The 136041-nt window shown below is 35.7% G+C and overlaps 3 protein-coding genes, 1 long non-coding RNA gene and 2 pseudogenes across 4 annotated transcripts; 3 read left to right on the forward strand and 3 right to left on the reverse strand.

Moving 5' to 3' along the window:
• Positions 1-12121: 12121 nt before the first annotated feature.
• LOC145630762 (uncharacterized) lies at positions 12122-13685 on the reverse strand. Its single transcript, XR_014112236.1, has 2 exons — positions 13514-13685; positions 12122-12562 (listed from the first exon to the last, which is right to left on the reverse strand). It is a non-coding gene; the product is annotated as an uncharacterized LOC145630762 (long non-coding RNA).
• A 19062-nt stretch (positions 13686-32747) lies between these two features.
• On the forward strand, positions 32748-60659 carry LOC145632118 (putative acyl-CoA dehydrogenase IBR3). Its single transcript, XM_081684406.1, has 17 exons — positions 32748-32997; positions 34428-34562; positions 34685-34825; positions 34948-35083; positions 40643-40824; positions 41060-41137; positions 42348-42467; positions 43593-43691; positions 43780-43897; positions 48015-48280; positions 50221-50406; positions 51467-51609; positions 56090-56174; positions 56276-56485; positions 56626-56778; positions 56865-56969; positions 59952-60659. The coding sequence occupies exons 1-17, from the start codon at positions 32854-32856 to the stop codon at positions 60141-60143; spliced, it is 2493 nt and encodes an 830-aa protein (XP_081540532.1). The 5' UTR covers positions 32748-32853; the 3' UTR covers positions 60144-60659.
• Positions 60660-67697: 7038 nt separating this feature from the next.
• LOC145632920 (putative mitochondrial protein AtMg00820 pseudogene) lies at positions 67698-68015 on the forward strand (annotated as a pseudogene).
• Positions 68016-70542: 2527 nt separating this feature from the next.
• LOC145632921 (pectinesterase pseudogene) lies at positions 70543-72723 on the forward strand (annotated as a pseudogene).
• A 20930-nt stretch (positions 72724-93653) lies between these two features.
• Positions 93654-95308, reverse strand: LOC145632922 (putative pectinesterase/pectinesterase inhibitor 28). Its single transcript, XM_081685244.1, has 3 exons — positions 94964-95308; positions 93975-94332; positions 93654-93661 (listed from the first exon to the last, which is right to left on the reverse strand). The coding sequence occupies exons 1-3, from the start codon at positions 95306-95308 to the stop codon at positions 93654-93656; spliced, it is 711 nt and encodes a 236-aa protein (XP_081541370.1).
• Positions 95309-129273: 33965 nt separating this feature from the next.
• Positions 129274-131257, reverse strand: LOC145630763 (pectinesterase-like). Its single transcript, XM_081682933.1, has 2 exons — positions 130103-131257; positions 129274-129977 (listed from the first exon to the last, which is right to left on the reverse strand). The coding sequence occupies exons 1-2, from the start codon at positions 131151-131153 to the stop codon at positions 129274-129276; spliced, it is 1755 nt and encodes a 584-aa protein (XP_081539059.1). The 5' UTR covers positions 131154-131257.
• Positions 131258-136041: the final 4784 nt, after the last annotated feature.

Below are 136041 nucleotides of genomic sequence, written 5' to 3' on the forward strand. Positions count from 1 at the left end.
GTCTAGGGTATTTTTAATATCAAATATGATTGCTATGATGCCTTTTATTCTCTTCCTAATATTTATGATTGTTAGTATCATGTTAGGGCTAAAGGTTTGATTTTTAATGCTTAGTGACATGCTAGGGTTTGTTATTAATCTTGTTAGTATCATGCCTAGGATCTTGCTATTTTTATTATGCTTTAATATTAACATGAATATGATTATGATAATAATTGTTATAATTTTATGATTATTATTAATTATGATGATTATTATTGTTAATAATGTTGATTATTATTTATGTTGCTTGATATGTACATATTATTATTACATTATTTTATATTGTTATTGCTTGATCACCTTTTATTGCATGTTAAAGGGAATTGGTACTTGCAACCATGCTTAATAAGATAATTAATAATCTTGTTAGGGTTAATTTGATTATAATTCAAGTGATCGCCAATAATAGTTTATTTGTGCATTAAATTCAACCAACATAGATTAAACAGGTTTAGGGTTAATCCTATTGATTGTATGTTGATCAGAAAGCGCACATGAATACGAGCAGAATAAAGTAGAGGCCTATTATTAGGGCAGGTTCAATCTCTTTTAGGTTGGATTTGTACCATCATCCCCGAACCCTTATTTGGTTCATGACCTTATGGAGTTGACGATCTCTTGGATCGTTAAGGGGTGTAACCTTCACCTCGTGAACGGTTTACAAGTTCCTTAAAAACTTGTTGGCGACTCTTTTGCTCTATCTTCTTCCCTTTTGGACGCCACCGTACTTTAGTGTATGATCACAGTGGGGTTCAAGCTAGTGGGATTTTAAAGGCTTGAAACTATTCCCCACAACATGCTTCTTTAACAATGAATTGTAAATCAATTTGTATAAAATTGATACTTTAACCATAATTTAATCCAAACACAGTATTCTAGGGTTTACTTAATTATTTTCCAAAAATGCCCAAACATTTCTTCAAAATTGCACAACAAACCATTAATGGACCAGTACAAAAAGTTAAAGGAATCATACCTGGTCATTGTTAGAAGATTCTCCTACTTCTGTCAATGGAGAGGATGAATCCAAGCTCTAGCCTTTCCCAGTTTCTGATGTGTGCTTCTAGTAAAAATCCACGCCTTAGTCAATTGGAGAAGGTACAGTGAAAAATATAAAAAGAAGATTGAACCCTAACAATTGACAGTGGAGAGAGAAAGAAATTATGGTTCAGATTCAACAATGAAGTAAATGCATGTGATTGGGAGCTTTGATTATGGTAGGGAAAAGAGAGAGAGAGAGAGGGTCAAAAGGAGGGATTCAATTAGAATCGAAGAGAAAGAAAGGATAAAGGGAGGGAAGTTTAGTAAGTGGGACCCACAAACGGAAAATATGACAGAATGTTAACGTAGGTACTGAAATCTACAGTTATGAGTTTTTGGAGGTACCAATTTAAAAAAAAATAAAATTAAATGGGTACGAAATTTCAATTATTCCCATATTTGAGGTACCAAAATCCAAAATTTCCTTTATTTAATGCATAATTTATATTATAAAAGTACATGTAAAAAACTTACCATGTAGTCAAATCCAAAGAAGAATATGACCAACTCATTTTTAGACCTGTCTTTTTGCATTGATCATTGTTATTGAGCTGGTTTGCCCACGCAGTGATTAGTTAAACTTTCCATTCATTGAGCAAAGTGTTACAATCTTCCCTTACTATTTCAATTGAATCTATAAACCAACCTACTACTTCGCTGTAATGCTAAAATAAATTTAAAGTTAAATTTATGCCAAACAATTTTATATATAATGCAACAGAAGTCTTTATTTTTTTGCAAGTATAAAACATACCTCTTGTTTGGAAAGTTTTCATCATCATTGATTGTTAAGTACTCAATCAATTGGTGACATTTCAAGCTCATGTTTTTCATTACTTCCTTGTGTGTTTTCAAGAAATCATAAACACATATTATATCTTCCACCCCTTTCTCCTTCTCAAGTTTCCTAACTACCCTAAACCTTGAAACTTTTTTCACAAGATGTTTTCTTTTAGTGTTTATCTCTGCTAAAACAAGTGTAGCACATATTTCTGCACGATACACCTTTCTCCTATTTGCTAAATCAAGGTCAGAATCAAAAGTGTCTACAGAAAAACACAACATATGGATCATTGCAAAAACACCACAATTAAGAGTATATATTAGTGTCTTCCACTTGAAGTTAATTTTATCAAACCCATGTTCTAGTATTTGATCAGCTTTTTCATGATTAATTCTCTTCAGAAAGTTTAACATTTCCTCCACCTATAACATTTGTTAAGCAATATATAAGTTAAACAAATTTATAGTATAGTTTACTTTAAAAAAGCTATGATTTACTTTAATGAGAATAACTTTTACTTTATATTTTATCTTATTTTTTACAGGCATTATAATGTATACTTTTAATACAAACTTATTTACTTTAATAGTAATGTCATTTACTTTATATTAATAATAAATTTACTTTTGATAAATCAAAAAATCTTACCACAATAGATCCTAGAATTCTGTAGAAAGGCTTAAGCTTCTCATCATAAAAACCCTAAAACCCTAAACCCTAAACCCTAAACCACTTGCAAAATAATAGTGGTTACTCAGATAGATTGGAACAAAGATCTATCATTAAAATTACACTTATTAGTCTACAAATTAAAAATCATAATGCCCTACAATGTAGTTTTATTGACATGAATAATAAAACATACCAACTGAGCTGTCATAACTTTTTCCTTTGCATCACAGAGGCACATCCAACCATACCATGCCTGATTCAATTCTGCCGTGTATGTTGAAGGAGACTTCATGTCTTTTTTATCTGTTTCATCTGTTAGCTGGGAAGCATCTTGTGACATGAGAGACAGCTCTTAAGGTCTATGTGTATTAATGGGGACATTAAACATACATGTTACTTAACTAGATCATAGACATTTAATTATGTATTTAGCTAAACATTTAATTTAACGCTTACATTGTGGTTAATGCCAAAGAGGAATAATGATGGATCTTCTTTCAATCGAGAATTATTCACAAGAAATGACCAACATTGAACTACATTGGATTTTATCATTTGAGGGGGGAGGGGCTGTTGGAGCTAGGGATACTGTTTCATCCCTTGTCATCATGAGAGGAGCTTCATATTTCACAAGCTCTTCACTGTGCACATTTAAATGTTTATAGTAAATTAAATATTATTTAAAGTAAATTAAATATTAAATAAAGTAGATAGAATATCAGTTCAAAAGAACAGTAGATAGAATATTTTTAAAATTAAAAAAATTCATGACTTACTCTTTGAATCCACAGTACTTCACAAAGCAGTAATCAGCCACTACTTGATACAACTCTGGCATTTCATTCATTCTTGATTTGTTGCCTCTCATCGACTTTGAAACGAAATCAACTTCAACATCTTTTTCTCCACAATCTACATTGATGTTAATCTTTGAAGCTATCTCTTGGTGAATGTCCTCAAGAACAATGGTTTTTTTCTGTAACAGGTTGTTTATCACCATCACCTGAAATAAAACAGCAAATGTAGTTTCAAAGAAATCATACACTATCCACTATGGATTGATTAAATTAGTATTTACTTTTGTTAACATCTTACTTTCAATTGTTTTTTCTATTGCTTTCTTTGTAAGTGTTGGCTGATTTTCTTCAACAATAGTATGCTTTAACATACTCTCAGTGACTGAGCTTACTACATTAGTAAGATCTGCATCAACTGCCTGTTTATCAACTTTAGCCTCCTTCTCTTGTTTCTCTTCATTCTTCTCTTGTTCCTTTTCATTCTTCTTTTTCTCTTGTTCCTTCTTTTGTTCCTTTTCATTCTTCTCTTTCTCCTTCTCATCTTCCCTTTTCTCTTATTCCTTCTCTTGTTCATTCACTTCTTCCTATTCACTTTGTTCCTTCTCCTCTTTGTTGTCATTTTCTTCCTTTTCCTCCTCTTTTTCAGAATCTTCATTTTCATCATCCAGATCCTTTTCCTCCTCTTTTTCATAATCTTCATTTTCATCATCCATATTGATAATTTTAGGATCATCTGCATCGTCTTGATTATCTCCGTTAGTTTTAGGATCATCTGCATCGTCTTGATTATCTCCGTTAGTTTTAGGATCAGTTTCAGAGTTTTTATGATGCTCCTCCCATGTTGACAGAAACACATTAGATACATCTCTCAAATCCTCATAAAGGCTTACTATTTCATCCATAGCCCTTTGTACTTTAGGGTCTTCCATCAGCCTTTGTGTTTCAGAAAACACTTGAGAATTTGATGCAGACACATTCAATTGTTGCTTTTTCATCTTCTCTGTATGTAACATTGCAAAGAGTGTTAAATCTCTAGCCAATAAATGCAGTTCTTCTTCAATTTCCTTCAATAAAGTAAATAACAAAATTTATCATTACAATATTTTTGAACACAAATATTATTTACTTTTAAAGTTCATTTGTTTACTTTTTAGTGTACATTATTTACTTTATGTTTATCATTTACTAAACATTATTACTACTAGAAGCAGAGCAATTAAATATAATAAAAGTAAACAAACATGAAATAAAAGTAAAGAGAGTTTATTTTAAAGTAACTACAAGAAATCATTGGAAGTATACTCACATCTTTTGCAACATCATATATTTCACTATCTGTCATGACACCTTCTGGTAGGTTGAATGACACTAATCTTCTCTCTCTGTCAGCAAAGTTTCTATAAGCATTCTCAACTACATCTCCCAATAATGCTTGCTGACCTACTTTTCTACAAACTTGATAGAAATCCTTTTGGAGTTCTCCTTGACCAATAGATGCCTTTGCTTCATTTGCAATTCTTTCTCTGACTTTCTCATCTGACCAATGCTTGATCAAGGGCAGTGTTGTTTGTTCAGGCTGCCCTCTGAATGTAAGATGATGAAAGTAGACAAGTTGAAGAATCAGGTAACATCCACTGATTCCTGATCTTGATCCCTTGTGTTTCTTGTTCTTGAAGCTTCCCATTGCTTTGCATAGGTTATTCACCACATAACCACACCAATCCAGGTTATGTATCTCTTTTACATTGTCTGGATAGCTGATTATCTTGTAATCAATCACTCGATTTGCAACAGGGGCCAAGAATGTGCTGCAAACATACATCACAAAGAATCTTTTAAAATCCTCCCCTTCTTCCTTTAGAGTCTTTAATTAGTTCTCCAAATTATTCACAAAGATGTCATCACTTTCTGGAATTCCTAGCTAGCTTCTTCTTCCATTCCTTTTGAATCAACATGTTTGCTATAGGTTGCTTCATTAAGTGAAAAGTCACCTTGTTCTTAGTTACATGTGGAAGCAAGAAAATATCTTAAACATCATAGGAACTAACAGAAAACTCCTTCACCATGTCAATGTTGAACATACAGTTGTTTTCATTGAAATGATGACAAAGCCATGGAAGCATCTTTGTTGAAACTCTTGTCAACTTCAGTTCAAGCAAGCCTCCAAAACCAACACTTATTATATCTGATTTTTGTCTCTCACTGAAATCTTTGATCAAATCAAAAACTGCATTGGGTCTGCAATGTGTTTTCTTGATTTCCAAATTACCATCATCATCATCATCACTTCCATCTTTAACCTCAAAAACTTCATGTACCGCCTTATCAGAAATGTCAAGCTTCATTTTCTTCTTTAAATGAGATTTTCCCTTTTTTCAGTCTTCTTTTGATGATCCATCATAATCCTCATTCTGATCTACTTCTGGTTCGTAATTGCTATCTTTAACTTCAGCTTTTGTTCTTTTCTTTGTTTCTATAATTTGTTAAACTAGAAGATATTAAAACATTTACTTTTAAAATTATAATATTCAAGAACAAACAATATAATTCACAACATATCAATCTAAGTTAATATCCTAATACAATAAATTTTTATAAACCTTCTGAAGGTTCTAGTTCCTTAAGCCTTCTCTTTATCAGTAATTGCTTTTTAGAAATCCTTTGAAGTGTAGCACCTAATACAGTTAAGTACAAACATATAAAACATGTTAAATAACTTTAAAAACATATATATTTACTTTATAAACATATTTATTTACTTTATTAAACTTATCAGTTACTTTTATGATCAATCATGTATTATTATGCATCATAATATTTATATTGACATCATAGACATATAAAGGTAAATAGTTTACTTCATAATTGTTTCTATTTACTTTATAAAATGAATCATTTACTTTAAGATTTATAACATGGAGTAATAGATTCATTTACTTTATAAATTTAATGCAGAACATATGATTCTAACTTTAGATTCTGATTTAATAAAATTTTATGAACCCTTTGATGGTTCTAGTTCCTTAAGCCTTCTCTTTATCAATTTTTGCCTTTTGAAATCCTTTCAAGCTTAGAACCTAATACAGTTAATTTGCACATTGAGTTTATGGTAATACAAGGAGTTTGTAAGTATACAACATGTTAAAGACTTTTCAAACATATATATTTACTTTATAAGCTTTTTTGTTTATTTACTAAACTTACCATTTACTTTTTAAATTTATATATGATATTTCTATTAATATTATGAGTATATGAATACAGAACTAGTTAAATTTCTATAAAAACATATATGTTTACTTTATAAACCTTTTTTCTTTACTTTATTAAAGTTATCATTTACTTTTATATTCAATCATGTAATAGTATGCATCGTTAAATTTATAACATAGACTTATAAAGATAAATGCTTTTGTAATGCCCCGAAATTTCGTGCTAGAAAATTTCATTCCTATTTACCTTTAATCTATATTTTGTTATAAATCATTTCATTATCTTAAGTTTATTATATATAATTTATATTTCAGTATTTAAAATTTTATTGTTAATCTAATTTGAATTCAATTTCTTAAACAATCGACTTCTTTCGCTTGCCTCGTTTTTGACCGAATTGTTATTGTTTAAACTAGAAGGTTATAGGTGTGCTTGGGCCTTGTGATAGGCGAGCGGGTTTCTGTAATTAGGGGCCTAATAAGTTTTCTTCATAAGCTAATAACCTACACCTAAGTGAGCCCAAAGAGGGATCATGTTACATTAGTTATTGAGACTTGATTTAAGGGGCTTAAGGGAGCCCATTTTCCTCTCTTCTCACGCAGCTGATAGGGGGATTAAAAGACATATTATCTAACCTAAGTAACCTCCCATTTACTCCTCATTACACCCCCCTTAATGATGCCTTAACACTTGCTCTTCCTCTTCCCTTTCTCACGTACGAAAAGGCTTCACAAAACAATGATCTTCACTCCTTTCACACGCTACACAAAAATCATCTCTCTTCCTCTAAATTTTTGTGGTCCTCAAAGGTTCTATCAAGGGTAAATGAAGGGTCTTCTTGCTGTGTAATTTATCAACAAAATCGTGGTGGAATATTTCCATTGAAGCAAGGGAATCAAGGAGAAACAAGGCTTGTTTGGGCGTGTGGTTTTCGTGGGTTTCAAAGGGGATTTTCGTGGGTCTTCTGCTCCTTTTTCTAAGTCTTTAATCAAGTCAGGCTTCAAAGGTAACTAGTACAATCCCTTAGATTAGGAATTCTAATGTTTAGAGTTGATTACAGGATTAAAATCATGTTAGGGTTAGGAATGGTTTCAATTTTCGTATGTAGTGAGTATGTCAGTTTTTGGAATGGACTTGGCCTTATTTTATGTCTGTAACACATGAATTTCATGCCTAGTTTGGTTTACTATCAATCCCTAATTATTTTATGATGTTTTTGATGTGTTTATATCAAGTTATCACATGATTTTGGGGCTTACAAGCATGTTGTACGTGACTGATGTCTGCGTGTAAAACTTGGGTTTCTGTAGTGATTTCTGGTCGTGATTAAGCATTGATTTCAACGATTTTATTTTATATTATTGTAGAGGATTGTTTTACAATCGTTTTGATATATTATGGGTAAAATTCGGAGGTGTTTAAGGCCACCAAATGACTGAAATTGTGAGCCAATGTAGTGTTGTCGGTGCTGTTTTGGACGTGTGAGTAGCAGTATTTTAGGGCATGATAAACTCTTGTTATTTTGGTTTATTGAACATATATCTTCTCGATTATCATGTTAGGATTGTTATGAGCTTATATTATAGTGAAATTCCATGTTTTTAGGCAATTCTACCTTTTATACGAGCATGTATTCTGATTCATTAATCTGTCATGGCAGCTTGTGTATCTTGTGTCCTTAAGCCTTAAATTAATTATCTTGATTGATTTTATTGCCTAATTTGAATTAACATCATGTTAGGATATTCCCCTAAATTGTTTTGGCATGATTTATGGAATTTTTATTGTGAGTATTATATATTTGAATTTATATTTTAAATAAGTGATGTGTAAATTTTTGGGTATTAGAAACCCCTTAAGTAAAATATTTTGATGTGTGTGTTTGGAATTGTGTGAGTTGTAATTGTATTGTCGACGTCGTAATGCTTTAGAGAAGAATAACACTGTCTTTAGCATTACTTCGCCAAGAGTTGTGAATGCACTTAATTGTTGAATTCTGATAATTAATTATATTCCCGAACTCACATGATACCTTTTGTGGTTATTAAGTTTAAATGTGTTTTGAATTGGAGTTTCAATTAAATTTAAGAAATATGATTTTTCTTATGCAGTTTTAATTGAGTGTTAGACCATTTAGGCTTCTCTGCAGATTTCATAGTGAAATATAATATTATATTATCTATTTTTATTGATTTTGAATTGTGTGTGGGGCCATAGTTGGGTGTGAGGCCGAGTTGCTTCCCGATGATTAATGAACATGTTAAATACCTTGATTGAGAGTCTTAGGTAGCTCAACCTGGGTTAATTGTTGTCGTCCAGGGGTGTGTAAGACCTTATAGGCATCTACCCATAACCGGGAGTTGGCCAATCTTAGACACGGTCTCTGCGAGATGACCGGGGGTTCGTCATGACAAACCTTAGGAAGTGGATTGTGAGGCCACTAGCGTTCCCTCCATGCCAATTTTGCTGTTTGAATGATTTTTGAACGAATTATGAAATTTTATGAAGTATATATATATTTTTGAGGTTATATGAAATTTTGCTTCAGTTTGGTTTATTTGATTTTGTTTTCAAAGATAATTTTCGTGATTTGTATGGTTGAGTGTAAGTGATTTCTTACTTGTAATTTAATTTCTAAACCTTATTATTACTGATTTGAGGGAGAACTACTAGTTGCTCCCCACTGATTGTGGAATTTTTGTGGTTGTTTCAGATGCAGAGTGATGTTAGGTTATGTGCCGTTGGGCCGGGTTTGAGTAGGCCTTAGGCCACCTTAAGTTATACTTTTGAATGCTTTGGTTTGGTTTGGCTTGTTTGAATTGTTTGTGTGGATTCTCTTAACTGAGTTTGGCTTGAATACGTTTTGGGATTTGTCGATAAGGGTTGTTCTGCCCTTGGCTTCGTGTAATTTCAAGTTTATCTAACTTTTGTTCGCTTAGTCGTTCTTCTTTCTTGAGCCTCAATTGCCACATTTAGACCCGTTTAGGTTTAAATACACTAAAATCCAATGTCTATGCTCCAAGTAGATCACATAGACTTAAGTTAACATTCGATAGTGACAAAGTGACCTCCGTCACAGCGTATTTCCGCTAACGCCAATATTTGTATAAGGACGGGGTGTTATAGCTTTTATAACTTTTTCTATTTACTTTATCAAATAATTATTGTACTTCAAGATTTTATACCTTTAATTTGAGATTCCTTTGAATTTGATGCTTTCTTTGGAGATTTCTTCTGTGTTGCAAGAACTTTTATGGCTGTAGGAGAATTTTTGGCTAGTGGAGATTTCTTGGCTATAGGAGCTTTTTTTCTTGTAGCAGCCTTCTTTGCTGCAGGATTTTCCTTTGCTGCATCTGGTTGTGTTGGAGGTTTTTTTTTTTTGCAACATTTTTCTTTGTAGTTTTCGTCATTTTAATCTGTTTGCAATTCAAAATAAAAATGAATCATACTTTATTTATATTCTTTGGTTTTATATTTCCTGATATATATATATATATATATATATATATATATATATATATATATATATATATATATATATATATATATATATATATATATATAATTCAAATCAATTTTTTAAATAATACACAAGTCATAATAGGTAATGAGACTATCATAACTTAATAAAACTATAGTGGCTCTAGATACAAATTAGGACCTATTGGTCTCAACTGCAAATTCATTGAAAACGTGCAGATTGTTTTAGTTGTATTCAACCTCTAGGTTTAGCAATTATCCATTCCTAATAACTTTGGACAATTTTTGAACAAATTACATACATGTTTAATTAATACGCAAGCCATAATAGACAAACCACATCAATTTCTTGATTATACACAAGCCATAATAGCTACAGATTTCACAATAAGTCATTAACTTTTAATCAATTTAAAGTTACTATTAGCTAATTTCTATCTACTTGTAAAAATAATCCCTTCAAAATTAAAACAAACTACATAAACTCAAAGGAAAATACTCCAAACTTATGATTTTATTTTGGTGACTTTAAATTACTTTTTATCAACTTTTATTTGACTTCTTTTTACTATTAGCAACAATTACTCACAAATTAACCAAAATTACTCTAAATTAGTAGCAATAGAACTAAAATTACTCAAATTCATAAATATAAACAGATCTAAAGTTTTAAGAATATTCATTTTTAAAAACTTTGTTATACTTTTATACCAAAATTTGTTAAAATAAACTGATATAAATTTATGTCAAAATTCGTAAAAAAAAATAAATAAATAAATAAAAGAACCTTTGATCAACTTCGAATTAATTTCTTATCAGTTTTAAACTAAATTACAACAAATTTAAACAGAATTGAAAAAGTAAATCAAACATAATTTGAAAAAAAACAAACAAAATTCTAAATATACCTGACTATCAAGAAAATCAAACTTAATATTACCAAAATTGAACTTTGAACTACTCCGATTCAACATCTGCTACTTCAAATTTAACATAATCAAGCAAAAAACAAAACAAAAATAAATAATAAATTGCAACAAAATTAGACGAAAGAGTATGAACTTCAAAGTTTTGATGTAATACCCAATATTCGCCAATTTTTAAAAATTTTATAAAATTTTTGTTTTGAAACTGAAAAATGTAGACAGTAGAACTTAAAATTGTAATTATATAGTGAAATTAAGCAGTTGAATTGACGGTTATGGCGGTTTTTCGAAGGTTTAGAGCAGTTAAAACTGGCAAAAAAGAAAGAGAAAATGGCGGAGGAGAGAGAGACAGGAAAGAGAAAATGACGCTTGAATTTCGTGACTCATTCAATTAGTCTGAACAAATTTAGGCAGTTAGATCGCGCGCTGCTTTGCTTACATCTAACGGTCCAAATTTGTTCCTAGTTTCACGCGCTGCTTCTCTTACATCTAACGGTCCAAATTTGTTCCTAGTTCCTATTATAGGATTGGTTCTATATATATATATATATATATATGTGTGTGTGTGTGTGTGTGTGTGTGTGTGTGTGTGTGTGTGTGTGTGTGTGTATAATGTATATATATGTATATGTGTACATATACATATATATACATATATGTATAATGTATAATGTATATATATATGTATAATGTATATATATGTATATGTATACATGTATATATATGTATATGTGTGTATATATATGTATGTGTGTGTGTGTGTGTATACATATATATACATGTATATATATGTATATATATATATATATATATATATATATATATATATATATATATATATATATATATATATATAATCATGTCAATCGCTTTAAAGGTCACTATATACTAAATTAAGGTAATTTTATCTAAATTGACGACATTTACATAGAGTCACTATAAATAAAAATAACGTAACCAAATCAATTTTGAGTTTTTGATGATAATTACATAGAGGTCACTATATACAAAAATAAGGTAATCATATCAAGTTATATTAAATTTGACGATATTTACTCATGTATTTACTCATGTATTTACTCATATATAAAAATAAGGTAACAATATCAATTTTGACGACGCTTGCACAGAGGTCACTATATATAAAAATAAAGTTACTTTATCAATTTTGACACATTTACACAAAGGTCACTATATATAAAAATAAGGTAACTATATACATTAAGGTAACTATATACAAAAATAAGGTAATTATATCAATTTTGACCACATTTGCATTAAGGTCACTATATACAAAAATAGTGCAACTATACATCAATTTTGACCACATTTACATAAAAGGTCACTATATAAAAACAAGATAACTATATCAATTTTGATGATAACCTCCAACCATAGTCAAGCAACACCCAATCTACGAGCCACTTGGATTCCATACCTTGCTGCCACGACTTCTTCATCCTCCATATTCCACCTTCTTGACATACGTCGTTACCTCTCTCCTCTCATTACAAGAAAAAAAACCAAGGCCCACATATTTTGCCATTTGCTGCCCAAATGTGCATCCACATTCACCTTTGTGACACCCATAGTAGGTCGAATCCATGCTACAACCAAAGAGAAATCGGCTTACAAACACCTTCTTAGTATAGAGGCTATAATCAGCAACAAGCTTAGTAAAACTCACTGTTGTTCCCGTCAAAAAAAAATGAAAAGAAAACTCACTGTTGTTTGGACATCATTGTGCAGCAAGTTCTCATCTCTTGCCATGTTCTTACAGTACCATATATGACCATGCTAGTGCACATAGTACAATTGTTGAGCAAAGCCATGAAAATTTACGAGTATGACGACGAAACGAACAACAACATATAATAAGGCAAGGCTTATGGAGCTCCTGCCATTAATACTAAACATGTACTCCTATGATTAAGAAAATAAAAACATGTACTCCTATGATTTTCTAATTTACTCATTAGAAGATTAATTTTAGACCTAAGTAACACCTCAAATGTTAACACTCAAATTGCAAATTCAATAGAAATGAATAATTCAACTCTCGCAAAATTCAAGCAAACATGCTTTTCGGTCAAAAATAATCGACAAAATAAAAATATAAACAAAGACAATACAACACCATTATCAAACAAAATTTCCAGACCATTTATCAATATCATAGTCGAAATTTAGCAGCAAAATCATCACCAATACACATAAAAACCTAATTTACTAAAAATCAAGCACAATCAAACAAAATAAAACTCAAAAAAACTCCTATAAAATTGAAACTGAAGTCTAAACTCAAAAAAATCGAATCGAAAATATCAATTTGATTTGCTAAAAGTAACATGCTAGCTCAAAAACTAACAATCGAAGAATTCCTGAAAAAAGGGAAAATTACAAAATCAAACAAAAAATAACTCAAAAAATTACACAAATGAAGCTCAAAACTACACAGACGAAACTGAAATTCAAATCAAAACTCAAAAATTTCAAATCGGAAAATCAATTTGATTTAAATTACTCAAATAAAGCAAAATTAAAAATGATTTACTCACTTGATAGATTGAAGACGATAATGGCAACGAATTTGTTAATGAATCGAAGCAATCACAACTGTTAATTGAAGTAGTAGCATGAAGACTTGAAGAATTGAGAAATTAGGAGAGAGAAAGAGAGGAGTGATAAAATGACGCATGAAAATGAAGGAGGAGAGAGAAAGTAAAGGTTTTGTGTGTAATTGACAAAAAATCCCCACTCGTTAGATTTGATGAGCCAATCAACGGTCCAGATGAAACGTTTTCAGTTTTCAGATTTAGTCTTGTTTTCACGTGATCCTCTTCCTATATACATATATATACGTATGTATGTACGTATATATGTATGTATATATATGTATGTACGTATGTATATACATATGTATATATATATATATATATATATATATATATATGTGTGTGTGTGTGTGTGTGTGTGTATATATATATACATATACGTATATATATGTATGTATGTATGCGTAGTGAATATTTCTAGCATTACCCCAGACTTGAACCCCACTGTGATCATACACTTAAGTATGGTGGCGTCCAAAGGGAAGGAAGCTAGAGCAAAAGAGTCGCCAACAAGTTTTAGGAACTTGTAAACCGTTCACAGGGTGAAGGTTACACCCCTTAACGATCCATGCGATCGTCAACTCCAATAGGTACGAGTTCAATCTATAAGAGAAAGAACCCGCCCTATAAAATAGGCCTCTACTTTATTCTACTCGTATTCTTGTGCGCTTTCTAAATAACATGCAATCATTAGATTTAACCCTAAACATGTTTAGTCTATGTTGGTTGAATATTAATGCACAAACAAATCTATTATTGGCGATCATTTGAATTAAAATCATATTAGCCTAAACCAAATTATTAATTATCTTATTAGGCATGATTTCAAGTACAAATTCCCTTTAAACATGCAAAAAAGGCGTGATCAAGCAAGAACAATAATATATATCAAGCAACATGATAATTATCAATAATAATAATAACAACACTAACAATCATCATTATAACAATCTTAATCATAATAATAATCATAATCATATCAACGCTAAAGCATAGTAATAATAGCAAGATCCTAGGCATGATACTAACAAGATTAATAACAAACCCTAGCATGTCACTAAACAATAAAGATCAAAGCTTTAAACCTAACATGGTACTAACATGCTATTAGAAAGAAGGAAAAGGCCATCTAAACATGATTCTAGAAAGCATTAATAACATCCTAACATGATACTAGGAATTAATCAAATCTAAACATGCTTTCTACATCGAAATAATAGGGAGTAAACTAATTACTTACTTTGAAGCCTCGTACCTCTTTCTAATAACAAAGTACACGCGTTAGTAAACTTCAATGAAAATAATAAATTAAAGAATTAAATTATATAATTGAAAGAAAGAGTTAAAAAGTTTAGACTGGATTTGGGACCAAACCCTCAGAAATTATCAACCTTTCACGTCTAGGGCAAAGGCAACTTTGAACTTGGCTAGACGTGTCTAGATCTTGTGAATGCGGAATTGTGTTTGCAAAAGGGTTGGTTTAGAAAGAGAGAGAGAGAGAATCAAGGAATTCTTGATGAGAGTTGATGATTGAAAACGGAGGTCCAAGGACCCTATTTATAGGAAAATAGTCCAAAAACGATAGAGAATACTTAGAGTTCAACATGGAATAAAACTGTCATCTGTCTTCAGGGCTAGACGCTAGCACCGTCGCCAGGCGACAGGACCAGTGCCAGGCGCTGCATCCCAGGCGACAAACTGGTGACGCACTCTGTCGATTGGCACTAATTAAAAGATAAAACGCGCTTTGTACGAAATCCTTTTCCTCATATAATTAAGTAATTAGACTCCGCGTTAAACAATTTTTAGATCAGATTTATAAAAATAAAACACTTATTTTATTCCAAATAAAACTCTTTAAAATATAATTTTCAATCCTAATTCCATTAGGATTTAAGAGAACCTTCTAGATAATTCTAGAAGACTATAATCAATCATAATAGCTTTAGGAATGATAAATAATAATAGGCCCTCCTCTTGATCATTGGGCCGCATGTAAGAACCAAATCGGGCCCAATTTAGTATTTCAGCCATAACTTCCTCATTTTTCATCGGAATTGGGCTTATAATATATCGTTGGAAAGCTCTTTTCGAGCCCAATCCATCTACACTATTATTGGACCCTTGTCATGGACCTAATTAAATTGGACTGGCTATTTTCATAAATAGAGCAGGTTTTCGAAAACAGAAAGAAAGAGTTTTTAATAAAAACTACCGCAACACTAGGCTTTTCACACTTTCACTTCATTCGATTAACATTCGATGCGAAAGGTATTCATCACTGGGTTTGGTTTTGGGGAGCCACAATTGGGTGTCTACAGTATGTATATGTATATGTATATGTATATGTATATGTATATGTATATATGTACTACTGTCAAATTTCAAACCAAAACCGTTTAACTGCCCAAATCCAACCGACCAAATGAGAACCGAACCGATTAAAACCGTTTCTTTAAAACCGAAAACCGACCCGAACCGCATTTTAGTAAACCTGAAACCGAACCAATCCGAGTAATGTTAAACCGTTTAAGAACCGAACATGTTAACGAAGCGAACCAAATCTAAACCAAACCGAAAAAGAATCAAACCGTATCTAACCCAAAACCGCTTCCAACCCGAAACCGTTTGAACTGGCATACAAACCGCTTACACCGAACCGTTAGCAAACTGCTACCCGTTTGTACCGAACCGTTTAAAAACCGAACTTATTGTAAACCGAACTGCTTATAAACCGACCCGTTTATGAACCAAACTGCTTATAAATCGAATGGTTTTCAAACTTTTTCTGTATGTAATAATAATTTTTTTTTGGTGCACTTTTTTATGTAATTATATGGATTAAGTATTAGAAATCTTAGAATATATTTAGCATATATTCCATACTTATCAATTTTTCTTGAGACCCTATACTTATCATATTAATTGTATATATCTTAGTTAATAATGACTCCCCTTAGAAATAGCACTTTGTTAGCTAATCCTTGAGTATTGTATTATCAAAACAAGGAATATATACATGAGTTACTAGCTATAAGTTAGGCATAGAACGAATATGCTAATGGTTTGCTACATTTGCTACATGTAATGGCAGAATATTGACTAGCCTAAACAGCTAACAAAATGCATATTCTAAACAATTGATTTTTTGAAACCGAAAACCGACCCGAACCGTAATTTAGTAAGCTCGAAATGAAACCGATCAACCAGTTATAAATTGAACCAAAAAAGAACCGAACCCATTATAAACTAAAACGAAAAAGAACCGAACCAGTTATAAACCAAACCAAAAAAAATCGAACTGTTACTAAGCCGAAACCGTTTCCAACCCGAAACTGTTTGAGCCGGGATAAAAACCGTTTACACCGAACCATTAACAAACCGCAACCTGTTTGCACCGAACCGTTTACTACCCAGACTGTTTACAACCCGAACCTAATTAAAACCACTCAAGAATAAACCAAAACCGAATCAAACCGATAACTATTTAAACCACTCAAGAGTATTCAATTCTTGTGTTGAACTTATTTATGCTTTGATATTTCATTTATGTTTTGGATTTTGATTGGTTTTAAATAAGGGGCTTTATAGTTCCAATTTGTAAGCTTTGACTTATTCGTTTTCTAAACTATGTTATTTTAAAGACTTATGTTTGGTTTTCTGCTGCGATACTTTGATAAAGCCTTAACGTTTTAACACGTGGCGATAACATGCCAATGGTTCTCCTCTATTTTATTTAAATTAAGTGGTTTGGAAAAAAAGGAGAATTATTAGGGTGTTACAGACGTACTCATTAGTGCAATGTTCCCAAACTTAGATAAAAGACCTCTTTATGGATAGTGTAGTGTTCCCAAACCCATGATGTACGCGTACCCTTACTAATTTTAGAATCAGGTGTATCTTTTGTGACAAGTTCATCATCGATAGATTTAGAAAATAGAGAATCATTATCAGCTCTTTTAGAATTAACATTTTGAGAATTGACATCCACATATGTAAATATAAATGCATAAATTAGTTTAAGAAGTTTCAATAACATAAACAATTATCATAGATTGCATTGAATCTGTTCATTAATATAGTTAGGTACAATACAAATAATTAATCTTACTCCACATTCATTTAATAAAGCTACCTGAATTATCACATCACATGCAAATTCATTTAATATTATAGGAGTATATATTGGCTAAATATCTCTTTTCTGTGAATAATCAAACTACAAAGACAATAATCACATTATGTAAAACTAAGGAGTCGTATATACTAATATCTCTTAACCAACTCCAATATAAGTAGGACCAAATTTTATTAGAAGAAAAATAAATCATTGATTATACTATGGTTTAAGAGTTTCACACTAAGGTAAGTAGGTGCATTTAAGTGAATTACCCCCTCACATTCTTTAGTGCATAGGAGAATCCGACCCTAACCAAGAACAAATACCAAATTCCACTACAAAGCATGCAATCCACTAAAACAACAGAAGTGACAATTATATTTTGAACAACAAATTAGGAAAAAGAAAAAAAAATTGGAGTATTTATTTACCAACCATTTAAAGCAGAGTGAGAGATTCCAAGTTGTGAATTGTAGAATTTGTAGAGAGAACAAAGAAGGGAGTCAGAGAAAGGAGTGATAATTGATTAATTGGTATTGTAATAAATTGGTACAATAAATACTTTAATTTATAGGGACGATTGAGATACCACAAAAATAAGGCAGAGCAATAAGAATGTTTGAATGGAGTCAACATTATAGGGATGGTACAATGATCAATATACTAGATTAGTCTCGTGCAATGCACAATTTAAACAAATTAAATTTCTAAATTTGTTTATTTTTCATATCAAAATTAAAAACAAAAACTTTCTAAAACAAACAATGCATCAAATATAAAAATAAAAAATAAAAATTTAGAGCTTGTAGAAAATCGAATGATGAAAGGGTACCTGTAGGTGTCATTTGAAGCGCGTCTACGTTAAAGCATGTGTGAATATGCTTGGCGCTCATAGGAAGTGGGAATTGACATATACGATTAGGGACACGATTAGGGACAAGAAAAGTAGGGAGTCGCCAACAAGTTTTTAAGGAACTTGTAAACCGTTCACGGATCATAAAAGGCAACCACGAAAAGGGACAACGAAAGGCAACAACGATTGACCCGTGAAGGTTACACCCCATTCATAATCCATGAGATTACTAACTCCATATGGTCCGAACACGAAAGGAGGATCGGGGATGATGGTACGAAGTGAGTCCTGGAGTCACATTCGCCCGTATTGGCCTCTACTCAATTCTTATTGTGAAAAGTATTCCTGCGATCTCAAAGGCATACAAACAAAATATTCAATTTGTTCCAAACTATTATTATGCTAAATTGGTTGAATATTAATGCACACATTATTCTAAAATATTAGTGATCACTTAATTAAACAACAAGATTAAAAAGGAACTTAAACCAGTTGTCCAAATTATCTTATTAGTCGTGATTTTCAATTACATATTCCCTTTAACATGCAATACGATGATCATAAATAATAATAGAATAAACATTAATATTGGAAGCAATATAACAATAATAACATTAGTTAAATCAAATAATAATAATAATAATAATAATAATAATAATAATAATAATAATAATAATAATAATAATAATAATAATAATAATAATAATGATACTAGCAATATAAAATAAAATAAGTAATTAAATTAATTATTTACTCACATTCCGCGCGTTCCTTTAAATTGCTACATCATGAATAAATTGTTAGTAACTTCAATAAAAAATAAATCAAATAAAAATTAAATTAAATAAAAGTAGAGTTGATTTGGTCCAAACCCTCAGTTATTTGTACCTTTCACGCCTTGGTTTAAGGACGGAACCTCGTGTCAAGTATGAACTCCTTGGAGTGTTTAAGGAAAATAATATGAGAGGATAGGGAGGCTAGAAATTAGGTTAAAGAGGGAGGAGAGAATGATTTTTTTGGTGTAGGGAGAAAGAGAATGATTTTTGGTGTAGAAGAGAGGAAGAGAGAATGATTTGATGATCAAGCTTGTTGATGATTGAAAAAGGGGTGATGACCTCTATTTATAGGGAAAAAATAAGGGTCGAAGAATTAGGATAAGATCCGAATTAAATCGGAATAAAACTCGATAGACAGCAGTTTTTGCTGTTTTTGTTTTTATCATATCTTTTGATCCAAAAATCGGAATAAGATAAATAATATGTCGTTGGAAAGATATTGAAGTCTACGTTCTAAAAAAAATTAGAATTAGATTAAAATATTTTGTAGAATAAAAGATATGGCTGAAATAGTGAGACGGTGTTAGTTTTGGATAGAGTTTCGTATTTCATTCATATCTTTTTCGTTATAGCTCGAAATTAATATTATAATATATCATTAGAAAGATAATTTCAAGGCCTATCCAACCATATAACATTTAGATAAAAACTACGAAGCACAAAAATAATATCTGACTATCATTGAACGTCTTTCAATTCGAATATAATTAGGACTTTCAAAAAGAAAAGTTTTATTCAATTTTAAAGTCTTTAATCTTATCTTTTCAAAAAGGATAATTAAGATATTTTAGAAACTTATAAAAGCTTCCAATTAATCATAATTAGTTTAGGAATGGGATTAAATCCTTTGGACCCTCCACATGAGCATTGGGTCGTAGGTAAGGTGGGCTTAGGTTCAGTTTGGATTCAGTTTAGTATTTTGGCCATAACTTATTCGTTATAACTCGGATTTGGGCTTATAGTATATTGTTGGAAAGCTCTTTTCAAGCCCCATCAAAATATTTAATAATTTGACCTAGATTATGGACTAAAATAAACTGGTCTAAACATTTTTATAAGAAGGACACGAAATGAATGATTTTAAGGGACACGAAATGAATTATTTTGGGTTTAAAGGCACGAAAAGAGGAAAATAAGTTATGGTTTGGTGAAATGGGCTAGGAATTGGATTGGTTTATGAAATATATTGGGAATGAACATGGATTTAAGCACTTCGAAGATTAAATACTCAACCCGATTAATAATGGCAGTGAAAGGTTGTTCATCATCGGGTTTGGTTTTGGGGAGACTTTTTAGGTGTCTTTATTATTCAAGAGAATAGATTTTTTTTAGGAAATTGATACTGATAAGTGCAACTCCAATGACAAGCTAGTTTGACAATTAGTTTGTCATGCCACATAAGCTTTTAAGCTTATGTAACTCCAATGGCTAGCTATTAGCTTAGTAGTAGTTGGTGGATAGAAAATACATGGAAAAAGCTTAATTGGTGCAATGAGCATTTTTTTTTCGAAAGTTTAATTTCCAAGCAAATTAGCTTGGCAAAGCTAATTTGCTTAGCCAAGCTAATTGAGTTTTCAAGCTCCAATGGTTAAGCTATTAGCTAGGGAATTATTGAAATTGCAAGCTAGTCCCTAACTACAACCATTGGAGTTGTTCTAATAATATAGTTAATCAGAATATTAATAAAATAATAGTAAAAAAAATTATAATGATGACATCATTTATAGTTTTGGAGGGAAAATTTTCAATGACAACATGACATGATGTGTCTAATTTTAAGATAGATGATGTTAGCGGTTGCTATTTTAGTATTGGTTATAGATAGATAGATTAGTCCATGATTTTAGTACTCTAAAGTCAAACAATCCTAAATTATCATTATACCATGAAATATACTTCCTAAATTGTACTACCTCCATTTTTATTTAGTTGACACGTTTTGACTTTAGCACTATTTACACACCTCCCTTTGACCGTGTTTTGTACTTTATACGTAATGAAAAATAAAGTCATGTGGGATCTTACTAGATTCGTCACGTTATATACTTTCAAAATATCAACTTTTCATAATTTTTATTTATCGATAATTAAAGATATTAATGATTGAATAAGTGCATTGGCAAACGTGACTAAAGAAACGTGTCAACTAAAAAGAATCGGAAGAAATATAAAATTTGAAATTTATAAAATAAATATGTATTAATGTATATATGATATATTTATGTGATAAGGTGTGTTATATTAACCAGATTTCGACGAATCTGACTTTATCTCAACTTTATTGAACTTCTAAATTTATATAAACAATTCTAAATTAATCTGAATTTATATATACGTATCTGAATTTATATAAACTCATATCAATGTGAACCTATCTGATTTTATTTAAGTTAGTTGAACTTATTTGAATTTATAAGAAAATACTAGAATTATATGAAATAATATGAACTTATATTAATTTATCTAAACTTTTTTTAATTTATTTAAATTATTCTGAACTCATCAAAACTTATCTAAATTTATCACATATAATCTGAATTAATCTGAATATTTCAAATTTTATCTAAACATTTTTTAATGTATATGAAATTATCCGAACTTATCTAAATTTATTTGAACCACCTTGAATTTATCTGAACTAATCTGAGTTTGTATAAATTTATCTAAAATTAACTGATATTATATGAACTTATAGTCTTGAAATAAAAGAAAATAAGGTATATTGAGCAAACCCTTATTAGAGCGGACTTTAACTTATTAGACTTTATTATAGCTTATTTTAGCTGTAATTTATTTGAATTCGGTTAACCTTTATTAAAACTTATTTTAGTTACGCGTGAAACTCAAGTTACATTTAATCATTATTGACACTTAGTAGAACTTATTTTAATTGTAAGTTGAACTCGAGTAGCCTTTGTTAACCCATATTTGGTTGTTAATATGAGTAAGAAATAATAAAATACTTGTGTCGATAGTGTTATTGGAGGAGAAATAATAAAAAATACTCTGTAGTTGTAGACACCTAAAAAATGTCTCCCCAAAACCAAACCCGATGATTAACAACCTTTCACCGCTGTTATTGGTCGGGTTGAGTATTTAATCTTTGGAGGGCTTAAATCCATATTCTATCCAATATATTTCATAAACCAATCCAATTTCTAGCTCATTTCCCTAAACCATAACCTATTTTCCACTTTTCGTATCCACATCACAAAACCGAGCTGAACTGATTTTATGGCTATATAATTTTGATCCAATTATTATTTTTTTGGATAGGCCTTGAAATAAGCTTTCCAACTATATATCATAAGCCCAATTCCGAGCTATAGCAAAAAAGATATGAGCAAACACTAAACTCGGCCCAAAACCGGCACCCTTCTACTAAAACGACCATATCATAAAATCTACAAATCATTTTTACCTGATTCTAATTGGGTTAGAAAGTAGACTTGATAAGATTTCCAATGATATATTATATGCCTTATTTAGAATTATGGATCAAAAGTTATGATGATTTTAAAAACGGGTAAAAAACCTGGATTCACTGCGCATAGTGCAAAAGCACCGTGTCACGGGAGTGAGCCCCGTCTGACGGTGCCTGGTGCCGTGACACAGTACTGCACGTCGTGTCACGGTGCTATTTTCGAAGCTTTTTGCATCAAATCCCACCGTGGCACGGTACCAGTTGTTGTGACAAGGAACCTGCTGCCGTGACACGGTATTTCTCCCCGTGTCATGGTGCTTTTTCTGTGTAATTTCCGCGTTTTCCCATACCGTGAAACGGTGTATTGTACTGTGCCACGGTGGACACTACCGTGTCATGGTACATGTGCCGTGTCACGAAATTTTCTCGTGTCTTTTCCGCGTAAACCCTTCACGCGTTTTATCCCCCGTACCCTAATTATTTCCCGCGTCACACTATAGTCCACCGTGTCACGGGATTTTCCCCCGTATGTCGGTGCCAGACACCGTGACACGGTGCCCTCTTCCGTGTCGCAATGCAATTTTTTTTAGGGTTTTTATCATTTTAGGGTTCTGTGTGCTCCCTCAGCTCATTTTCCCTATAAATACCCCCCTCCTTTCTGCAGTTCGGGGCACAAAATCATTCTCTCTTCCTCTCTTTTACACCAAAAATCATTTTCTCTCTCTCTCTCTCTCATATTCTAAGCCTTAAACCTATATTTCTAATTACATCATTTCATCCTTAAGCACTCTAAGGAGTCCATACTTAACCCGAGGTTCCGTCCTTAAACCAAGGCAGGAAAGGTACAAATAACTGAGGGTTTGGACCAAATCAACTCTGCATTTATTTAATTTAAATTCATTTTGATTTATTTTTTATTGAAGTTACTAACAATTTATTCATGATGTACCAATTTAAAAGGAACGCGTGTAATGTGAGTAGTTAATTTAATTACTCTTATTTTATATTGCTAGTATCATGATTATTATTATTATTTGATTTGACTAACACTATTATTGTTAAATTGCTTCCAATATTAATGTTGATTCTATTATCATTTTGTTGATCACCATATTGCATGTTAAAGGGAATATGTAATTGAAAATCACGACCAGTAAGATAATTTGGACAACCGGTTTAGGTTCCTTTTTAATCTTGTTGTTGAATCAAGTGATCACAAATATTTTAGAATAATGTGTGCATTAATATTCAACCAATTTAGCATAATAATAGTTTGGAGCAAATTGAATCTTTGATTGCATGTCTTTGAGATCGCAAGAATCACTTTTCACAATAAGGATCGAGTATAGGCCAATACGGGCGAATGTGACTCCGTGACTCACTTCGTACCATCATCCCCAATCCTCCTTTCGTGGTTCCGAACCATATGGAGTTATTAATATCATGGATTATGAATGGGTTGTAACCTTCACGGGTCAATCATTGTTGCCTATTGTTGTCCGTTATTCGTGGTTGCCTTTTATGATCCGTGAACGGTTTACAAGTTCCTTAAAAACCTGTTGGGGCTCCCTACTTTCCTTTACCATATTCATGTCCCTAATCGTATATGTTAATTCCCACTTCCTATGAGTGCCATGCATATTCACAACATGCTTTTAACATAGGCGCACTTCAAACGACGCCTACAATTTGGCGACTCCACTGGGGAGGATTCTTGGTTAATTATCGATTTGAGTGATCGGTATTTAATTAAGATGAATGGATGAGACTTGAAAGATTCTTGAATCGTATTCCTGTGATTAATTTGGCATTTTTGCATAATACGTCTTAACGTCGCTATTAGGTCTGTACCGTAGGAAAAATTGGATAACCTGATTGCGAACGAAGAGAAAAGGAGGCACTAGTCAGATTTCCTCACTGCCGCGCCACGGCACAAACTGCCGTGTCACGGGGCAAGCCACCATCACACGGTGGTTAGCACCGTGACACGGTACATTCTGTCGTGTCACGGCAGTCCTGAAATCTTTCCAATGGCTTTATTTTACTTTTTCACGATTGGCTTCCTTCGATTTTTCTGAAAAAACTTATGTGTTCTACATACGTCTTAGCCCCGGGGGATTTAAGCTCTATCAACCCAAAAACGCTCATGGCAATAAGGGTTCATCCGAGTTATTAAATCCACCCAAACCATGGAGTCGAGTTCGATTTCATCACGAACTCGCGGAGCCGCCCGTTGGCATACACCCTCAAGGGAGGCTGACTTGCTAACGCGTCCAAACTCTTAACCATGGTACCCTTTGACACCGAAAAGCTTGATCATAGTCGAACATAGAACTTGACCTTAGGTTGAGAAATTTTTGCATCATCGTGACTAAATGCTACATGGTTTATTTGGTGCTAACCCACATGTGTTTGTGCATTTGTTTTTGGACTAACCTATGACCGAGGTTTTTTATTTCCACATAGTAATTAGTACGGACCTAAAATCGATTAAAATCTGGAAAAAGTCACAAAACGAGCCTAGAATTGTGCGTCGTGTCACAGCAGGTCTGCCGCGCCACGGTATGTAAGTGCCGTGACACGGCGCTTTCTACCGTCTAACGGTAGACTGCATCGTGTCATGATAGTCAGCACCGTGACACGGTGCCCAGGAAAAGTGTCTTGTTATTCTTTTTTTGGTCTTTGTGCATACTTATGTGGTTCATACATTCAATTTGACATCCTGTCTAGCCGTAGGATCATAACACGCGTCCATAACCTCACTTAATCACTCTCGAGTCAAGTATAGTCCACACACTTTCTTTATTTTTTTCAACTTGAGTCATACACCATGTCGTTTATGTATACTAGGTTCATGCACCCTTTTTCCGTCATAATAAAAGATGAGTGGAGGTTTTTCTCACCTGTTTTCAAATGACTATTGTTTTTCCTCTTCCTTTCTTATCTTGAGCAATGAGTCAAACAATTAAGTGAATTTATGTCATTTCACAGTACTTGGTCAAGGAGCAGGGGTAGATTGGTACGGTTCGAGTCATTACCGCAGCAACCTCTTAGGTCTAAGAGCGTCCAAAGAAAACTTCGCCATATATACATCACTTATCAGTTTGTTCCAATGGCCACCAAGGAAGATATTGAGAATATCAACAAGTCCATCAAGGCAACAATTGCCATGATGCAAACGCTCACTACCAAAGTCAACACAGTAGAGTAAAACAATGTTACTACGGGTGCAATGGACAAGATCAAAGAGCAAATGAGCAAGATTTCTGAGGATTTCACCTATGTGGAACGGCCTCCCACTCCTTTGGATATGAAGGACGGACTGCCTGAGAAGTTCTCCACTGCTGATATCCCCAAGTTCAAGCTAACTGACAACCCAATGTTCCATTTGAAGACGTTCTCTGCAACCATGGCTCTCAAGGGACTGGACGTAAAACTCTTCCCTACGGTGTACCCTCTCTCCTTAGAGCATGCTTGTCAACAATGGTTTTATTCTCTAGATGCCAAACACATTGCAACTTGGGAAGATGTCACCGAAAGTTTCATGAATCGTTACAAGTGTAATATTCAAGCTAGAACTTCTGAACGTGAACTCTCCATTCTCAAACAGAAAGAGAATGAAGGCTTCACCGCCTATCTGAACAGGTGGAGGGAAACAGCTGCACTCTTGGTAGATCCTCCCAAAGAAAAAGAGATGATTCGCCTCTTTATCCAAAATCTGACTCACAAGTACAAGCAACATCTTAAATTTCTTCCATTGAACACTTTCGAAGCTGTATATGATATTGGCATCAATATCGAAGACGAGCTAATAAAGACTGCTGGTAGTAACAATAACAACACTTGGAAAAACAAGAAGAACGACCTTCCTTCTTCTTCGTCTTCTAAGCCCGAAAGTACTACCAACAATGTATGTCAGGTCGATCTCAATGAAGTGTTAGCTCTTAATTCTCCATTGCCCAAGAAAAGGAGAACCTACACTCCTTTAGGAATGACTTATGATGCGGCCTTTGATCGTCTTTATGGTCAAGGCTTGATCACACCTATTGGGCCATTTTCAGAGCCTAAACCTTAAGAAAGGAGCGCCAAGTGGAACCCCAACGCCCATTGCAAGTTCCATCAAGGAAGGGGTCACTCTACCGAACAATGCTGGAATTTGAAGGATGCTATTCAGGATCTTGTTGATGCCAACAAACTTCCAGTCCCTCCAGGTGGTAAAAAGTGACAAGCAGCAATGAAGACAAGGCGCGCGGCGAGCTCTTCGTGCAAGATTTCATGATCTTTTTTTATTCCCGGCCCTTTCCCCCTTTTTAAGTCTAGCATAGATTTCCCTCCCTAAGTTTAGTGTTTAGATTTCCTTTTTCTATAATTTGATAATTTTGTTAGCTTATTCACCATTTCCATCAATAATATGAGCATTATTCCTTTATATCTCGATTATAGCAATTTTCATACAAAAAAAAAATAAAAAGAAAAATCAATTGCCGAACTAAACACAAGGTACATCAATGATTTGAGGCACCTTTGCAACCCTATCATTCCCCTTAAACCATTTTCATTTTATCACATATCCATTTCTTCATCAACCACTTTGAGCCTCGTCTAACGTTTGGCCTCATTTATTCAACCCACATTCACCTAACCCTGGGATGGGAAGGTGTGCAATTTGTGTAACAGTAAGAAAGAAAGTTCAAATAAAAAGAAAAGAAAAAGAAAAAGTAAATAAAAAACAATGTCTAAAGGCAAGTGTTCCAATGTCTTCGATATGAACACGTCTCAAATTGCGTCTCTCATCGAGTGCTTGGTACCGTGCCTGAGAAACATGAATGCTAAGTGAGTGATGGACCGCATAATCTGAGATTGCCTACATTGATTCAAAAGAATGAAAAAAAAAAAGAAAGAAAAGAAATTCAAAGCAAAAAAAATGTGAAAAATAAAACTTGCGAATTCAAAATTTTCAAATACACAATTACACATCTCGAGGGGATTCTCTCGGGTCTTGAGCCTTTTACCCCTTTCTTCCTTAAACCATCATTTTAACCACATTACAACCCTTGAAAGACCTCTTTGAGGTGTACATACACTTGTGAAAAGTTCGGTTAGAGCTATGTTCGGCCTGATTCCTAAAAGATACGTAGGCAACCTCACATTGAGGTGCGACCACATTCATATTCATATCTATGCATGATCGAGTCAAAGAATATCCAATGCTTATCCTTACCCATTTAGAGCTAGACTTGGGGGCTTGAACCCTTATCACTTAGCTTACCCAGCCTAAAGAGTCACCATCTCGACTCTTCTCACATCTATTTCCATCACCATAACCTTTGCAACCAACCTTAGTATCACTTTCACACACTTCACTCACACATACATAGCCATATCATCTTTCCCTTTAAGAACCCTTTATCATGAAATCTTGTTTCAACACTGTGCATGTCATCATCTTTCAAGACAACATTTATTAGAAGAAACATTGTATACTTGCCTAGCTTCCTGACCTGAGCAATATTCATTGTTTCACGCATCGCATAATGCGTTGAGCAACAATTATATGTTAATGATTTTTTATCATACAAAGCATATCGTGCTTAGCTCCTTGACCTAAGCAACGTTCATTATGCAATAATCACTTCATCTATATACGTGCTTAGCTTCTAGACCTAAGTGACGTTCAAGATCGCTTCTTTATACCATATATATGATGCTTAGCTCCATGACCCAAGTTCATTCATCTATCATGTCACATGATGTAATTGTCCTTAGCCTCTTGGCCTAAGAACATGCATCATGCATACATTATTTTCAAGACAAGCAATTCAATCCATACGATTCATTTCATCTTGCTCAAGAAGGAAGTTCAAAACTTCTTCCCTGTTTCATTATTTTCTTTTGAGGAAGTTCATAAACTTTTTCAAAAATTTTATCGAGGGAAGTTCGAAAATAAAATTTCATTTTTCACGTCTTTCTTTTTCAGGAGAAAGTCGGTACCCTCCACTCGTCTCATGACAAAAATGACGAAATTTTTTTGCTTTTTGCATTGTTGATTGCTTGTGTTTTCTCATACATTTAAATCATACTTATACACACACAACCACAAGTTATATACATGTCATGTCGTGTCAAGTCAAACTTGATCAAGTCAGTTGGTCAAGTCAATTATAGTCCTATACGAGTCCCTTGGCAAATTTTATTTTGCAGGTTTTAATCACAGCCCACGTCCACGTCCGGGGACAAGAGGACCATCTACAGACAAGTGGACCATCTACAACCCACGTCTGGGGACAAGCGGACCATCTATAACCCACGTCTGGGGACAAGCGGACCATTTATAGCCCACGTTCGGGGACAAGTGAACCATTTACAGCCCACGTCTGGGGACAAGAGGACCAACTACAACCCACGTTCGGGGACAATCGAACCACCATCATTTTACGGCGCAAGGTTCTCGATACACAAAGACTTGCAATCTCATCATCAGACAAGTTTTTCCTCAAGCACGGAAAATTGTCATCTATCGACTTTCCTCAAGCATGGAAAGTATCTCAACCGGTGGGTTTCTTCAAGCATAGAAAACTGCCAACATCATCTGTCGACTTTCCTCAAGCATGGAAAGTATCATCCGGTGGATTCCTTCAAGCATAGGAAGCTACCAAACTCATTTGTCACCGATACATTGGTGTCAGATACGCATTATATCCCTTTACTCTTTTATCTATGGAACTAACATTTTTCTGCAGGTATCGGTGTATACAGAGTGATTTAGGATAGCAGAATGTCTTGAATCATTCTCCGTCCCTATTGACTACTTTGACTATCGTTTTCGAAACTGACGTTTCTACAAACTTAGTCAAAGTGGGGGCTTCTGTAGACACCTGAAAATGTCTCCCCAAAACCAAATCCGATGATGAACAACCTTTCACCGCTATTATTGGTCGGGTTGAGTATTTAATCTTTGGAGGGCTTAAATCCATGTTCTATCCAATATATTTCATAAACCAATCCAATTTCTAGCTCATTTCCTAAACCATAACCTATTTTCCACTTTTCGTATCCACATCACAAAATCGAGCTGAACTGATTTTATGGCTATTTAACTTTGATCCAATTATTATTTGGTTGGATAGGCCTTGAAATAAGCTTTCCAACCATATATCATAAGCCCAATTCTGAGCTATAACAAAAAAGATATGAGCAAACACTAAACTCGGCCCAAAACCGACACCCTTCTACTAAAATGGCCATATCTTAAAATCTACAAATCATTTTGACCCGATTCTAATTGCGTTGGAAAGTAGACTTGATAAGATTTCCAATGATATATTATATTTCTCACCGTGTCATGTGCTTTTTCCGTGTAATTTCCGCGTTTTCCCATACCGTGACACGGTGTACTGTACCGTGCCACGGTGGAAACTGCCGTGTCACGAATTTTCTCGTGTCTTTTCCGCGTAAACCCTTCACGCGTTATATCCCCCGTACCCTAATTATTTCCCGCGTGACACTGTAGTTCACCGTGTCACGGGATTTTCCCCCGTCTGACGGTGCCGGGCACCGTGACACAGTGCCCTCTGTCGTGTCGCGGTGTAATTTTTTTTAGGGATTTTATCATTTTAGGGTTCCGTGTGCTCCCTCAGCTCATTTTCCCTATAAATACCCCCCTCCTTTCTGCAGTTCGGGGCACAAAATCATTCTCTCTTCCTCTCTTTTACACCAAAAATCATTCTCTCTCTCTCTCTCTCTCTCTCTCTCTCTCTCTCTCTCTCACACACACACACACACACACACACATATTCTAAGCCTTAAACCTATATTTCTAATTACATCATTTCTTCCTTAAGCACTCCAAGGAGTCCATACTTAACTCGAGGTTCCATCCTTAAACCAAGGCATGAAGGGTACAAATAACTGAGGGTTTGGACCAAATCAACTCTGCATTTATTTAATTTAAATTCATTTTGATTTTTTTTTTTTATTGAAGTTACAAACAATTTATTTTATGATGTAGCAATTTAAAAGGAACGCCGTAATGTGAGTAGTTAATTTAATTACTCTTATTTTATTTTATATTGCTAGTATCATGATTATTATTATTATTATTTGATTTGACTAACACTATTATTGTTGAATTGCTTCCAATATTAATGTTGATTCTATTATTATTTTGTTGATCACCATATTGCATGTTAAAGGGAATATGTAATTGAAAATCACGACTAATAAGATAATTTGGACAACTGGTTTAGGTTCCTTTTTAATCTTGTTGTTTAATCAAGTGATCACAAATATTTTAGAATAATGTGTGCATTAATATTCAACAATTTTGCATAATAACAGTTTGGAGCAAATTGAATCTTTGATTGCATGCCTTTGAGATCGCAGGAATCACTTTTCAGAATAAGAATCGAGTAGAGACCAATACGGGCCAATGTGACTCCATGACTCACTTCGTACCATCATCCCCAATCCTCCTTTCGTGGTTCCGAACCATATGGAGTTAGTAATCTCATGGATTATGAATGGGGTTTAACCTTCACGGGTCAATCATTGTTGCCTATCGTTGTCCTTTATTCGTGGTTGCCTTTTATTATTTGTGAACGGTTTACAAGTTTCTTAAAAACTTGTTGGCGGCTCCCTACTTTCCTTGTCCTTAATCGTGTCCTCAATCGTATATGTTAATTCCCACTTCCTATGAGTGCCATGCATATTCACAATATGCTTTTAACGTAGGCGCACTTCAAACGACGCATACAATAGTAATGCGTCCTTATTAAATAAGGTGTTAGAATTATTATTTTTTGGTGTTCAGGTGTTAGAATTATTATAAAACCAACGTAAAATAAATGTGTTGTGATTATTACGAAATATGAAGGGCTATAACTTCATTAACAATAACAAAATTCAAACATTACTAAAATTTGAAATCTTGTATTCTTAATCACGATTTAGATGCTAATATATAATCAACAATCTTGATACTTCTATTAATCAACTTGCCATTGAATTGACGATGATAAATAGCTACAAAGACGACGATAAACAAAAAACGGTAAGGAAAAAGTCATTTTACAATGATGTGATAATCACCCAATTAAGGTGATGAATAGCGTTTTTGTAATGACTTGAGTTGTCAATCTTATAATAATTCTAATTAGCCAATACAAAATTTAATTAAACGAAACCCACAAAATGATACAGACTATGGGCCTGTTCTGAACTGAATTGAGCTGAATTGAATTGAAATGAACTGAATTGGACTGAATAGAGCTGAACTGAATTGAACTGAATAGAGCTGAAATGAATTGTATATGAGAAAGGGAAAATAGAAATTGAACTGAACTGAACTAAAATTAAGCTGAAGAGAACATATCCTATATATGAATAAAAATCTCCAGTAACAAAAATGACATGAGATATTGACATATATTCTGATATTCCTAAAACAACTTGAACTGAGATTGACCCGAATTCAAATTATTCGACCAAAGCCGAAACTAAAGTAATTATTCTAACTGATGAGAATGAACTAATAATCGAAGTAATCAGATTCAAATTTTAACTGGAACTGAATTGATTTGAACCGATAATCGAATTCGAAATGACCCGATCTAAAGTTAAATAAATCCAATTTGATCCAAATAAACCCGATAAAATCCGGACCGAAGTTCATTTTAACTTGATATTACTCGACCTAAATTTGACTCGACCTAAGTTTGATTTGTATCCGACCATACTTGAATTCAACTTTAACCCAAATCTGATTAAGCTCAACCCGATTGATTTGGTTTGTAAGATTAAAATGACCCATTATTATTCGCTCCAAACATCTCGACCCGTCGTGGGTCAACCCAAACTCCATAAGGGTAACCGATTTGACACTTCTTTTACAAATTCGAGTAGAGTTGGGAAGATGTTACCTCATCGGTCATCGTACACGAAGAAAGGTGGGCGGAGGTGGCAATCATGTGATTTAAAAAAATACAAATGTGTTTAGAGATAAATACAAAAACCAAAAGCGGTAAAATTAGGAAAACCTCGGCATAATTTTCAATGGCGAAGCTAACATCGGAGCTAACAACAGACAAATTATCCTCTGATCCTCAATTTAACGCCGTTTCACTCTTCAATTATTGCGGTGCTCACGTCCATGGCTTCCCTTCCTCTGCTACGCCCTCTCACTTCTCTGTTCGTCAGGTATTTCTCTCTTTTCTGTACAATTTCATTATTTTTTATATGATCTGATAGTACTAGTATTTTCTAGGCTCGCTATTATTTTTGATTAAATGATATAGGTTAATTCTTGCTTTATCAGATTGCATGCAATAATTTGAACTCGGATTTTTTAAATTTTTTTTTTTTTTTTTGATTTGTCTTTAGTTCTTTTATATATGATTAAAGTAATAAATTCTTGTACAAGTTTTTCTAATCCTTTTGTCACAAACTTTTCTTTCAATTTGCTTTCTGGGTTTCAAAGTTAAAAATTTCGGCTTTAAATTCTGGTTCAAGTTTTTCTAATTAGTTTGTCACAAGCTAATTTTTGTAATTAATTATGGTATTTGAAAAATACTATCCAGATCATGCTGACAATAAGTTTGTTTAATGATACTCTTAGAAATATAAGTATTTTTTCAATTTGATTATTCCATATAAACAATAATTTTCAAGGAAGTATGACTTAACACATTGCCATGGAGAAGATTAGTGTAGTAGGGAGTTAGCTCCTTTTAGAAGGATTAGAGATCAAATTTTATGTGTACTTTCAAAATATAGCTTTTTGTAGTACATAATAAGATATACTTCCTCCGTTTCTTTATAATTGCATCATACAATTTATCTTGATATTTAAGCTAAGTAGACCTCACATGATATAATACACTTTAAATGAGTTAAGAAGTTGTTAGGAGTATAATCAAGTAGGCCATAAGCTTTAAATAAAGGTAATACAGCAGTACAATTTTCACTATAAAAACCTTCATTTTATAGTGTGTTGCATTTACTGTGATATTTTCATTTTAAGGAAGTGTTGCAACTATAAGTAAACAGAGGAAGTATGATTTATCAACAACTACTTAAATCAGCTCGTGAGGGGGCTTTTTTAGCTTAACCAAGATGTTAGATTTTCCCCAATTGATGCCTGATTCGGTTCGAATTCTGATTAGTTGAATTCTAGTAGGCTCTAGATTACTTGATATGCTTTTATAAAAAAAAAAGGAAAAAAATTAATTATCGATGATATAAGGTGTGCCAATAGTCTACAAGAAGAGTAATTTTGGATAAAGAAAATATGTTTTTCAAAGAAATTGATGTCGTGCAATGTACAATTATACACATTTCATAAGTATTTATTCATGAATTTAGTGTTGTATCATATTACGGGGAAAAATGAAAGAGTCCCTTGAGTGAATATATGTGAAAATGGTGAATAAGAAATGGCTTATGATTCTGAAATTTGTTGTCATTTATCTTGAAAAGGTCGTAAATACAAAATATACTTATACTCTTTCATCAATAAACTTTTAAATTATGTTTTTATTGATGCGTAGCATGTTTATTTTACTCCATTGTTGCCGTCTAATTACCTGTATTGCTGCTGATCTAATTTGTGTGATTGCTTTGCTTCATAGTTTGGGCATGGTCAATCAAATCCTACATTCTTGTTGGAAGTTGACGCCAATGGTATTTTGAACCGGTATGTCTTGAGAAAAAGGCCCCCTGGGAAACTGCTCCCGTCTGCTCATGCGGTTGAGAGAGAATTTAAGGTTATTCTTTAGTATAAAGCTCTTTGCTGGTGATGCATAACTGTGGTGACAAATCCATGTGAATCATAATCTATTTTAACTGATTAAAACTATTCTGTCCTCTGAAAATTTTATTTTTACAGGTATTACAGGCATTGGGTACTCATACCAAAGTACCAGTTCCTAAGGTCTTTTGCTTGTGCATTGATACAAGTGTGATTGGAACTTCTTTTTATGTGATGGAGTATTTGGAGGGTCGCATATTTTTAGATCCAACCCTTCCGGTACGTGGTTTATTCTTTTGTTCCTATGATGTTTCATATCCATGTTGTATGTCACTCTATACTGATGATCATGTTCATTTCTAGTCTTGGCTTGGCATTAATTATAATATTGCTTTTAGTAGGATTTGGAACCACATAGAAAGAATGCAATAAATCGAGAGTCAGCTCGGGCATTAGCTTCTTTGCATCAAATTGATGTTGACACCATTGGTTTAGGAAATTACGGGCTTCGGGAAAACTATTGCAAAAGGCAGGCAAGTGAATCTTTACGTTGTTTTAGCACATTATTTTGTTTACTCAACTGATTAATAATCTGTGTTTCTGAGCTATGTTCATGGAGTTTCTTGCACTATGATGAAGTTATGAAATTAAGGACTCTTTTTGATGAGAACAGCTGTGCATGTATGGTAGATAGCGGCCATGCTTTATTTGTATGCTTAAATGCACAAGGAGTATTGATGTTGACTGCAGTTGCCTTTGTGTATCTAAAGAGAAGATCATGCATATGATTGAAGGTCCCTACGTTTGAAACTGTGTCATTAGTTTGGCATCCTTCATATTCTTGAATTGTTACTACTTCCTCCACCTTTTAATAGTTGTCAGCATTGGCTCCTTTAGATGTCCAATTAAACTCTTCTAGTTTCTAATAACAATTGAACTAAATCATAGCATATGTCAAAGTTCTTCATCATGTTATATTAAGAGTAATAACAAAAAGAAATCAGAGATTAAGAATAAGCAATTTTTTCTCTGTTTTTTTCACCGTATTGCCTGGACTTGACGGTTATTAGTGGATGGAGTAACAATATATTCTGTTTAAGATTGCTTTTACTATCTGAAATTAATTGTAGGATTGTTGATACTTTTTATTTTTAATTAGAGAAAAAATCTATTGAAACAAGAAGCAAAAATTTACCAAGGGACAAGATGTCCTCATTGAAAAGCACAAAAGTAATTATAATATAAGCCAAAGCTTTTTTAGCTTCCCACTTCACTAATTCTTAAAAGTCCCAGCTTCCCTAGCCAGTATGGATATCTGATACATAACCTTGTACATTTCCAACACTATAACTTAAAAATTAAGAGGTGAATAAAAGGATGGTATACATGTATAGCTATTGAAGTAGCTCGTGCTCAGAGGCTTGTCATGGTGTTTTTACTCTTTTTAGATTTCAAAATATTGGCTTTTATTTGTTAATAGCCTGCTTGCTTAGAGTACATTACCAAACTTTTTACCTTCTGACTACTTATACAAAACTATCTACTCCCTCCGTAACAATTTACTCGCAACAATTACTATTTTTAGCCGTAACACATTACTCGCAACAAAGAAAAATATTTCCTATTATGGTAAGTTTTTAATGGTGAAATGACTATTTTACCCTTAGTTATTTCTGATTTTTTTTTTTAACCCCTAAACACTACTTATCTAACATTTAATCAAATACACTTAACCTAATCTAATCTAATCATTCCCACCAAAAATAACCCTCCCCTTTCTGATTTCACTACCAGAATTGAATGAAGAACAATCAATTCTCCTCGTTCATGGTGCCCAAACTCTCCTTAATCTGGAGACTCCAGAAGAACATTATAAACCCTAGATCTACTGTATTTCTCTCCCTTCTCTCTCATTTTCGTCCTCTGTTCTCTCTCCTCAGTGAAACCCTAGTTCTCTCTCCGTTGTCTCTGTTTAATTTCTGTGAGAATGAGTTCCAAAAAAGGGTGAGGAATCCACTATGTAACCAGTTCGTCGCTGTTCTTCTTCGTCTTCTCGTTACTCTGGAGGCAAATTTGGGGCGAAATTATATTTTTCAAGCGACGAGGAGGAAGTTCTGGAAGTAGATCCGCTTAAGGCCGTCCCTGTTCCGGCGGAGGTGGTTGCTGAACTACCTCCTCCTGCTGTTGAAGTTGTCGCTACTGAGAAAACGACGAAGGAAAGCCCCAAAAATGCTGGTCCTGACGCCGTGGTGACGCCTGAGAAGGTTTCAGGCGAAGGGGCGTCTCCACAGGGACAGAAGCGGCCTAGATCTGTCTGGAAGGACGACTACAGTGACTAGGATCCCTGCTACATGGCGTATTTGAGGGACAAGTACCCTCATGACTTTCCCCAAGATCTCTGAGTTACTATTAGTAAACCCTAATTTAATGAATTTTGCATAAATATGAGTCCCTTTGACTGATTTTGGGTTGTGATATTCATTCCTTGTTTGTTATTGTTGGGTAAAACTGTTGTTGTTTGGTTGTTGGTGTACAAAATAAACAATTGTGGCTGTTATGACCTTTCTTTATGTTGGGTATGGTGGTTGGTTGTAGTTTTTGAGTTGATTTTGTTGATTTCTTATTGGCATTGTTATTGATTGTGGTTATAAAATGGGGGTGTTTGGTCGTCTGCTTATGTTGGTTGAAATTGTTGCTTTGGGTAAGGGAAATTTGCTGTTTTATTGTTATATTGGGCACTTCACTTGAATTCATTGGCTGCATGTTGTTATGGTTATATTGTGAGCATGAATTGCTTGGCTTATGTGGTTTTTTGATACTGCCTCTCGGTTGGTTGGCTTGTGTGGTGTTTTGTTACTGCCTCTAAGTTGCTTGGCTTCTGTGGTTTTTTTTACAATATGGCCTATGAATAGGTTGTTGTGGGTTGGTTATTGTTGATATGACTGTGTGGGTTGGTTATTGTTGATATGACTGTGTGGGTTGGTTATTGTTGATATGACTGTGTGGGTTGGTTATTGTTGATATGACTGTGTGGGTTGGTTATTGTTGATATGACCGTGTGGGTTGGTTATTGTTGATATGACCGTGTGGGTTGGTTATTGTTGATATGACCGTGTGGGTTGGTTATTGTTGATATGACCGTGTGGGTTGGTTATTGTTGATATGACCGTGTGGGTTGGTTATTGTTGATATGACCGTGTGGGTTGGTTATTGTTGAGATGACTGTGTGGGTTGGTTATTGTTGAGATGAATAGCCTGTGGAATATTCTGGTTTGATGTGTGTTGATGTTGTTGCCTATGAGTCCCCACAGTTTGAGCCACTCCCTGTCATTGGTATTTTGTGATGATGCATTGAGTCCCTTTACCCACATTGCATCATAGATGTAGGTTTTCCATATGATGAAGGGACTCTTATGACTTGAGCCCATTACTTAAGGGAGCTCCAACATCTTCTAACAGAGGGTGTTGTTGAGGTGCCTGTTAATGGTGGCTTATATGGTTAAACCAATCCTATCTGATGGAAAAAACAGACAATAACCAACCCATACTTTAAACACATTGTGTACTTGTTAATGCTATGATTTCATTTGTCCAAAAAATTGTTGATTGTACAAAGTTCCATTTCAATAATAAGTACCTACTAAGACTGCCTACCTACTCTATTTAACAAAATACACCTAACCATTACAAAACATACAAAAACTTAGTTTTCAAGTTAATGGTTATGTGTGGCAGTCTTTGGTCTTCTGACTTGGTTGCTGATGAGTCCTTCATGTACAAAAAATTACTTGTTGTCTTGTTCATTTACAAAAAGTTGCATGTTCTTACTTGCTCCTGTGACCTTCAATCTGCATCTACTTCCATATCTTCACTATCTGGTTGAGGTCCTGTGGTTGGAACAAAGAGGGTGTTAGAGATATTGCACTGTGTCTGCAATTAGTGTCCTGTCTACCTTCAAAATGTCCTCCAAAGTCCCTTGCCTGTCTTGCCTTGCTTTGCCCATATGTGGTGGATTGTAGTTGTTCCCTCCTTGTTTTTCCAATACCTTAATCATGCAAGCTTGTAGTGTGATCCAAGTGTACCTATTTAGTGTTGGATCAAACATGTCAAATGCCTCTGCCACTTTCTCAAGTAGCTCATCAATATTTTTTGGGAATGACTGGTATTGTATGGATTGAATTGCCTTGAACAAACCTAGGTCCAACACATTCAGGTCTGGTGATTGGGATGGTTGGAAAACAAATTGAATGTTAAACCCATTAGCTTGTGTTGCTGCCAAAAACTCTTCATCTCTTGGTACTTGATGTGGCCTAGCATTATCCCATTGTATGATAATATTCTTTGATAATTGTGCTGGCCATTGTGCATGAATTGTTGGGATGATTTTGTCTAAAATCATGTGCCTAATAGCTTCTTTGTTTACATTCTGAATTGCTTTTGTCTCCACTGTGCCTGCTTCTCTGTTTTTGCTTTTCTTTTTTGCCCTCTCATGTTTCACAAAAGGGAACAAACCATACTTCCCTGAGTGAATAAGTGTCCCATCTGCAACATAAAGTGGTTTGCCCACCATTCCCATGAACATTGCCTTTATCTTAAACCTTTTAGACTGTTGTGCTTTGTATGGGACCTCTTCATTTGGGGTTAGATAGAAAGTCCTTGTCTCTGGGTTTACGTAGAACCACTTCTCATCAATGTGTATGTGATGTTGCATATCCATAATTGTAGGGTCCCCCTCACTTGGAATTGGATGAATGTGTTGCAAAACCCACTTAAGCCTTGCAACTTTGTGATTTTCTGATAATGCTGGGTGATTACTTGCTGACACTGCCCTAAGTCTGCCCCTTTTCTTCAACTTGTGTATCACCATATGATTGACATGTACAGCAGCACCATAACTTCTTTTTGTGGTTCTCTTGTAAAGAGGGACAAACATAAGCCACTCATCAGAGTATTCAAATGGCTTGCGACCAGTTTTCCCTAACTTTTTGGTCCTCACATCCACAACTTCTCCCAGTTGCATGTGTTGTTTAATTACTTTGAGCCACATGCTTGTAGTAGATTTGTGTACATGATGTTTCTTTGCCAATGAGGTCAGCATTCCTCTTGGCAGTGTGTCTCCTACCATATTAAGCAGAATATCATCAACAATCTGCCTTTTTTCTTCAATGTTTAATTCTCTGCTTCTCCTCACAAATGCATGTTGCTGATTTTGTTGCTTTGTATCTGTTTCTGATTCTGCTGATGAGTTGTGTTCATGTTGTTGCTGCAGAGTTGCCTCTTCAGTTTCTGACCTAGAAGAACTGGAAGTTTCTTCCATCACCAAATCCTGCTCCATGAGCAGTTGGTTTATGTTAAAAATCATCCAACATTTCTGCCATGAGTCCCTTAATTTTTTTGCCTTTTTTTGGGAGCTTTCAGTGGAGCCTAATTCGTGTACAAATTCACTAATACTGCTACTACTAACACAACAATTAGGAATTAGGACTAATTTCAGATTATGGTTTTTGTAATTTTGCAAACACTTGGTTGTATCCTCTAACTTCTACTTTTGAAGAATTCTAAATCCATCCCCCCCCCCCCCCCCAATACCCTCTTGTGTTTGAATGAGGGTATTGAATGAAACAGCTACTCCTTTTTATAAGGAGCTTTTGGTTTGGAAAATTTGTTGCTTTTGCTGGCTGTACTTGTGTTTTTGAATTGATTTTAAATTTTGTGAATTTTAAGGGGGGAAAATGAAAATTTTGGGAGGCAAAAAAATTTCCCTCCCAAAAACAGCCCTCCCTTCACGTGAATAAGGGAAGGAAAGAGAGGGAAATGAACAATAGGGGCCACATGGCCTCCACTAAAAAGGGACCACCTTTATTTCCCTCCTTTTTTACCACTACTAATCACATGCAATTTACTTTAACTTACTCACTTAAAAACTTTTGCCTAGGAGTCCGTTCTCCCCTAGTTTGTTGTGAGTAAATTGTTACGGAGGGAGTATTTATTTTCAGGTTCAATAGCTTCCTTCCCATTTCAAGTCTATATATGTCATAGAAAAAATTCGAAACTTTCTTCTAATTCTTTCTTATGGAAATGGTATTAATCAGGTAGAAAGATGGGGAAAGCAATACATGGCATCAACTGCAGGAGGTAAACCCGAGAGAAATCCTAAAATGCTAGAGCTTATCAGCTGGTTGCACAATAATTTACCTTTGGAAGATTCATCTGGATCTGCTTCTGGTCTAGTCCATGGTGACTTTCGGATTGATAATCTTATCTTCCACCCTAATGAGGTTCGGTGCTGAAATTTTCATAGTGCTCTGTATTAATTCTGTTAATAACATTAATCTATTTATTCATTATTTTTTTTTTTTTGGTGGAACAAATGGTGGTATTAATAATTTATCATCATACTTCGAAATTACGGAGAATAGTTTCAAATCATGATTTTATTTGTTGTTGTCATCATAGTGTATAGTCCCTAATACTTATGTCTTTGACCAAACACTAATCTTTTGAATGCTTCAGGATCGAGTGATTGGAATCCTGGACTGGGAATTGTCTACTCTTGGAAACCAAATGTGTGATGTTGCTTACAATTGCTTGGTAATAATCACTATGTTTTAATCGAGCTTATTAGTCATTTTATCTGTTAAATTTTGGAAATTTTGTCATTTAATACCTTTAAAATACATTGTTTTGAAAATGACTACCAGGACTTCTTTTATATAACTTCCACTGAAAGTCAAAATCTTTTGATTTTGCTACCCACTAACAGTTTCTGTCAAGAAAACTGTTAGTGTGACCCACTCTCTACTTATTAGTTTTTTGTCACTCGATTTGTGTGCCGAAATTGTTCTTTTAAAGTTTTGGGGCTTGTTTTGGCCCTTAAGAGTCCAAATTGAACTTGAAATTGACGGAAAATAACATTAATACCTCGTTTTGCGTGTAAGAAACGTCTCGATTTGCGTACAGATATATTTTAAATGAAAGAGTTGTTCGGTTAAGATTTAAGGGGTCGTTTTAGCCCTTATAAGTCCAAATTGAACTCGAAATTGACAAAAAAATAAAGTTAATACCTCATTTTGTGTGTTAATAATTGTATCAATTTATGTGTCATAATTTTTTTTTTGCAGTCGAAGTTGTTACTTTAAGGTTTTGGTGGGTCGTTTTCGCTTTTAAGGGTCCCAATTGAGTTCAAGATTGCGAAAAAACAACGTAAATGCCGCTTTGCATGTTAAATTTTTGTTTAAGACCATTATTCAAACACAAAATGAGTATTTACGTTTATTTTTTGCAATTCTTAACTCAAATTGGAAACATATTGCTAAAGTAACTCCGAAAACCTTGATCGAACAATTCTTTCATTTTAAATACATCGGTATGCAAATCAAGACGTTTCCTGACACGCAAAACGAGGCATATATATTGTTATTATATGCGATTCCGAACCCAATTTGGGTCGTTGAGACCTAAACGACCCCCAAAACCTTAAAGGAACAACTTTTGGCACGCAAATCAAGGAAATAATATTTTAAGCGTTGCTACTAACAGAACCCTAACAGAAAACGCTAAGTGGTAGCAAAATCAAAAGATTTTGACTTATATATATATATATATATATATATATATATATATATATATATATATATATATATATATATATTTCTGTTTTTTTCCTTTGAGGTAGTTATTTCCAAAACAATGCAAAATGACAAAATTTCCTTAAATTTCTGTTGTATTCGTATCCTCTGTTTGGTTTGTGGTTAAATGTTTTGGGATCGTTTCTAATAGATTAGTGACAATTAATTTGCAGCATTACGTTGTGGATTATTCTATCGATAAGATAGGGCAGGACAAAGGATTGGAAGAAACTGGGATACCAGAGGGGATTCCTTCAATGGCTGAATACTTAGCAGAATACTGCTCTGCAGCTGTAAGATTTGCAGTTTGATGCTTCAATTAAACCATCATTTGGGATGCTTTATTTCGTTTGTTGTTTACTTTGAGTCTGTTGTTGGTTGAGTTCTGCAGTAGAAATGGTTCAGCGAGTCATGTAAATGCATAGCCCAAAAGCTATTTGAAAATTCTTCTACCAATAATGCTATTTAGAAATGGTTCATTGAGTCCTCCCAAAAAAAATAATGCTATTTACAAAAATTTTACACTTTTATGTTAACTTATTGTGTTCAAGTTAAAAGCTATCACAACTATGTGTGCTCTAGCATATATAAACTTACGTATTCTCAAACAACTTGCATATCTGCAGTCTGCAGTCTGCTTCCTGTTATATTGGCATAGTATTTTAAATGGAAATGCTCTGTCAGGTTAATGATTTATGCTGTCATCCTGACTATAGTCTGAGAATAGGTGAAGTGATTTTAATTGTCATCTTGACTGTAGATTTAATAAACAAAGTGATTTGTAAAAAATATTTCAGTGTGGTAATTATTCCGACACTGGTACTATATTATGCCATGGATCTTGGTCATATTACCATTTAACTCTTTGGAAGCAGTACACATATTGGGGAAGAAGGCACTAATGCTTAGTTCTTTACTATTCAAGTTCCCTTATCTGTATATACCTAAACTTTGAGAACTTGTTTGAACTCATTGGTGCTGTTCCAAACACACCTAAAATGTCCAGGACTAAACAGAACTGAACTTAACTGTCATTAACTGAACTTATTGGGCATTAACTGAACTATTGGGCCTAATACTTCCATTTTCAAGGTGAAAAGAACAAAGCTTTAATTTATTGAATTGATCACACATTGAATTTAACAATTCTCATGAAGTTGCTCTAAATGGTGATGCAAACCTGCTTGTAATAGTACTAATTGTTGGGATAAAGCAAGAAATCAAAGAGGTTGTGCTACAAAGTGCAGGAAAAATGGCTTTTGAAACTATCAATGGGAGAACATTTTCGGAGATAAAATGATAAGAATGATCTAGGTTATATCACCAAGGATATACCCCTGTTCAATCAAATTTTGAAACTTTTCTCAGATCATTTAATTTCTGGTGAACTTCAAATGACTGTAATCTCTGAAATGTAGGGAAAGCCTTGGCCTGCTGCTCACTGGAAATTCTACATTGCTTTCTCTCTGTTTCGTGCAGCAGCTATCTATGCTGGCATCTACAGTAGATGGATCATGGTAAAGATTCTGTGTGTCAAACTCTCAAACTTGCTTAAAATTACTGTGCTTTTGTGCTGTTTATTGATCTTTCTCCACCAATGTGAAGGGTAATGCTTCGGGAGGAGAGCGGGCGATCCATACAGGAGCCAAAGCTAATGCTCTAATAGATTATGCATGGTCCTTTATAGCTAAACCTTCTGTACTTCCGGAGCGTCCCCCATCTGGTATGTCCTTGTAATTACTGACCTGAGCTGCATTTTTATTTCATGTATTACTGGTACCTATCTGCAAGCTCATGATACCTGAATGTCCCAAAGTGCGATTTGGTCTGCACAATAGTAGTCAAGCCCTCGTGACTCGCTGGTGAAGTGATTTATCATTCCTTTGATGCATCAGATATTTTTGCTTTAGAAGCTCTCTTGGGGCCTGTATAACTGATACTGGGTTAAAAGGCATGGTTGCGATAATGAGAGCTATGTGGGTCACACATAGTGAAAGCATGCTGTCACATAAAGGGTTGCAGATTTGCAATTGATAATTTGATACATCATGTTTTTATGGTGGTGATACAAGTCATTTCAATTTGTATTGGCGCATACTGGACTTGTACATATATATGTATACACACACACATACACACACACACACACTGACACACACACACACACACACACACACACACACACACATATATATATATAGTGGGAGGCTCTTGTGAGAATTTTTCCTATGTGAGAACACTTTTTATGTTCGTATGTTCTAAATTTCAAATCTGATGTTTAAAACTTTTCCCCAGGTGTTCTAAATTAAATCAGATGTTCTAAATTAGTACTCACATGTTCTAAACCATAAATTAGTTAAGTTAGATGTTATAAATTTCGAATGACTTATTCCGAAATTTTAACTTATATGTTCTAAATTATAAAACGTGCGTGTGTTCTAAAATTGTTTGTTATATGTTCTAAATTCGAAAGCATATGTTTCAAAATTTACTCGTATGTTCTATATTTTTACTTATATGTTCAATATTTTTATTCTCAATTGCCTCTGGGTCATTTGTCAATTGTCCTAAAGACTCTAAGGTCCTGTAGTTCTTCTCTAGCATTTCAAGAACCATTTTTTGACCAAATATTGATCCAAGTGTTTTGTTCTTTCGACTGAAACATAGAGAGAGCAGCCCATTCCACTCTTTAAGTTTGTCACTATAGGAAGAGGCTTTCTTGGTTCAATACGAACGACCGAGGAATAGACCTTAGGTGGGGGTCTGTAGAACGTGTGAATTTAAAAATTATTACTCACACACATGTTCAAAATTATTAGTCATATGTTCAAAATTATTAGTCATATGTTCAAAATTATTAGTCATATGATTTAAAATTAAATTTGAGTCGCATGTTCTAAATTTTTACTCGTATGTTCTAGATTTTTACTCACGTGTTCTAAATTATAGATCAGTTCTCATATAAGTATGAATTCTCACATATGAACCTATTCTCACCGGATCTCTCCCCTATATAGAGGGGAGAGGCTCTCATGAGAATTTTTCTTATGTGAGAATTTTTAATATATATATATATATATATATATATATATATATATATATATATATATATATATATATATATATATATTAAACAATATAGCACCTAGAGTTCTAAAAAAAGTTTCAGTTTAGCAAAAATAACTTCAGTTTAGTAAAAGTAATTTCATTTCAGCAAAAATAATTTCAGTTCAGCAAAAATAAGGTGAATTAAACAGGGCCCTAGTATGAAAAAATTTAGGAGTTTTCTGTAAAGCGAATTTGTCTTGTTATTCACCAAATATTGTGTAACGATTCATGTTAGCCGATCCCAATCATTTTGGGACTAAGGCTTTGTTGTTATTGCTGTATTCACTAACTAAAATAATAGATGGGTGATTGGGATTGTGAATTGAACCTAGGTCACTAGGCCCGTGGAGGATTCCTCATGCTTCTGGCGTATATGTAGTGACTCCTTGGATTTGCTTCTTTGGCCACACGACTATCTGCTTTGTTGAATTCCTTGTTGGTTGCTCCTCAAATTATTTCCTCCTCTCTTTGCATGATTTTCGTTAATTACTTATTCTTAGACATTTTTTTTTTGGAAAAATTGATTCAAATAATCCCACCTTTGATCGATTCGCTGTTAATAATCCTACCTTTTGATTATTATTTAATGATCCCACCTTTATACGAGATTCTCTTCTAATGGTCCCTTGTGACCGGTTACCTGTACAATGGGTAATTTTTTTTTAATTCTAATTTAAGTGACATGTGTTATTATGTTATTGGTAAAAAAAAAATTACAAAAAAAAAAAAAAAAAAAAAACTCAGCCATCCCCAAAGCCACGGAAGGCAACCCGAAATTCCGACATTCGTCCCTTCCCATCCGGCCACCCCCTTTATCCTCTGGCAGCCCCCTTCCCCACCCCCACCACCACCGGGATTTTCCCCTCTCACGACAACGCCCCACCACCCCCTCCATCTGAATTTCTCCATTTTAAGGATAAAAACAATCCTTTCTTCATCATGAAACCACTCATAAAGCCTCGGAACATTCCGGTGGCGTAAACCCATTTGAATCTCCATGTCTCTCCTTAATTGATGATGCAGTATATACTTCTCATTTTCTCCTTAAATATCACTTTCAACACCACTATGTACTTTGCTCCATCAAAATCGAAAATTGAAAACATATTCAAAACAATTGAATAAATAAACAATTACTACTGCAAAATTGGGGAAAACCCCCTTTGTTTCACAAGCAAGGTAGATTTTCGATTTCGAAATCAGTTATTGACCAATTTCGCTTGATGCTAGTGTTTTGCGGTTGATATTGCTTCGTAGTATTTTGAATTGGTTGAGGTTTATTGGGGCTTTGAAGAGTTTTGCGGAGGTTTAGGGATTTTGGGAGCCATTGATAATGCTTCAGTATGGAGAGAGATTAAGGAGCAGTGAGAAGTTGGAGAAAGGGGAATAAAAGAGGAAAAGTGATGTGGAGGGGGGCGTTGTCATACAGTGGGTCGTGAAGAGGGGAATATTCCGGTGGTGGTGGGGGTGGGAAAGGGGGTGGCCGGAAGTTGGGATAGAGAGTGGCGTGGGGTTGAGATACAGAGATATGGTTGAGATTTTTTTTTTTTTTATTTAATTTTTTGGTTTTTCTTTTATTTTTTAATTTTTACAATTTTCAACTAATCACAAAGTGACACATAGCATATTCACCTAATAAAACCGGTTACCAACCTGTTAGGGACCAATAGAAGGAAATCGCCTATAAAGGTGGGATTATTAAATAATAATCAAAAGGTGGGATTATTAATGGCGAACCGGCCAAAGGTGGGATTATTAGAATCAATTTTTCCTTTTTTTTTTTCTTACTCTATCTCTTTTATCTTAAATGCTAGTATCTATTTCAATTGATCTCTCCGTTCCTAAAAGTGTAACTCACTTTAAGCTTTTTAGCCAAAAGTTCAACTCACTTCTACTCTATTCCGTGAAAAAGGATGGGAGTTAAAGGTTGTGTATTGATTACAGAGAGGCCTTTTGGGTAGGAATTTTGTCCTGCACCAAAGCAAATCCAATCCTAGAGAGGACAATATCTACTACTCTACTAGTGGGCTCATGTTAGACTGTCGTGAAAACTCCTACTATATTACATCTCCTACTTTGTTTATTCCTTTAATACTGTCTCTTACTTCGGTCACGTTTTTCTTGCACCCACTCACATTTTCCATTCCTAGAAACAAGAGTCTACCCTTAGCGAGTTGAACTATCAGGAACCGACGAGTATTAAACAGTAATTTACTTTATTAAGGTGTTTCTGTCTAGGATATTTTGGCCTTAACCTCTCTGATTTTATGTTTAACATGCCTCATGTACTGAAAAATTTCCTAGATACATGTTTATTTTATTTTTTTATTGTTTATTTTATTTTATTTTATTTTATTTTTTTTTGTTTTTTTGTTTTTTTTCTGTAAGGAGTATTATATTTTACTGGTAAAGTATAAAATCAAATAGCAGATCTGCCTATCTTGTTTGGATGAAATTTAATACCTGGACAGCTGGGCTGCTATCTTAGTTGTGAAGTTAATGCCTCTGTTCAAAATGTAATATCTTGAATCATTTTTATTCTAATTCTTAAGAAAAAGCTTAAGTAGGATCCATGAAAAAATCAATAACAACTTGTCTGTGTTATAAACAGCTCACCCTTTTTTGAGTTCTGGCACTAATGTATGTCTTGAGAACTTAAGAGTAAGGGTGTATGCAATCTATGCATATGACATTACATTATTCTTAAATTAACATTTACTTAAAATCTTCAGGCCCATTTTCATCAGATCATGTTCAAAATTATGGAAATCAACGTGAAATTCCAAATACTTTAGAGGAAGGAGGCAAGTATTCTTTAAGTGGAAGGGTTATAGAACTCAGGAGCAAATTGATCAGATTTATGGAGGATCATATATACCCCATGGAGGACGAGTTCTATAAACTTGCTTTGTCTCCTTCTCGCTGGACTGTTCACCCCGCAGAAGAGAAATTAAAGGAGCTGGCAAAGAGAGAAGGGTTATGGAATTTATGGATACCTGTATGTAATCTTGCTTCTGATATGTTTTCACTTTCCTGTGTTGGTTCTACCTAAAAATGAACATTTTATTATGCAATCTAGAATTTTTCTTGTTTTCATAAAACTTTTTAATTAAAATTATGCAGAGTAGATCCAAGCTATGTGAAATCCCAACTAGATACATCACATAATTCCATAGGATCATAGGAGGACCAGCATAACCTGCATTAGTATTTCCTAAGGTCCACCTTCTAATAAGGGTTATTGGAGGAATTTTCAAGTTCAAACTTAGGTTAAATCATCAAGAGAAAGCTAGATTTATCATAAAACCAAAAAGCTATTAAGGATAGAGAAATGTTTAAAAAGGCTCATGGTGCACCAAGGTGATTAACGCCGCCTCGCCTAGACCAAAAAAGGTACATGGCCTAGGTTGCCTTGCACCTGAGATCATCCTTTTATACACTAAAAGAAAGAGCCACAAAGGGAAAATGATGTAGACATGATAAGACTCCACATAGTTGGCATCCTCATTTAGTAGATCTATATAAACCTCGAAAACAAAAACTAAACAAGGGACACTGCCCTACTGCTAATTTATTGAGCCATCATCTGTCGACAAGACATGGATAGGATATAAAAAAAAACCCATTTTCCTCATGTTGTTTTTGAATTAATGAGGCATGTGTTTTGTGCCAAGTGCCTAATACTTGCGCTAACGACAGCTTCACTACAGCAGCTACAACACTTCGCCGAATTCGTCTTTTAGGTTCGCTGCTTTAAGCTCTCTAAATTAGAAAATAACCAGAATCATTATATTGAGAACCTTTCTAGTTCCGGAGTCTGCCAGATTAGTCTGTTAAACTGCATTTAGAGAATGCATGTTCAATCGATTTATTTGCCAGCCATAAAAACACGTTAAAGATCACGTGTACTCATTTGCTCAACCAATCTTTGGTGTATAATCTGCTTCAAGGGTTCAATTGACAGATAAGCTCATCTTATGTAAGCTTTGTTAGCACAAATTACTAGTTTTCCCTGCCCACGTCTTTTTAAGGCACAGATAGGCAGCTGTCATTTTTTGTTTTTGTTTTTTGTTTTTTTGTTTTTTGTTTTTGTTTTTGTTTTTGTTTTGTTTTGTTTTGTTTTTTTTTTTTTTTTACCAGCCTTGGTCACTTGATGTCCTTGTAGAGAAATTATGCATTTTTAATGATTCAGAATTTTTCTCAACATCCAACACATTACACTACTTGTGGTGTTGCAAGGTAACCACTTATAAGAGAAATCGTGTCTTTTTATTCTAAGTGCAGATCCAGTTGATACACAGCATTTTCTTCTTTTGCTTCAGTAGCCATAAACAGATTTAGAATGGCAGCTTGATTCAATGCTGACTGGTTAATGAAAAGGCTACCCCTGCTTCTTTTAAAAATTCTTTTTTTTTGTTACCAGGGCTCTCTTTTAAGTGGTTACCTTGCAATACCACGATAAAGTTTTACAATCAACTTCAATTAAGATGCACACTCCCTCGGTTCCTAGCAAAAAATTAAAAAAAAAATGGCTCCAAAAAAAGTTTAAATATCCAAAATAATCAATTCCTAAGACGATACTGTGCAGCCTAGGTAATACATTAATTATCCAACATTTGATTTCTTGAGGTGATCTTATCCCCTACTTCTTACATTGAATAACAAGTAATTTCTTGGATGATTTTGGAGCCCTCAGATTTTTAAAGCGGATGGCCCCCTCTAATTTGTGATTATGTTAAGTAATGTCTTGATGTCTAAACTAATCTGTTAGCATAAATTGCATCTATTGGTACTTGAAAGGGCACGAGGATATCTTTTTTTTACCTTTTTGTTTTTATTAAAATATATATATATATATATATATATATATATATATATATATATTAATATATATATATTTTAATTTTTTCTATTGACATTTATCTTAATTCCATGCAGTTAGATAGTGCTATGCGTGCTAAGAAAATATTTGCCAGTGGAAAAAGCCAAAAATCCCCTGGTGGTCAGTTACTTGGACCAGGACTCTCCAACCTTGAATATGGACATCTGTGTGAGATTATGGGCCGTTCTGTTTGGGCTCCTCAGATTTTCAATTGTGGGGCTCCTGATACTGGAAATATGGAGGTAATGTCAACATGAAATGCAGTGAGCTTTACTGTGACCCCTTTATGCTGTAAAAAAACTCACGAGCATGTATGAATGTATAAAATTATGTTCTTGACTTCTTTCCTTTTCAATGAGTAAAGATTTAATTGTTTTTAAATTACATTTATTCACGTGATTTGTAACTTAATTTAATGCCTTAAGAGCAGATCACATTTAACAAAAGTGACTTTGGATTTTCTCCCTTATCAAAAGATGTATTGAACAGGGAGATAGTTGGGTTTGCTCCCCAAAGATAGGTAGAGTTATGTTAGATTGGCTAGGTTGAACCTAGGGCATCATGATATATTGTCTTTCTCATCATTCGGTGGAACATTGCTATTAAAAAATAAAGAAATGAAACTTATATTTGAATTTAATTTGTTCTTGATTTGGTTCACCATAAATTGGAATGCCAGAGTACCCTTTCACAGTTTGTTCCTTTCATTTCCGTCCAATGTTTAATTTGTTCCTGATTTGATTCACCAGAAATTGGACTGCCTGAGTACCCTGACGTAGTTTGTATATTAGCTAGTATGAAAATTCCAAAGTTACTTGATGCAGAGTTGGGATGCCAGTATATGAACCTATTGTTTGTTGGTCCTGTCAAACTTAATGACACAGATGGCTCATCTGCTCTGTTTAAGCCAGCCAACTAGACTGGGCATATGATAAAATTTATCTTCTGTTGGAGTGTATATAAGGAGTCATGATGATTGCTTTGTTCAATATGAGGATGTTTATTATTGTAATTTAGCTTCTGTTGGTACCCACAAAATGGATTGCTAACTCCTAATTCAAAATGAGGCATGGAAGGGAGCCACTATGAAGAAGTTCCAGGAGTTACGAAAGAAGCTTCGAGCTCATATTGGTCAGCCCCCTCGGTTGGGGGGGGGGGGGGGGGGGGCGACCTTGCCCGTGCCGAAGACGAGCTCGTCGTTATTCTTAGTTCCGAATATCTTGACTGAAAATGTTTTACATCTAAATGCTTGATCTTTGCTTGATAGAAGGCTGATCATGGTACAACACATTCTATGTGTAGGTTTTACTACGATATGGGACTGAAGATCAACTAAAAGAATGGCTTATTCCTTTGCTAGAAGGCCAAATACGTTCTGGGTTTGCAATGACAGAACCACAAGTAGCATCCTCCGATGCGACAAACATTGAGTGTTCCATAAAAAGGTTGGTAAATAGTCCTGTTTGTCTTATAATTTCCTGTGTGGTTAGTTTCATCTATGCAAATAGGGTTCATGCCTCAGGAAATCTTATATAATAGTATATAGGTTAATATTTTGCTGAAACGTATTTACGAAAGCTGAGATAAAATAATGACAATAAGTCAACAATTAAGATTTTATTTTACAAAAGCCGAGATAAAAATTCTCAATGGTAACCCCCAACTTGTGTAACACTAAAATGGTAACCCTCTTTTTCTATTTTAAATAAGTGAAATGGTTTTAGATGACAATAAGTACAAAATGACCCCAATTAAGAATTTATTTTCACTTAAAACCTTTTTTTATAAAAAAAAAAAAAAAAAAAAACAAAACCACCAACTTCAAACCTTCCAGCCACCGTTACCCCTTCCCCCCTTCATTGTTGAAGCCAGGCCATCCTCTCTGCCGGTGCCGAAGCTTCCCCTTCCTCCAATGGCGATGCTCCCTCTCTCTCCTTCCACCGCAACTCCCCCCTCTTTCTTCTCCACCCACATCGAACCTAAACCACCGTGGTTAGAGTTTCGACTGTGGTGTGACGACTCGGGTTAGGGTTTTGAACCACCGCCACCTTTGCCGAAACCCTAAATGGATGGTTAACATGAGCCTACTAGTAGATATTGTCTTCTCTGGCTAGCAGCTCTAGTTCGCTAGAATTTGCTTTGGTGCAGAAGTCCTACCCAAAAGGCATTTACATGTTGAGGTATCAACCCCCATATAGAGAAGGCTTAGTTCTCCTCAACTTTCGATGTGGGAGCGCCATAGAGACCTTCTCCCCTCCTTTAAGGAGCCTGCATCCCAAAGGCATAACATGGGCCCCGGCTCTGATACCATTTATAACACCCTAGGTAAACATGAGTCCACTAGTAGATATTGTCATGTCTAGGCCCTAGCCCGCAAGGATTGGCTTTGGTGCATGACAGAAGTCCTAACCAAAAGGCCTCTTTGTAATCAATATACAGCCTCAAACTCCCATCCTTCTTTTTCACAAATAAAATGGGTCAAGGTGAGGCACTAAGTCTAATAAACCCCTAGTCTAGCAATTCTTGCAATTAGACCTTTAACTCCCCCATTTCAGTCTGTGCCATCCTATATGGTCCTTTTAAAATTGGTGTAGTCTTGGAACTAGGTCTATGGTGAACTCAACCTCCCTCTTAGGTGGCATCCTCGAGATTTATCTTACTCGTTCACAACAGGAGCATCCTAAATTCTTTTGCTCTCCACCATGCTCAGGTCTTGGACACAACAAAATTATAGTAGGTAGTTAGGTACCCCTTAGTCACTAGTTTCCTGATCTTCATTGTGGAAATAAGCCCATATCCCATAGGTTTCCCAAAACGTCTATAAGACACAATTTTTCCCAAAGGATCCCTTAAGTGCACTTTCTGAACCTCATAATCTATCTTGCCCTTGTACAAACTTAGCCAATCCATCCCAAGTATAACATCTAAGTCCCCTAATGAAACTCAATAACGTTAGATGGGAAATTAGTTTTTCCTATCTTTAAAGGCAAGTCTTTATAGAGTTTATTACATGGAATAATTTTACCCCTAGGTAAGCAATCATAAATCTCTCAACTGGACTATCTTGCTCCAGAATCAAACAAGGTTCTACAGACAGTGAATAGAGAAGGTATCGATGAATACATTGGAGGATCTCTCTGTCCATTACAGATGGGTGTCGTTGTTCCTTCCCAGATTAGCATTATTGTTGTAGCTAGTGTTGGTGGTATTATTGTTGGTGTTGCTTCCATTGTTGTTGCCAGGTCTCCTATTCGAGTTATTTTGTCCATTTTTTCCTATATCCCTGATTTTGAAAAGTGTTACCTTTCCTGTCTTTTCTATGCAAAACACCTTGTGCCCCTTCTTGTGGCAATACCTACAAAACACCAAATTCCCTTCATAGTCTCTCTGTTCCTTACATCAACAATGTTCCCATTTTTAGGCTTCTTGGAGTTGCCTGGATTGTTCCCAAAGTTACCATGGTCCTTTCTCTTTTCCCCAGCATTACTATTCTCAGCGTAATCCCTAGAACTCAGCCCTTATAAGTGGCCAGCCCTCTCATACACCTAACTTTTCCACCTAAGTCCATTTGCAATTGCTTAGTTAACCCCTAGCTCTCAAGTTCCTCGGTTGGGACCACTTTAGGTGCGAACCTAGCTAGGATCATGAACTTGTTATACTCGACATGCTACCCATATGCAGGTTTGAGCTTTTTGCTTCCTAGAAAGGTGGGTAAAACTTCTTTTTTCAGTGCAGTCTTAAAGGCTTCCCATCCAAAGTTGGCTTTAAGTCTCTCGGCATTTTTCCTCCACCACCTATAAGCCTCATCTTTTAGGTACATTGCAGCCTCATCAACTCTCATGTTCTTAGGGCAGTTTAAGGCTACAAATATCTTATCAAATTTGTGTTCCCAATTCTCTAAAAAGGTAGGGTCAGCCCCCCCTTGAAAACAGGCGGCTTCACTTAACCTAGTTTCTTAAACATTTCTGCATGAGGATCGGGTTGTTAACATCCAAAGAAGCCTCGTTACGAGCCATAGTACCCCGACCCCTGAAAAGTAAAAAACATTCACTCAGGAACAAACTTAAGGTATCAAGCAAAGCTAGACATGTAGTCACGAAATTCATCCACACATAAATCGGTACAAGAAGGCACTTAGTTTAGTGTACTCTTTTGTTCAACTCATAACTCAACAATTTGCTTGGTAAATCAACATTTTTGAATAAAACATTCAAAGCAAATCAATGTAAAATAAAATAGTTCCCATCCCGTGCAACTTTCACTTGATTAGTCAGTAAAAATCTTGGAAGAATAATAGTTGGTGATCAGAAATCAAATTGCCATAGATAAGGTAACAAAACAATTACCAAAAAGATGATGATACCATTAATTTAAAACTTCTTCATCGTATTTTAAGTGGAAAAATACTAACATAAACATTATAGCTCTAGCTACTTATTTAATATCCCAAGATAAGTCATTACTAATTACATAAGATCATAAAGCTCTATCCTAAATGAGGTGCCTTCAAGGGCACCACGTTGTCCTTCTTGTCATTATAAACTTCTATGTCAAAGCTTGGGTCTGTCTGATCCTAAGAATTTTTTATACTTATAGCCTTGTAGAGTGGGTTTGGATTCCTAGTAACCCTTTTTCCTGCATTTGCGTCTACACGTTCTCCCATTTCCGTTGAAGATCAGGAAGCTAGTGACTATGAGGTACCCACTATACTTTTTTGGTGTCCAAGAGTATGGTGGAAAGCAAAAGAATTGAGGATGTTCCGGTTGAGAACGAGTTTTTAGATGTCTTCCCATAAGAAATCTCGGGGATGCCACCTAAGAGGGAGGTTGTGTTCACCATGGACCTAGTGTCGGGAATTGCACCAATTTTAAAAGCACCCTGTAGGATGGCACTTGCTAAATGGGTGAGTTAAAGATCCAATTGCAGGAGTTGCTAGACAAGGGGTTTATTAGACCTAGTGCCTCACCTTGGAAAGCACCGTGAAAAAGGATGGGAGTTAAAGGTTGTGTATTGATTACAGAGAGGCCTTTTGGGTAGGAATTTTGTCTTGCACCAAAGCAAATCCAATCCTAGAGAGGACAATATCTACTACTCTACTAGTGGGCTCATGCTAGACTTGGGGTATTACAGTAACCTTCTTGGTTGGTGTTGCTAAGTACATAATGAAGCGTACTTTGTATTTGATAAAGTTATATGTGCTTGTATTTGGCCAATACCTTCTACCCGCAGTGGCTAATCTTGCCTCTTTAGCAGTTTATGAGTGTTGTGCCTTTTTTCGAGAGTTTTTTCTCTCTCTCTCACTCTCTCTCTTTTTTTTTTTTCATTTCATAATTTTAAAATTACAAGACCGCTGGAACTCGTTTGAAAACAGATAATGCATATATTAGGATTTCTAGGGTGTTAAATCACTTTCTAAATTGTTATCCACTAAAAATCTTAAACCATTGTAGACATGTTTGCCTTCCAATTGAAGGGTTTATTCTTTTCATTACCAATTAATAGTTGGTAGTTCAGATTTTAGAACACTAGCTTGAATGCCTCATCAAATTTTAAATACCCAACAGCTTAGCATATCAAACAGTCAAACTCCCCATCTTCTAGGAGGAGTTGAGGAAAGATACTCTTCCTAAGCACAATATTTAGTTACAAAGTACTTTTTTCATCTCACTTTTTTTCCTACAAGCAACATTATAAACAATCACTCTTAATACAAGCTCACTAGGCAGAGAACTTAGTGACCAACTTGATCAGCTTGATACACATGTACTCTTTGCAAAGGAAGGAAATGGGACTTGATGTTCAATACGTTATTACTTCCTGTATCATGTGGTAGATGTTTCTTTTAATTTTTTTGCTTATTTGTCTTTATTAATGCTTATTTTTTGGTAAAACGATAATAATGATATTATGTAAATGTTTGTGTAGAGATGGTGATTCATATGTCATAAATGGAACCAAGTGGTGGACGAGTGGGGCCATGGATCCAAGGTGCAAACTTCTCATTGTTATGGTTAGTTCCTTTTCTGAGGTGTAGGTGGAATAATAACCTTGATAACCTTTGGTTATATTGAAAACTCGGTGCATTCATTAATTTGATGGTATGGGGTGTAGGGTAAAACAGATTTTGATGCCCCAAAGCACAAGCAACAGTCCATGATCCTTGTTGATGCTAAAACACCTGGAGTACATATCAAGAGACCACTGATGGTGTTCGGCTTCGATGATGCCCCTCATGGTCATGCTGAAGTATCCTTTCAAAATGTGCGCGTGCCAGACAAGAACATTCTACTTGGAGAAGGACGTGGATTTGAAATCGCACAGGTTTGATTGGTTTTATTTATTTATTTATTTATTTTTATTAGCATGTTTTATTTATTTTTTTTAAAAGAAATGTTTTCTAAAATACAGTAGAACGGTGAAGCATTCTGTTCCATGAGATTGTAACATTTATATTCTTGCAGGGAAGGTTAGGACCTGGAAGACTTCATCATTGCATGAGGCTTATTGGTGCTGCTGAGCGTGGTATGCAGATGATGGCTGAAAGAGCCCTTCAACGTAGAGTGTTTGGTAAACTAATTGCTCAGCAAGGCTCATTCCTTTCAGATATTGCCAAGGTAACACTTGCTCTAAATTGCATTTTTCGTGTAACCTTTTGGGGAATTGTTAAATCTTCTTTATAAATCTACTGAAATGTGTGCAGTGTCGTGTAGAGCTAGAGAAAACTAGACTTCTGGTTCTGGAAGCTGCTGACCAACTAGATCGGCTTGGAAACAAAAAGGCACGTGGGACCATAGCGATGGCTAAGGTACTTTGCTGTTGTTACTCTTGTTTTTATTATGTTGCATTCCCCATGTTGTCCATCTAGCCTTATTAGTGAAAAAGGGGCTATTGTCACAAGAAATTTTGCATACATGACACACCAAAAAGGGGTTAATTGACTGGTTTTGGTTAATCGCTAATTTTGGGTCACCATTCCTCTGAGTTCTGACCCGAAGTCGTATCTGTTAAAATGGCTAACTGGTGGGCCGATTACCCGGAAAATTCGGTAGTTTCAGTTTGGGTAATGGTTTTTCCAATAAGCAAGGACAATATGTTCATACATATAAAATTATAAACTATAAGGCAGCAACTATAAACAGGGTATAATCCTCCGTTCAACCGAGTCTCAAACTAAGTTAGATAGTAGGTCTTCCCAATTCCCATTAAAAGGGCCTTTAATCAAAGCACTAGAAAGCTTAATATCATTATATTGAATCAAAGAAAAATCAATAAAAGTTAAACCCAAGCATCATCAAAGAGCTACAGCAAGAAGCAGCTAACATAGCAATGCAACAAGTTTTAACCTTCGTTTGTCATAGTCAGTCAATCAATCAATCAAAGCCTTAATTCCATAAGTGGAGTCGGCTATATGAACCAAAAGTGATTATCCGTGTAGTCATCAACAAAAATCTTCTTCCTCCATCCCTTACGATCAAATATCTCATTCTCATGCAAATATCCTTGATGATCATAGCTTTTACCAGTACATAAACGAAGAACACAAAAATTAAAGAGAGACAATACTTAAAAAAAAAAAAGTTGCGAATAGGACTATGGAAGGATTCAATCTATAATCTATACTATATATTAAAAGGCGTTCCTTTTAAAGGAACGGTGCCACATGGCACTCTTCACAGTAAATACGTCATATCATAATGCCACATCACATCCAAAGTATGTGTGTCACGTAAGCTTACCATCATTTAACAAAATAAAACATGCTTTAGGCTAGATTCGAACCCAAAACCTCCGATACATAAATGTGATACGTTTACCATCTCAACCAACTTTAATTAATGTTTTAAATTTCATATAATATTATATATTCTATTCATTTATTAAGTACATTAGAGGTGATCAGTGGCGGACGTAGAATATCTAAGGCGGAGGGGCACTAAATAAAAAAATAATAAAAATGCTTGTATAAAGACTTGAACCCAAGACTTCTAACCAAACTCAATGCATTACCACTATGACAAAGCTAATTTAATGTTATTTATTGCATTAAAACTGTATTTAACCTATAAATTTACACCTTTAACTTAATAAAATAAAATAAAAATTAAAAAAGGGGGGGGGGGGGCGGTGCCACCTAGGACCCTTAATAGGTCCGACTGGAGGTGATGTGAATTATGTGATTCATTTATTTTTCACAAGACGAGAATATAAATGCATATGAGGTTAAAAAAAAAGTGACAACCGAGACAACACTCGAACCACACACTATATATAAATAGTTGAACATAATTACCAAATTATAGAAATACACAAATTAGCAACCCGGGGCATCTCCCGAGACACACACTAGTTATATATTAGAAAGCGTTCCTAGAACAGAATATGTTCCACGTGTCTTTTTTCAAGTTCGACATGTCAGCAATATGTGCCACATGTCACTATAAATATGACATGTCACCTTCACAACATGTATTAGGTTTGCATCTAAAAAATGCTTATAACAAGACTTGAACTCGCGACCAACAAGTCTTTAGTTACAAGTCTTACCATCTTAGCCATTTATTGATTGTGTTTTTTTATCCAACAAAATTATAGTTAACTTAGATTAGTTACTTGGTGTTTTATTATACTATTTGTTTTCATTATGTGATGATTGAGTTTGGCAACTAAAAAATGTTTAAAGTAAGACCTAAACTCAAAACCAACAAGTACAAACTAGCAACCCGGGGCATCGCCTGGGCCACACACTAGTTATTATATGAAAAACAAAATTAAAACAAACTAAAGCTCTACCAAGTTACCATATTAATTGTGTGGTGTTAGCAAGCTATCTTCAATAGCCAACAACGGAGTTCAAAAGTTAGAATTATTCCTCTCCAAAATTTGTAGAGTCATAGATCTGTAAATAATGGAGGATAAATTAAATGGAGTAATGTAATGAAGGGGGAGGGAAATTTGTGAATTCTTTGCTTTTTAGCCTCGGTCATTAAAGACTGCTTCGTTTATTTATTTATTTTTCTTTTTTCTTTTTTCTTTTTTTTACTTGCAATGTTTCTTGTTTTCACGTGTGCCAATGCATAACTTTAATCGTTTACATCTTTAATTTTATATATTTATAAACTATAAAAATTGGATTTTAATAAAGTAAACATTAAAACAAATCTAAAAAGATCCCACATGATTATATTTTTCATTAACTATACATCACAAAATTTCAATCTAACTTGAGTATGTGAATAGTAGATACTATTGATAGGTTGCGAGAAATAATAAATGGAGGAAAGAATATTACAAGGTTTAAACAGCAAATGCACACATTTAATGACTGTTATACACTCCTGTTAAAGTTAACAGGTAATAAGCATTTGTTCTTTTTATTTTCCGTACTTAAATGTCTAATTTCTATAAAACCTAATCTCCCATAAGTTTATGTAAATAGTGGTTGTATTAGTAGTGTAATAGAGAATCTGTGGTTATGTTGGTAGTTAGTGTATATTATCTGGGTTTTTTCAAGTCTAATTTTTCATTTTGGGTAGGGCATTCGATATGCAATCTGAAAATTCTGGTATCCAAAATTGTATTAAAACCTCAATTGTTTGTGCTTGGGTTTGGAAATCATTAATAGTGTTATTTGTTGTCTGATAATCAGATTTTTTTTTGTTTTTTTGTTTGTTTTTTTTTTTTTTTTAAACAATGTGTTCAACAGATAATGAGCTGCTACTCACTCTACGCTCACCCTTGCCTATAAAATCTAATAAAGTTACGTTGTCATTTTTACGATACACCTCAGGTAGCTGCTCCAACCATGGCGCTGCAGGTGCTTGACATGGCCATGCAGGTGCATGGTGCCCTGGGATTGTCCAATGACAGTGTTTTGGCACATCTGTGGGCAACGGCAAGGACCCTGAGAATTGCTGATGGTCCAGATGAGGTTCACTTGGGTACTATTGCCAAATTGGAGCTGCGAAAATCCAAGATGTAAAGCTTCTAAAATATGCAAAAAGAAAAGTTTAATTACTTGCAAGCCAGCCTCTGTTGATCCCGACAATGCCACCGCAGAAAAGAGGGATAAGTCCCTCAAATATAACTATTGCTCAAAATAAATGTTGTAAAACTGTGTAAAAGATCACATTTTTAACTTCTTTACAAAAACATAATATAGTACATTTTATAAATGTTGTAATGTGAGAATGTGAGAGTGAGGAATAGCTCAATTGGTTAGAGCTTTCTTTCCGGTATCAGGTGATTTTGGGATTGATTCTCATCACCTGTCCTTGTGGCTCTCTAAATACCCAAAAAAAAATAAAAAAAAATAAAAAGAAAGAAGAAATGTTGTAATGTTTTTAATCTTTTATAACAAATCAAATAAGAAAGATTAAATTATGCGTGTTCAACGCTTGTATTGTAATTTGTAAACTGATATGGATTTCATGATACTTTGTGAAAACAAACATAAACTTTGCTATATATTAAAATCAGAACAATGTGAATTTGTGCTGAGGAATTTCCAGCAATTCATGGTTCTTCACTTCTTTTCATTCAATTTTGCTTGCCCTTTTTAAATCAGCCTTTTGTCCCTTTAAATAGAGACTATGATCGTGACATTTTAGGGAAGCAGTACAAAAAATCTTCCTAGGAAAAGACAATAAAACTGCTGAAAAAGACGCTTGTAGTAGTACCACAAACACACAAAATTTAAGATGAAAAACATCTCTTCTTGCAGCACTTTTGTGCACAACAATCCACTATTACTTGAGCATGAGTAGAACCATATTGGTGCAGCAGCAGCTTGGAGCAGCAACCGCATACACACTTGCAGCAGTTTCGTATTAATAAAATCATGTAAGTGTTTCCTTTACCTATTGTTTGTTACGAGTGGTAGCTCCTTTTCCTAAGGGTAACCATTACTCCTCATTTGTTACCTTTCTTGATTCGAAGATAACAAAATCCTTTTCTTTCTCATTTGTTTCCATTTCGTTTCCTTAGTCATACCAAACAACTAATAATGGTAAAACTTACCCTTTTGCTGTCTAATTTGCTTCCATTCCATTTCCTTTCCTAATTTTATATCATTCCCCCCTTTCCCCCTATTGAGCTTTGCCATGCTCCATTCCCGGACTAAGAAGATAGGGAAAGAGCTTAGGTAGCATCTATTACCTTTGTTGCTTCCCCCGAAGGTGCTTGAGAGGGGGTAATTTTCCTTTGTAAAGCAATTTTATTTATTTTAAATTAATTACCTTCTATGTCTCTCTTTTGGCTTTCTTTCCTCTCTTCAAAACCCTTTCATTTCTCATCCCCTTGCTCTAGCCAAACCAAGAATGGAAAAGAAGTCCTTTTACTCCCGTGTAGAGGCTATTAGGTCTTGTTCCTTTTCATTTATTTTCAGTTTAGGCCAGTTTGGTTTAACCCAACTTAGGGCATGTTCACATTTACTGAGCTGATTGGAGCTAAACTGAACTGAATTGAAATTAAGCTGAAGTGAATAGACCCTTAGTTCAATATTCTAATTCAGTTCATTTCAGTTCAGCTCATTAGAATAGAGCTTTAACCAAGCGGGAGATTCCCTTAGGATTTATGGGGTGTTTGGTATTAATATTGAAAATTGAGTAGACAAGAAACAAACAAGAGAGAGGAAATGAATCATTTAAATGTTATTTTTTCATTTGTTTGGTTTAACCTTGAAAATGAATCACTTAAACCTATCTCCTTTCATTTATGTTTGTGGACAATAAGGGTAATTGTTACCTTAGGCTTTAGAGAGATAACGCTGAAACCATTACACATTAGGTAATGGTACTGTGACCCACACCTTATAACCAGGTACTACAATAATGGAAAATTTGATGAATTCATTTCCAACCCAAGAAAGACCCTTACCATTATGCTTTTAGTGAATATGATACCTTCTATTCTACGGAGTATTAATTAAGCGAAGATTTCATTGGGAATTAGTGAATAAAATACCTTCTATTCACTTAATCAAGCGGCCGGAGCTAGGATTCCCTTAGGAATTTAGTGAATGTGAAAACTATTGAAGCATCTGAGTACAGCCACCCATTTCCACCTTGATAGAATTAGCTTGCCTAGTCAGCAGTTAGTTATAACTAAATGATTCAAGAAACTTCCTCTATAACAAACTTCTTGCTTATTGTAATAGCTAGTATATAAGTCCTTTAGCTGAGCTCACACTTTTGTAATGATCAGAATATTCTTTTCTTCTCTCTAAGATCAATACAATTCTCTTCTTTCTCTCTCTAAAAGCTTCGTGTTCTTCAAGTTTGATGATTATCAACATGGTATCAGAGCTAGCAACTGGATTTCTTCTGTGATTCCTGCTATTAATTCAGGCATTTCTTCCTTTCTTTTCGTTAGATTTCCTTCATTTCTTCTGCAATTTTTTGATCGATTTCTCTGTTTGATCATCTCATTTTTGCTGCATATTTTTTCCGATTTGCTGTTCATTTTGATTCAATGGCAAATCCTCAGACTCAAAACAATGTTCAAACTCTTAATTCGAATCCTGCTAGTGTATATTTTCTTCATCCTTCAGAAAATCCTGCTACTCCTCTAGTTTCTGTGAAGTTTAATGGTGATTGTTACAATGAATGGCAACGCAGTATGATCATTGCATTTGCAGTAAAAATAAGTTAGGTTTCATTGATGGAACTCTTGCTAGGCGTCCAGATACAAATCTGCTTGAGAGTCAGGCCTGGGATAGGTGTAATGCCATGATTATTGCCTATATTTTGAATTCTCTTGATCCTAATATTGCTAGAAGTGTTCTATACTTTAATACAGCCAGAGAAATCTGGAAAGATCTTGAGGATCGTTATTCTCAGAGTTTAGGTGCTCAGTTGTATTCATTACAGACAGAATTTGAGTGATATGTCACAAGGATCTACCAGTGTAGCAGAGTTTTTCACTGCTATTAAGGCTCTTTGGGATCAGATCTCTGGCATTAATCCTATTCCAACTTGTTCTTGTGGTAAATGTACTTGCAATCTGACTCAGAAATTCTTCAAACAGCAGCAGGATGAGAGATTGATTCAGCTGTTGATGAAGTTGGATGGAAAATACATAAATGTCAGAACCAATATTCTAATGATGCAGCCCTTACCTAATGTTTCTCTAGCCTATAGGCTTCTTATTCAGGAAGAAAAGCAAAGGAATGTCAGTTTATTAGCTGAGAACACAGTAAATTCTAGCACTATGGCTTTTGCTGCAGATAATAGAAGAACTGATCAGATCCAGGGCAATAGAATTATTGAGGTCAGACCTCAGTTTTCTAATACTTGGAATAGAAATTCACATCATCAGACTCAAGGATTCAATTCTGGACAGCAACAACAAAGCTATAATTCTAGTTTTGGAAGAGGAATTAATAATACCAGAAGATTCTCTTCTCTTTTCTGTGATTACTGTAAATTGAATGGTCACACTGTTGAGAGATGTTATAAAATTCATGGCTATCCAAATGCCAATCCAGGCTATAAAGGCAAGGGAAGGAAAGTTGCTGCAATTGTTTATAGTGATGATGCAGATGATAATTCTGAACAAGCTGTTGAGACTACTCATCTCTCTGCTCAGCAGTACAACAAATTTATTGAAGTCATGAATTCTCAGACACATGATCAGTCTTCTCCCTCCACTGAGTCTGTGAATGCACAGAATCTTGTGCATTCAACTTACAGCTCAGCTCACATGGCAGGTACTTGTCTTCTCTCTTACTCTAATTCTAAGTGGATTATTGATTCAGGAGCTACAGATCACATTTGTTGCAACATTGATCTATTTCATTCTTTTGAGAAATTTACTAAGTCACCAAACACTATTACTGTTGCTAATGGTAAAAGTGTGAAAATAGAACATATTGGTCTAATCAGGTTCCAAAATGGCTTAGAGTTGAAGAATGTTCTTCATGTTCCAGATTTTACATTCAACTTGATCAGTACACACAAGTTGTGTAAAGATCTTAATTGTGAGATCAAGTTTACTCATGATACTTGCTTGGTCCAGGATCTTTCCCAGGACAGTACACTTGTTCTTGGTAAATTGGACTCTGGACTTTATGCATTTGGAAAAGAAAATAGTGTTCATGAGAAGAGACATGAACCAGAACCTGCAATTGCTGATGCAACTCTTTTAAATAAATCTGAAGAGGCAAAGTTATGGCATCTTCGTTTAGGGCATCTTCCTTTTGGCAAGATTCATCATGTGATTAATGTTGTTTCTAGTTGTTCTGTTCCTGATACTATTTGTCAGGTCTGCCCTAAGGCAAAACAAACTAGAATTCCATTTCCTAGTAGTAGTAATAAGTCTACTAGAAGCTTTGAATTGTTGCACATTGACACTTGGGGTCCATATAAAGTCTCTACACATGATGGTTGTAGTTTATTTCTGACTATTGTAGATGATTTTTCAAGACATACTTGGACTGTTCTTTTGAAGTCTAAGAGTAGTGCTGTCAATGTACTTGATAATTTTGTTGCAATGATATATAATCAATTTCATACTTCTGTCAAGTACATTAGATCAGATAATGCCAAGGAGCTATGTGAAGGACCTGTTCTACAGATTTACAATAAGTATGGCATTTTGCATCAGAGAAGTTATTCTGATACACCTCAGCAGAATGGGGTGGTTGAGAGGAAACATAGGCATCTTTTAGAGACTGCAAGGGCCTTATATTTTCAGTCTAATGTTCCTGTCTATCTTAGGGGTGAATGTTTTCTTTGTGCTACACATCTTATTGTAGGCGTCGCTCGAAGTGCGCCTACGTAAAAGCATGGTGTGAATATGCTTGGCACTCATAGGAAGTGGGAATTGACATGTACGATTAGGGACACGATTAGGGACAAGGAAAGTAGGGAGCCGCCAACAAGTTTTTAAGGAACTTGTAAACCGTTCACGGATCATTTAAGGCAACCACGATTAAGGGACAACGATAGGCAACAACGATTGACCCGTGAAGGTTACACCCCATTCATAATCCATGAGATTACTAACTCCATATGGTTCGGAACGAAAGGAGGATCGGGGATGATGGTACGAAGTGAGTCATGGAGTCACATTCGCCCGTATTGGCCTCTACTCGATTCTTATTGTGAAAAGTATTCCTGTGATCTCAAAGGCATACAAACAAAATATTCAATTTGCTCCAAACTATTATTATGCTAAATTGGTTGAATATTAATGCAACATATAATTCTATAATATTGGTGATCACTTGATTAAATAACAAGATTAAAAAGGAACCTAAACCGGTTGTCCAAATTATCTTATTATGCGTGATTTTCAATTACATATTCCCTTTACATGCAATATGGTGATCAATAAATAATAATACAACAAAACATTAATATTGGAAGCAATATAACAATAATAGCGTTAGTCAAATCAAATAATAATAGCCTTAATCATGATACTAGCAATATAAAATAAAATAAGTAATTAAAATAATTACTCACATTCCGCGCGTTCCTTTAAATTGCTACATCATGAATAAAATGTTTGTAACTTCAATAAATACAAATCAAATGGAAATAATTAAATTAAATAAAAGGTAGAGTTGATTTGGTCCAAACCCTCAGTCAATTATACCTTTCACGCCTTGGTTTCAGTATAGAACTTCGGGTATTATATGGACTCCTTGGAGTGCTTAGGGGAATTGTTATGGAAGAATAAGAAGGCTAGAAATTAGGTTAAAGAGGGAGAAGAGAATGATTTTAGGTGTAAGGTGAGAGAGAATGATATTTGGTGGAAAAGAGAGGAAGAGAGAAGGATTAGATGATCAAGCTTGTTGATGATTGAAAAAGGGGAGATATGACCTCTATTTATAGGAAAAAAGAGGGGTCGAATCAAGAAAAGATAAGAATTCGAATCGGATAAAACTCTTGCGATAGACAGCAGTTTTTGCGGTTTTTGTTTTTATCATATCTTTTGATCCAGAAATCGGAATAAGATGAATAAGATATCGTTGGAAAGCTCTTGAAGTCTACTTTCTAACCCAATCATAATCAGATTAAAAATATTTTGTAGAATAAAAGATATGGCCGAAATAAAGGGACGGTATCAGTTTTGGATAGAGTTTCGTATTTCTTTCATATCTTTTTCGTTATACCTCGGAATTAATATTATAATATATCATTGGAAAGATAATTTCAAGAGCTATCCAACCATCTAAGAATCAGATAAAAACAGTGAGGAACGAAAATAATTTCTGACTATCTTTGAACGTCTCTCAATTCGAATCGAATTACTAGAGGAGTTTTATTCTATTTCAAACTCTTTAATCTTATCTTTTCAAAAAGGATAATTAAGATCTTTTAGAAGCTTATAGAAGCTTCCAATTAATCTTAATTGGATTAGGAGTGGGATTAAATCCTTTGGACCCTCCACATGATCATTGGGTCGTAGGTAAGGTGGGCTTAGGTTCGGTTTGGACTCAGTTTAGTATTTTAGCCATAACTTATTCGTTATAACTCGGATTTGGGCTTATAATATATCGTTGGAAAGCTCTTTTCAAGCCCCATCCAACCATTTAACCATTGGACCCAGATTATGGACCAAAATAAACCGGTCTAAACGTTTTTATAAAAAGGACACGAAATAAATTATTTTGGGTTTAAAGGCACGAAAAAGAGGAAAATAAGTTATGGTTTGGTGAAATGGGTTAGGAATTGGGTTGGTTTATGAAATGTATTGGGTAGAAACATGCATTTAAGCACTCCAAAGATTAAATACTCAACCCGACCAATAACGGCGGTGAAAGGTGTTCATCATCGGGTTTGGTTTTGAGGAGACATTTTTAGGTGTCTACACTTATTAATAGAGAATGCCTCTGAGTTCTATTGAGTTTTGCACACCTTATGAAAAGATACATGGACAAAAACCCAATCTGGATCATCTTAGGGTATGTGGCTACCTATGCTATGTATCTACACTCAAAGTCAACAGAAGCAAATTTGATCCTAGAGCAGAACCTTGTATTTTTCTTGGTTATCCACCTAACCAGAAAGCTTATAAGGTCATGTCTTTGGAGACAAGGAAATTCATCATATCTAGGGATGTTTACTTTCATGAGAAACATTTACCCTATCATTCTTCTGCAACTCAAACACCAGCACCTATTTTTCTACCAATAGCCACCCCAAATACACCTGATTCTTCTCAAATCATTCCTGATCCCTTTCTCTTTTCTACAGATCCAGAATCTCCACCAAACACAATTCCAAATACTCTTTCTACCACACCTTCTATTTCACCTGTTTCTTCTCCTCAAACCTCAGCTCCTCAAAATATCCCAAACACTATTTCTTCTCCATCTCCACCATTAAGACAATCCTAAAGGCCTCACAAAACTCCATATTGGCATAAAGATTATGTCACAGCCACTTCTATCAGCTCTCATTGGTGTAATGTTGTTAACTACACTGATCTGCCTATTTCTATGCAAGCATTTATTTCCCAGACAGCTACTATTACAGAACCTTGTAGTTATTTTGAGGCTGCTCAAGATCAGGGCTAGATAAATGCTATGCAAACTGAGATACAAGCATTGGAAAGAAATGGAACTTGGGAACTATGTTCTCTTCTTAAGGGAAAGAAAGCTATTGGGTGTAAGTGGGTTTACAAGGTGAAACTCAAATCTGATGGGACTGTTGAGAAACTTAAAGCAAGACTGGTTGCTAAGGGATATACTCAGGTCTTTGGAATAGATTTTGATGAGAATTTTTCACCAGTAGTCAAAATGGCTACAATTAGATGTCTCTTGGCTCTTGCTGCTAGTAAAGGATGGAGTTTGCATCAGTTAGACATCAATAATGCATTTCTTCATGGAGATTTGCATGAATAAATTTATATGAAGATGCCTAATCCTCACAACCTTGTATGCAAGCTTAAGAAATCTCTCTATGGCCTTAAGCAAGCTTCAAGGCAGTGGTTTGCTAGGTTAACTCTTGAGCTTGAAAAGTTGGGTTTCAAGAAGTCTCTGTATGATTATTCTTTATTTCTCAAACAGAATGATCCTGATATTATTATTTTAGCAGTCTATGTTGATGATATTGTTGTGACTGGTACAAATAATGAAGCTATTTTGGCTCTGAAGACTCATTTGCATTCTGTTTTCAGCATCAATGATCTAGGTATTTTACACTATTTCCTTGGTATTGAAGTTGTTCATTTACCTCAAGGAATAATTCTTACTCAGAGAAAATTCTCTAAGGAATTGATAAGTGAATCTGGTTTTGATGTGTCTAAGGTTGCTAAAACACCTCTTCCACAAAACCTGAAACTTTTAGCAGATCAAGGAGATTTTTGTTCTGATCCTTCTTTATACAGGCAACTGGTGGGAAAGCTGAATTTCCTCACACATACAAGACCAGATCTGTCTTTTGATGTTCAATGCTTAAGTCAATTTATGCATCAGCCAAGAATTCAGCATATGCAAGCTTTGCATCATGTCCTGAGGTATGTTGCTTATACTCTAGGACAAGGGATTCTACTCCAGGCAACAGCTCAACTCACTCTCAAAGCTTACTCAGACTCAGATTGGGGGTCCTGTCCTAATAGCAGAAGGTCAGTGACAGGTTATATCATGCTTCTTGGTAATTCCCCAATTTCATGGAAATCCAAGAAGCAAGGAATTGTCTCTATGTCATCTGCAGAGGCAGAATACAGAGCTATGGCTGCAGCCTCTACTGAAGTTACTTGGTTGGTTAGACTTCTTACAAAATTAGGCATTGTTGATTTGAAGCCTGTCAAATTGTCTTGTGACAATCAATCTGCAATTCAGATTGGAAAGAATCCAGTGATGCATGAGAGGACTAAACACATTGAGCTGGACTGCCATTTCACTAGAGGGAAGGTTTTGGAGGGTCTGATTGAGCTGTCTTATCTTCCTTCTCATGAACAGTTGGCTGATCTGTTTACAAAGACTTTGCCTGTCTATCAGCACAATTATCTGAGCTCCAAGCTAGGCTTAGTTGATTCCACCACCCCTAGCTTGAGGGGGGGGGGGGGTACTGAAGCATCTGAGTACAGCCAGCTATTTCCACCTTGATAGAATTAGCTTGCCTAGTCAGCAGTTAGTTATAACTAACTGATTCTAGAAACTTCCTCTATAACAAACTTCTTGCTTATTGTAATAGCTAGTATATAAGTCCTTTAGCCGAGCTCACACTTTTGTAATGATTAGAATATTCTTTTCTTCTCTCTAAGATCAATACAATTCTCTTCTTTCTCTCTCTAAAAGCTTCGTGTTCTTCAAGTTTGATGATTATCACCAAAAACTTTTATTCTATTGATCCGGTAAGATAGTCATCTTATTAGAGAATGACTTTTTTATTATCATGATTCTTAATTACTTCTTCCGTTTATATATAGTTGCAATACTTCCCTAAAATGGAAATGTCAAAATAGTTGCAACACACCATAATTGGAAAGTATTTTATGTCAAAAGTTTGTACTATTATTTTTATATAATCTCATGACCTACTAAATTATAATCTTTAACAATCTATCTCCATTATTTTAAGTGTTTTAAATCACATAAGACCTACTTTTCTTAAATACCGTGAAAAAGGGTGTGTTGCAAGTATCAAAAAATGGAGGAAGTATATCATTTTTTTCTACTGAGTTTCAATTACAAAATGAACCTACTATATTTAGATACAATTTTTTTTTTTTTTAAAAAAGAGTAGATTTAGCAACTTAATTAAACAATTTTTGTCAAAAAAAAACTTAATTAAACAAGAAATATACCAAGTAAACTTATATTTTTTGGGACATTGGCTACGAATTGAACATTAATGATTAATTATAAATGGATAGGATGTAGTTTGGGTATTAAACATAATTTCTACATAAATTTTTGTAAAAATAAATAAATAAAAATGTAAACTTTACTTCTAAATTTATGTCCTAAATTGAAGAAGAAGACTAAAAACAACAGTTTGGAGATGATATTAAAGTCAATGTAAGTGTATCAATCAAATTTGGCAATACATAAAAATATCTTTTTATCTTGTCATATAGTTGAATTTAATTTGTTTGCTAACTTTGGAGTAACACCAAAACATAGATGTAAATAGGGAATAATTTTAGATAAACATCACAACACATCAACAAAATTCTGTAATAGTTGAAACAATGAATGGATACATATATCGCGAACAACTATTCTTACGTAAGTGTAACCTTGTTGGATTCAATTACAACTATCAAATTTGTTGTTCAATTTTCAACCACCCATTTTATCTTCATCTTTTTTTGTAAGTATATATAATTCTTAAACTTGACTACTTTGAATTTTACTACTTTAATTCTCTCCTAAACCATTCTTAAATATTTCAAAACTAACCCTAACCACACAAGTCTTAAAAATGATACCAAATAAGAATGCAAAGAAGGAAAAGATTGCTCAATATTTTGCCTTTTTCTTGTTGTTGATCGAAACGGTAGCGGCATTGGTGGTTGGTATGCAAACCTACCACCATCACCACCACGAGCCCGATACCGATACCGAACCTTATAACAATAATGAAGAGCTAGCCACATCAAATAAAGCCATCCAATCTCTTTGTAATCCAACACATTACAAAAAAACATGTATTGGAACCCTTAATTCGGCTGCTAGCAACACAAGTGACCCAATGAATCTATTGAAGTTAGCTTTCAATGCAACAAAGAAAGAACTTTTGGATACTATTAACAAGTTCTCCAATTTACATGTACCAAAAGATGATCCAAGAGCAATCCAAGGGCTTGAAATTTGCAAAGAATTAGTCGAAAACTCGGTGAATGATTTAGAGAGATCAATGAATTCTGTGAATGGCATTGAATTGAAAGAATTAGACCAATTGATGGATAATCTTAAGGTATGGATTAGTGGGGCTTTAACGTACCAAGAAACTTGTTTTGATGCATTTGAAAATTCGACTAGTAATGTAGGACAAATTATGAAGAATTTATTAAAGACTTCAAAGGAGCTTATTAGTGATACTTTAAGCATTGTTTCTACGCTAAGCTCATTGAAAAGTTCCTTTGATGTTAAGCGTGTGTTTCATCACCGTCGTTTGATGGATGACTCGAAACCTAAGGTTGCAGCTGAATCGCAAAAACTCCCTGCTTGGATTAATGATCAAAGACGCCATATCATGAAGCTTCCAACAACGAAAATTCGTCCTAATGTGACCGTGGCTTTGGATGGGAGTGGACAATATAAGACTATTATGGAAGCGATAAATCGAGTTCCTAATAACAATGTGGAGGCATTTGTGATCTATATTAAGGAAGGAGTATATAAGGAGCATGTTATTGTTGATAAGAGTAAGACTAATGTTATATTTATTGGTGATGGACATAGCAAAACCAAGATCACCGGAAATAAGAACTTTGTTGATGGTTATCAAACGTTCAAAACTTCAACTGTTGGTAAGAATCTATTATAGTAGTATTTTGTTACAATAAATACATTTACCTTCAAAATGTGTTATAATTTAATTATTGTACACAATGTTCTATGTAAAACCACAAACGTTTCTAGTTTCTAAAAAATATAATTATGTGTTTTATTAGTTTTAAATTAGTCTCTATCAACAAAAAATTAAAAAAATTAAAATTAAAATAGTCTCTTTGACTATTATATAATGCATTGTTCATCCTATTAGTAATAACATGTTCAATTAAATCTTATTAGTACTAATGGTTAATAAGGTTTGTCTAACGTGTGTTTATGGGCATATTCTAAGAAAACAAAGACAAAATAGAAAGTATAATACGAATAAATCATTTTCTTTTCTTTTATTTTGACAAATTGGTTTAAAGTCCTTGTATAATATGATCTTGATGTTAATTTTGAAAAAAAAATACATAATTTTATTGCAGATATCATAGGTGATGGTTTCATGGCCAAGGACATAGGCTTTGAGAACTCAGCAGGACCAACAAAGCATCAAGCAGTGGCAATACGCGTAGTATCCAATTTCTCTACCTTCTACAACTGTCGTTTTGATGGATACCAAGACACTCTTTACGCGGTAAGATCACGTCAATTTTACCGTCATTGCACCATTACTGGCACAATAGATTTCATCTTCGGAGATGCAATGGCTATTAGAAAACCATTAGAAAATCAACAATGTATTGTAACGGCCCAAGGCCGACTACAATCCGATGGTCCAGGTGCATTTATCCTTCAAAATTGCACCATTACCGCGGACCCTGATTATTACCTAGTTGAAGATAAAAATAGGGCTTTCTTAGGCCGACCATGGAAGGATTATTCTCGAACTATTATCATGCAATCATTCATCGATGAAGCCATTCATTATGAAGGTTGGGCTCCATGGTCCGGTGATTTTGGGCTAGATACTTTGTTTTACGTCGAATTTGAAAATAGAGGGCCTGGTGCAGCCAAAGAAAAGAGAGTGAAATGGAATGGTGTCAAGCAGTTAAGTTCAGCCCAAGTTCAAGATTTTACTATTAGTAAATTTTATGTAAATGCTAGCTCTTGGCTTAATACCACTGGAGTGCCACACTACTCCACCATGCTTAATATTTAAGGGTTTTATTTATTTATTTTGTTTAGGAGTCACAATTACTGTACAAAGTTATACTTCGAGTAGCTGGTGTTAGTTAAATGATTTTAATTTTTTTTTATTATTTTTTTAAATTATTTTGTTCTTCTTCTTTTTTTTTATTATTTATTATTATTATTATTATTATTATTATTTTAACCTGATTTCATATCATTCTAACATGGGAAAAAAAGAGTACTTTGAAACAATTAGAGCTTGTTAGATATTCTCTAAATAATATCGAAAAAAGCAATTGTTTACTCATGACATTAGGGAGACATTAGTATTGTGTATTATTTTGTTGTTACTCTACTCTTCATTTTATGCAAATAAAACTATGCAAATAGTGGAGTTTGATTGATTAAAAGTGAATATAGAAAGAAGGTGATGAATTTTAGTTAATTAACACTATGTTTGGATAGAGAGAAATGGGGGAAAAGGAAGAGAAGACAAAATGAAGGATGGATCTTTCTTTGTTTTGATACCTAATGCAAGGAGAGAAAAGGAGGGCATTTGAATGATTCATTTTCTTTCCCCTTTTAATAAACCAAATCTCTCCATTGTTGGAGAGATTTTTAGAAGGATAATGAAAGGTCACCTTCTCCCTCACCCCACCTCACCTCCCCTTCCCTTCCCTCTTTTTCCTTCCCCTCCCTTTCCCTTTAATTTTGCTATCCACATATAGTATAAAAGTGTATTTTACCTTCCACTATGTTTGGATAACAATAGTGAAGAGAAAAGGATAAGAAGGAAAAAGAGGGAGGGGAACGGGAGGTGAGGTGAGGTGAGGGAGAAGGTCACCTTCCATTTTGCATCCAAATATCTCCAACAATGGAGGGATTTGCTTGGTTTATTAACACTTTGTTTGGATAAAATAAAATGGGAGAAAAAGAAGGAAAGAGAAAGAGAGGGTGACAAACTCGCTTGTTTTGGTAAATGATTGAGAGAAGGAAGGGAAACAAGAGGGAGAGATTCATTTCCGTTCCCTCTCTTTTTAATAAGCAAAATCTCTCCAAAATTGGAGAGATTTGGAAGGAAAATGAAGCTCACATCCCCCTCCTTTTCTTTCCCCTTACCTTCCTCCTATTTTTCTCCCCCTCCTTTCCTTCCTTGCTATCCAAACAAAGCGTTAAAAAAAAAAGAAAAATTGATCCTTTTAATTCCATCCCCTGCCCTCCTTACATTAGATATCCAAACAAAGGAGGATGCATCCCTCCTTTTCTCATCTTTTATTTTCCCTCAATTTCTTTCTATCTAAACATAGTGTTTGTGAAGTCAAGTGCAACAAAGGATCTTTCATTCACTCCAAAATAAATTCTAAATGAAATATTAGTAAGTATAGTTAGGGGCATGTGATTAGATGGATGAGAGAAAAAGTGAGAACCAAATAGCTGGTTAATAAAGTTGCCAAATTTTCTACCAAATTTTTAAGAGGGTACAATTTCCTTCCTAAAGTTAGAAAATTGAAATTTCAACCAAATTTTAAATTTAACTCCATCATTTGCACATCAAAGATCCACCTTGTAAATACAGGAGCACTTTTGAAAAGAAAATTCTACACAAACATCATACTCAACGAACAACATCATCATCATCCAAAATTTACACTTCAGCATCTACTAGTGAACTACTGTCCAACATCCTCTAAAGCCACCACAAAACCCACAATATACTGCACAATCACACCCACCACAAAACCCAAAACCACAAACCCAAACCCACAACCCAATAAGAAGAGAATAGAAAGAGGAGAGATAGGAGGTATGTAGTTAAGTCGAGTTTGCCGGTAGGATATGAGGTAGGGCTGAGCAAACCTATCTTAAATCCGATAATCCGATCCAAAATCAAATTCGGATTGGAAAACTGATCCGAAAAAATCAGATATCGGATCGGATATCCGAAAAAATTACTTTTCCTTTTTTATTTCTAACATTACATACTGAGTATAAAATCTAAAAAACTCCCATCGAGGCAAAGAGGCAAAATCCATACCTAATTATATTCCCTAAAACCCATACTCCTAGTCCCCCACCGCCTCTCTCTCTCTCTCTCGCTTTCTCTTCTTTCCTCTCTCCTCTTAGATCTCAAATCTCCTCCTCTAGCAGCGGTTTCTTCGTCCTTCTCACGTCTGCTTCACTCTTGCTCACTCTCTTGGCTGCTCCACCAGTGACTTCAGTCTCTTGCTCTCATGGTTTGCTCATGATTCGCGGCTTCACTCTCTCGCTCTCATAGTTGCTCCACTAGTGGCGGAAGCTCATCGGCCATTCATTCTCACTTCGTCTCACTAGACGCTCACATGATATCTATACTTCTTTCTGATCAAGTTTTTTCATTTTATATGGTTCTAAATGACTTGTTCAATATATAAATCTTACTATTTTCTAGGTTAGTTATTTGATTTTAGATTTTGATTTTATACCAAATTATTTTTTGGTTTTTATCATTTAGTGTTTTTTTTTTTGTTTTTTTTATTTTTTTAATTTTTTTTAGAATGTGTTAAATCTATAATTTTAGATTCTGAATTATCATTATATTTTTTGAAATTTATTGGGATTATTTGATTTAAATAATATGAATAATTGTAGCTTGTAATTAAGTTTGATTTTGCAGTCAAGATGAATTCTATAATTTAACGATATTATTCACTGTTATGCAATTTATTCCAATAAAAAACCTTTATTATTAAAATGGTCGGATATTGGATATCCGAACTATCCGATCTAAAACTTTCGGATATTTGAAAAACTTCGGATCGGATACAAATATCAAATATTTGAGATTTTTAATACGAATATATGATCCGAAATCCAAATTCGGATCGGATATTCGATCCATGCTCACCCCTAATATGATGTTGTACAAGATGGAGGAGAGATAGATAGATGTGGTGGTAGTTGTTGAAAGTTGGTTGTGGTGGCAATTAAAACTTAATGGCAGCTTAGAAGGGGAGAATGTAGGTGGGTGGTGGTGGTGGTTGTGGTGTCGGGTTTATGATGGAGAGGAGAGAGTGGATGAGGGTGGTGAAGAAATCGTGAAGAGAGAGAAATAAGATAGTTAAGGTAAGGGTGCTTCTTAAGTGAGTCGAGCCTCAACTTTGCTTAACTCGGCTCGTGTTCATTTACATTTATTCGAACTTGAGCCGAGCACAAACTTTAAAGAGTGGTGTTTTGACCGAGTTGAGTTTTGACCAAGCGTTGTGATGATTCTATTTTATATATAATTTTATTCCCCGTCCCATGGTAATATTTGTGCATAATTGAGATCCGCGAAGCTATTTTTACTACTAATATACGTTTTCTAGTGTTTTTGTAGAGTTGGTATTATTTTATAGGAATTTGCAGAAATATGACAATTCCCGAGCTTATTGAGCCACTACAAAATATATATTCTTGTTGTTGTCCATATTATGTTTTGCATAAGATTGGTAGTAATTTCCCATTCTACAACTCATTCGGGAAAATGAGATTATTGTGCTTCCGCTTGTGATTGTTTATCAATATTGTGTGCATCTTTCCTAACAAAGTGGTATCAGAGCAGAGGTTTTATTGCTATAGTTTTTTGCATTGTTGAAGAATGGATGATAAATGTGTGCACGAAATGATTTACTTAAATTCTAGTAATTATTCCGTATGAAAAACGAGAATGGAAGATATTATATTAAGGATTCAAATGAACCAATCTTGAATGATGCTAGGCCAAGTGGCAGGGATGATGCTTCTTGGAAGTTTCTTAATCGGAAGGCCATTGCATTGATTCGGCAATTCATTGATCAAAGTGTTTTTTAACATGTAGCAAGTGACACTAGTGCCCATACTTTGTGGAAGAAGCTCGAGTCTATGTATGAGAGGAAGAATGCACTAAACAAAGCCTCACTCATGAGAAGAGTTGTTAAGTTGGAGTAATCGGATGGTCAAAGTGTGATTGAACATCTAAGTGCTTTTTCGGGTTTAGTGAATCAATTGTACTGTCTATAGGGAAATTGGTGTTAGAAGATGAGCTGTAGGCATTACTCCTCCTTAGTTCATTGCCCGACAGTTGGGAAAATCTTATTGTGTCACTTAGTAACTCCGCTTTTGAATGAAAGCTTGCAATGGAGGTTGTGAAGTCAATTTTGATGAATGAAGAATCCCGGTAGAAGGAACATAGATCCTCATTTGTTCATTTGGGGGCTTATGTAGTTGAAAGACAAGGTCGTGGAAGAACTATGATTAGATTTCACGATGGTGAAGATTCTAATTCTAGGGGGAGATTGAGTACAAGGGGACAAGTTGTTTGTTTCTATTGTGATAAACCGGGCCATAAAAAATCTGAGTGTAGAAAATGGAAGCGTGAAAAAGCCAAACAAAGTGTGGAGAAAGGAAAGAAAGGACAACATTATGTGAATGACGAAGATGATGGAAATACTTTGGCTTTTGCAGCTAATGATGATTTGTATTTTGTTGGTGGTGATACTAACCTTGAGATTTCTTATGATGATTGTACTTGGTTCATTGACTCGGGGTCACTGTATCATCTTCCCTCACATTTGGACTTCTTCTCATCATACACTAGAGGTGATTTTGGCTATGCGAAGATGGGGAATGATAAGGTATCCAAGGTTGTTGACTTGGGTACTGTCTATTTGGAGACATCCACTGGTTGTAGGTTGGCTATCAGAAATGTAAGGCATGTTCATGATGTCCGTGTTAGTTTATTCTCCGCCGGAAAGTTTGATGATGATGGTTATGATAGCCACTTTGGTGAAGGTCAATGGAAGCTCACCAAAGGTTCATTGGTCGTGGCTCGAAGAAGAAAGAAAGACAATGGTTGTTTCGTGATGCAAGCTAAGCTATGTGAGAACGGTAATGTGCCAAGTTTACCACCATTGCCACATAAGAAGCTTGATCACATGGTGAAGAAAAATGTCAAATTCCTCCCTAATGGTAACTCTCTTTCTCCTAGTACTGTTCATAGTTGTGTTGATCATAGGGGTAAAGAAGTGAATTTGTGTAGTGGTGATGTGTTGAGTTTATTTCTTGTTGAGCATTTTGCTTGTAAGTCACCACATGTTCCTCGCTTGGTTCGAGATGATGGAAGTTACCGGAATGATAATAGGGTGCACCCACAAGAGGAGAGTGTGAAAGCTATGCGTGATGGGACTAGTGCCTTGCATGAGACATCTACTCATTTGTTTGATCTGGTAAAATTCCTCAAAGGCTTCTTGTTGGCAAAAGAACACCTAAGGGTAAGTGGGTGTTTGCTTTGAGAAGATCACTTCCAAGAGACATGGCACACTTGATTGTGAAAGGTTGTTGTGATTTTTGTCATTGTTGGATTCACGGTGATAAAATCGAGTCCAAAATGATGCATTGTACATTACCTAAGGACAAGCGGAAGGCTTGCAAGAAAACGGGTAATGTAGACTCCTCTTTAGGGGGAGATCGACATGTTTGTACATGTTGTTGGTTGTTCCTCCCTCAAGTAGGAGTGAGGGGAAGATTTTTTTGGGTGTTCCCACCTACTTGGAGAAAGTAGTCCAATTCACTTGGACTAATATAGTGTGGTAAGCCATATGAGTTGTATAGTTTTCGGGGCCATATGAAGAAATAAATGTAGTAAGTCAATATAGGGGTTAAAAATAGAGTAAGTCCAGCTGGAACAAGGGTACACAACAAGACACACAAAAATCCCCCGCACAGAGCAAGGCAGAGAAGGAGAAGGGAAGTTCTCCATAGAAGCTATCACGGTTTTCAACTCGATTGGATAGTCAAATGTTGCTCGATCGTCTCCAAATTTTGACACAAAGTTCTTGCCATTCCAAGCTACATATCCAACGGTCGGATTGTTGTTTTGTGCTCCGGATGTTGGTAATATCTATTTAGCCCTAATCTCTCCATAATTGAGTTTATCCACTCATTAGTGATGTATATGGAGAATGGTTTGTTCTAAACTTGTTGTTTGATGTTGTAAAGCCTCTAGAATTGTTAAGAAAAGGTTAATTTTTTATACCTTAATTTTATTGATTAGTGGAAGGGCTTGGTGCCGGTTTACGGTACTCGTGGTTTTTTCTCGATTTGGGTTCCACGTATATCTTGGTGTGCTTTAATTTTATTGCATTTGAGCTATTTAGATTTTCTTGTTGTGGTCCATATTGTGTTTTCTCAAGATTGGTAGTAATTTCTCATTCTAAAACACGTTCGGGAAAATGAGATCCTTGTGCTTCCGCTTGTGATTAATTGTTTTGTGCATCTTTCCCAACAGAAAGATCTTCATTTTTTTTTGGTTTGGAGAAGGTATGTGACAAGGTGACAAGAGAGTTACTTTGGTGGGCAATGTTAAAGAAATGTATCCCGCGAAGGTACGTGGACTTGGTTAAAGATATGTATCAGGACGTGTCAACGGATGTGAGGACATGTGGAGGGTTGACAAAAGACTTTCCTATTACATTTGGATTACATCAAGGGTCTGCAGTAAGCCGTTTAGTTTTGCAATGATTCTAGATAAAGTAACTAGACCAATTCAAGATCAGGTTCCATGGTGTATGTTGTTTGTGGATGTAATTGTTTTGGTGGATGAAACTAAAAATGGGGTTAATGGCAAGTTGGAGCAATGCAGGCAAAGGTTGGAATCTAGAGGGTTTAAGTTAAGTCGGAATAAGAATGAATATTTGGCATGTCGATTTGGTACTCAGAGGGGACAAGCAAATGATATGGTAAGTTTGGATGGAAAAGACTTGACCATGAGTGAATGTTTTAAATATCTTGGGTCGATCATCCAGAGAAGTGGGGAAATTGATCAAGACGTGGCCCACAGGATTAAGTCAGGGTAGCTTGAATGGAGAACAGCCACGGGAGTATTATGTGACCGAAGCATTCCCTTACAGCTGAAGGGTAAATTCTATAAGACTTCTATACGACCGGTGTTGCTCTATGGTACAGAATGTTGAGCTTCTAAGAAGGAGCATATTAAAAAGATGGAGGTTACAGATGAAATGCGCATGTTAAGGTGGATGTGTGGGAACATTATAAGAGATAGAATAAAAAATGAGGTTATCTACAAGAAAGTAGGTGTGGCAGGCATTGAAGACAAACTAAGGAAAAAAACGCCTGCGTTGGTTTTGGCATGTAAGACAGAGACCCGATGATGCACCGGTGTGAAGATTGGAAGGGTGGGACCATGGGGGGGGGTTAAAGGAGGGAGAGGGAGACCAAAAATGACTTGGTTGGAAGGAGTTAAGAAGAATGAGGTATATGAACTTGCATGAGGATGAAGTATTGGATCTTAAGGGATGGAGGAGGAAGATTTTTGTGGACGACCAGATGAAATAATCATATTTGGTTCATGTAGCCGAACCCATTAATGGGATCTAAGGTTTGGAGGTTGAAGCCTCCTAGAATACTCAAGCGTGTTGATATAATCATAGAGCCACTTCCATGGAAGAATTCTTGAGAGATGCAAATTTAGACCGGCGGCATGGAGGGGGGGTGGGGGAGAAAGCTGATGGTGGAGAAGTGGAGTGAACAATGATGGTGAGGGGGTTCGAATTAGAGAAGTGAGAGAGGTGAGCTAAATATTTTTCATTTAAGTTTTATGTTTGATGGAGTAAACAAGAACTGAATCTTTTATTTTTACATTATACTATCATTATATTTTGCAATGACATAGACACACCTCCTTCCTCTCTCCAAAATCCTAGCTTTTATAGTTGAATTTTGAAGGAGCTTCCATCAATTCTAACCGGTGGAAAGCCCCAATCCTTGTTTCCTGTAAAGTTTTTTTAGGTTTAAAATAATGCTTTCTCCTTTTGGGAGGAATTTTTCCCTCGAAAGAAAGGGTTTTAATTTCCTTCGAAAGACAAGGGTTTTTTGACCTCCTTTGAAAGACAAGGTTTATCTCCTCTTTATGAGGGAAAAATTTCTTGGTTTTGAATCCATGATATTAGATCTAATGGATTGTCGTGAGATTATAAAGTTGGTGAAAAAGTTATCAAGTTTTCGAATACAGACAGATGATCAGATGGAAAACATCCTCAAGGCTACAAAGGATCGTTAGATTGTCTCTCCAACAAGGCTGTATTTTTAGCGATATAAGCGAGAGATATTCCATAGTGCAAGATCTACTCGACGATCGTAGCTTTTAGGTTGAATTTTTTATTTATTTAATATCTTATGTATTTGTTAACGTCGAATCTCTATTGTAGATGTCGTATGATTTTTTATTAATGAAATATTTTTGCTTTAAAAAAAATATATTTTGCAACGACATAAGTCGTTGTAGTATAAATCGTATATTTTTTGCAACGACAATAGTTGTTGTGAAAATATCTATTAAATTGTGCAACGAATGTTGTCGTCGTTGCTATAAAAACATAAAAAAATTTCAAAATGATTATTGTTAGGGCTGAGCAAAACTACCAGAAAAATTGAAAACCCATTCTGTTATCGTTTTGAAAATTAAGGTATTCGATCTGATAAACATAACGGTTCGGTACCCGTTCCGATAATTTGTTATCGGGTATGGTTATTGAGTATCATTTAAAATTAACGATTACCCGTTCCGATCCGATAAGCAATTTTTTTTACTACTTAAATCTAATTTTCCAATATTTAAACTCTTACTTTACTTCATAATCATTATATAATATCGATGATTAGTTATATTATTAATAAGTTGATCAAGATCATGTGGCATTGTTATTAATTAGTGTAAAAAGATATCATAATAACTAACTTATAAAGTTTCATTATCACTATTGGATAACCAATCCGAAAATCCGGGTACCCGAAGTCCGAGTACCCAAACTTATCAGTTCGGTTTATGGATATCACCCCTAATAATTGTTGTTGCAAAATATAGCCTTAAAATTTTTAAAGACCCGCGGTATGAATTGGGTGGAGGAAAATGAAATAATATTTTCAACAACGACATTGACGTTGCAAAACATTTTTTTGCTACAAAGCAAATGTCGCTGCTAAAACTTTGTTGCTATAAATAGGTTTCTTGTAGTGAGAGTAGTTGGGTGCCTAAGATGACTTCCCCTAATTTATCCCTAAATGAATTGCTATGTCTTGTATGTTAAATTGTTTGTGAATAACTTGATTGGTAGATACCTTCCTAAGATCCTTTTTATTATTGTTTGAGTTTTTCTTATACTCCCTCCATTTTTAAATACGTGCTCCATTTCTCCATGCGCGGAGTTTTAAGAGAAATTGGAGAAAGTAATAATATATGAAGGTAGTGGGGTAGTTGAGAAAATAAAAAATTGTAAAAAGCAAAAGTAATGGAAGAATAGGAGGAGAGAGAGTATTATGTTGGGTCCACTAAGTGTGAGAAATGAATTAAATATTGTAAAAGTTTTCCAAAAAAGGAAATGGAGCAAGTATTTAAAAACAGCCTAAAAAAGAAAGTGGAGCAAGTACTTAAAAACGGAGGGAGTAACTCATAACCTAAAAATAAGATTTGATTTAGCTTATCACAAATCGATATTTGTTAGTGCTCCCCTTAGTCGTCCCTGTGGGATCGAACCTTGCTTGCCATTTCTACCCATTAGAGAGATCAAGTTAGGTTTTTATCTTTGATAAGATCCACGATGGCGTATAAGTTGATTTTCATGGGTTCTTGTACTCGTATCACTACAGACGCGCCAAATTATTTCCGCAAAAAATTGATTTCATAGATCTTGATGGCCTGCTTGTGGGCCCCAAATTTGGGCATTGTGTAGACTTGTCAAATAAACTATGAGCCCTGAAGATGGACCCTGTGACGGAGACTCTAAAGCCTAAGTAAGATACAAAACAATGAATATTTTAGAGAATTTTAGGAAAGAGAAAGAGAGAGTAGGTTGATGGTCATCTTAGGAGTAATAGTGACTTCCTCTTTACCTTTTCCATAAGAAGGATATATATAATTGATGGGTGTCATAAATGACACCCATTTGATGAGCATTTAGGTTGTTTTCACCTTCTTTTCATGGCTTTCATGCTTAATAAACGCTTAGTTTCATGCTTTTGGTCTTTGTTTTACCTTTCCTCTCTTATTTTGTGGCTTTTGTGTATTTTTATGGCTTTTCTAGTATTTTCTCCTTTGTTTGTTCTATTTTCGTTATTTTAGTTGCTTTTCTTTTATTTTAGATTTTATAGATTTCATTTCATTTTATTTTACTTTATTTTATTTTATTTTCATTTTCATTTCATTTTCTTTCCTTTATTTTCTTTTCATTTTATAAAGTTTTCTTTCTTTTATTCTTTTCATTTTCATTTTATTTCTTTTAGTTTTTTTTGTTAATTTTTGAGTTCTTTTTACTTCATTTTAATTGTGATTTGTAGGTGGATGTTCCAAGTTCAACTCCTTGTGCTTTCAAGTCGGGTAGTGTTGAACCCACCGTGGGAGTGTTTTGGAACTGCATACTTTAGTGTTCATCATGACCATGCTACGAGGGTGATGCTCGCGCCCACCGACTACCCAACCTTACAACTCTCAAAGCATTTCCCCTGCTCCCCCTATTCACCAACACACACTTCACGACTCTCGCAACTCCCTTATTTCCCCAATTCACCAACAACTACAACAACTAAACAGCAGCAACAACTAACACACCGACCACCACTCACGCACCAGCTCCCCTGCTCCCGCAATAATCACCAAACAAGCCACCACCGCACAACGCCAACTGATGCCCCTGCTCCATCTTCACCACCGCACAACTCAGCCACCTATTCTCCCGTCACTCCTATCCCGCAACCACCAACGCCACCTTGCACCTCCGCAACCCACAACCACCTTACCCCCGCAAACAGCAAACCGCTCCTTCCCCTGTTTTCCTTGCCACCGCAGCTCTCCTCTTCACCACCAATTTCAGTAATCAATTAAAGTAGCCCAGCACCACCAATTTCACCACGCAACAGCCACTCACTAACAGATAGGGGTGAAAGTTCGGATTTCGGTTTGGTTTTTTGTCCAAACTGAAACCGAACCACCCTATTCCGGTTTCTTGATTTGCAAACCACACCGCACCACTTTGGCTCTGAAATCGAACCAAACCAAACCGCCTAAATTTCGGTTTTCATAAAAAAACCAAACCGCACCGAATTTTCCTATCAAGTATCATAGCCATCAAATTTTGCAAAAAAACCGAGCCAAACCACACCAATCAAACCAAACCAAAGCCACAACGAACTGACAACCCACCCCCACCTACACCAAACCGAAACCACCACCACCACCAGATTTATACCAAAACTAATGTAATTTACCAAAACAATTCAAGCACAAAACTTACCAGAAATCAAATCATATTATTGGATTTATTAAAAATTCAAAAAAAAAAAAAAGAAAATTAAAAGTAAGAAAACATACCTTTTAAACCAAAATGGCCCTTAAATTTCATCTCTAATTTGGTTTAAAATGGTCATATCTGACCATGAAAACTCTAGATCGGTCGAATTTGGCCATTAAAACCTTCGCTTTGGCCAAATTTCGTGAATTTTGCTACGAAAAGTGAAAACCTTCGTTTTGATCATGAAAAATCTTTGCTTTGATATGAAAACCTCCGTTATGGATGGCGAAATTAAAAGAAATTTGCGACGTTGTGCTAATTTTGAAGACAAAGAGGAGTAGAGGCAAGGAGAAAGACAAGAAAGAGGAAAAGAAAAAAGGTGATCGAAAAAGAGAGAGAAAGAAGAGATCGAAGAGGACAGAGAAAGAGCAAAGAAGAGGAGGAAAGCAGAGAGAAAGGGTGGAAAGTGGATGAAGAAGGATTAGGGTTATTTTCCTTTATATACTAGGGTTTTTTGGGGTTGGGCTGAAATTTCGGTTTGGTTTCGGTTTGGTTTTGGTATTTCATTTTTTGAAACCGAAATCGAACTACATAATTTCGGTTTCTTGATTTTACAAACCGAAACCAAACCACTTAAAAAAAAAAAACGAACCATATTTGTTATTCGGTTCGGTTTTCGGTTTTGTTCGATTTTAAAGTGAGTTTGTTTCACCTCTACCAACAGCAATTTTCGGCAGCAGCACCAAGCAGCAGCCACCACAAACACGCTCTCATTTATCGCGGTCGCGCTCGCAATCATCGTGGCCACGCTTGCATTCATTGCGGTCGCACGATTCTGGGTTTGGGAGATGCAAAGCACGGGATTGAATCCCATTCAATTTAGCAGCCAAATTCGTGAAAGGGGTCTGACGGTTTGTGAGGGTTTTGCTTTGTATTTTATGATTTTCTTTTCCTTTAAATTTTTTATTTATTTATTTTCCTTTTCTTTTCTTTTATTTTTCTTTTCTCTTTTTTTTTTATTTTTTTATTTTCTTTAATCCTTGTATTTATAAATACCCATTTTTGGGTTAGAGAGGAAAACAATTATAATTATAATTAGAAGTAGAATTAGAATTCATAATTTTAGCTTAGTTGAGAGCTTCTCTCTCTAGCTTTTAGGGTTAGTTTAGGAGTAGATTTTAGAGAGAGAAAGTGAGGAATTTCAATGGTGATTTGAGTGATTGAAGATTCAAGGTGACAATTGTATTGAAGATCATCAAATCAATCAATGAGAATTTCTAACTCTATCTCATTTAATTGCTTTGCTTAGTTAATTCATGTTTGTTTGGTTTGATTATGATGTTTGATCTTTGATTAGTATATTTGTTCTTCATATTTTGATGATTCTTGATTTCAATAGTTGTTTGTTATTTAATGATGATGTTTGAGTAGTTTATTGGCTAGGGATAGGGTGAAACTTGTATGATTGATTGATTGTGCTTAATTTGGGAAATGTGTTGATTGATTGTTGAGATTAAAGTGATTAATGGAAGTTTGCATGTGTGTGTTTAATTTAGGAGGGATCAACCTAGTTACTCACACTAGATTGCATTGTAAGTGCACATTGATACAACAATTGATTTGTGGCTTGCATTTGTCGATTGAATTGGTTTGTGAAGTTCCTAGCTAGAGTCTCTCGTAGTTGGCACTAGTTTACCTCTAGGAGAATAGCTTGTTGAGTCTTTTGATTGAGCTTGCCATTAGTCTTCACAACCATTGATTAACATGTATTTCCGAGTTGGTACAATTGTCATGATTACTTGTTGATCCCATTCTCTAGTACTTTATTTGTTTGGTTTCTTTGTTTTAATAGTTGTTAGCGTCACCTTCTATCCTTAGAATTCGATCTAGCTTAGGCACACAATTGAGAGCACTTGAACATAACCATTCCTAGTGGATCGACCCTTAACTTACCTTTATACTTGTATTTTGGTTTGTTGAGTGATATAAGTTTTGTTTGTCTTAGGGAGGATTAGTCCAACGACCTAGTCTTTACCCTCGTCAATAATAGTACATGGATGGGTAATAATGAGCCTTAATAGTGTTTTTTTGGGCTCATTTGAACATGTTGAGGCCTTCGATACCCTTTAACGTTGGGTAAGATTATCATAGGCTAAAATAGATAGGGACATTTTAGTACCCAAACAGACCCAGCCCTGGGCATAGGAGAGAGGTGGGATAGCCTAGGGACCAGGGCTGGTGAGGGCCCATAAATTTTAGTTTATTTTTTAAAATATGTATTAAATTAAACACTAATAATGTTAGATGGAACTTGTTGTAGCCCAGCGGAAGGAGGTGGCTATTTTTTTTTTTTAAGAAAAATACAAAAGTTAGGTAAGTCTTCTCTCAAGACTGTACAAGGTGGCTATATGTTCTATTATCAAGGAAGGTGCACGGATCAACTCCCCTAACTAACTTTTTTTTTTCTTTTTGCAATGGCAATTTTTCCCTAGTTCCCAATGTAGGGTTTTAGATACTATAATGCGGAATTTCATGAATCATATTCATTTGCACCTAAATAGGATCTACGTTACAAGCATAACACATAAATAATCACATAATGCATACCATTGATGCGTGATTTCCACAGGCGATTGACTGTTAATTAGGAAGATAATAGAGCCCCAAGTGTTGCTCCACTACTTAGTTTAAGGGATAGGATTGAACCTCCACTACTGATAGGTAGTTGGGCACGAACACTTTGAACCACCTTCTACGGGGAGGGGAGGAGAAAACCGAGCCACGAACAACCATGACCACCACCGTGTGCCACACGCGCCACATGCGTGTGCGGACTTGAGGGAAGAGAAGAGAGCAAGTTCGTAAGCTTTAGGGTTTAGTTGCTAGCTTGTCAATTCATAGTTAACTGCTAACTGTGTTGTATGTTAAACCCTAGGCAAGACCTCTATTTATACATCATATATATAATTAGAGTCCAAAACAAAGCCCAAGCTATTCCTTCTTCAATCCCATATGACATGCCACTCCATGAGGCCCTATAATGGGCTTCTTTCTTTTGATTAATCCATCACCCTTTTGTGTGACCTTATAGGATCCATTCTATTAGGCTTTGGACTATTTAACTAGCCCAAAGATCATTGATCACGTCTAGCAATGGATAATGACGACCCAAAAGAACGAACTTAATTATCTCCATAATTTGATCCATTATATATCTAGTAATTGCACTTGACGAAGACATAAATCCTTCACCCTGCTCCCATGTCATTGCAACTTTTACCCACTCCCATGTCATTCTTTACTTAATTTTTGGTGACCTTTTATGTACCTTGTTTGTTTATATTTTTTCATGGTACATTTTTTTATACTTTTCAGTAAATAATATTGACCTTTTTATTAATTTATTTTTCATATTAAGAAGAACTCTTTTGTAAAAATTGCAGTTTCCACCAAAAAAATTTAAAACAGCTGTGAGATTATAGCTATGAAGTATTCTATTTTTTTTCACGACACTACCTATTTGTGAAATTGAATTAAATGTATAAATATTACTCTCTAGTTTTTTAATAAGTGATCCATAATTATTTTTGCATTATTCACTTACTCACTTCAACTAATGTTTGTGATTCATATTTAAGAAAAATTAGCTCTTGTGGGTAATTGTTGGAATTGCCTTAATGAATAAATTATCAATTTTTAATTGTTATAATCTATGCTTGTTGATAATTAAAGATAATATGGTATATATGCCCAAGAGAAATTGAGCACTTATTTTAAAAAAATGAAGAAACTATTATACTAAAGTGCCAATATTTTATTCCCTAAAAAAAAAAAGTGCCATTATTTTATCATATAGGGCCCAAATTTCTTACTTTTCCTAGGGCCCATACAATGTCAAGAACGGGCCTGCACCAAAACAAAAGTAACAAACCATTCTAGCTAAATCAATTATAAAATTTTAAAGTACATTTGGTTTTTCAACTTGGAATTACCTATATTACCTATTCAACAAAAATGGTTATTTAACTATTAGAATAATATGTGTCACATATATTTAGTTTCAGAAGTATTTTCGTAATTAAAGAACATATACATATTTAATCAATAACCCTCGGTTCATATGCACATAAAATTAACTAGAATTAAATGTGCATGAGCGTCTACATTACCACACCTTTATTTTCCATTATCTGTCTCTATTTAGGCACCATCCCCGGTACATAAGGTACTCCGGTAGGACGAATCCATCTATTACCATCGTAAAATTTTTCTGGAGTAAAACCATCCGCCTCGTGTTTACTAATTTTCTTAATCCCATGCCACTTAGCTCGCCCCATCAATGTTGCACCAGGGCCTCTATTCTCAAACTCGGCGAAATAGCAAGTATCTTTTCCAAATGTTCCCGACCATTGTCTCCAACCTTCAGCATCTATTGAGTCAGCTAAGTACGATTCCAAGACAATTGTTCGAGCAAACTTCTTTCGAGGTTGGCCTAAGAAGGCTTTGTTCTTATGGCGTAGTGGGTAGTACAATGGATCTGCCATTATGTTACAATTTTGGAGTATGAACCCTGTTGGCCCTTTTACGTTTAATCGACCTTGGGATGTTATTACGCAGTCTTGATCGTCTAATGGCTTACGTATGACAAGCCTAGTGTTTTGAAAAACCGCAGCTGCGTTTCCAAATATAAAATCAATGGTACCTGTAATGGTGCAATGCCGATAATATTGTCGATAGCTATGTGCATACAATGTATTATGGTAGCCATTTATATGACAATTATAAAATATTGACATATCTGATTGGACCAACAGAGCTATTGCCTGGTGCTTTTCTGCACCTGCTGAATTCTCAAAGGTTATATCCTTGGCTATGAAATTCCTTCCCATTATTGCTGCATTTAATAAAAGAAAAAAACAAATTGATTTAGTAACAAGTTCAGCAATAATAAATGTAAATTCATAGTTAATGTGTATATGTCACAAAAAAAATCATAAAAGAAAACTTGGTGTGATTCTAAGTGAAAAGAGTAATTGGGCTTAATTTCTACAAAGAAATAGTTATTTGAATTTTATTGTTGTTGGTTTTCATTAATAATTTACAGAAAAATGTCATAGTTTTATTCATAGTGGTAGTTTCTTAAAATCATTATGTTCATGTTTTTCCTTAATTATGGTACTGTTAAATGATTACAGAAATTGATTTGAATTTATGCTACTTTTAACATCTATATTAGTTTGTTTAATCTCCAAGAAAGTGCATGTGATGTCTAAATTTGTTTAGAAATCTCTAACTTTTAGTGGAATAATATTGTCTTTTTATTCCTTTCCAAATACATTATCCACATTCTCATCATCCTTATCCAACACATCATCAGGACACATAGGATTGTGACAACTTATGACCTTTAGTATTTTTGGTTCTTATTCAAAGTCATTAACAATACGGAGTACAAAATACTACTTATCCCCAATTGTACATTAGCTATGATCAATACAATTAACCAAGTTTTTTCTTTTCTCATATACTGGTAACTTGTGAGAACATGGTCATAAAACACACCTTTGGTTGTATGGTGTAGTTGTCCAGATCCTTATGTAATTTTCTATCAATATTAAGGCATCATAAGGTACTTTCTAAAAAATTACTAATATAAAACCATTTTTTTTGTTCATGCTAATTAGAAAACCCTTATAATTTTGTGTAGATAATTATCTATTGCATATTATGTTACTATGTTACGGTCGCATATAAATAAATATGATTCAATACAAATAGTCAATATAGAATAAGCTCATGAATAGAATTATCTTACAAATTGTTGCTGTTTTGTAGAGAGAAAAACCATCAGCAAAGCTCTTCTTCCCGGTGATTATTGTCTTAGTCGGTCCATCACCTACGAACATAACATTCGACATTGTTGCCTCTACTCGAACTTCTTCTTCATAGATGCCGTCCTTGATGTAGATCACAAATGTTTTATTTACAATGGTTCCCACTTTATTTGCATCTATATGTGGTACTTCCTTCAAAGCATCCGTTATAGTTTTAAATTTACCGCTTCCATCTTTAGATACTACTACATCTGCCTTCATACTCGCACCACGTTCATGAAGTAGTTTTCGCTCCCTTAAATCCGCCCAAAGTCGAGCCTCGCCTTCTTTAGTAACTTTCCCTAAAATAATACACTAGTAGAAGCTTTAGCGTCAAGATTTTGATGAATTTTTATTCATAACTGATTCATAATGTAATACAACAAAACCTAAGAATTAATTTCTTTTTTTCGTTGAAAATTGCAATTTCGAGTGATATTTGTACTACTAGTTGCATGTCATGCACATACACACGCCAAATCTTTGAGTCTATATTGTAAAATGTGTACATAGTACTCCGTAGGCCTGTACAAAACTATCCGAGAATCCGAAAATCCGATCCGCAACCGATCTGAATTTTAGGATATCCGATCCGAGTTTTCATTTCGGATCGGATATCCGATCCGAAAAATCGGATATCGGATACAATTTTGGATATTGGTTTTTAAATTTTCGGATATCCGATATCCGAAAAAAAATATTCTTAAAATAAATTAATTGTCAAACAATCACCTCTTCACCTTACTCACTTTCAATCTCTCACTAAATTCCTAAAAAGTAAAAACCCTAAATTCCTCCCCTTCTCTCTCTACACTCAATCACTCAAGCCGCCACCCCACCCCACCGCCACCCGGCCAAATCTTCTTCACGAGTATTACGCCATGATCTTCTTCACGAGAAATATGCCAAGATTTCAATCTGATAATTTTTTGTTTCTTATTTTCTAAATTTCGTGCTTATTTATTAATTTTTGATAAAATTCTTATTTTTTGTTACTGCTTTATACTCCTCAACATGAAATTTTAGATTCTAGGGATAGGATGGGTGGTAAACTGATGATTTTGTGGAGGAATTTGTCTAATTCGAGCAATTTTAGGGATGTTCGTGTATCTAATGCTGCAATGTCTGGGCTATTATTATACTTTTATGATTTTTGGAGATATAGATATTGATTAACCAGGGAGTTTGATTTTGATATTTTTTTCTTGTTTTGTGCTGCATTTTAGTTCTGCTTAGATGAATGTGCCCTTTAAGTGTTTTGAATATATGAATACGCATAATCAATTTTGAGTTTTCAATAATATCGGATAATGGATATCCGAAATATCCGATCCGAATGATTTCGGATATCGGATATCAAATATCCGAAATAATCGGATCGGATTCGGATATCAAATTTAGATATCCGATGGGTCGGATATCCGATCATTTTGGATCGGATATCCGATCATTTTGGATCGGATATCCGATCCGTGAATAGGCCTAGTATATGACAATGTTTAATACGGAGTATGAGATAACCACATTAGGTAAATTTCAGGGTATAAAGCACCTTATTATATACAAGTCATCATGTATACAGACTATTAAGTTTTTTTTCTTATTTTATTTTTATTTTTTTTAAATCACTACTTTTCTTGTCTCATACTACAGATAATTGTTCATTTTGAACTTAGATTAAAAAAAATGGTAAAAATAATCCTAACTTTTACCCGTTCGCTCAAAATAATCCCAATTATTTTATTATTCTTAGGGGTTATTCGCTCAAAATGGTCCCAAGTGACCGGTTACCTGTTCAAGAGGTAATTTTTTTGGTTTTAGGTGACATGTGCCACCACGGGATTGGTTAATAAAAAATTTACTAAATAAAACCAAAACAAAAATCCAGTAGCTTAACCTACGACAACCATGCCACCACCAATGTCCGGCAGCACTCCTCCCACCGGCACAACCTAGGTTCCCGACCGCCACCCCCGCTCCACCCAGACTTCCTCCCCCGCGCTGGCACCGTCCTCCCTTGCCATTTCGCCAAAACCACCAAACCCTTATCCCCAAAACCCACCAAAATCCCTAAAAACTCCTTCGCCCGTCGCATCAAGCACCCAACCACCCCTAGGTTGTGGGTTTGATGCGGCGAGAAAGGGAATTTTTAGGGATTTTAGGGTTGGGGGTTTGGTTGTTTTAGGGGAATGGGGTAGGGAGGGCGGTGCCAATGCGGAAAAGAGATCAAGCGGAGCGAGAGTGGCGACCGGCGACTTAGGATTTGCTGGTGGGAGGAGGGTTGCCGGACTTGGGTTGTGGGTGGTGGTGGGAGGATGGTTCGTGGGTTGGAAATTTGATTTGAGGTTTTTTTCACTTTTACTTTTTTTAAAAAAATTATTTTTTTTTCAACCAATGATGTGGTGACATATGTTACCTTAACTGTTATAACAGGTTAGGTGACCGATTGGGACCATTTTGAGCGATTAACACCTAAAGTACGAATTATTTAAAAATTATCAAAAGTTGGGATTATTTTGAGCGAATGGACAAAAGTTAGGATTATTTTTACCAGTTTTTCTAAAAAAATAATTATAATTGTATCACAATCTCTAAATCCAAACGGATTTATGCTCAAAATCAGCACCCTAATTTCACCTTTAGAGTTTACCTTTTTGATCTTTTAACTTAATTCTATGGCTTATGAACCATATTGTCTCTAAATATTATTACTTGATTAGTGCCCTAACTATTGCAACAATTCCAGTTTTGACATTTTTACAGGTATTGGAAAAATATAGTCATGTCATGTGTTAATAGATTCGTCATATTAATATACTTTCATAATATCAGTTTTTATTTTATACCACCCCCATTTCTGAAACTTAAATTAGACTCACATACTATAGACATTTATTTCTATCAATGCATGAAAAGGTGTAGGAAAAATAATAAAGTGAAAGAGATGCGGTAAAAAGGTAGGTGGGTGTAAGAAAAAAGTAAATAAAGTAATAGAAAGTGCAGAAAGGTATATACTATAGGATATGATTTGCGAGGTAAGATAGTAAAATGTATATACTATAGTTAGATGTTTTTATTTTTATTTTTTTTTGAAATTTAAATTTAAATTAGATTGGTTAATGGGAAATTGGGGGGATTAAAATAGAGTAGTTTTGCAGTTGTTCTCATTTTATGGTGATTGTGATAGTATGCTACACGCAATTAGTTAGATTTTTTTTTCTTTTATTTTGAAATTTAAATTGAAATTAGATTGGTTAATGGGAAATTGGGGGATTAGGGTAATTAGGCGGGAGTGAATGAGGAGGCTTGGTTGGGGTTTTGGAGGCACGGGATATATATTATATTAGAGTGATATTAAATATATAATATAAGAAAAAAATATATTTAAAATACGGGAAGTTGATTTTGATGTTAACTTAGACCTTATTCTTTTGAGCTGTAATTGTCTGTTGTGTACTTGTGGTTTGATTTGCTCTGCTTAAAATAAAAAAAAAAAGGAATAAAAAATAACTTGAATTTTTTAAAAAGGCTCAAATGGAAAGCATGTTAAAATAAGAATATTGGAGTATTTATTAAGATTGAAAATATGAATAAGAGGATGGATGAATCCCCCATGTTGAAAATAAATCTTGCAATTACTTGGTAAATTAAGAAAGTATAAGTTAAATAAACAATATTTGTTGCCTTATCTTTACTCATTCCTACAAACAAATAACAAAGCATCATAACAAGTTAGATTTTTTTTTTTTTTTTTTAAGAAAAACCTCTCCACAAATCATAATCTAAAACTATTTATCTTTAAAATAATCAAAAGTTCTTATATCAAAGGAATCATACTCAAAGAGTCAAAGGTATTACTATACCTATGTTTCCAATTATATATTTGCACTAAAAGGAGACGCATAGGCAAATATTATTTGCAATTATATAATAAATTAGAAAAATAAAGATGCATGTGATGATAAGAGCGATAAAGAAAACTGACAGCTTAGAAAGAAAAGAAAGCAAGCATTGATTGTGCATAATGTGTTGGAGCAATTAAAGTAAATATCGCACAAAATATTATAAAACGGAGGTAAGTGTGTGAAAGTGGCAACACTCAAACATACCTTTTTCTTCAGCATGCGATCGCTTGTGAGCTTGCTTTGTATTTGTATTTTTCAAAGACTTAAAAATTGTATAGAGCTCAGTTGCAACATCCATGCTATTACAGGTAAGTTCTCTTGGAGCATTTAACATTGACTTCATCTTCTCTTCGGCATCTCCGGTTGTATTTTCGAACGCATCGATGCAAGTTTCCAAAAAGGTCATGGAACTACTAAGCCAAACCCTCATGTTCTCGACACACTCATCCCTCTTACGTAAATCAAAATGACCCATTTGGTCTATTGAACGTTTAAGGTCACCAATTGCATACTCCATTGCTTCTTTACATGTTTCCAATGCTCCTTTAGTTCTAGGATCATCCTAATAAATCATATATGATATATAAGTATTATATTAACAGATGAACGAGCAATTCTAATAATATAACAAAATATTCAATGAATTGTACAAATAATAACTTGTTGTGACATCAAAAATATTATATTTAAAGCTTTCACCACCAAGAAAACAACAATAACAACAAATCTTTTTTCCCAAAATGATTTTAGGTCGGCTAACAAGATTTGCATCATCCCTTATTTCAATACAATTTCTTGAAATATTTAATTCTTTTTATCTATGTAACACAAAATAGAATTTGCAATTTTATTCAATTTTTATAAAATAGAATCATCTACGTATACATAACTCTGACTTGCTACAGAATAAGGGTGTTTATAGGTCGAATTTGGGAATTAATTTTAATAGAATTTGAAATTACTTTTTTCAAACCCTTTGTAATTCCAATATAATGTTTTAATTTGATTTTTCCTTACATTTGTTTTATCTCTTATAGAATGGAAATAGAAGAAAAGGCATGGTTTATTTTATGAAATATAAAAATGAGAGGTCTATAGGTAAAATCATTGAAAAAAGTTTGCATTTAGCAATATAATAAAATAAAAATGTGTTTAAAAAAATAGTAAAATAAAAATGTATGATGTATTTTTACCTTTTTAACCTTAATTGAACTAGATTTAGCTAAGGCACCCTCAAGCTTAACCACGGCAACATTAAAAGTAGTTTGAACAATCTTGTTAGGATCAGATGTGTGGATATGAGCAAGAGTTCTCTCGCAAGCATGACGATATTCAACTACATGGCATACTGATCGGGCTGCCTTGGAAGACGTCGCTAAGCCATCATCATCGTCGTTATACTTACCTCCATTGCCCGTGTCCTTTATTCCTATGGTCACGGCTACAACCATTCCTAGCATCATTAAAGAAGATATACCAATGAAAGCTACCTTCTTCTTTTTCGTATGTTCGACATTGAAGTCATGATCGCCTGACATTTTATCTATTTATTAATTTGATGCATTAGAAATTTTACATATGATAAATTGTGATTATTAAAATTGTCCCGAGTAAAATTTGGTTTTGTTTAATTTTCCTAGTTGATTTTTTTGTTTTCTCTTTCACAAGGAGATTATTTTCTTAATGTGAGGTCAATAGAAGAGATCGGAAGAATCAACAAGAACCATCTTTGTGATGGTGTTTTCCAATTATAGAATTTTAAAAGGGAATCTAATTAATCATCTCATGCCACATTTTTGGTGGCTAGAATTAGGTTCACGATACATTTAATATTTTCATAATATATTTAGTAGAATCTAATTTGATACATATAAGTTCCACTTTTAAATGGTATTCCATTATTTAAAGTACTCGATTTATTTTGACGTTTTACATAATTCACATAATACATTGATCAATAATGTTAATAAAGTATATACATAAAAAAATGTGGGTACTTATTGGTATTGTATCTATGTATAACTTTTGAATATCAATTGTTATTATTTTTTACGGACAATATCAAGTTTTTAAAATTATATTTATTGGTAATTATGTATATTATTGGTCAAAGTTCTGGATTGACATTTGTGCCTAGTCAAATAGGGGTAGTTACAATAACAGAGGAGGAATGTTTTTAATATTCTTATTATGTTATTTACATGCACCATCCGTTCTATAATGATTTGACACGTTTGACTTATTTTCATTTTTAATCTATTATTTGTCATTTGGACCTGTTAAAAGTGAATGACTACTGAAACTTGGATTATTTAAAAATAATGTATTACCGAATTATTATCTAAATCGAATTATGCATAATGACTTATTTTCATTTTTAATCAATTATTAATTGGGATTACCGTATTATTATTGTAGACACCCAATTGTATCTCCCCAAAACCAAACCCAGTAATGAATACTTTTCGCGTCGAATCATAATCGAATGAAGTGAAAGTGTTAAAAGTCTAGTGATGCGGTAGTTTTTATTAAAAATCTTTCTTTCTGTTTTCGAAAACCTGCTCTATGAAAACGTCAATTCCAGTTTATTTTGATCCATGATAAGGGTCCAATAATAGTGAATTTGGATGGGGTTCGGAAAGACCTTTCCAACGATATATTATAAGCCCAATTCCGATGAATAATGAGGAAGTTATGGCCAAAATACTAAACTGGGCCCAAACCGGATTTTACCTATGACCCAATGATCATGAGGAGGGTCCAAAGATTTAATCCTATTCCTAAGCTAATTAGGATTGATTAGAAGCTTCTATAAGTTTCTAAAAGATCTTAATTATCCATTTTTGAAAAGATAAGTTCAAAGAGTTTGAATAAAACTTTTCTTTTTTAAAATCCTAATTCTATTCGAATTTAAAGATGTTCAAAGACAGTCAGATATTATTTTTGAGCTTCATAATATTTATCCAAATTTTAAATGGTTGGATAGACCTTGAAATTATCTTTGCAATGATATATTATAATATTAATTTCGAGCTATAACGAAAAAGATATGAAAGAAATAGGAAACTCTATCCAAAACTGACATCCTTTCACTATTTCGGCCATATCTTTTAATATACAAATAATTTAATCTGATTCTAATTGGGTTGGAAAGTAGACTTCAAGAGCTTTTTCACAACATATTATATGCGTTATTTGAACTTCTGGATCAAAAGATATGATAAAAACAAAATCCGCAAAAAACAGTCTTGCACCGCTGGTTGGCAACAAGATGGAGTTTTATTCCTTTTCAAATTCTGACTATTTTCTATTAGATTCTGGACTATTTTCCTATAAATAGGGTCCTTGACCTTCGTTTTCAAATCAACCAATTTTCATTAAGAACTATCTAATTCTTCTCTTCTCTCTCTTAAGCAATATAGCTTATGCTTTCTCTCTCTATTTCTAAACCAACCCTTTTACAAACACAATATCGCACTCATTAAATCTAGACACACCTAACCAAGTTCGAAGTTGCCTTCACCCTAGACGTGAAAGGTTGATACCTTCTGAGGGTTTGGTCCCAAATCCAGTCTAAACTTTTTAACTCTTTCTTTCAATTATTTGATTTTTTTATTTTATTGAAGTTTACTAACTCGTGTATTTTGTTATTAGAAAGAGGTACGAGGCTTCAAAATAAGTAATTAGCTTACTCCCTTTTTATTTAAATGTAAAAAGCATGTTTAGATTTGATTAATTCCTAGTATCATGTTATGATGTTCTTAATGCTTTATAGTATCATGTTTAGGGTGCCTCTTATTCTTTCTAATATAATGTTAGTATCATGTTAGGTTAAAAGCTTTGATCTTTATTGTTTAGTGACATGCTAGGATTTGTTATCAAACTTTCTAGTATCATGCCTAGGATCTTGCTACGATTATTAAGCTTTATTATGCCTTATGATGTGATAATTATGATTATTATTATGTAGCTTGATATATATTTATTGTTATTGCTTGATTACGCCTTTTATGCATGTTTAAAGGGAATTTGTATTTGAAACCACGTCTAATAAGATAATTAATAATTTGATTTAGTCTAATATGATTTTAATTCAAGTGATCGCCAATAATAGATTTAATTGTGCATTAATATTCAACCAACATAGATTAAACAGGTTTAGGGTAAAATCTAATGTTTGCATGTTAGTCAGAAAGCGCACATGAATACGAGTAGAATAAAGTAGAGGCCTATTTTATAGGGCGGGTTCTTTCATTCGTACCCTCATCCCCGAACACCAGTCTTGGTTCTAGATCTATTGGAGTTGACGATCTTATAGATCGTTGCGGGGTGTAACCTTCACCCTGTGAACGGTTTACAAGTTCCTAAAACTTGTTGGCGACTCTTTTGCTCTTGCTTTCTTCCCTTTGGACACGACCATATTCAAGTGTACGTATTGTCACAGTGGGGTTCAAGTTTGGGGTAGTGCTTGAAATATTCCCTACAGGTTTTTGGCGACTCTACTAGGGAGGATTTCTATTTTATTTCCTAAAATTTATTTTGGCAATGATTTAGAATGAGCGGATGAGACTCGAAAAGTTCTAAGTATTTCATGTGCGTAATTTTGATTAACATTATTGTCATATGCATAAAAAGGTCCTCATTGGATAGACCATCCGAAATGAGTATAAAACATAGGATTTTTACACATAGGAAATTTGAAAAATATCTTTCACAACTAGAATCGAAATAATACTGCAAAAACCGGAAAATTCTAAGAACACAGAAAGCTGCTGAGGCATGTAGGAACTAGCTCTGAGAAAATAGAGTTCGTCGCCTGGCGACAACCTTGTCGTCTGGCGACGGAGTTATTTTCTGGTGACAGACTCTGTTGTCTCGCGCAGTGTTCTTCCAATACCGAGCCAGAACTCTGCCTTCTTGTTTTGATTGGTTCTAACACTGTTGGCTCGATTCTACTTCCTTATTGAGTTTTTCTCTCTTTTCTGAAACCCATATGTGTTCTACAAATGGCCATGACCCTCTGGGGGTTCATGCTCCATCTACCCAATCGAATGATCTTGGCAACGACGGGTACATCCGAGTTTGTGAATCCACCAAACCGTGGAAGCAAGTTTAACTTGCGGAGGTCCCATCCATACGCGCCAACCCTTCCAAAGGTAAGGCTTCCGCGCAATGCATCCGAACTCATAAACATGGACACTATTTGATTAACCCATATTCTTGAACTTTAGAGAACTAGAGCCATGGTTAGGTTGCAAACTCATTGCATCATATTGTGACTACTTGACTACTTGTGCATAGCTTATATGTGACTAAACTAACCATTTGGTTTGACTTGTGTTTGTAAATAAGTCTTAATAAACTAACCAATGACTAAAAGACTTTTTCTTAATTAATTAATTAATTAATTAGAGCTAATAAATATGCCTTAAATCGAGTCATAGTTCCTTTGAGTCAACCCGGATTTTTATTCCCGTATACTGCACAAGCGTCAACCTGTTTTGGTCATATCCGAAGTTCTAGGAAGAGTTACGAGTCGTACAACCTATGGACCTGTAGCTCCAAGTTTTATCTTTAATTTGGCGTTAGGTTCGTCCCAATCAGTTACAGATGGAAAGTTACAACTTAAATACCACAGCCTGTCCAGTTTAGTGTATACGTGAGGTCTTAACTTAGTCTTTGCTTGAGTCTGGTCACATAGTCTAGCCACATGGTCATGACACAAGTCTTAAAATGTCACCTAGACACCTACACTCACTAATCTTAGCACACACTTTGTGCATATGTCACCATGACCATGTCTTAGGTTCATGCATGAGTCGTTTTTCCGTCATTTGAGTTGAAGGCCCACTCCATTTCTATTCCCTTCCATGTTCTCTTCCCATCTATTGCGTGTTGAATAGAGCTTGAGTCAAAGTAATTAATAAAAAACTCACCCCTAATTTCCTTTTCCACAATACTTGGTCAAGGAGAGAACGGCGATTAATCAAGGACAACACCTTTGTTCAAGTCTTACTTTTTGATAAACCGATTCGTCAAAAGAGAAAAGCTAAGAAGGTAATGGCAAGTCAAGAAAAAGTCAACAAACTTAAGAAGGAAATGGCTAACATGACTGAGGTGCTGAAGGCTTTGACCCTTTAAATCAATGACCCTGTGAAACAACAACAAATGGAGCTCATGCAAGAAAGCTTGAGCAAACTCTCTAATGATTATAGGTTCCAGAGCATTAGCTCACAAGGGATCTCAGTGGACAAGGAACTTCTTCCGCAGAAGTTCAATGCCAATGACATCCCTAAGTTCAAGCCAACGGACAATCCTTATTTCCACTTAAGGACCTTTAAAACTGTAATGAACATTAAAGGGATTGATAAGAATATTTTTCACTCTTTGTTCTCACTATCTCTTGAAACCATTTGTCAACATTGGTTCTTCTCCCTTGATAAAGAGAAGACCTCTGCTTGGGATGGAATAAAAAATGCTTTCATTGATAGATATAAGTGTAATATTCAAATTGAAACCGACCATAGGCAACTTGAGATGCTAAAGCAAAAAAGAAAACGAAGGGTTCACTACTTTCTTCAACAAGTGGAGGGAAACTTTCACCAATATGATAGAAATCCCTATTGAAAAAGAATCCGGGAGGATGTTCATCAAAAATTTACAAGAAAAGTATTCAAAGCACTTAAAATATCAACACAGCTTGAATACTTTCAAGGCCGTCTATGACATAGGCATCGAGGTTGAAGATGACCTTGCAAAGAAAAAAGCTACTAACAATAATAACCAAAGTGGCTGGAAAGGAAAGAAGAACGAAAATTCTTCAGAAGAAAACACCCACTCTAGTAACAATGTTAGTACCTTTGACCTCAATGAAGTCTTAGCCATGGATAATCAAGGACCTAAGAAGCAACTAAGGAAAAACTTCACCCCCATTGGGATGAGCTATGATGCTGCCTTCAATCGACTCTATACTAAGGGACTCATTACTCCCATTGGACTAATTCAAGATCCCTCACCTGAAAAGATATTGCCTAGATGGAATCCAGATGCGCATTGCAAGTACCATCAAGGTAGGGGTCATACTACTGAGATCTGTTGAAAGCTGAGGCCATCCAATATTTTATCGACAATAACAAGCTTCCTATACCTCCAGTCGGCAAGAATACCGAGTGATGATAAGGCACAAGACAAGAGGCGAGCTTCAACGACAAGATTTCGTGACCTTTTTTTCCATTTCTTTTTTATTCCTTTCCCCAGTAAGTCTAGCAGTTTTATTTTCCCTTAGATTTATTTTGTAGGACTCTCTTTTACCTTTTCCTTTTAATAAAATGAGCATTTATTTTCTTGCATATGATCATTATTGCATTTCATTTAAAAAAAAAATATAAAAAAAAAAAAAACCGCCAAACTAAGCACAAGGTATACCCAGGATTAGAGGCACCCCTTGCAGCCATATCATATCACTTTCACCCTTACAAAGAAAATAATCCTTTTTTGATAAACCACTTTGAGCCTCGTCTAACGATATACCTTTCCTCTTTCAACCTACTTCTACCTAACCTTGGGATAGGATGGTGTGCAACTTATGCAAATTCCAAATACAAAAGCTTGAGTGTTTCACAGAAATATCGAAAAATAAGAAAAATAAACAAAAATAAAAGTGTGCAAAAGGGCAAGTGTTCCAATATCTTTGACATGAAAATGTCATTGATCTGAACACGTCTCAGATTGCGTCTCTTATCAATTGCTCGGTACCGTGCCTGAGAAACATGAATGCCAAGTGAGTGATAGACCGCATGATCGGGATTTCCCATACTTATAATAATAAAATAAATGCAAAAGTAAAAAGAGAGCAAGATATGAAACAAAAAGAAAGAGAGTTCAAGAGCAAGAAAACCTCAAAAGCAAGGTTGCACACCTTGGGTAGCTTATCTAGGGTCTTGAGCCTTTATCCCTTTCTTCGGCTAGAGCTACGTTCGGCCTGATTCCTAACGGATACGTAGGCAACCTCACGAAGGGGTGCGGCCGTAATAAAATGCATTCATATTCACACTCACACACTCACACCATGATCATATCAAGGGATCTCCAATGCTCATCCCTATCCATTAGAGCTAGACTTGGGGGCTTGATCCCTACATCATTAGCCTACCTAGCCTAAGAGTCATCATTATTTGACTCTTCTCAAAATAATATTTTTTTTCGCACACTTAGGTTTTGCAGCTTAGCCTTAGTGTCACTTTCACACACTGCACAGATACATGACCAAATAATACTTCCCTTAGGAAACCTTTGTCATGAAATCTTAACATAACTTTGAAGCATGCCTTGATATAACAAAATCACTCAACACTCGTCAATTATAATTATTATTGCATCACGGAGTATGAAGTGCTTAGCCTCCGCGCCTAAGTTACCTAAATACTTTCATTATCAAATCATCTAGGATAGCCTAGGATGAATTACTCCTTGCACCTTGAGGGAAAGTATCAAACGCATATATGTGTTTAAACTCATTCGACATGCTTCACTCTTGTCTTCTCGCGTCTTTTTTTTTCGGGAGAAAGTTGGTACCCTCCACAATGACGGAAGTTTTTGTTTTTTCAAGTCATGTACACATTGAGTCATGAGTCCGCACTCTGCATACACGGGTCACACGTAGTGAGTCATCATTAAATCAAGAGTCTAACACATGTGTCAAACTCTGTGAGTCGAGTCATGTCAAGCCTATGAGTCAGGCAACACTAAGTCTTAGGTCAACCCTAAGATAATCAAAGAGATTAGCAAAGTCCTATAGTCAAAAATATAAATGCAGGTACATTCCAAAGAGCAAGCGAGCAAGAGCATTCCTGGAATTTTTTATTTTTTTGAAAAATTGCATGAGAGGAGTTTGAGCAAAAATACATGAATCAGTAAATTAGAGATGAAGAGCTTTAATTTGCAAAAGATTTGAACAGATTTTGGTTGAAAGGAATTGACCAAGTTGAAGGTTTAGAGCAAAATCGAGCAATAAGCAGCAGCAAGGGCAATATAGGGAAGACCCGACTCCAGCGCCAAACAACAAGGTTGTCGCCTGGAGACAGAACAGAATTACGGCAATAGCAGGTCCCAGTAAGCGTTGGTGTGACGACATAATGCGTGGCCCCATTAATGATTATGCAGACCTAGTGCAGCAATTTCGGGTTCCTTGGTACGCCAGTTAGCCCCTATAAGCAATTTTACATGATTAAGTAGTTGGCTTGATTACAATCGCAATAAGTGGTCAACCTGACAAAAGACCGCCTCACTTACCTTAAAGCGCCAAAGCATTGGCTCATCGCAAGCACCGAAATAACAATTCACAAAAAATTCCTAGGATGGAAGACTTCCGCAAATCAATTTGAAGACTTTAAGAATCTTAGATATGGTTCTTAATAAGTCCAAAGATGGAAAGGTCGATTATTCCTACGGAGTAGGGACAAGAATATTTGAAGATTCAAGATCACGAAGCTTTAACAGGGGGCTTTAAGATAAAAAAGAGTGTCTCGCTTGGATTTGAGAAGGACGGTTTGAGATGAAGCGACCTTCAATAGCTTTCACTATGATTGGGGAGGTTATTAATTGATTTGAGAAAAGAACGATTCAAGATGAATCGGTCTTTGGTTATCACTTGATTTGAGAAGATAACACGAGATGGGAGGTCTTTGACAACATTCGCTATGATTGGGAAGGTTGTCACCATGATTTAAGAAAAAGCTCAAGATGTAGCAGCAATGATAGACGGTGTTCCCTAGCTTGCAGAAGTTATCTTCGATCGTGTTCTCTAGCTTGCAGAAGATGATCACAAAGCAGTAGAAGGTCGTTTCAAGCGGAGCAATCTTTGATAGTATTCCCAAGCTTGCGAAAGATTATCACAGCGGAAATTGGAAGCCGTTACAAGCATAGCAGTCTTCAGAAGGTATCCCCTAGCTTGAGGAAGATCGTCACAACAAAATCGGTTACCTCCAGAGAGGCAGAGACGTGTGCTCAACGGTGCAAGATACGCGTTTCTTAACTCTTTTATCTGTTTAAATAACACTAATTTGCAGGTATCGGCATTACAAGAATGATTTAGGATCGCAGAACGTTCTAAATCATTCTCCGTCCCTATCGATACTTTGACTTTTGTTTTCGAAACATAAGTTTCTCCAAACTCATTCAAAGTGGGGGCTTCTGTAGACACCCAATTGTGTCTCCCCAAAACCAAACTCAGCGATGAATATTTTTCGCGTCGAATCATAATCGAATAAAGTGAAAGTGTGAAAAGTCTAGTGATGCGGTAGTTTTTATTAAAAATCTTTCTTTCTATTTTCAAAAACCTGCACTATGAAAACGTCCATTCTAGTTTAGTTGGATGGGGCTCGAAAATACCTTTTGAACGATATATTATAAGCCCAATTTCGATGAATAATGAGGCAGTTATGGCTAAAATACTAAACTGGGCCCAAACTGGATTTTACCTACGACCCAATGATCATGAGGAGGGTCCAAAGGTTTAATCCTATTCCTAAACTAATTAGGATTGATTAGAAGCTTCATAAGTTTCTAAAAGATCTTAAATATCCAAAGGTTTAATCCTATTCAAATATTATTTTTGTGCCTCATAATATTTATCCAAATTTTATATGGTTGGATAGATCTTGAAATTATTTTTCAAATGATATATTATAATATTAAATCTGATCTATAACAAAAAAGATATGAAAGAAATATGAAACTCTATCCAAAACTGACATCCTTCCACTATTTCGGCCTTATCTTTTTATCTACAAAATATTTTAATCTGATTCTAATTGGGTTGGAAATTAGATTTCAAGATCTTTCCAACGACATATTATATGCCTTATTTGAACTTCTAGAGCAAAAGATATGATAAAAACAAAAATCCACAAAAAATTGTCTTGCACCGCCGGACGATAGGTTCGTCGCCTCGCGCTGCAGTGCAGCGCCTGGCGACAAGTTCGTCGCCTAGCGACTAAGCCTGTCAATGGCGAAAAGATGGAGTTTATTCCTTTTCAAATTCTGACTATTTTTTATCGGATTCTGGACTATTTTCCTATAAATAGGGTCCTTGACCTTCGTTTTCAAATCAACCAATTCTCATTAAGAATTCTCTAATTCTTCTCTTCTCTCTCTTAAGAAATATAGCCTATGCTTTCTCTCTCTATTTCTAAACCAACCCTTTTGCAAACACAATACCGCACTCATTAGATCTTGACACACCTAGCCAAGTTCGTAGTTGCCTTCGCCTTAGACGTGAAAGGTTGATACCTTTTGAGGGTTTGGTCCCAAATCCAGTCTAAACTTTTTAACTCTTTCTTTCAATTATTTAATTACATTCTTTGATTTTATTATTTCATTGAAGTTTACTCGCTTTTTATTTCAATGTAAGTAATTAGCTTACTCGCTTTTTATTTCAATGTAAAAATCATGTTTAGATTTGATTAATTCCTAGTATCATGTCAGGATGTTCTAAATGCTTTCTAGTATCATGTTTAGGGTGCCTCTTATTCTTTCTAATATCATGTTAGTACCATGTTAGGTTTAAAGCTTTGATCTTTATTGTTTAGTGACATGCTAGGATTTATTATTAATCTTCTTAGTATCAAGCCTAGGATCTTGTTACGATTATTAAGCTTTATTATGCCTTATGATGTGATACTTATGATTATTATTATGTTGCTTGATATATATTTATTGTTATTGCTTGATCACGCCTTTTATGCATGTTTAAAGGGAATTTGTATTTAAAATTACGCCTAATAAGATAATTAATAATTTAATTTAGGCTAATATGATTTTAATTCAAGTGATCGCCAATATTAGATTTATTTGTGCATTAACCAACATAGATTAAACAGGTTTAGGGTAAAATCTAATGTTTGCATGTTAGTCAGAAAGCGCACATGAATACGAGTAGAATAAAGTAGAGGCCTATTTTATAAGGCGGGTTCTTTCTCTTTTAGATTGGATTCGTACCCTCATCCCCGAACACCAGTCTTGGTTCTAGATCTATTGGAGTTGACGATCTTATAGATCGTTGCGGGGTGTAACCTTCACCCTGTGAACGGTTTACAAGTTCCTAAAACTTGTTGGCGACTCTTTTGCTCTTGCTTTCTTCCCTTTGGACACGACCATATTCAAGTGTACGTATTGTCCTATTCGAGTTGACAATCTCATGGATCGTTAAGGGGTGTAACCTTCACCCTGTGAACGGTTTACAAGTTCCTAAAACTTGTTGGTGACTCTTTTGCTCTTGCTTTCTTCCCTTTGGACGCCACCATACTTAAGTGTATGGTCACAATGGGGTTCAAGTTTGGGGTAGTGCTTGAAATTCCCTATACTTATCTAAATCGAATAATTTAAATTAGAGATTATTTTACCAATTTTATTAAAATGAAAATCGAACAGTGTAAAACTATTATTACTTGGCGCGACGTTAATTGATAGGTTAATTAAAGCGAATGACTTGATATTACTAGTGAATCAAAAGTAACTCTTGAGTAGCCCAGACGTTACCCCGGGTTGGTACTATTGTAAACGTGCAATCGATAAATACTTTTAAAGGTTTTTAAAAATTGTAATTGTCATTGTCTAACTAAAATATTTTTCCTTGTGGTTTACACTTATATAAATATTTTTATATATTAATAACATACTTGATATTTGGCTTAGATGGTATAGTTATTGTTGTTATAAGAGGTTGAGGGCTCGATTCTCCTTACCCTTATGTTTTTATATTCAATAATATTGGTTCTTGGGGGATGTGGCGTCATGAGATATTGGGAAGATGACGTGGCGTAACAAAAAAAGGGACTACGTGGCACATCAACCCATAGGTTCACCAATAAATAATACTCTAGGGTAAAGCATACAATCAGTTATCAATGCATCAATTCATTTGACCATAAAAGGCTTTTGCTACGTATTGCAATCACATAATTAATCTAGCAGTATTAAATCACATCTCTCGAATCTTGACTTCACCATTTATAAACTAACCAGCCTATTGAAACTAAGCGTAAATATCAATTCTCATATGTTAAATCTCAAATCAATGTTGCATAACTCATACAATTAAACCAAGCCTAATCTAATTGCATAGCATTAAATCAATCAATAGGAAATCAATCAAAGTATTGACAATCAACAATAATAAATTACCCTTTCATATTTTTTATGGATCCCCACGAACCCTAGAAATAAACTACTCATTCATATTGAAACCTAAACTAAGCAAAGAAATAAAACAAGACATGATTAGTAAAAGCAATTAAATTACTGGAAATTATATGGGAAGAAATCATTACCAAAATAAACGAAAATATTAAATTGCATAACCCAAAAGTGTTGAGAGAACAAAATACTAATGAAACACTTAAAACTAAAATCTGGAAATTAACTAATGAATAACGTAATTGTTTTGCTTAACAAAAGAATATTTATATCAAAACTAGAGATTCCTAAGACTAAACAAAGATTAGAAATTGCAAAACATCCAGCAATAACACGCATCCGGCCAGGCGCCTAATTACCCGGTCAGGCCCACCTTCAGGTGCTGAGCTCATCAGGCGCGCCTTTGGGTGGAGCTGTTTCTTTCTCTCTTCCTCGCCATGTCGGGCACGCCTCAGAACGAGAACATCCCCCGGTCAGGCGAGCATCTGAGCAATAAGAAGTCTTCGATTGGGCTCCTTCTTGGCTCAATCCGGGTTTCCTCTTTGGGTCTTTATGACTCGGTCCATTGCTTCCGGTCTCTTCTTCTTTGTTGAGCCCTTAATCACCGGTTTAATTACTCCAATGCGGTCTTAGGCTACATAATATGGTCACATCAATGCGATCCTTATCAAACGCTTGTAGCGGTCCAAATAATTCCGAGAAAAAGCTCTAAATTCTGCAATTTCCTATAAAACAATACCAAAGCTACAAAATCGCTAGAAAACGCATGTTAGTAATAAAAATAGCTCCGTAAGCCAAAAATACTCCTAAATACGACCAAGGTATAGGGGTAAATCACTATATAAAATGGACATATCAACCACGACGAAAACTAATTTATATCGTTTTATTCTATGATCGAATTGGTATCGCATTGGTGGTTTGCTTGTCTTCTATCGTAAATAGTACATTAGAATGTTTAATCTTGTTTAGCTTAGTTACTAGTTCAATTTGAAGCCCCCATTCATAATACTCAGTCACATTACAATAAGTAGAGACAATAGAATATCTAACCCTAATAATCCTAACTATCTTAACTTCATAAATATATCATAATATATCACATATATCTTTTAACATACAATAGTATCTCATATTTATTCTTATAAAATCATATTAACATACACGACATTCATATCTCAATAGTTTTATTGTTTTTGGTTGGAATGGTGGTTGATAGGGTGTCATCGATTCTACCAAAGATAAAAACCTAACTTGGTCTCTCTAATGGGCAAAAAGGTTAAGCAAGAGGGTCGATCCCTCAAGTATTAAGAGGAGCACTAACAGATATCGATAAGTGATAAGCTAAGTCAAGTCGATTTTTGGGTTATGAGTTATAAAGAAAAACTGTAAACAATAATAAAAAGGATATTGGTAGTTGTAGGGAATATTTCAAGCATCCCAAACTTACACCCTACTGTGATCATACACTTAAGCATGATGGCGTCCAAAGGGAAAGAAGCTAGAGCAAAAGAGTGGCCAACAAGTTTTAGGAACTTGTAAAACGTTAACAGGGGGAAGGTTAAACCTCTCAACAATCCATGAGATCGCTAACTCTAATGGGTCTGGAACCAAAACTGGATGTTCGGGGATGAAGGTACGAATTCAATCTAAAAGAGAAAGAACCCGCCCTAAAATAGGCCTCTATTTTATTATTCTCATATTCATGTGCTCTTTCAGACTAACATGCAATCATTAGATTAACCCTAAACCTGTTTAATCTTTATTGGTTGAATATAAATGCACAAATAAAACTGTTATTGGCGATCACTTGAATCAAAATCATATTAGCCTAAACCAAATTATTAATTATCTTCTTAGGTGTTATTTCACGTACAAATTCCATTTAATCCTGCAGAAAAGGCGTGATCAAGCAATAACAATAATATATAATCAAGCAACATAATATTATTGACAAAAAAATCATCCTCATCATCATATCATCATTAAAGCGTAATAATATTAGCAAGATCCTAGGCATGATACTAACATGATTAATAACACATCCTAACATGTCACTAAACATAAAAGATCAAAGCTTTAATCCTAACATGGTACTAACATGATATTAGGAAGAATAGGATGCGGCCTAAACATGATACTAGAAAGCATTAAAAACATCCTAACATAATACTAGGAATAAAATCTAAGTATGCTTTCTACAAGAATAGAGTAATTGAATTACTCACTTTGATGCCTCGTACCTCTTTCGAATAACAAAATACACGCATTAGTAAACTTCAATAAAACATAAAATCAAACAATTGAATTAAATAATTGAAATAGGGATTACCAAAACCCTCAGAAAGTATTAACCTTTCACATCGAGGGCTAAGGCAACTTCGAACTTGGCTAGGTGTAGACACCTAAAAATGTCTCCCCAAAACCAAACCCGATGATAAATAACCTTTCACCGCCACTATTGGTCGGGTTTAGTATTTAATCCCGAGAGTGCTTAAAAAATCGTATTTTATTAAATTCATACTTTTGAAAGGTCCATGGATTAGTCTTGATGTTTGGTAAAAACATAGTTTTAATTTTAGCCCAAGCTTATTAATTAATTTTAAGCCCAAACCTTTTTATTTTATTATTTTATTATTTATTTTTGGCCCAAACATTTTATTTATTTTTATTTTATTTTCTTATTTTAGCCCGAATAATAAAAGTCAGAAAAAAGCCCGAAATTATCAATCGGCACTTAAAAAGCCGAAATAAATTAGGGTTAAAAATGAATTTAGACGGAAAAATGGACTGGAACTGACCGTGTCACGGTACAGCCTGACCACGTCACGGGAACCCTTCCCGTCTGACGGTGGGACTTCCCGTGACACGGGAGGTCTGCCGTGACACGGGATGTTCCGTGTCCTTTCCGCGTAAACCCTTAACGCGTTTTCTATTCCATTTTCTGAAAATTTCCCGCGTCACTCCAAAACTGACCGTGTCACAGGAATGTGTACCGTCTGACGGTACAGTCTAACCGTGTCACGGTACAGTCTGACCGTGTCACGGGATACTTTTTTAGGGTTTTTGTCATTTTAGGGTTCCGTGTGCTCCCTCAGCACATTTCCCTATAAATACCCCCTCATTTCTGATGTACGGGGCAACCAGAATTTTATTATTCTTATTTTCTCTCTTCTATGCTATTAACCTAAACACTAGCCTACCCTTTTCACTTCAAAATTCCTTCTTCAAGCACTCAAAGGAGTCCATATTTCACTCGAGGTTCTGTCCTTAAGCCAAGGCGTGAAAGGTAGAATCGTTTGAGGGTTTGGCCCCAAAATCAACCTTAGTTTATTTAATTTAATTTAATTATTGTTTTATTATTTCCTTGAAGTTACTAACTCGTTTATTGTTTTGTAGTTGCAAACAAACAGATTCAAAGTAAGGATCATGCTCTTATTTTTATTATTATTTTTCTAACGATTTATATGTTGTTGGAATTATGATTAAATTGGTTTTTATATTAATATTGATTATATTATTTATTTTGATCACCATATTGCATGTTTAAAAGGAATATGTAATTGAAAATCACGCCTAATAAGATAATTTGGACAACCGGTTTAGGATCCTTTTAATCTTATTATTAATTGAAGTGATCACCAAATTTTTAGAATTATGTGTGCATTAATTTTGAACCAATTTAGTTAAATAATAGTTTGGAGCGAATTGAATTATTGTTTGTATGCCTTTGAGATCACAGGAATGCTTTTCACTATAAGAATCGAGTAGAGGCCAATACGGGCGAATGTGACCCCATGACTCACTTCGTACCATCATCCCCGATCCTCCTTTCGTGGTTCCGAACCATATGGAGTTAGTAATCTCATGGATTATGAATGGGGTGTAACCTTCACGGGTCAATCGTTGTTGCCTTCGTTGTCCCTTATTCGTGGTTGCCTTTTATGATCCATGAACGGTTTACAAGTTCCTTAAAAACTTGTTGGCGGCTCCCTACTTTATTTGTCCCTAATCGTCGTCCCTAATCGTAATGTCAATTCCCACTTCCTATGAGTGCCAAGCATATTCACACATGCTTTAACGTAGGCGCACTTCGAACGACGCCTACACTAGGCGTATCAAGAACTTGTGTATGCAATATGGTGTTTGTAAAAAGCTAGTTTAGAAAGCAACAGCGAGAAAGAATAAGCTATTGTTTAAAAGAGAGAAGAGAGAGAATTGGTGATTGTTGATGATTGTTGGTGATTTGAAAACAGGGATTGAGGACCCTATTTATAAGAAAAATAGTCTGGAAACGATTGAAAAGAGATCGAATTCGACTCAGAATAAAATTAATTCATGTCGCGAACGACAGCAACCAACGCTAAATGACAGGAATCACGCATGGTGAAAGGCTCTGTCGCAGTGCAACAAATCTGGCGTTTGGCGCTGATTAAAAGATAAAACGCGCTTTTGTACGGAATCCTTTTCCTAATGTAATTAAGTAATTAGACTCCGCGTTTATCAGTTTTAAAATCAGTTTTTATCATTAAAACACTTGTTTTATTCCAAATAAAATTCTTTATTTTTTAAAAATATAATGATTAATCCTAATTCCATTAGAATTTAAAAGAACCTTCTAGAATATTCTTGAAGATTAAAGTCAATCCTAATAACTTCTTAAATAACAATTAATAGGTCCTTCACTAGATCATTGAGCCGCATATAAAATTCATTTTGAGCCCAACTAAGTATTTTGGCCATAATTTCCTCATTATTCATCGGAATTGGGCTTATAATATAATCGTTGAAAATCTCTTTGCGAGCCCTCCAAATACACTATTATTGTACCCTTATCATGTACCAACATAAATTGGACTAGCTATTTTCATAAATAGAGTAGATTTTCGAAAACAGAAATAAAGAAGGATATTTACTAAAAACAACCGTATCACAAGACATTTCACACTTTCACTTCGTTCGATAATCAATGACGTGAAAGGTATTCATCACTTGGTTTGTTTTTGGGGAGACACATTTAAGTGTTTACCGAAGCCCCCACTTTGAGTGAGTTTCGATAAACGCATGTTTCGAAAACAAAAGTCAAAGTAGCGATAGGAATGGAGAATGATTCAGAACGCTCTGCAACCTTAAATTATACTTGTAACACCGATACATGCAAACTAGAGTTAGTTAAACAGGTATAAGAGTTAAGAAACGCGTATCTTGCACCGTCGAGTACACGTCTCTGGAGGTAATCGATTTTGTTGCTGCATTTTTGTTGTAACGACCTCCACATACAGTGCCTCGTGAACGCCATCGTCGAAGACCACTGCTTGTAGCCACCCTCGATTGTTTGTGACAATCCTCCAAATCTTAGGGAACACTGTTGAAGGTGACTGCTTGTAGCCATCCTTAATTTTACCGTGACAATCTTCCATATCCTAGGGAACATCATCGAAGACCGCTGCTTGTAGCTGTCTCTAAAATCTCGTCTGTGCCTTAACTTGATCACTCAATCGACAACATTCTCATCCTAGTGAAATTCGTCGAAGACCTCGTTTCCTTGTGATCCTATATCTGTTGATACTTCGCTTGGATGCTTGTTGTGTTGATGCTTTGTTGTAATTTCTTGTCGTTCCAGTACCTCGGCGCATTTTGTAAATGGGCCGGTACCTTGGCGCTTATGCTTGCATGTGAACCATTACCCCAATGCTTGTGATGAGCCAATACTTAGGCGCTTAAGCTAAGTGAGACGATCGTATCAGGTCGACCACTTACTAAAATTTGTAATCGAGCCGACTACTAATCATGTCAATTTGCTTATATGGGCTAACTGGCGTACCAAGGAACCCAAAACTACTACATAGGCCGCATAAATCATTATGGGGCCCACAGGTTTTGTCGCTGAACCAACGCACACTCCTACATGTTGTCGCTGAGCATTAAGGTTTTCGCGATGCGACAAGAATCACGCAACGCGTGAATTCTGTTGTTTCGTGCTGGAGTCAGGTTTTCTGAATAAAACCCCTTCTCTTCTCCATTTCGCTGCTGATGTTCTTCTCGTTCGAGTTTCACAAAAACTTCAAATCGTTCGTTCTTGCTCCTTTGTCAACCAAATTCGCTCAAACTTGTTGTAAATTAAAGCTCTTCATCTTTAATTTCCCGATCTATGTAAGTTTTACTCAAACTCACCTCGGTTTTAATAAATTTTGGTTGTTTTTTCTTGCGGGTTTTTGAAAATTTCCAACCTAATCATGCTTAATTAATTTTCTTTGTTTGCTGAATCTTATGCCATGAATCTGCTTGTTTATGCTTGTATATTGCCTTGGGAGTGTTTTGAGACTTGTTTGACTCGATTTGGTGAAGAAACGAACATTTTGCCATTGTTAGGCCCTTTGAGTTCGTGAGAACAATGTGGCTCGTTCTTTATGTTTTTGCTAGCTATTCATGCTTAATTTGTCACAATAGTTGTCATAGTATTGCAAGAAATTTTTTGATTGCTTGAAATTGCTAATTTTGCTCGAATCATAATCATGCTCTCTTTTTGTATTACGTACTCTGTTTTGATGAACATAGTATCATGCGGATAAGCAAACTTTAGATACTAAAAACCTTTAATTTACGGTTATTTTGCATAATTAGCATGTCTCGACAACGTGGCTCTGGCTCTTGTTCTCGCAGGACACACTGGGAGGACGAGCCTGTCGAGTGTATTCGTTGGACCATGCTGGTGGAGGCCTTTCGAGATGGTGTGACCACCCCGGAGCAGCGGGTGCGCATCTTTGCTTTGATTCTTCTGTCGGGGACTTTCTCTCCTGACAGGGGTAGCCGAGTGCTACTCTACTACTTGCCTGCTCTTCGCGACCTTCGTATGGTCGGATCATATGATTGGGCCAGCTTGACCTATGCTAACTTCCTGCTTGGATTGCGACTCTCTTGTCGCCATTGCAGGTTCGAGAGGATGTCACACTTTCTAGTTTCTAGAGACTCGTACAAACCAACCCATCCTTCTTTCTAACCACGCGGCACTTATTTTTTAGGATACCCCATTTCTTAAGAAACCCAATAGACCTTACCAGCTGGAGAATTAGTGTCTTCACTTTACGGATATCCAAGGTTTTATCTCACAAACTTGAATACGTAATTCTCCTGGCTCTCCTATGTTTATTCTTTCGAAAAACCTTGGTTCTATAAAGGTCTTAATTCGACAATGGTGTCTTGAACATAAGATATTCTAGTGTATCGATTGGAAAAATTTTACGAAGGAACTGGCTACTGAAGGGGAGGCCCATTACCTCTCTATCTGAGGCCTCTACATACATGTCCAATATGACTATTTCAAAGGAAAATATTCTGTTACAACTTCATTCTCGGAGACAACGTTGTAAGAAGAATTGGATCTTAAATGGTGATTGTTCATCAAACTTACTATTTTCGAAAGTGAAAAGTCGACAACAAAAGAATTATATTTGCTCCTTATATGATGATCAAGGTCTTCTTCAACATGCTCAGAAGGATATCCAAAATGTTGTTGTTCAATCTCTAAAGAAAACTTTCAAATGCAGTGCTGACCCATGTTATAATCCGGAAATTGATATCGTCCTCCATGAGCTCGACCTACAAAAATTCACCTCGTCCCAGATTGACAATCTGGAACGACCTCTTACAGCTGCTGAAATTAAAGCCTTAATGTTTGACTTGGGAAATTGCAAGTTGGCGGATCCAGATGGGGTATACTGCATAATTATTCAAGATTCACTGGAACATTGTAGGGGACTCGGCAATCTCTGCCATCCAAAGCTTCTTTCGCTTTGGGTTTTTTTTTATAAAAGAATGGAATCAATCATTACTTGTTATGATTCCAAAAATAGCCACACCGACACAGATTGTTCATCTTCGTCCGATAAGCTTATGTAATACCAATTACAAGTGCTCTTTGAAGTGCTTAGTTGCAAGAATTCGTAAGTATCTTCCTTTGCTAATCTTCGACTCTCAGCATGCTTTTGTCCAGGGAAGAGTTATGACAGACAATATTTTATTGAGTCATGAATTGATAGAAAAGATTAATTCTTCAAACACTGGCATCAACTAGCTTGCTTTTATCAAAATTGATATGAGTAAAGCATATGATAGAATTCATTGGAGTTTTTTTTTATTAAGAGTCCTTAGAGCATATGGGTTTCCAAATCAATTGCTTCAAATGATTCAACAATGTATCTCAACAGTGTGCTATAAATTTCTTATTAATGGGATTACCTTGAAAACCTTTAAACCCCATTGCGGTCTACGCCAAGGTGATCCTCTTTCACCATATCTTTTCCTGTTCTGTATGGATATTTTCTCCTGAATGCTGCATTTGGGTCATGATTTGAGGTTATTTCTAAGTATTAAGGTTTTTAGAACTAGTCTTATTACTTCACATTTATTCTTCGCCGATGATGCTCTTATTTTCTTAAAGCCTTGTAGTACTTCATGTACTAATATTGTGGGTATCATTCAACGATTTACCAAAATCTCGGGTCAGGTGCTTAACTTTTCAAAGTCCCTTATCAGGCTCATCTCTAACACTACTACTACGGCTCAAGAAGAATTTAAATCTATTATTCGAAATAAACACGTTCAGATGTTTGACCATCATCTTGGTATCGATTTCATAGGAAAGAAAAAAGTTCACTTGCAGTTTATCATCGACAAAATACTTGGTCGTATACATGTGCTCAATTCAGTTCGCATTTCTTAGTTGCAAAAGTTAATTTCTATTAACTCCATTTTGGTTGCAATGGCTTCTCATGTCCTTTCTTGTTTTGAATTACCAGCTTCGGTGGCTAGGAAAATTGATTCTTTAAACTCTTGAAATTTGTTTGGTCCAATTAGGAAAATAAAGGAATGCACTGGGTTAACAAAGATAAGATGCATTTGCCTCGAGGCATGGAAGCTTAGGAATTCGATATATCTCCACTTTAAACAAGGCTCTACTCATGAAACAGGTTTGGAGAATTGTTTCAAACCCCTAATTACTAGTGTCCAAGGTTGTTAGTTCTAGAACTCAGTTTCTCTCTAACCACCCTCAAGTTCCTCATCATCATTTATTTCACTAGTAGGAACTCCTACGACCTTCGTGGATTAATTCAGGATGATACACTATTACTAGATGGGCGTAGCTGGTAGGTGGGCAATGGATGTTCCAGACCCGCTGGTACCTCTAATTGGGTTAATGGATAGAATCCTAAATTCAAACCGGGAATTCTTTTGCAAACTTCTATATGGACTATTAATTACTTTATCGATCAACATACTCAATCATAGGATGTCCACAAAGTTTCACAGTGTTTCCAATCTCAGGTGGCTTCTTCAATTATTGCATTGGAAACACTAGACATCTCTAAATCCGACTTTCGATATTGGAGTCGGATTACGTTGGGTCGATATTCGGTTAAAACTGGGTATGCTTTTTTACAAGCACCGATGGACCAACACAATTTGTCTCATACCAACCCTTTTGGAATATCCTTTGGTCCTTTGACATACAACCGAAGTGGAAACTATTCTTATGGAAATTGTTAAATAAAGGGTTAGCAGTTAAAAGTGAGCTTTCTCATCGAGGGGTTTCGATTCCAAGTTTATTTTGTGATCTTTGTTACACAAAACTTGAAGATTTTAATCATCTATTTCGACATTATGATATTGCTAGGGAAGCCTGATGGAGTGGAAGCCTTGGCATCCATTCAGAATTACATGAACACCTCTCTCTCATAGGTTGGATCCAAGATTATATACGACTTTTTATTAGTTAGGATGGGATTAAAAGTCCCCATATTAGTATCTTCATTGGCACTCTTTGGAGCCTTTTGTTATGTAGAAATAATAGGGTGTTTAGGCCAGTTTTGCCTTTTACTAAGCCCATTACTTTAAAGGTTTTGGATATACTCAAGATACATACTATCTTCACTAACGAAGAAACTATCATTGGCAACCTCTGTTCTCCTCCAAACAACAGAGGTTTGCCCCCGCCTGATTTTCATGCAGCTCAATTGGGGATACAACAATTAGGGTCTAATCTGGTTCAAATTTAAATTGATGGTTCATGGTTCAAAGAGTGGGTTGGTGTCTTGATAATGAAGATCCTGCAGATGATCGTATTATTTGTGGTGGCAATTTTGGGGTTTGTACTTCGGCTTTTCACGCTAATGCTCTAGCTTGATTCTATAGATTACAATTGGCTTTACACTCCAACATTAGGTCCGCTATGGTGTTTACATATTCTCATAATTTGGTTTCTCTTCTTCGTGGTGATGGTCATGGAAACATCATGTGGCTTATCCAATAAATTCAGTTGCTTGGATCGAAGTTTTTGCACTGCAATGTGTACAAGGCAAATAGACAACGCTTTCACAAGGCTCACAATAATGCAGGAGAAGCGGCAATTCATTTTATTTGCTTTTCTAGTACTATGTAATTTGTTTTCATCTTTGTCCATGGCGTTAAGTTGCTGGGTGGTCCTGTTAGTGATGATTCCTCTTACTGCGGTGACCTTGTTATGCAGAGAGTGTCGAAGACCATTGTGCTAATGGATGATGTTGCTAAGCTCGATGATCCCCAATGCGAGTTGTTGCTTCTTTGTGCGTGTACTGGGGTTTCGAAACTTTACTTTGCTATGCGCACTTGTCCTCTTCGCCTTTTTGAAACGGCACAGATTTCTTTTGATGTGGCCCTTCGGGCTTCTTTGGAGCGCATTGTAACTGCTTCGGGGCCTGGTTTTGGTGATTGGCAATGGAGACTTGCCACCTTACCTTTTGCTTATGGTGGTTTGGGTGTTGATGTTCGGCACTATGCTTTCCTTGCGTCGCGTCTGCAGTCTTCTGTTCTTCAAGCCACGCTTCTTACCAATTCTGGTATTGTTGGTCCGGGACCGGCCTTTAATGATGCTCTTAGTATTTTTGACAGGACTGTGGAGACTGACCTTATGAGTAACCCTAGTGAGATCGCTGCCCCTAGACTCATGAAAAAATTGGCAGATATATATTTCACGAAGGTCACTACATCTGCGGATTCCACTTTCTCCTTATCTGCGCGTCAGGTTGCCTTATGGAAGTCCCAACAGGGAGATCACTCTTCGGACTGGTTGCGAGCGGTCCCGATATCGGGTTTGGGTCAGACTATGAATGGTAAGACTTACTGTAGTGTTCTTTGCTACAGGTTGGGTGTTCCTTTGTTCTCCATTTCAACACCGTGTTCTGCTTGCTCAAGGGTTTTTGATGGGGATCATGCAGTGTCTTGTGCTGGGATGGTGGGTATTAAACATCGACACAATGTTGTTCGTGACACCTTGTTGATATTTGTTTTCAGTCTGGAATCTCTGCTCAAAAGGAGGTTAACATTGGGTTGATTGGAGGAAATGACGGGGCTCTACGACCAGCAGATGTGCTGCTTTATTCCTGGGATAGAGGCCTTGATGTATGTGTTGATTTGACGGGGTCTTCACCTTTGACACAATCGGGGTTGTCTGACTTCGTTCCTGGTCGTGTTGTGTCGGCGGCGGCTCAGCGGAAACGGGACAAGTATGGGGCGCGTTGCAGGGCTATAGGCTATGGTTTTTTACCTTTCTCCTTTTCTTTGTTGGGGGAATTAGAGAAGGATGCTATTGCGTTGCTGAAGCGGGTTCAGACGTTCGCAAAGACTCAAGATAGGTGCTCGTGCAGCTGCTCACATTTTCAGCAGGACCGGGTTCGCTATAGCTAGAGGGGTGGGGGCCCATATTGTATATCGGCTCCCCACCAATTTCTTGTAAATTGATTGACTCTGTAGGTTTTGTTTTTTGATATAATAATAATAATAATAATAATAATAATAATAATAATAATAATAATAATAATAATAATAATAATAATAATAATAATAATAATAATAATAATAATAATAATAATAATAATAATAATAATAATAATAATAATAATAATAATAATAATAATAATAATAATAATAATAATAATAAAAATAATAATAATAATAATAATAATAATAATAATAATAATAATAATAATAATAATAATAAATGGTTGTGTAGCCAATGCTTTACCGGGCTTACCAATGCAACTCCGAAGGCTGGAACCCCCATCGGGACGGGTCGTCCTTGCCTTCCTCTAGCTTTCTTGCTTGCTTTCCGTTCTAGACAAGGCAGACTTCGAATTACCTCAATCCCTAAGCTAAAGCCCCCGCTTTGTCGCCTAGAAAAAAACTGTTTTTACGCCCGTGGGACACCTCAATGCTTCACTACTGAACTCAGTTGACTTACTAGAATCGATTCTTTTCACAGATACGCTGCACGGAAAGAAGCCCTGTCCGAAAAGGATGTCACGGGTTCCAATCCTGGCATCTCGTCCTAGGCGAAGAGGTTGATTGAGTATGAGAAATGCCCTCGCCCGGGAGGCTGCGGTCAAGATATAATCAAATTCTTCTACAATAATTCCACGAATCTGCTCGGAACCGGTCGATTCCTGAGTCATTCGTTCTCCCCTCTCGGTTGACCTTTGCCAGCCACTAGAGTCCTTGTCTCTAAATCCATTAATCTGTAAGCTTTTTGTCCACCAAGTTAACCTAAAAGGACACATCAGATGGGGTGGACTGCCAAGAAAAAACCCCTTCATACTGACCTTCCAGTTAGTTCCACTTCTGGAGTGAAGCTGAGCACTCGGGGCATAAGGGTATGCCTCTATCTATTTTCGCTCTCCTTGCCATTCGGTTGCTAAAGCCTAATAACAAGGGACGTTCGATAGACCGGCTACGAGCTTAATGTGAACGCCCTCATCCCATTTCCTACCAGAAATGGAGTTTATTTCCTAGTTTTAGAACTCTGCTGATCCCCGCAATGTCAGATCAGGAAGAGCCGGCTTGACTTTCTCTGTTGTTCGGCATCTTGCCAAGAAGTTGGTGGGCTCCTCATGGGCTGAAACCCTTCCTGGTTGCCGATACCGAGACTCCTTTTTAAGCTTAACAAAGAATACCCGTAGCGGCGATGCCCCATTCTTGCTCTAGGTCTATCCCTAAAGAGAAAGGACTTTTTTTAGTCTTGAATTTCAGGTGTCGCCGTTGATCATCAGGTCCAAGCAATCATATTGGCTCAGCCAGGCTCCGGCTCCGCGCACCTGCTGACACCTTTCGAAGCACTTTCCCTGATCCGAATATAAAGATTTTTTTACGAAACGCGTCATTCCGAGTCATTCATTCACACTTATAAGTCGGGCATAGCGTCGCCCTCGACTGGCGCCCCCCGGAACGAGCCATTTCCTAAATGGCTAAGGCTTACTATGACCTGTTGTTGTGAATGTTCCTGCTTATTAGGCAGCCTCGAATAGCAACGCCTCCCTTCTCAAGCGCCCAGCTTGCTTTAAAAGGGTATCTGTTTGCGGGGGACCTCCTACAAGATGTGATAAAGTCAGTCTCTGATTCCAATAAGCGACTCGAAACTCTGCTCGCGGTAATTCTTATGAATCTATACCAATCTGTGGAGTATTAGATAAAATGAAAAGAATCTGCGGGATGTACGACCATTCCATTCTCGCCATAAATTGTTAAAGCTTCTGTAGGGAATAATTTCAAGCCTTAAATCCCACTAGCTCGAACCCCACTGTGATCATACACTAAAGTACGGTGGCGTCCAAAAGGGAAGAAGATAGAGCAAAAGAGTCGCCAACAAGTTTTTAAGGAACTTGTAAACCGTTCATAGGATGAAGGTTACACCCCTTAACGATCTAAGAGATCATCAACTCCATAAGGTCATGAACCAAATAAGGGTTCGGGGATGAAGGTACAAATCCAACCTAAAAGAGATTGAACCTGCCCTAATAATAGGCCTCTACTTTATTCTGATCGTATTCATGTGCACTTTCCGATTAACATGCAATCAATAGGATTAACCCTAAACCTGTTTATTTATGTTGGTTGAATTTAATGCACAAACAAACTATTACTGGCGATCACTTGAATTATAATCAAAGTTAACCTAACAAGATTATTAATTATCTCATTAAGCGTGATTACAAGTACAAATTCCCTTTAAACATGCAATAAAAGGCGTGATCAAGCAATAACAATAAATATAATCAAGCAACATAATAAATAATCAACATCATGAGTAATAATTATAAATAAAATAATCATCATCAAAATAATAATAACAATAATATTCACAATCATCATAAATTATAACAATTATAATCATAATCATGTTCATGTTAATATTAAAGCATAATAAAAATAGCAAGATCCTAGGCATGATACTAACAAGATTAATAACAAACCCTAGCATGTCACTAAGCGATAAAAATCAAATCTTTAGCCCTAACATGATACTAACAATCATAAATATTAGGACGAGAATAAAAGGCATCATAGCAATCATATTTAATATATTTGATATTATAACATTTTCCCTAAACATGATACTAGGAATATCATAATAACAATATAAACATGATTTCTACATCATAATATCAATTAAAAACATTAAAGCACTTACTTTGATGCCTCGTACCTCTTTCTAATAACAAAATACACACGTTAGTAACTTCAAGGAAAATAATAATCAAAACAATTAAATTAAATAATTGAAATAGAGATTTGGGACCAAACCCTCAGAAATTAAAACCTTTCACGTCTAGGGCGAAGGCAACTTCAAATATGGCTAGGTGTATCTAGATCTTGTGAATGCGGAATTTTGTATGAAAAAGCAAGAAAGAAAGAATGCTAAAGAATACTAAAGAATTAATGTTTGTTGAGAATTCGTGAATGAAAGACGATGAATGATGAATGTAGATGAATCAAAACGGAGTTTTTAATACGATATTTATAGAGAAAATAAGCCAAAAAAGATAATTTAGCAAAACAGAGTCTGACGCACACAAAACAAGGTTGGCGCCAGCCACCAATGGCTAGCGTCAGGCGCCAATGGCTACCGCCTGGCGCCAAGCCTGGTTCCAGGCGCCAAGGCCTGGGGTTGGACGCCAAACTGGATTTCAACGCGTTTTCGAAAATCCGATAGATTTACCGTACTGGAAGATAAAATAATATAATTTCTTCGAAAATGCTATTTGATCTTGATTAAAACTCTGAAAAGTCAACAAAGTCAACTTATCAATGCTAATTGAATTAGGAATGAAAAGAACCTTCTAGAAGATTCTAGAAGACCAAAACCATTCCTAATTGCATTAGGAATGATAAATCATATTAGGCCCTCCCCTAGATCATTGGGCCGTCAAACCGGGCCCAGTTTAGTAAATTGGCCATAATTTCCTCAATATTCATCGGAATTGGGCTTATAATATATCGTTGGAAAGGTCTTTGCAAGCCCCATCCAACTACAGTACTATTGTACCCATATCATGGACCAACCAAACTGGATTGGCTGTTTTCTTAAAATAAAGTTTTCAAAAACAGAGAGAAGAGAAAAGAAATAAAAACTTTCCTCAACACTAGACCTTTCCACACTTTCGTTTCATTCGATTATGATTCGTCGTGAAAGGTACTCATCATTGGGTTTGGTTTTGGGGAGACACAAATGGGTGTCTACAGCTTCCATAAAAGCTAAACTAAGCGAAATGTATCATCGTTACCGCCTGTTAAGTTCAAGTAACATAAACAGTCAAGCAGGCAGGCATTCACATCTTCTTTCTTGGCTCGCAACCGAAGAACATTACCCCCCCCAAAACCCCCCTTGGGGGGGAAGGAACGGCGTCAACCATAAGTTTGATTACATCGCCTTCAGTTCGAGCTGGGCGATGAAAAGTTTTATAAACAATAGCACGTACCGTCGTTCGAAACAAGTTTCTCACTGAGTCCTCTCCGAACTGCAGGAGATAGTTTCCCGTTTAGTCGGAACCCGATTCGAGAACTTTCTTTCATTCCCGTGTTTGATCTCTTCCATCCCTGCCCTGCTCGTTGGCTCACTGAGAAAGTCCAAGATTGTCTCGAGTGGGTAGAAGTGCTACTCCCCCTAAAAGCAAGGGAATTAGCGGGAAAGGCTCTATCGCCTATGACAAGGTAAGTCGTGGATTGCTCCCTCTGGAGAGCTCTTTTCTTTTGTAGCTCCTCGCTGGTAAAAAGTTGTCTATCCCGAGCAGATAAGCCTTGCCTCGCGTCCTGCCTTTTTTTATTAGTATTAAAAAAAAATTAATGAACAATTCATAGTTGCGAATTGCCCTGTAGACCCGTCACGGGGGAGAAGTTTACAAAAAATCTATTTAGTAGACTTCATTTCAAAAAGACTCTTTCAATTGGACTTGTCTCGCTTAACTCGTCGAGGAGTAGTATTTTCATCTCCATCCCTCACCCGCTTAGCTTTTTGTTGGAGAAAACTTTTATAACGAATGGTAGCAAGCCAAGCGAAGTGATCCCAGGGAATGAAGGAGATAGGTCGGAAAGGTCTCTCGAGCCTCTAGGAGCCGAGGAATCGACCTGCTTTCCAGGCGCTGGTCCAAAGCGTGTCCGTTAGACAAGTCGATAGGCGCGGGGTCGTTAGGAGTATTTTTGGTTTTTCGCCGATTAATCGGCGACGCAAGCCGGCCTCAATTCAGAAAGATAAAGTGCCCAAAAGTATTAATAAATAGGAGGTTCAAAATTCCCCATCTCATTGAGGGCGGAAAACGAATCCCCCGTGGGGTTGGGGGGTCGCGTTCTTTCAGACTTAGCCAAGGAACGACCGAGATTTTGAACATGAGAAAGACTTCAAAAAAGAAATGGAAAGGGCGGAAAGCAACAAGAACTACATGAGCTTAGCTCCGAGAATAGAGGAAATTCTCCATCCTTTGGGTTGTTTTCAAGCTGAGGGAAGTGAAGCGTAGCGATTCGTACTACCGGAAAAGTTTAGCTAACCGGCATGCAATAGAGTCCAGACACAGCAGACGAGAAGCAGCAACCATTGATCTTCCGCTCGGGGGTCAGTTTCCTTTTTGCTGCTACTACTACTACATCAGGGTGAGATCATTGATATCGATCTAAACCGACCCGCAGTTCCTCACCCTTCAGCGCATTGGAGCTCTTCGCTCGATGTCTTGGACGAGGGACAATTGCGAATGAGCAAGTAGGGGGCGGCAACTAAAGAGGTAGCGAAGGTTGCTTTTTGGAGAAATCTTCCCCTCTTTACCATATTCTCTTGACGGAGAATTCAATTTCACCGGGTCCATGTCAGAGACAACGGGGCAGTCGCGGCTTTCTTCATCATAATACTCCATAGGGCAGTGCGGGACCCTTAGCCATGTTGCTACAGTATTGATGCTTGCTGGCTTTGGATCAAAGTCTAACAATTCAAAGGCATTGATCTTCCTCGTTCCTTATTGTTTGAGATCTTAGCTCTTAGGGAATAATCTCTTTCTTATTTCCTCACTTAAAAAAAAAAAACATGGGTCATCAAGAACTAGAAGATTCCACCTCTGGAAAACGCCGTGGCAATGTCCTAATCAAACCAGGCGCGAGGTCAATGATTTAGCTCAAGAAGGGAATAATCGCCTTTATGCCTTGAGCCTTTTGCCTGGGCGAAATGGGGGCCACCCTAGCCCATTGAGTGCTCTACCTCGGGCCATCGGCTCTTTGTTTCATGTTGCTCTGCAGTTCGGGTCATTATGCGGCATGATTTTTTTAAAGGGGTCTTAATATTCTACAGTAGAATAAGTCCCCAACCTTCAAAATGATAGGGTCGACGACGGAACGAAGAACTCACCCCTAGATACAGCTTTTTCTACAGAAGAGAGGTCTTTCCTTTACGTCGTAAAGAGAGTTTCAGGTGACGTTTGCCATACCCTTATTCGCTCGTTCCGGGGAGATACTACAGATGAAGAAGGGGAAGCACTGAGTTGGTTGACGTTAGTAGCAGTTCTGAGATCCGATGCGAACAATCAGTCGAAGGAGCGCACGCCCTAGGTTCGGGGTGAGGTTGATTGATGCCATTGTCGTCTTGTCATTCCGAGTCATTCATTCACACTTCGTCCAGCCTTCTTCGAGAACTTGTACAATCGATGCCACAAAGATAGCCGTGGCAGGCGTGTTCGTTTTGGCTCCCGAGCGAGATTCCTGCTTATTAGGCAGCCTCGAAATGGTTCAATGGTCACTTACGGACAGAGACACTTCCCAACCAGAAAGCAAAGTTCCCACTGATGGTAAGCGGCAGAAATCAGTGGATTCATGATAAGTTCGGTTTCCGCAGAAAATCAAGTTGGTGAGCCGTGTGATGGGAAACCCTCCCGCACGGCGAGAATAGGTTTCATACGAGGTAGGGCCTTCCCATCAGAGCAACTTGATCACTGGATTATTCTATTTAGACAACTAACATGTGAAATGGATGCACTTATAAGAGAGCCGCCGAATACACCAGCTACACCTAACATGTGAAATGGATGCACTTATAAGTTTGAATGGTTCACTCGGAATGACAAGACGGGGAAGATATCTTGAGAAAAGGTTTTCACACAGGTGTATCCCGTAATCGAACCTTCCACAGAAAGCAACTCGCACCCTACCTTTTTTGGAGTCCGGGAAAGAAGCGGGGGCAGAAACCCCTTCTTCCATTCCCTTGGATGTGCCCTCAAAGATCCTGATGCTCTTTCAACTAATATGTCGGAGTGTGCAAGATTTTGGCATGTTGAAGATATTGAGAAATAGATTGATTTCCGGAGCAGGTGGCGGGTGATCGTGCCGGCAACTCCGGCCGATTGTCCTCAGAATGGGGGCAACTGAGCAAACAGCGCGGGTGGATTGGCTTCAGTTAGGGGGGATTCTAACACTGTAATCAGAGGCCGAGAGAATGTGTAATTGCTGTTGGAAAACGGAAAGTCAGAAGAAGTATAAAATGTTTCTTTTCTTTTTGTATTTGAAAAGAACCTACTCTCGATGAGAAGAGCGGTTTTCAGTGCTGGTTATCCAGTTACAGAAGCGACCCCATAGGCTTTCGCTTTCGCGTCTCTCTAAAATTGCAGTCATGGTAAAATCTTGGTTTATTTAATTTAATCATCAGGGACTCCCAAGCACACAAATTCACTAGAAATAGAGAATTGAAAGCTTGTTATTTAACAGTATAACATGTCTTATATGCCCGTGTCAACCAATATCTATTGAGATCGATGAGAATTGGGCGCTATTTTGCGGGTCCGCTTTTCTTTTTAGCAAGGAGGCGATTTGTTCGCTGGGCGATTCAGCTAGCCAAATCGCACTCGTGGATTCGCGTAGAAAATCACGGCAACATAATATTTAATAATAATAATAATAATAATAATAATAATAATAATAATAATAATAATAATAATAATAATAATAATAATAATAATAATAATAATAATAATAATGAAAAATTGCTAAAAATAAAACAACCTTTAGGCCGTTTTTTTTTTTAAATAATACAACCTTTTGATTATACCTCAATATTACAATCTTTGGGGGGTTTCAATTTTAAACAGGCAAAAACCGGTTGTAACCTATTCAACAGGTTAACCATGCCACGTGTTGTTTTATGATTGGCTAAAAATAAAATTTAATTTTTTAAAAAATTCTCTCTCTCCTTTCCTCCAAAACCACCCCAGCACCACCTCCGGCAACTCGTCTTCCATACCAAACCACCCAAAAAAGCGCTGCCGACCTACCAAACTACCCCAAAAGTGCCGCCGACCTGCTACACCACCCATAAAACAGTCGTCGACCTACCAAACCACCCAAAAAAGCGCCGCCGACCTAGTCCTAAACTCGTCCTTCCTCTTCTCGGCCACCACACAAACACATGAAACCTAAACCCGAAAAACCACCCCACCCTGAAACTCAAGTAATTAACCCCGAAAACCAGCCTGAACCCAACCCTGTATACCGTCCGTCCGTCCCTCCTCTTCTCGGCCACCTCCTGTCGTTACTTGCCCACTCCAGCATTCACAAGCCTCGACCCCTCTACCCCTCCGCGAACCCAAATCAGCTTCCACCATTATCATTAACCCCTCAAAACAGATCGAGGTGGGGGTCGAGAATAGCAGACTATTAGTAGTAGGAATGTAGGATTGGTGACCGGTGGTGGGGGAGATGGGATTGAGGGTGGTCGACGGTCATGGTTGGCGAGTAAGAAGGGCCAAGGTGGGGGAGGTGGGCTGATCGGTGCTGGCGAGGGAGAAGGACGATTGGCAGGGGAGGGGGATTAAATTTATTTTTTTTAATCAAACTTTTTAGAAAAAAAAAATAATAATAAAATTACATAATTTAAACCAATCATATGATGCCACGTGTTACGGGTGACCTGCTACACAAGTTACAAGTTTTTTAACCTGTTTAAAATTGAAGCCCCCCAAAGGTTGTATTATTCAGGTATAATCAAAAGGTTGTATTATTTTATTATTTAAAAAGAACGGCCTAAAGATTGTATTATTTTTGGCAATTTTTCCTAATAATAATAATAATAATAATTTTCAAATTGTTTCATTGATTATCAAATTTAAAATCCCTTTGACTCAAACAATCATATAGACTAGAAAAGTTTTCATCCATTATTTATTTGATTTGAAAAAAGTAAAGAATAAACCACAAAATGTAAATCAAATTGATTTAAAAGCTAATATAGATTAAATAGAAACGGATTGGAGGAAGTAGATGTATTTACCAACAAACTGACATGATTTTTCGTAGTTTTTTGTTGAGAAAAACACATCATCAATCAGTGGCGGACCTACGTAGAGGCAAGGGGTAGCACGTGCTACCCCTCAAAAAAAAAAAAAAAAAGGCAAAGTGCTCAATATACAACAGCAGTTATTAAGTATATATAGTATTCCTTGTATGATAGTACATAGTAATGTGCGATGGTTTGTTGGTGCAAAAGTTTGATGGGCAGCGGTTCGAGGCCTCTTGAATCTTATTTTTTTAATTTGTTTAAATTTTTTTTTTAAATCCTTTTAAATGAAAACTACCCATATTCATATGAGTCACTATGTAGAAATTGCTTTCTAATCTACCATACTCTCTCCATTCATATTAATTCTTCTCATTTTCATACATATATTTTTTTTATAGCTCGTATATAATCATTAAATTATTTAGTATTAAAAAGCGATAATCTAAATAGTACTCCATCCGCTTTTATATATTTGTTTTATTTCTCTATGCGCGGAGATTTAGGAGAAATTAGAGAAAGTCATAAAGTAATAACATAAAGAGGTAGTTGGGTTAGTAGAAGGTAAATTAGAAAAGAGAGAATCCAAAGTTAATAAAAAAAAAAATCATTTTATTAGATCCCACTAGTTAAGAGAAGTGAATTAAATATTGTAAAAACTTTCGAGATAAGGAAATGGAGCAAGACAACAAGTATTTTAAAACGGCCGGAAATGAAAAGTGGAGCAAGCATTTTAAAACGGAGGAAGTATATTATATTATATAACGACTAATTAATGAGTTCTAGTTATTTATTGTTTTTTAATACGTTATCTAATGCGTAGTGCTACCCCTAACTAGAAATCCTGGATCCGCCACTGTCATCAATAATAATTTTCAAATTGTTCCTTGAAATATAAACTATTAAATCCTTTTAATGTAAAACAGTTATAGAAAATTTTTCATTCATTTGATTTGAAAAAGTAAACAAAATGCTAATCAAATTGATTTAAAAACTAATAAAAATGGTTTAAAGTAAAGCAATCAGGAAGTTTGAGAAGTTGCTAAATTACGTAAGTACCATTAATGACACGTAAATAAACCTCTGTATTGGATAACATTGATCTAACAACGGAAATTGGTTTTTAGTTCTCATTTCAGGATGTGGTTCTCACTACATCTTGATTATAAGTTTATACATGAAAGACCCAATCAAATTCGTTCCTAAGAGCGAGAACCGGGTTAGTTTAATCGATAAATTTTTTATGAAAAAGCAAAATATATTGATGAAACATTGTTTATAATAAGAAACTTATGTAGATAAATCAAATTCAATTAACCCAGCTAAAATAATTTGATAAACAAATTATTCATTGCTTAATCACATTAAGAGATAGGAAAAAACAAATTTTCATGTTAAAATGTCCTAAAAAATAAGTAAAAGTATTCTTCACTCTACCTTTGAAATCAAAGGCTCTATATTAATTTCATTCCAAACCATATAAGGTTTAATAAAAATAAATATAAATAGAATGAACATACCATGATAAATATGTTGATTATATGTTATGCAAAACAAAATACACTACAACGAATTTCATTTGTGATTCATCAGAAATCATTTTTTCTACTATTTTCTGTAAAGTTACAAACAATCTCTCGTCTTTCCACACAATTATTTTAAATTTTTTTGTTTCCGTCTTTTAACCTCTAATTAATTAATCGCTTAGCTTGCAGAAAACATTCCAGCAGCATAAGGAACACCAGTCTGAGGGATCCATTTGTCGCCGCTAACGAACAACTTAGCAGGAGTGAAACCATCAGCTTGTTGAGCGCTCAAAGTCTTGAGTCCTGCCCATTTAACTCTCTTAGATGTATCAGCACCTGTACCTTTGTTTTGGTACTCGGCGTAGAACAATGTGTCAAGGGCGAAGGTTCCTCTCCATTCAGTCCATCCTTGAGGAGCGATACAGTCATCAATGTTCGAGTACATGAAGATGGTTCTAGAGTATTCTTTCCATGGTCGTCCCAAGTAGGCTGGGAACTGAGCCTTTACGGCCTTGTAGTCAGGCTCACCAGAGATGGTACAACCTTCCATCACGAACCCACCTGGTCCTTTCTCCTCGGTCCTACCTTGGGCTGTTACCATACATTGTTGGTTGGGTCCTGGCTTTCTTACTAGCAACTTGCAGTTTTGGAACACTGCTTGTGCATCACCAAATATGAAATCGATTGTGCCTGAGATGGTACAGTCTCTGTAGAATTGACGACCTCTTACTGCATACAATGTGTCTTGGTGTCCACTAATGTGGCAGTTGTATATGACGGCGAAATCACTCACCACCCTTAAGGCAACTGCTTGGTGGCCTTGTGGTCCTGCAGTGTTCTCGAATCCAATATCCCTTGCCATGAATCCATCTCCAACAGCACCTGTATAGAGTTGCATTTTATTTGTCATTGTAGAAAATAATTAGCATATAATATATTTTTGAGATATATCTAGTATATTTTATAAGTGAGAAAATTGCACCTATAAATTACATATAAGTACTTACCAACAGTTGAAGTCTTAAAAGTTTGAATACCATCAGCAAAGTTCTTGCTACCAGTGATGATAGTCTTAGTAGGTCCATCACCAACTAGAATGACATTAGTATGCTTCTTTTCGATGAGGACGGTCTCCTTGTATGTACCAGCCTTAATGTAGATAATGAAGGGGATTTCGTTCTTTAGGGGCACCTTTCCTACGGCCTCACCAATGGTCTTGTATTGGCCAGAACCATCTTGAGCGACAATAGCATCAGGCTTAATCTGAGAGACGGGGACGTTCATAATTTTGCGTTTAGGGTCATTGACCCAGGGAGGCATCTCACCAGCAACCCACACTCCCTTACCTGCCTTGTGAAGAAGACGACGGTGAGCTGAAGAACCAGCACCACTACCAAGGGCACTAAGGTCAAGCCCTGGGATGTCAAGGTATTGAAGCATAGATTTGGCCTCAGTGATGATGTTCAAGGCATTGCTGCTAAGTTCACGCGACACATTAAAGAAGCTACGCATCTTAGTCCCTGCATCACTAGTAGAATTCTCAAACGCCTCGAAACAAACCTCTTGATAAGTAATGGCACCACCAATCCAAACCCTTAAATCTTCAAGGAAGTCATCAACATTATCCATGGTAAAGGCGCCCACAGAATCCACTGTCCTCTCAAGGTCATTTACGGCATAGCCAACCACTTCCTTGCATATCTCCAAGCCTTCAGCTGCACGAGGATCATCTTTAGCAGCCTTAATCGTGTTGGATTTTTCCAATGCTTTTGTTATCTCGTCTTTTGCCACCCTAAATGCCGCCTTCACCAACTCCTTAGGGTCGGTAGTGTTTCCAGCCGAATTACTCAGGGTTGTTTCACAAGCTTGCTTGTACCGCGTGGGTTGGCATATGCTTTGGATTGCTTTCGTACCTGAGGCAATCTTATGGTCATCTCCGCCACCTTTGGGTCCGTCATTACCATTGTGACCATACTTTGAAACACCAAGTGTAACAGCCGCGACACATGCCACCACACATATGGCCGATATAGCAATAACAATAGGACTCTTACCCATTTTGTAATTTTTTTTTTTTTGGTTTTTGTTTTAAAGGTAAGAAAAATGTGGTGGGATTATTATTTTTAAATTTTTTTTTTTTTTTTTTTTTTTTTTTTTTTTTTTTTTTGGATTGGTAGAGCTGTTTGGGGCTTAAGTCCCTATTTTTATTTTAATTATTGTAATTTTACAAGCCCCCAGAAGGCTCTATAATGCTATGTAAGATTGTTGGGGAAGAAGTGTTTAAATAGTGGTAAAATGCTAAATAAGAAAAAAAGAATGATGTAGCGCATTTATAGTCAAGATTAGAATTTTGTGGTTATTTTCTAAGTTTAAAAAGTTTGTTTCCAAAAAAAAAAAAAAAAAAAAAAAAAGTGTTTTGAATCCTTTATCTTCGTTTGGTTATTTTGGGGTTGATTAATTTTAGGACAACAAGTGGATTACAATGGATTTAAGTTTTGGTGGTTGCTATTAGTAGATCTAATAATATCATATGATCAATGGAACATTGTTAATTTACTTTATTTAGATATATGCTATGTTTGGGGCATCTCATATTCATTGTATAATACATATTAATACTTAACAAAACTACATTGACAAAAGAAATAATATTAATTTACCATTTATTACAGTTAGAAAAAAATGAATTCATATGAAAGTTTGGTGATAAAAACTCTACGTGATCACTAGAAAAGTGCAATGCTAATTGCTAAACATATAATTTTGAATGGAAAATATATACTCATTGTTAAATTAGTATTACAATTACTTGAATAGGACAAATTAATTAACATAAAGCACACTCACTGTAACACTATTATTTGACTTATGTCTTATCATACAAAGAACACTATTTCATTTATTTAAAGTCAATGCTATAAGTAGAATATATTCAAAGTCAATCTATAATTGTATACACTTTCTAAAATTTTAACTTTACCTTCAAAGTTTTTTTTTTTTTTTTTTTTTTAGCACACTAAAAGTAGAATATATTTAAAAGGCTAGAGTCAAGTCAGTAATTACAACAAACACCTACAAAACTTGGTGTTGAGCAAAAGAAGGCAAATGTTTATGCCAAATTTCGCCTAAGGGAGACCTAAGGCTGGGACATACGACGGCTAGAGTATTGAACTTCGTAAAGTGTAAAAGAAAGCTGTAAAAGACAAAGTATTTGATGACGCAGAAAACCCAAACACGGGAAAAACTGCGGGTGAGTGCAAGACCACCGATTCACTATGAGAAACTGATGATTACAATGATTGCGAGAATGTTATAGTTTAAATTCTAGAGAGTTGTGTATGAGATGATCCTAAGTGATACAATTACTCCCCTATTTATAATAGAGCTAACTAGGTTAACTACGCTGTTCATAGAGCCGTTGGAGTCGTCCAACGTCTCCCTTGAAAGTAGGAAGTCGTTTCTTGACTTGGTCTTTAGCTTATCTCTTTGTTGGCGACGAATATTTAAAGGAGAAGATCTTTGATTTTTGGGGGATAAAACTGTCGAACAAATATACACTAAGGACTTGGTCAATCCGTCTTTCAAGGGAATTATGTTATCTTCGCTGCTTGGCGTTCCCTCTGACGTGCGACTTGACGTGCGTCGAAACGAGCCTAAAAATTACCCATAACAATTTGCCCCCAATTGTTGGGCTGATCGTGGGTAGATCAGGGGAACAATTAACTTCCCACTAACCCACTATATTTCAAAACTGTAATAACTTCCCAACCTAATTGATGCATAAATAACTGTGCCTCTTCCACTTCTACACACTTCCTTCACTTCTTCTTTCTCTCTCTAAAAATTCCCAAATTGCTTTTTTGATTTTACGCTGTTAACTTTGCATTTTTCCGGCGACTTGCTCGAAGTTCGGCTACTTTTTCAGGTAACTTTCTTAACTTCGATCTTTGATACTTTTCGATTGTGTAGTTATCGTATGACTAGGAAGTCAATTTTACCTCAAAGGACTAGATTTTCACTTAGGGTTTTAGAGAGGGGTGAAAGTAAGATTGTCGGAGACATGGCTGATAATGAAGATCCTCCTTGCGATCTTGGTGAGGGTGACGTTCCGGCTTTTATGGCATTAGCTGGGCTCCTCGAATGTGCTCTAATCCAAGTTCTGACCGAAGATGAAAGGCCGGAAGACAGGGAGGACCCTTTTAACCTGTCTGACTTGGTTTATGCGTACAAACTAACTTTTTCTAACACGAATAGATGTACCTTAGTTTTGAGAAGAGGGCATCCTGTTCTGGTTGAACAAGCAGGGGTGAATGATCGCGGTTGGAAGTCACGCTATTTTTTTGTTGATAGGGAGTATTTGGGTATAGAAGCTAGTTGGATTCATTGTGGTTGGCGCGACGGAGGTATTTCTTATATCTTCTGTCGCTTAACGGTTAAATTTGTTTTGACGTGGTTCTTATGGCTTACTTTGTTGCAGATATCGACGTTGTTGCGGTCTCACCAGGGAGGAGTAGTTTGAAGAAGGTCGAGGTTGTTCTGAGCATCCCAGTTGGGAAACGGACATTCGAGCGTCCTGCTAGCGCGACAGGGAACACCGAACAAGCCGGTGAAGGAGAAAAAATGGCTGCTGGTAAGAACGCACTTACTCTGATACTTTGCTTCCGCCTTAGTGCTTTCGAGCTGGAATGTTTAATTTTGTTTTGCTTTAGAATCTCAATCTGGGAAATCGAAGATGTCTTATGAGGAAATGTTGGAACGCGCTGGGAGAAAGAAAAGAAAGCAGTCTTCAACCACTTCTGAGGACGTGGTACTGGACGTTTCTCCCCTCCAAACAATGCAGAGTGCTCGCGCTAAAGGGATTCCTAAAGCCCCAAAGGACGTCGATTACGTGGGGCGCGTCCCTTCTGACTTTCTTGCTGGTCCGTCTATGTCGACGTCACTTTGGCCGGCAGCAGAGAAGTTGGTGTTTCCTGGCGCTGAGAGGCGTCTAGAGAAGATGTCTCCTGCCCAAATCGTTAGTGAAGCGGTGTCTCTTTAGTTGAACGTGAGTCTCTTATTCATGTCTTGCTCTTTCTTAGGTTGCTCTTTGCTTTGACACCCTTCTTTCTTTCACAGTCTCTGCAGAATTCGCTCACCACTCGAGGTCTTTTTATTTCCAATGAAAAGGAATTGAATTCTCTTCGAGCCTTGGTTGGGACTTTAAGCAATGCGAAGCGTGTTGCTAAAGACGAGGTGAAGAAGTTGAAGAAGCAAGTCGAAGAGAAGGACATGCAAATCTCTGGTTTCAACACTACTATGGAGTTGAGGGGAAAGCGTCTTGCTTCTTTAGAGGATACTGTGGAGGAGGAGAAGAGACAGGTGGCTGACTTGGAAACTACTTTGGCTGAGGTTCGAGAGGACGCTGTAAACTCCAAGTGCCTCGATCAGTTGACAACCCGTGCTAAGTTGTTGAAGCATTTTCTGTCTGGTCATCTACTGTTGATGCTGCTCAAGGAGAACTTAACAAATTTCTGGCAACCTTGGGCACCAAGGCTGACTTGGCTTCTGAAGGTGACGTCCCTGGAGACTATGCTATGTCCACTGCAGATTCTAAGGGGAATGACGAAGGTGCCAAGACTTTTGATGGCGTTTTCGCTAAAGTCATCCTTGTTGTCGCGGCTGAAGTATCCGAGGATGCCGCTGGACTTGGTGCCTCTGGAGTTAAGGGTGTCGCTGTTGAGGATGCCTCTGGGGTTGGCACTTCTGGAGTCAAGGACGCCACTACTGAGGACGTGTGACTTTTGTTATCTCTCCCTTTTTTTTGATCTTTTGAACTTGCTTTTCCTTTGTTGAACTTGGTTTTTTTACTGGTCGTCGTGGGACGGCCAGGTTTGTGCTTTTGAAAGGTGTTTACTGATTTTTACTGGCTGTCGTGGGACAGTCAGTCTTTTGTTTCCTGCAAAAACTTTAGACTTGTGTATATGTGCTAAAATGCTTTGTGTTTTATTACTTTGTGCATGTCTTGCGTATATTTGAACTTTAGATACAAGCTTGAAAGGCACGTAAACAATACTAAGTACATAAACTTTTAAAAGGATCGTGCTTTCAAAAATGCTCTTTACATTTGAAAACATGACAAACAAAACAGAGACTTTTCTTGCTATGTCGTTGAGTAGACTTGAGTGCTTGTATATATGGGAGGTGCCCCCAATAACTGATGTCGCACGTCAGTTGGCCAAACTTGACGTCGTTAGTAAGATATTTTGCTGCCGCGGCTATCTTGGGTCGTGACTGACTTCCTGTTGTGTCTCGTCCAACTTCTAGGCTTTGACTGACCTCTCTGTCGCGTCTTATCCCAGAATTGGCGTCTTAATGCCCTTGCGTTAATTCTGCAAAACATGCGTTAGGGCTGGCCGTTGGCGTTTTTGCCAACGGCCCTCCGATGCCTAAGTCAGAACACTTAATCCAAAAAATCGAAAGTAAAAAGCGAATGGATTTAAGACTTTCAGGCGTTTGAGTACCTTCGTCTTTACCTAAAAGTGGTAAATTTTATGATGTGTCGCATTCCAGCTTCGAGGAACGACCTTACCTTCCTTAGTCATGAGTTTGTATGCTCCTTTGCCTGCGACGTCGAGGATCTGGTACGGTCCTTCCCATGTCGGGCCTAGTTTTCCGTCTGCTAGATCCTTGGTGTTTTGGAAGACTTTCCTTAGCACCCAGTCTCCAATCCTGAACACTTTGGCTTTGACGTTCTTGTTGAAGCTTCGTGCGACGATTTGCTGTTGTGTTGCCATCCTTAGATAGGTTGCTTCTCTTAGTTCTTCTGATGTGTCAAGGTTGGATGACTTCTCTATGTTGTTTTGTTCGCCTGTCATGAAACCATACCTTGCGGTTGGGATCCGTACCTCAGATGGCAAGACTGCTTCGCACCCATAGACAAGTGAGAATGGTGTTTGCCCTGTTGACG

This window comes from Chenopodium album, chromosome 5 (assembly GCF_948465745.1).
Source record: "Chenopodium album chromosome 5, dcCheAlbu1.1, whole genome shotgun sequence".
Classification (NCBI taxonomy): Eukaryota; Viridiplantae; Streptophyta; class Magnoliopsida; order Caryophyllales; family Amaranthaceae; genus Chenopodium; species Chenopodium album.

Bases quoted from the DNA above. Each gene is read 5' to 3' on its own strand.
- LOC145632922 (XM_081685244.1), bottom strand. From the start codon at position 95,308: ATGTCAGGCGATCATGACTTCAATGTCGAACATACGAAAAAGAAGAAG. The intron at 94,333-94,963 runs GTAAAAATACAT...ATGATTTATTAG, and splicing joins GTTCAATTAAGGTTAAAAAG to GATGATCCTAGAACTAAAGG.
- LOC145630763 (XM_081682933.1), bottom strand. From the start codon at position 131,153: ATGGGTAAGAGTCCTATTGTTATTGCTATATCGGCCATATGTGTGGTG. The intron at 129,978-130,102 runs GTAAGTACTTAT...AACTCTATACAG, and splicing joins TTTTAAGACTTCAACTGTTG to GTGCTGTTGGAGATGGATTC.
- LOC145632118 (XM_081684406.1), top strand. From the start codon at position 32,854: ATGGCGAAGCTAACATCGGAGCTAACAACAGACAAATTATCCTCTGAT. The intron at 42,468-43,592 runs GTAAGATTTGCA...TCTGAAATGTAG, and splicing joins CAGAATACTGCTCTGCAGCT to GGAAAGCCTTGGCCTGCTGC. The intron at 56,779-56,864 runs GTAACACTTGCT...AAATGTGTGCAG, and splicing joins TCCTTTCAGATATTGCCAAG to TGTCGTGTAGAGCTAGAGAA.